Source organism: Manis javanica, chromosome 11, assembly GCF_040802235.1.
Source record: "Manis javanica isolate MJ-LG chromosome 11, MJ_LKY, whole genome shotgun sequence".
Taxonomy (NCBI): Eukaryota; Metazoa; Chordata; class Mammalia; order Pholidota; family Manidae; genus Manis; species Manis javanica.
Window position 1 is genome coordinate 64,363,681 of NC_133166.1, and position 120,102 is coordinate 64,483,782.

General features: G+C 46.8%; 1 protein-coding gene and 2 long non-coding RNA genes across 10 annotated transcripts; 1 reads left to right on the forward strand and 2 right to left on the reverse strand.

The window, feature by feature from the left end:
- Positions 1-14,290: 14,290 nt before the first annotated feature.
- LOC140844428 (uncharacterized) lies at positions 14,291-22,552 on the reverse strand. 2 transcript variants are annotated; one of them, XR_012122690.1, is made up of 2 exons: positions 15,091-22,552; positions 14,291-14,543 (listed from the first exon to the last, which is right to left on the reverse strand). It is a non-coding gene; the product is annotated as an uncharacterized lncRNA (long non-coding RNA). The 2 variants fall into 2 exon arrangements; XR_012122689.1 differs by having other exon boundaries at positions 14,291-14,548.
- Positions 14,537-99,645, forward strand: PRDM11 (PR/SET domain 11). 5 transcript variants are annotated; one of them, XM_036996673.2, is made up of 8 exons: positions 14,537-14,780; positions 56,025-56,149; positions 56,501-56,604; positions 57,172-57,434; positions 76,829-76,896; positions 91,511-91,698; positions 95,611-96,234; positions 97,382-99,645. In XM_036996673.2, exons 2-8 carry the CDS (start codon positions 56,031-56,033, stop codon positions 99,544-99,546), a joined length of 3,531 nt encoding a protein of 1,176 aa, XP_036852568.1. In that variant the 5' UTR covers positions 14,537-14,780; positions 56,025-56,030; the 3' UTR covers positions 99,547-99,645. The 5 variants fall into 5 exon arrangements, with proteins under 5 accessions (XP_036852568.1, XP_036852567.1, XP_036852569.1 ...); XM_036996672.2 differs by lacking the exon at positions 14,537-14,780 and adding an exon at positions 52,369-54,901; XM_017640479.3 differs by lacking the exon at positions 14,537-14,780 and adding an exon at positions 54,908-55,425.
- On the reverse strand, positions 35,175-40,809 carry LOC140844427 (uncharacterized). Of its 3 annotated transcripts, XR_012122688.1 has the most exons (5): positions 39,177-40,807; positions 38,900-39,018; positions 38,629-38,748; positions 38,332-38,422; positions 35,175-37,839 (listed from the first exon to the last, which is right to left on the reverse strand). It is a non-coding gene; the product is annotated as an uncharacterized lncRNA (long non-coding RNA). The 3 variants fall into 3 exon arrangements; XR_012122687.1 differs by having other exon boundaries at positions 38,629-38,753; positions 38,900-40,809; XR_012122686.1 differs by having other exon boundaries at positions 38,900-40,804.
- Positions 99,646-120,102: the final 20,457 nt, after the last annotated feature.

Consider the following 120,102-nt stretch of genomic DNA (forward strand, 5'->3'; position numbering starts at 1 on the left):
TGTATGCTCTTGTGAATATTAAACTACATAATATACATGAAGGCTCCTAGCACAGTTCCTGGCTCTGGACCCAGTGGCACCTTGGCTATCCTGGAGTGGGGGTGCCCGTAAACTCCTCTTGCTTTGCCTAAGATGAAAAGAGCTGAGCTTTATCACTTGCATCAGAAAGAGTCCTAATTAATCAGCCTTCCCCATAGAGACCAATCAGGGGGACTTGCACTTTCTCCTCAGATACTTGGAGGCCCTGATGGGGAGGGAGAAGCATAGGCCAGAACCAAGATTAAGGAGATGGACCAAGGCAGAAGTTCTTTCCAAGTCAGATCCTTCTGACGGCAGTAGAGCCTGCTTCAGTGGATAGTTAGCTTGCTGTCCCTGGGGGCATGCAGACCTGAGCTGCTGACCTCCTGGCAGGGAGAGGGTAGAGGAACTGAGCCACTAGAAGGGGCAGGTGCGCTGCCTCATAAAGCTGCTTCCTTTTCTGAGTGTCTGATTCCATGATACTCTGTAGGCCCTGTCTGAGGGTGTCACCTCCCTACTCCTGTAACCAGACCTGCCCCAAGTCACCACTCCTCTCTCAGCTGGAAGCACTGTGGGGTCGGCAGGTGGGATCCTGGGTCCTGTGAGATGTGATCCAGCCTAGTTGTGGTAATTGTCCACATGTCAGGATTCTAGCGAGTAGGAAAACGGGGCCCCAAAGTGGCCCTTGTTCGGGTCTCTCCATTATTGCTATGGTTTATGCACTTTGCATGCAAACATCCCTGGAGGGGTGGTACATACAATCTTGGCAATGCTGAGTTTCTCATGAAGAATTTCTCATCGCCATTTAAAAGGGCAGCCTCTTCCCCAGGAGAGATGACTCTGGCTGAGGCCAGAGCCAAGAAACGGAGGCCAAGAGTGAGTCAGAGAAGGGCAGGCCCCAAGTAAAACGTACTTATGCAGGTCTGGCTTCCCACATCTCACTTGGAGCTGGATTGAAATTGCCAAGAAAATGTACAGTTGTGTGTGGGAGCAGGAAGTGGGGACTTCAGGAGCATTAGGATAAGGAATAGAGTCAAGTATACACTATGGATTTTGAGGAATTACAAACACATCACAGATGAGGCCAGGCTGGAGAAAGCCCACAAAAGTGACCCACAGCCCGACCCTGAGCAGCTGGCAGGCTGGTCCAACCAAGCGGTTCTTCCTTGGCTTGTGGATGACAGCCCCCAAACAGAGGATAGGCCACGTGCTCTGGGTGCCCTGGCACAGTAACCCCACCAGACCTGGAAGACAAAGATCCTGTTAGAGGGCCCCAGATCGGTGGCTGCCTCATGTCAGGGCCCAGGCTTCATAACCGACTGCCCTGCCTAACCCAGCACAGGCTGGGGCCTGGGGGCACTGGTGGGGGTGTCCTTCACATATGAATTGCTCACATGTTTGGGAATATTACTTCAGTTTTCCAGCAGAGGGCAGTAAAGTGTTCCAAGGAAGATGAGTGTCTTACCAGCACCGAAACCATTAATGCTCCTTGGAAATGACAAATCATCTATGACCTGGTGACCAGTAACAGAGGCTAGGACTGTGGCAACAATGTATATGTTCTTCTTGCGTGTTATGAGTGCATGTATTTTTGTTTTTGTATATATTACTAGTTTCTTTTTCATTATCTTCTCCTCTCCCCTTCTGATTGTATTAAAGGATTATTGATAATGTTAAAATTCAGTCTTTAGGTCATAGAATGGTCAGGTGAGACTGTGATTCAACCTGAGGAGTAATAATATCACTTACAGACAAACACTAGGACTATTACTTCAGAGTTGGAAACAATGACTATCAAGACTTCATGTCTCTCTTTTTGAGACAGTTCCATGCCCACCCACTATGCTCTGCCCTATGCCGCTGGGCCCAATCTGAAAACTTCCTTTCTCACTTGCCAGCTAGCTCTCTGCCACTTCAGGGTGACTAGCAGAAAAGCAGCAGACAAGAGAAGGGGAGGAGGTGTGTGGTCTGTCTTGCTTGTATCCATTCCTGTCAGTATGACCCCAGCAATAGCTCTTAACCTTGGCAGGAGCTTTTGGTTCTAGTGGATGTGGTTCCTTTGTCCAGCTTCCTTTAGTAGTCCCAGTATCAGCCTCACTGCAATCCCTTGGAGGTGCTAGCTCCAGCTGAGCAGTGCCCTTTTCTTAAGAATTAGAGTCCCAGTTATATGAGATTCTCCTCTGAGATCCTGAGGTGCCATTAACAGCTAACCAGCATCCTCTCCTCAGAAGTCTAGGCAACAGCTGTGCAGAGTCCTTCCTTTGAGCTCTGGAGACTCCAGCAACTGGCCAGGCAGCATCCCTTCCAATAGGTCTGAATACTAGCTCTGTGGGATACCTCCTTCAGAAAAATCTCTTTTCCTCCTCCCCTAGACCTGCGGGTAGTAGATGTTTTCCAAAGTGACTGTTTCTGTGTTTCTTCAGAGTCTCTGTTCTACCCTTTCAGTCCTGAAGTGCCTGATTAACCAATCCTCTCTGCATTTCTCTTTTTGCGGTAAACTAGTATGGTTTCTGTTATTGTAATTGCATCCCAACTAATGCAAACATATCAGGTAAATACGGTTAATCCAATTTTTATTACTTGAAAAAAGAAGACAAAGATTGTGCTAAAATTCTTATAAGAACTTTTTTAAATTACTAAATACTTTGTGATAAATTTTACAAGAAACGAATAGGCTCTAGATGAATGAAACTATAAAATGTTAATGAACAACATAAAATAGAACCTGAACCAATGGAGACATATATCATTATAGGAAGAAAATACAAATATAAATATAAGAATCACCTATATAAATTTACAAATGTAATGAAATTCCGTTCAGTATCCCTCAGGGATTTCTACTGAAACACAACCAAATAAGTCTAAAGTTTATCTGGAGGAATGAATAATCAATAGTCAATAAAGTATTGAAAAGAAGAGGAACCTTCCTGGCAGTTATTAAAAGGCACTACAAAAATACAGCTATTAAAATAGTGTGGATTAGTTCTATGTCCAGTAATGGTAAAATGGCTTTCATTGATTTAAATGTGACAATACAACTCTTTTAAAGTACCAGAGAGTGATTGAAAGTGACCGAAAGTCAGAAAGTAGAGAGGTATTGACCATGGAAAGAAGGGAAACATGTTTAAAAATAATGTTTGTTTTTCACCTGAGAGCCCTGTCTTGTCTATGTAACATGGGGTGGCTACAACTGAAGCAGAAAACTGTAGTCTTATTCACTTGAGGAGTCATATGATAGAATTTGGGGCAACAAAAGCAAATAGAGAATTTGGGGCAGCAAGAGCAATAGAACAATGAGGATGAAGCCTAGAAAGGATGGAACTATAAAAAGGAGAGCTCACAAACTTGGTTTTAACTCTATAAAATCTTTGGCCAACATCAGAGACCCCAAGGCTGCTAGTGAAAGTCAAGAGTAGGAAGCCTGAAAAAGTTAATGAAAGATTTCAGCTGCTGTGCATTGGAGAGGAGAGAGTTGTAGTTTGGGTCCAGCCAAGATAACTGATTGCTGGGACACTATCAACACTCTTTCATAGGAAGATAACAGATTCTATGTTCTCTCAACATATCATTCATAGTGTGCAGTACACAATAAGAATATTACTAGAATGAATGAAGAAACAGGAAACTACAGCACAGAGTCCAGGAAAAAATAATTCAATAGAAACCAACATTTATAGAACAAAGATGTTAGAATCAGCATTAGGAATTTGAAGAAGTTAAGCTCAAGGACTTCAAGTAAAATGTTCATAATGAATAAACAGAAGAACACAGCAGAGAAACAGAAACTTAGAAAAATGAAATAAATGTTCTAAAATTGAGAAATACAATATATAAAATGAAAAATTCCCTGAATGCATGTAACTGATTGGAGCTGGCAGAAGGTTCAGCAAAATTGAAGCTTGATAAATTTAAATTATCTGATGTGAAGAGAAAAAGGTATGAAATAAAGTAAACAGCCACAGAAATTTGTAGGATGTTGTCATTTCATCTAACGTGTGTAATTAAGGTCTCAGAAGGAAAGGGAGTTGATACTAGAGAAGAAAAATATTTGGAAAACTACTGGCTGAAAGTCAAATTGAACTCATCAATCTTCCTGAAAGAGAGTTCAAAATAAAAATCATAAACATGCTCATGGAGGTACAGAAAATTATTCAAGAACTCAGGGAGGAATTCAAGAATGAGATACAAACGCTGAAGAATACAGTATCTGAAATGAAACATACAATGGAGGGATTTAAAAGCAGATTAGATGAAGTAGAGGAGTTGGTAAATGAAATATAAATTAGAGAACAGGAATACAAAGAAGCTGAGGCACAGAGAGAAAAAAGGATCTCTAGGAATGAAAGAATATTGAGAGAACTGTGTGACCAATCCAAAAGGAACAATATTCGCATTATAGGGGTACCAGAAGAAGAAGAGAGAGAAAAAGGGATAGAAAGTGTCTTTGAGGAGGTAATTGCTGAGAACTTCCCCAATCTGGGGAAGGAGGTAGTCTCTCAGGCCATGGAGGTGCACAGATCTCCCAACACAAGGGACCCAAGGAAGACAACACCAAGACATATAATAATTAGAATGACAAAGATCAAGGATAATGACAGACTATTAAAAGCAGCCAGAGAGAGAAAAAAGATCACATACAAAGGAAAACCCATCAGGCTATCATCAGACTTCTCAGCAGAAACCTTACAGGCCAGAAGGGAGTGGCATGATATATTTAATGCAATGAAACAGAAGGGCCTCAAACCAAGAATACTCTATCCGGCAAGATTATCATTTAAATTTAAAGGTGGGATTAAACAATTTACAGATAAGCAAAAATTGAGAGAATTTGTCTCCCACAAACCATCTCTATAGTGTATTTGGAGGGACAGCTATAGATGGAAGTGTTCGTAAGGCTCAATAGTTGTCACAAGAGAAAATAAAACCACAGTAAAAATATATTCATATATGATTTATCCGATAAGGGGTTACCATCTAAAATATATAAAGAACTTACATGCTTCAACACCCAAAAAGCAAACAACCCAATTAAAAAATGGGAGAAGGATATGAACAGACAATTCTCCAAAGAAGAAATTTAGATGGCCAACAAGCACATGAAAAGATGCTACACCTTGCTAATTATCAGGGAAATGCAAATAAAAACCACAATGAGAGATCACCTCACATCAGTTGGCATGGCCAACATCCAAAAGACTGGGAACAACAAATGCTGGTAAGGCTGTGGAGAAAGGGGAACTCTCCTACACTGCTGGTGGGAATGTAAATTAGTTCAACCATTGTGGAAAGAAATATGGAGATTCCTCAAAAAACTCAAAATAGAAATACCATTTGACCCAGGAATTCCACTCCTAGGAATTTACCCAAAGAAAACAATATCTCAGATTGAAAAGACATATGCACCCCTATGCTTAATGCAGCATTATTTACAATAGCCAAGATATGGAAGCAACCTAAGTGTCCATCAGTAGATGAATGGATAAAGATGATGTGGTACATATACACAATGGAATACTGTTCAGCCATGAGAAGAAAACAAATACTATCATTTGCAACAACATGGATGGAGCTAGAGGGTATTAGTGAAATAAGCCAGGCAGAGAAAGACAAGTACCAAATGATTTCCCTCATTTTTAGAGTATAACAACAAAACAAAACTGAAGGAACAAAACAGCAGCAGACTCACAGACTCCAAGAAGGGACTACTGGTTACCAAAGGGTGGGGGAGGGTAGGTGGGGAGGCAGGGAGAAGGGGATTGAGGAGTAAATATGATTGGCACACATGGTGTTGAGGGAATCACAGGGAAGACAGTGTAGCACAGAGAAGACAAGTAGTGACTCTGTGGCATCTTACTACACTGATGAACAGTGACTGCAGTAGGGTATGGGGAGGACTTGATAATATGGGTGAATGTAGTAACCATAATGTTTTTCATGTGAAACCTTCATAAGAGTGTATATCAATGACACCTTTAAAAAAAAGTTAAAAATAAGTAAATAAAGATAAAGTAACCCCCCCCAAAAAAGGAAAGAAAACTACTGACTGAAAATGCCCCCAAATTTGGTGAAAAACATAATTTACATATCCAATAAGCTCCCTGAATCCCAAGGAAGATAAATACAAAATTAAGTCATGCCTAAGCACATCATAGTCTAAAAAACAAAGATGAAGAGATTATCTTGAAAGCAGTAAGAAGATAAAAACAAAAACAAAACCAACATATTACATACAGAGGTATATATATGAATGATAGATGATATATCATCAGAGACAGTGGAGGCCAGAACACAATAGCGTGATATCTTTAGTGTGCTGAAAGGGGAAAAAAATGAATCTAGAATTGTATATCCACAAAAAAAATCCTTCAAATATCAGGGAAAAAGACATTTCAAGTAAGTGAAAACAGAGAATTCATTGCCATCAGATCTGCTCTATATGTAATACTAAAACAAGTTTTTCAGGCATAAGGGAAATTAAACCTGAAGAAAACTCAGATTTATAGGAAGGAATGAACCCTAAAAATGGTTTACATGGAAGTAGTTATTGAAGAAAAGCATATTTTATTCTTTTAATTTATTCAAAAGACATACTTAAAGTAAAAATCATAACACCATATTGTGGAGTTTTATAATGTATGTAGTTGTAATATATATAATGGAAATAACAGAAAGAAACAGTACATTGTTACAAAGGTCTTACTGCTGATGTGAAATGATGCAATATCTCTAATACACTAAGGATGCACATTGAAATCTCTAGAGTAGAGCAGATACTAAAAAATAATGCAAAGAGGTTTCATAAAAGGTCAGTAGAAAAATTAAAAGATTACCTTTTTTTAATGTTTCATTAACTCAAAAGAAGAAGGAAAGGAGAAATAGAAGAATAAAATCTGCATGGAACAGGTAGAAAATAAATAGAAAGATAGGCTACATTAAGCTATGTCAATAATTATGTTAAATGCAAAAGGTTTAATTACTCCAGTTAAAAATTAGAGCCTATCCTTGATGAAAGAGCAAGAACAAACTATATAGAAGAGGCACTTTTTCAATATGAAGACAGAACTTCCTTTATTCTAGAGAAATGGGCACAGAGACTCTTCTAACTTGGTTTTATCAGGAATCAAGAAGGATGGAAAAGTGCTGGATTAAAAACAAATGAGTAAGGAGAAGCTTCCTCCCCACTCAGATCCAAATTTAGAGATCCCTCTGGTGTAGCATCATTTTGAAATCAGCCCAGGACTAGACTTATTACCCCCATCTCCCACTGCTGTCCGCTGCACACACACCTGCTGGGAAGAGTGTGGACGATCATTCTTTGTCAATGAAGGAAGATCCATGTCATCACAGGGGAACTGGCCAGCTTCAGCCTCCAGGAAGCCCTTGGCAATCCCACCCACCAGGCACAGAGCCTATTTGTCATCTCACTCTCAAAAATGAAAAAACATCCAAGGATCACTAAACATTTGAAATAAACCCCAACATGAAAGAGAACATACTAAATAAAGGAGAAAGATCTTAGAAGAAGCAGATAAGAATAAACTTTGCATCCATTAAAATAAATGAAGCCATAAGAAAGAGAACAAGAAATCTTCTTTTTAGATGGAAATTTAAAGTATGAGAGCTGAAATTTAAAAAAAACAGTTTAGAATGGTGAAAGATAAGGTCATGGAAATCTCCCAGAAAGCACAATAAAAAGGCAGGATTGTGTATATTAATGGAATGGAATGCTACTCAGCACTAAAAATGGACAAACTGCTGGTTCAAGCAATAGCCTGAATGAATCTCAAACATGAGCAAAGGATTGTAAGAAAAACAGTAATCACTTCCCCCCCAAATCCCACAAACGCACAAAAAAAGAATATGTGACAGATATCATAGGTCGCACAAAGCCTATACTATTCGCTATCTGACTCTTTTCAGAAAGCTTGCTCATCCCTGCTACAGGAAAAAAATAATCTCTAGGAAAAAACAAAAGGTTCTGATTTATAATCTAATAAGTCCGAGGGTGTTGAAAATTATAGTGAAAACAACCTACAGTTTTGGAGGGTTTGTTAAACTGAGCAAATGAAAAAAGATGAATTTACTAGGAACTCTTAAGAAAGAGAAAAAGCTGTAAAATAAAGGAAATTTAATTAGTATGTCTTTGGCTCCACAGTTCACAATATTTGCATGATCATTACAATGGAAACACTGACTAGGGACTCAGCCCAACATTGAAATCTGACCCTACTGAGCCTGTGGTGGTGGTGGGTGTAAATGAATTAAAGACTGATCTGCCACGTCAGAAAATTAACAATGTCTAAAGTAGATTAATCCAAAGCTAGCAATAAAGGCATAAAATTTAGGAATATGGAGGCAAATACCAGCTAAGAGTTGAAACTGTTGCCTCTAGGGAGTAGACCAAGTTAATTAAAATAAAAAAGCAAAGTGGGGGCTAGGTCCTGCCTAATATAAAATGTACTAAGAACCAACAGCAATTTAAACAGTTTGATTCTATCCAGAGAGATAAATGATCAACAGCACATAACAGAGAGACAAAAAATAGGAATATGTAGGACATGGAAATGTAGCACAGGATACAGATGGCACTGCAAAACAATGGGAAATGGATGAATTATACTATAATTGGTGTTGGGACACCCAGCTATCCATTAAGCACCAAAATAAATTTCAAGTGCATCAAATACTTAAATTATTAAACAAAAGTAAATTAGAAGAAAATCTAAGAGAATGGTTTTTATAATTTTCTGATGGAGTAGGTCTTTCTACCTATGCCCACAAAACCAAAAAGGAAGTTTATGCAGAAACAGAAAACACTGAAATTTCCAGATGGCAGAAGATCATAAATAAATTTACAAAAAAAGTCTGAATTGAGAAAATACATTGCATTACATATTTCAATCACACATTCAGTCTCTAGCCCTGGGGCAGGGAGATTTTGGTGTTTTTGTCTTCTCTAGTAGGCATGGAGGAGGGCACACCCTGTTTTTCCCCAAGGCTTGGAAGGTGGGAAGTTCCCCAGGCCCCGGAAGGGATGTCAGATGCTGGACAGTTAGAAAAAAGAGATGTGTCCTCATCAGCATTATATATATATATTTTTTTTTGCTTCAGCTGTCAGTTATCTTTTTATTTATTTATTTTTATTTTGATATCATTAATGTACAATTACATGAGCAACATTGTGGTTACTAGACTCCCCTCATTATCAAGTCCCCACCACATACCCCATTACAGTCACTGTCCATCAGCATAGTAAGATGCTATAGAATCACTACTTGTCTTCTCTGTGTTGCACTGCCTTCCCTGTGCCCCACCTACATTATGTGTGCTAATCATAATGCCCCCTTTTCCCCTTATCCCTGCCTTCCCACCCATCCTCCCTAGTCCCTTTCCTTTGTTAACTGTTAGTCCATTCTTTGGGTCTGTGAGACTGCTGCTGTTTTGTTCCTTCAGTTTCTTCTTTGTTCTTATACTCCACAGATGAGTGAAATCATTTGATATTTGTCTTTCTCTGCCTGGCTTATTTCACTGAACATAATACCCTCTAGCTCCATCCATGTTGTTGCAAATGGTAAGATTTATTTCCGTCTTTGCCTGAATAATATTCCATTGTGTATATGTACATCTTCTTTATCCATTCATCTACTGACGGACACTTAGGTTGCTTCCATATCTTGGCTATTGTAAATAGTGTTGCGATAAACATAGGGGTGCATATATCTTTTTCAAACTGGGATCCTGTATTCTTAGGGTAAATTCCTAGGAGTGGAATTCCTGGATCACATGGTATTTCTATTTTGAGTTTTTGAGGAACCTTCATACTGCTTTCCACAATGGTTGAACTATTTTACATCCCACCAGCAGTGTGGAGGGTTCCCCTTTCTCCACATCCTCACCAACATTTGTTGTTGTTTGTCTTTTGGATGTTGGCCATCCTAACTGGTGTTAGGTGATATCTCATTGTGGTTTTAATTTGCATTTCTCTCATCAGGGTTATATTTAATCTGGGAATAATGAAATAAGACAGTTGGCGAACATATCCAGCGACTTATCTGGCTTTCTATAAGTGTTAGTCGTTATACAGCAGCCAAGGGGATTGTGTGAAAACAGAAATCAATTCCCGCATCTTCCCAGCATTAAAGTTGCCAGTGGTTTCCATTGTACCTCAAATAAATCCTAACTGTGGGAAAACATGGCCCAGATCCACCCACTTTTCTCCTCATTCTCTTCCCTGTCTCCCTTTCCACACTACTCTGGGCATATTGGCCTCTGCCACTTCACTGAACAGGCCCAGCTAGGTCCTGCTTCAGGGCCCGTACATGGGCTGTGTCCCCTGCTTAGGAACTCTTCTACTCAGCTCTTGGTGAGGCTGGCTCCTTCATCTATCATGACTCCCATTGAAATACCAACCCCCCAGAGTGGCCTTCCCTGTCCTCACGACCTCAATCGCTCCTTCTCCACCACCCAACTATCCTCCACCTCCACACCCCAATCACTCATCTTTGCCAGGCACATGGTAAATAGTGAAAAGTGTGCTGAAATTAGCAGTGGCTTCAGTAGCAAAGAGGGTTGCCATGTGCCTGAACAGGAGGGCTTAATGGGGGATATTTTCCTTAGGATAGGTAGGGAAGAGTGGTTTGTGCTTTGGGGGAGCAGCAGGAGAATGACAAGCTGCTTGTCAGTTGAGTAAAGAATAGCAATGATGATCTGACCCAGGGCATTTGATCTTAGCCGTCATCAGCAGCTGCGTAAGAAATCTCTTGGTCTTAAGCCAGTCCCTCCTTCCTTCCAAGAGAGGGATCCCTCAGCTGTTGGGTGAGTGGACAAGAACCGTGCTTGGCTTGGCACAAGGCCCATGGAATCCCTTTAGCAACTCTTCCAAATGTGGACTTATTTTAAATATTTATTTCTTGTAATTAAAAAGTAATATTTTAAATAGAAGAGGAGAAAACAAGGCTGAGCAGTAGGATTAGAAGTGGGAAAGGAGGAATGAGGGGGAGCAACTGCTAAAGTTGTTGGGAATGGGGTGGAATTTGGTACTGAGCTTCCTGGCAGCCTGTGCAAAAAGGGAAACCTGATCAGTTATGGAGCTCTTCTTATTAGCAAGGGAGATATTTGCCAGTTCCTTGAGGAAAATGCAACTGATTTTCAGTTTTAGCTTTTCCAGGCACTAAATCCTGAATGAAGTTTTTCCTTCAAGGGCTTAAGAGGGGTCATTAATTGCTGCAATAAACAACTACAGCAAATGTGGAAGTGTATCTCTAGTGATCCAGGGGGCATTTACCTTGTAGCTCACTGGATGTATGTTTTGCTTGAGTATCATCATTATTAGTAGGTGAGAAAGAACTCAGATTGACTTTTCCTTCCAAAGAACTGAGCTTCATTCACTTAGAGTATTTCAGGGTCCTCACAAGGACCTAGAGGTCACTGAGATTGTTAGTACATTTTTTGCAGGGGGACTTGATGAAGTACTTGACCACATCACAAAGTTCTAGTCAGCATCTTTTGTGTGATATGCCTAAGGGATAGGGAAGTATTTTACCAACCATTAGGTTGAAAGCTGCATTATGCAAAAGGACATGAACAGAAACATACACGAGTAGAAGACATTGAACAATGGAATCAGGCAGACCTGGGTTTGAATCTTTTCCTATCTCTAACTAGCTGTGTGACCTTGGGCAACTTTCTTAGGCTCTCTGAGCAGTCTCCCTGTCTGGAAAAATAATGATATGATATCTGCATCTGCCTTGGATTATTGAATCAAATGGTGATGTCCCTGAAGTGTATACCATGTGTTCTATTCTCTTCAAACCCCTTCTCTTCCCCTCCCATGCTAGGTCTCAGGGAATTTGTGTGGAGTTCCCACTCTATCCCTACTTCTGTGTTTCAGGCTCAACTCAGCCTGCAGAGGGACCCTGAGGTACAGCCTTACATGACCTGCCTTGTCCAGACCACTTGTCTGTGGTGATAACCTTCACGGTTGGGGCCACTTTCTGCCCACATTTGTCCAGAGCATCTGTGGCAACCCTTGGGCTGCCTTCTGAAATCGTTTCAACACCTTTCCCTGCTTTGTTCCAAGTTCCTTCCTGTGCCCTGGTCTTAATTGTGTGGCTACAGGGCAGTTTCTTGAAGACAGAAGCTAGGACCCTGGTCCAAACTCTTCATGTCATGCAGGAAGAAACTGGAGTCCAGGTAGGATGAGTCCTGTGCCCCAGGGCACACAGTGTGGAGCAGCAGGAGGGCATCAGACCTGAGTCTCTGAACTGTGCAGGGTCCCTGTGCTCCCTGAGTGTGATGACTGAAGTACCGACACCCAGCCTACAATGCCCAAGGACCCAGCCCCGCTCCACAGATGCAGGCTGAGCACCAACTATTCCCGGCAAAGGGAAACCAGAAATGGCCAAATGGATAGAGAGATTTAAACAGAAAACCAGCATCACAAGGAAAAATTCTTTCTCCACTTTCCAGCTCATTCTCTTAAAGACTTTATTGCTTTTGGGAGGCTGTGACCACACTGTCTTTACCCTTTCTGACCTCATCTCTTGTTCCTCTGGCCGACCCTCTCTGTCCTCCAGTCACAACTGACCACATGTCACATACCCTGGGCACGTGGACACCTCCAGATGTCTGCTGGTGCTCTTTGCCTTCCTGGAATACCATCCTTCCACTGGGAGAAATTCCAAACCTCATCAAGGTCCACTTCTGACATTGCCTTGAGGAACCCTACTCCTCAAAAGTAGCAAACGGCTCCTTCCTCGATGCCCTTTCCTTCGCCCAAGCTCATGGCCTCCAGTATAATGCTTAGCGCAGCTGGGTGTGCATTAATTACTGGAGTAATTTGAGTTAGTTGTGAGTACCTCCATCTGGCCAGATCAAGAGCTCCCTGAAGGACCATATCTAACTAATCTTGGTACTCCCCAGTACCCAATACTCTGCCTGACATGGAACAGATAGGAAACTTGTAGTTGTGCAGAATGTCATGTGATCATGGCATTACTGCTACTTGAGCATCTACTGTTGCTAGGCCCTTTAAATACACTCTTCTGGCACTTCACACAGAGCCAGTAATGTGGCTTACTAGTATATCCCACTTTGTAGATGAGGAAACTGAAGCTCAGAGAGGGGAATTCACTTACTCAAGATCACACAGTAACAGATGTGGAATTCCAAGAAGCTGTGTTTTGAATGTCAAAGTCAAGGGAAAGACATCATGTGGAATGTATAGTGCTTCCCCGCCTCCCCCCACACCACCTCCCCCAAACATCCAGAGTCCAAAAGTCACCAGCATGTCCTGGGACCTGACCATGGACGCCCATCAGGGTCGGGGGGGTAGGCTCCTAGCCTGCAGCGACCATAACAGGGAACTCCAACCTTTAGGAGGAAGGCCTCCCTGGGGTGGTACCCGCCGGAGGCCACGTGCCAGCTCTTGCGGTGCTTTGCTGGAATTTTCGGGAGGTGCCTTTCCAGGATCTAATCCCTCTGGCAACCTCCAACTAAGGGTCATGGCCCGTTTTTAGAGCCACAGCCGTACAGCCTCCCAGGCAGGAGAGACTTAGCAGAACCGCCACACGCCTTGCAGACACGCCAAGAGAAAGGGGGTTATTTTGGGAATGGTTGTCCTGGTTACGCCATCCCGCGGCGTCCTCTGTCCCCACACAACCCGTCGGTTTTCTGGACGCGCCAAGGGAAACCTTTCAGTCTTCGAATCACTTTGTCTTTACAAAAATACGCCCCTTTTCCTCGCTACCTTGTCTCTGTTTTTGAGTCCCATTCACAGGTGGAGAAACTGAGGAACCGAGCAAGTGACCACGACTTAAACATCTTCTGCGAGCCAGCTAGGGACGAAGCCCGCTGTTCTCAGAATGTCAATCCCTGTGACAGATTTCGATTTGGAGAACGCACGTGTTTACCGACTTTAAAACCTCAGCCCCATGTAAATAGTTAACATTGTAAGCGAACCCCCAAGTCCCTTCCTCTCAGCTTTCAGAGGTACTCTTATGTTTTACAACTTTAGTTTGTATTTCCAATCCGCCGGACAAAGGGTTAAACGGGACCAGGAGGGGGCCTTTTGCGGGCGGCAGGGCCTCGAAAGGGTTAAAAATATAAACACATTTATTCCCCTAACAATATGGTTCAAAAGGGGCAGCGACAGGACCAGGAAAGCCAAGGAGTCCCCCCAACAATAGAATGACTTTAAATTCCAGAACTTTTAATTCCGGACCCCCTCCCCCCCCGCCACCAAAGTGTCCCAGTTCCAAAGTTCTTTCAACCTTCTCTTTTTTCATTTATTTATTTTTCTCCATTTCTCCGCGGGGTGGATTATAAATCTCGTCCTCTCCTTTCTGGTTCCAGGGCTAGGTTCCCCCCTCCGGGAAGCGCGCGGGGCGGGGGCTAAGGGGGGCCCCGGGAGTTTTCTCCGGGGCCGAGTTGGGACGCGGCTGGTGAGTCCCGGCTCCGGCCCCTGAATTGGGGGGTCCGCGTCTGCCCCAAACGCCGCTTTCTTCCGTTTTCCATGTCATTTCCTGTACTAATAAGATGGTGGTCAAAGCAGGGGAGGAGAGCAGCAGCGAGTCGCCGCCGCCGCCGCCGCCGCGCCGAGGCTGGCGCTGAAACTTTGCCCCGCCGGGGACCAGCGCGCCCACAGCGCGGCCGCCCCCGCCGCGGGGGCCGCCAGCCGGGGCCGCGCCGCCTCCGCTGAGCCGTCCGCCGGGCCGCCCGTGCCTCCCGGGCCCCGCGGCTGCCGCAGCATTCCTAGGAAGGTGAGTCAGCCCCGGTAGCCAATGTGGCCATTGAAAATGGCTTCGGAAAGCGCTCGGCAGTTTGCCAGCGAGCGCGGGGACCGCCGGTGCAGAGGCTGCGAGCGGCTGCGGGGGACGCGGGCAGCCGGAGGCCGGCGCCGGCGGAGCTGGGGGCCCGGGCGGCGCAGGCGAGGACCGCGGGGGCGGCTCGTCCCGGCCCCGAGGTGGGTTAACCCTCGGCAGGTAGCTGCTCCCGCCGCCGTCGCCGCCGCCGCCGCTGCGGGAATCAGGGGCCGCCCCTCCGCATCCTCCCTCCCCGTTTCCTTCTCACTCGCTCGCCTTGCTACAATGTAGCCTTTTCTCTGCGCCGATGTTCCGCCCGCTGACTGACGTGGCCTCGGACCAATGGGAACAGCGGCCCGAGCCAAGCGTTCGGAATGAGAACGCGGTGACACGGTCGGGGCGGGGCACCGAATGCTGGAGGGCTTGCTGTGGCCGCTGGCCTAGTTCTTGAGGGCACTTTCCTCTCGGCCCTTGGGGCAAATGTGCGGGCTCAGACCCCTCGGGATGCAATGGGGCTTCTTCCAGCCCTTCCGTGATTTCCCTCTAAACGCTGGAGGCCGTTTCTTTATTGTATTTTAATTTTAGTTGCGGTGTAGACTATTCGGGAAATGTCTCCGGAGTGTAGCCTCCATCCCCAAATCGAAATCCCCAAGGTACTCTCTTACGCAGAAACTGCTGGAACGTAGCGACTAATGACCTTTCTCCGGTCAAGGCCAGCACGCCCTAGGCAAGTCGCTGCAAGGCGAATACAGATGTCTTGGGCAATGGGTGACGCTTGTTGAAAAGTTGCTTGTGTCTTGAACCGGGTTGGGGGATTGGGCTTTTGACCCTCCCCTGGGGTGGGGTGGGATTTAGGAGAGAAAAATGCTAAATCTCTCTTCTTAGATGCTTGCTTCATGTGGAGAAAGGCTGTGGTATATAATTTAGAGTGGCTGCGAGGCAACACCCAGTTCTTTGTGCACGGGGACTGGAGGCAATAATGAGAGATTGCTCTTAATGCCTGGAAACCCTGTAAACTTTGGGGTTTTGTCTCTGCTGGGACAAAAAAATTTTCCATGAAGCATGATGCCTGGACCTACAAAAACTTGCCTTTGCCTACATTTCCCCTTGAGGGGAAGGAAGTTTTTGGGGTGTGGGGTCCATGGGCCAGAAGTAACAGGCTGTTGTCTCCTTCCCTGGGGAGTGGGAAGTGGGCAAGCAGAGTTCTCTGTTGGGCACATGTCTGAAAACCTTTTCTGGGAACAGAGCCTAGGCTGGTTGCTTTAGTTTAATGAAAAGGGGCCTCTCCATTGGAGTCCCTCCTCCCCTTCTTAATTAATAACTGTGAGACTTTGTTTGGATTTGGCCATGTTACCTTTGACCTCTCTGAACCTTGCTTTTCCATCCCTAAAATAGGCCCACCAAAGTCTGTCTGGTAAGGCAATTGTGAGATTAAATGAGATAAGGAGCAAAAAAAAAAAAAAAATGCCTAGCCCATGCCTGAAACATGATTGAAGCAGTGTTATTCTCTCTCTCGCTGGGACTACTGCAGAACATACTACCTTAGGACTGTTAGGCCCCACCCAGGTCTGTCCAGTCACAAACTGACAGGGCTTTCTCAGAGGAGCAGGGCCAGAGTTAATTTCTCTCCCTAGTGACCTTCTCAGAGATGAGGAGCTCACCTCACTTGTCCCAGGAGCTTTGATCTGCCATCACAACTATTACTTGTGTACTATTTTGACATGAGCTTTAATTCTGTCCTCTAAACCCCTTGTACTGATGACTTCGTAGAGCTGTTATCCTTGGTGTCAAGGAGACACCTCTATCATCTGAATCTTTCCTTACTTGTACTTTACATGGATGGGAAGGTGAGGTATCCCTGGTTTTAGGTCATTGGCAAGTATGAAGGAACTAAAGACAACTGGACTAAGTCAGGAGTCATGCCCTCTTGGCTCTCTGAGTCATGACAAACACATAGGGTGTAAGCCTGTCCCATAATCTTCCTCCCAAACCTCCTCCAGGACTGTAATCTTGGCCAAGGCTACCACCATCCTACTAGTCCTCAAGGCAGAAGCCCCAGTACCTCCATTCTCTTACCCCACCACCCTCCATCTCCAGATCTAGAGGACTTCAGCCTATAAATTGAATCCATCCACTTCTCTCCATTGCCTCATCTCCAGCATCTCAATTAAGCCACCACTGTCTCTCCCCAGGACAAGAGCCTCCTAATTGTCCACCTGTGACTCCCCTCTATGCCAGTCTCAGCACTGCAATTGTGTTCTAAAAGTCACATCAGGCCTTCCATTTCCTGCGTTAAAACACAGAAAAGTCCTTCCATTGCTTTTGAGATAAAGGGGGAAATTGTTAAATGTGACCTAAAAGCGTTTGAGTGATCTGGCCCATACCCTTTCCTTGGCCTCCTTTCCCAGTCTCCACTAGATCTCTCTCTCCTTCATGCCCTATTCTTTCCTGCATTTCCTGATCCCTCCTTCTGGAATACTAAAACCATTGTGATCTAATGAATGAGTTAAGGTTGGTAAAGGGCAAGATGGGGTGGGACAGTGTCTGATGGTCCTTAATAGTACCCCCTAAATATTCCCAGTTTATCCAGGCACAGGGTAAGATTGAGTCTAGGTCCCCTGGTGCTTGGGTGGGGACATGTGACTGGCCAGTGAGTTGTGAACTAGAGCAATCTATGCCACTTCTGGACTAAAGCTTTAGTTGCTGGTGTGAGACCCTTCAGAGGGCTCGTTTCTTGGGACATGACAACCAGCAGCAGGGTGGTGGTGGCTGCTTTTGGTAGCCTGGGTCCTTGTTTCACCACATGAATGGAGCTCCTTGAAAGCCCCATGATGGACATGCAGCATGACTGATAACTAAGTCTTTGTTGTTCTAAAACTAAGAGATTTCAGAGTTGTTTGTTACTGCAGCATAGCCTAGCTTGTCCTGACAAATACAGGGACTAGAGGAGTGTTCTAGGCAGAGACAAGTACACACACATACAGACTTGGGAAGGCTCATCCTCAGCAGCCAGGGTGACCTTTTTTGACAGACAAACTTGAGTCTATCAGCTTTTGCCTGAAAAACCTTCAGAAACTCCTGGAACTTTTAGTACAGAAATTCTTAAGCTGCCCTCCAGGTCCTGTGGGGAAACCATCTTGCATGCCTCCATTTGCCATGTTCTGCCTAGTATGGTGCTTTCCTCAGTTTGTTCCCTCTGTTTTAATGGTGCATTCCACTCCCGCTGCTTAGGCCCCCTCACCCTTCACCTTTCAGCTTCAGCATCTCTCCAGGGAAGTCCTCCCTGATTAGGTTGAAGCCTCCATTATAGCCTCTCATGCCCCATGAACCTCTCCTATGTAGCGTCGCCTTAGTAGCAGTTTTGCATTTATTAGTGTGATTATTGGTTGCAGTCTTACTCTCTCATCAGACAATAAGCTGTGCGAGGACAGGGCCCAGCATGGCTTGTGCGGCCCCTATGTTTCCAGCGTCTGCATATGAGACTGCTTGATGAATACCTTCTGGTGAATCCCCGAGCATTGGCTGTGGGCTCCCTGTGTGCTGGGGGCTGAGGACAGGATTAATGACTGCTGCTTCCCTGGGGTATGGGCTGGCCGTACAGCTGGAAGGAGGTGTCAGACATGGCAAGCAAAGTGACTGGCCTGTAGAGTACAGAAACCAATAAACTCCCCAAAGTTACAGAGGACCATGCCCCAGCAGGGCCATGATCCTGGGATGTCTGAGAGGAAATTCCAGGAGAGCAAGAAGGTGAGATTTAATAGACCCTCAAGGTCTCTGCTGATCTAGAAAGTACATGATTAAGTGAAGGGGCCTCAGCCTAGGAGATCCAGGCACGATGAAGATGAAAATAATGATGAAAGCGGCTAATGTTTATGAAGAGCATTTTGTTTCAGGAATGGTTCTAAGCATACCATACATATATCCGATGTCAGTTCTACAAGGTGGTATTATTTATTATTTCTGTTTCACAGATGGGGAAACTGAGTACCCAAGAGGCGAAGTAAGTGGTCTGGCCAGGATCAGAATCCTGACTCTCTGTTGCCCCCTTCCTAGGGGATGCCACCCAGACCCACCAAGGAGAAGCCCTTTTGGATATGTTGTGTGGGGTTATAAAGCCCTTTTTGGAGGACAAGTTTCCAGGAGGTAACACCCATCCAACATTGGCATTTGAGCAAGGGAGGTTCCAGCTCAGAGGTGCCTGGTGGCCTTGGTGCCAGGGCAGGTCTAGAATTGTGCTGTGCATCTCCACCTCTGCCACGGCCTGCGAGTCCTTGGAGGCCCCAGAGCCTCATGTTCTCAGAGTAGGCCTAGGAGGGGCTTCCCTGCAGCTGGCCCAGGGGCAGTACCGGAAAAATAAGCTGTGCAGAAAGAAAAAAAAAACAATAAAGAAAAAAGAAAAATGTGCAGTTATTTTTATAAAGCCTGCTTCCTATTGCAGATTTGGATCTGCTTGGAAAGGCCAGTGTTCACACAGTACAGCCACACATGTGGTGGCATCCCTGGGCTAAAGCTCCATAAGAGGGGAAGGCTGGGATGTCCTTCAGTCCTTCATTCATTCCTCAGGTAGTCAGACTCAGGTGCTATCCCTGTGCCAGGCACTGGGCTGGGCTTGGGGGATACTGTGTGGAACCCAGTCCTTGCCCCTAAAGAACTCAGAGACCAGTGTGAGAGGTGGGCAGTTACAGGTTACAGCAGAAGGGTGCAAGGGAGACAGCCATCGACTCCAAGTAAAGCTTCCCTGAGGAGGAGGCCTTTCAGCTGGACTTGGAAGGAGGTGTGGGATTTGGAGAGCAAAGAGGGAAGAGGCATTCCTGCATGGGGTTTGGCTTGTACAAAGGTACGATGAGCACACTGAAGGGCTTGGAGAGGCTCAAGTAGTTTGTTTGGCAGGAGGGTGTGTGTAAGGGAGGAGAAGGAGGGCAATAAACCTGGAATGAGAAAAATAGTAATAATAATAGGATGACTAACAGTCCTCATGCTGCCTCAGGACCTTTGCATTAGTTGTTCCCACTCCCTTGAATGTTCTTACCCACTGTCTCCATGCCAGGCTTCCTCACTTCCATCAGAATGTGCTTAAATATCACCTTCTTCTGGGCACTTTCCTTTTTAAAATTGTAACCCCTACCTCCTTGACCACCCCATCCCAGTCTCCGCTTTTTTCTCCTCAGTACATAGCACATATAACATGTCCTATGTTACTTGTTTATTTTGTTTTGGCTGCCTCCCTTCATTATACTGCAAGCTCCCAGAGATCTGGACTTCTTAGTTTTGTTCACTACTGTATGATCAGTGTTTAGCACATAGTAGGGCCTCAGGTATTTGTGGAATAAGTAAATGAATTGAGCACTTAGTATGTGCAAAGTGCTTTACATGCATTTTTCATTTAATCTTCCCAGCAGAACCCTGATATTTCCCCATTTTTTAGGGGAAATAGGAGACCAAGGCTCGGCAGTGGGGTAACTTGCCTGAGGTTTCCCATTTGGTAAGCAGCACAACTGGGGTTTGAAGCCCGGCTGCCTGGCTCCTGAGCCCTCCTGCCTAGCCCTTGATGCTCTGCCCCAGCCAGGTTATGAAAGGTCATGGCTGCTGTATACTCTGTCTCTGGGGCCACAGATAGCCATAGAGGCTTCTATGAGGAGGAAGCAGGCATGGTTATCGGCTCCAGCTCCCAGAGATTGGCGGCACCAGCAGCTTGGGCAAGAGTTTGGAGGCAGGGAGGCTGATTAGGAGGCTGTTGCAGCAAGCAAGGTAAGAGAGGATGAGGTGAGGGCCTGTTGGTGTCCATTCCAAGGGGAAAGGTGGGGGGCCAGGGACTGGGCTCTCCATACTAGGGTTCAGAGCAGGTGGGCTGGGGCATAGTTCTCGGGCACAGGGGCACAGGTTTTTTATAGCGTGCCTGGCTTCTGTTTCTGGGTAGCCAGGGCACCCCTAGGTGAGATCCAGCAAAGTGCCTTGGGCTGGCCTCTTGGCAGGGAGGGAGGAAGTGAGAGGGAGCCAGGGGAGCAAGTGGGTAGGGACAGTACTGTGCCATGAAGGGGGTGTGGGCCCCCCTGTTCAGTTAGTGCTCCTGCCATTGGCAGCTGGGAGACTGGGTAAGAGGCTGCCTTCTTGGGGTTGCCTGTTTCCTCATCTGCGAAGTGGGGGTGATGATAATGCCTGCCTCATGGGGGCCCCAGAGGAAGAAGCATGGAGTCCCAGTGTGTGGCTCTGGGCCACAGGGCATGGAAATAATCATGTGCCTCTTACTGGGGACAGCAGTGCCTAGATATGAGAGAGGGCATGCATCCTGGAGGTCTCTCTACTTCATGGCGACCTGACCACACCTTCAGACACTGGCACCTCCTCCATGGGCTTGTGATCAAAGCCAGGTATACCTGGGCCTCAGTTTCCCTTTCTGTAAGTGGAATCAGTAGTAACAGTTCTGTGCTATGTTCTGCTCTGTGGAAGAGAACTTTTTCCTCTGCGTTTTCAAGACCAAATTTAAGAGGAAAACATATTATGTCCTAAGAGGTCACTTTCTCATCCATTTATGGATGAGGAAACTAGGGTTCAGAGAGGTTAAGTGACTAACTCCAGATCACACAGCCATAATCTAATCTTTCCAATCACCCCAAGGAACCCACATTTTTAAAGGAAGTCTAAAGGAAGCCATAACAATTTCTAGCATGTCCCCTGGGTGCTTTAAATACGGAATTTGATTTATAAGCTCTTCGTTTACACAGCAGGTTTCAGGACACTTTCCCCACCCCAGGAACCTCGTGGGTTAGAACTTGCAGGCACAGACAGACCAAGTTGGACAGACCAAGAGCCTACAGTGAAATGACACTGGGTGAGGGGATGAAGGTGGAGAGGGACAGAAAGCTGCTGGCTGCCCTGCTGTCCAGCATTGGCCTCAGATCAGGGATGGGTGCTGAGGGATGGGGACCCTGTTTGCAAAGTGAGGCAGACCTGGGCCTCTAGAGCCTTCCATACCTTCTAAGGCTTTCTTTCTACCCCTTTCTCATCCCCACCCCACCTGATTCATAAGGGCAACCCAGGGCTCTTCCCAGCTTTACTTTCTCCCAAATTCCTTATCATTCGCCCATGAAGCTGGCAGGCCAGCTCTCCATGACTCCATTTCATAATGGAGAAAACAGGCTCAGGGAAGTGAAGTGACTTGCTGGAGGTCAATTTAGGGAATGACCAAGCTGAACTTCTAACCCCAAGTTTAGCACCCCTTCCTCTGCACCCCAGTCTTCCTCTTCCTGCAATCAAAGTGGAATGGGGAGCTCTTGAGAGTTTTAGCCCAGTCTGTGTGCCCTGTCCTCCAAAATGAGGCTATCTGGCCACACTGCTACATATCTGTAGTGGCATGGAGCTTACTTCATCCTGGGGGACAGAGGCATCAAACCCCTGGTCATGTGCATGAAGGGACTTGGGGTGGGGAACGTGTAGTGACTAGTGGGCACCTTCTCTTTGGCTCATAGCAATGTTGGAGGCGAGAGTGGAACCAGCAGGCAGGAAGATCAACTTGACTCAGGCACTGAGCTGGGCTGGTGTGGACGTCAGCGAGCAAGTAAATATGGAACTATCCCCACGATGTCAGCTTTCCCAGAGTGGCTTCTCCCACTATCTCACACTTCCCCCAAGGGAAAGGGGCAAGGGCCAAGAAGGCATCCTGCTGCTCAATGCCCAGGGGATCGCCAGCTTGGGAGGCCCAGGATGGCTGAAAAGCAGGGATAGAGCATCTCGTGGGGGCAGCTGTCCATGACCCAGCCGGGGTGAACTCAGCATTGTCATGGCCCAAGGTGCAGGGAGGGTGGGCTGTGGGTGGGTGAGGGAGCAGGTTGCAGTCTGGGGACCTTTCCTGACCTCAGAGCCCGACAGCTCACTGCCCTGACCCAAACAGGGTGGCATTTCCCAGGGTGGTGCAAGGCCCCTCCTCAGACAGCTGTGCTACAGAGGGAAAGCCGGACCAGCCAGGGGGGGGCCTGGTATTTGGAGAGAAGGGGAAGAGGGTCACAGGCTCAAGATATCCCAGGGAGAGGGGCAGGGTGAGAAGGGAGAAGGCCCTTTGCCTGGGGTAGGGAAGGGCAGGGGCATGAAATCTTCAAAGGATATCTGCCAACTTAGTAGCTAGGGAAGAATTTACCCCAAAGTTGGGTCTTGGGGACATCATGAGCAGAAATGGAGGATCCAGGCCTGAGTTTTGGGCTCAGTGATCCTGAGCCTTCTATAAGCATCAGGAGTAGCCAACCTGAACAAAACTTCAAGGTGTGTATGGGCCTGCCTGAAGCAATGAGCTGCCCCATGATGCTCATGCTATTAGCCTCAGTTTACAAAGGAGAAACAGGCCCAGAGGAGTGACTTAACCCAAGGTCATCCAGCCAAGAAAGGCTGAGCCAGGATTTGAACCCAGGTCTGTCTGATTCTGGAGTCCTAGCTCTTCACCCTGCATGGACTGCCTCACTGTTACTGTAGTGGGAAACCTGTCAGGAGCCTATGCTGGCGGGGAGATTGGGTAGAGGACACCAGGTGTCTGCTCCTGTGATATGCTGGGCGGTACAGAGAAAGTACAACTTGGGCCAGCTGTGTGTTCAGGCTAGACACCCTTTCTGTGCTATGTGCTCATCTGAGAAATGGGGACACCCAGCACAGGTACTGCCCATGTTACAGGGTCGTTGGGGCCTTCCCATCCAATATTTGGGTCAGCAAATGGAGCTGACCTTCATGGAATAACCTCCGGTCTCTGAGAGTCCAAACAAAACAAATGACGATGGGCCCTGTCCCCAGGTTCCTCTGGGAACACCAGGTACAGGATCCTGCCAGTGCCACAGGGAGGTTGTTCTGCAGACCCCTGCCTGTGTGGGAGCTGTGCATTAGTGGTGTGGTGAGATAGGGGCAGATATTGAGAGTAAGTGTGGAGAAGCTCATTTTGCAACTTGACATTGCTGCATCATTTGTTATTGTAATTTACAAAAGTATCAGTTGGTAACATATTGGAAAACTTTTTTAAAAGTCTCTTTATCACAAATAGTTTGAGCAGCTGTGGCCCAGATCCTAACTGTGATTAAAGGTAGGAAGTGCCCTGTGTGCTCAGGGAGGTGGTAGAGAAGGGAGCAAGTCATTCTGCCATGGGTGGGAGAGGGAGAACATGATTAGGCTTCCCAGAAGAAGTGACATTGAGCTGGACCTTGAAGGAGAAATAGAAGTTTGCCAGGTGGAGGGAGAGGGAAGGACATATTGGGCACTGGGAACAGTATGTGCAAAGACAGACAATGTGAGGATCTGGTGGTTCAGCAAATGGCAAGTGGCCTTGGGTGTGTGGAGAAGAGGCAGTGGAGATGGCCCTGGCAGATTAGGCCAGACTGGGAGGGCCTTGAATGCCAGGCTAGGAAGCTGAGATTTAAAGACTGTTTTGGAGGCAGAGGTCCTGAGGTGGGAGATAAGATCACAGCTGAGCAGGTGCTTTAAAGGACTGAAGGGGACATCCACATGGCATTCCTCTTTGGTCTCAGCCTTTAGGGAGGCTGCTGCTTGGTGCCAAGTGGAGTATGTTTCTGGTGAGAAGGCCTCTCTTCATCTCTTCTGGGGCAGGCAACCCTGTAGTTCTGCTAGGGCCTGTCTTCCCAGGCTGTTCTGGCCAGGGGTCAGCATCTAGAGTGGTGGGCTGCCCATAGTGGGACCCTCTTGTCCCCACGGCCTGATGCTGCCAGTGCTGTAAGGGGGTGTGCTGGCTGCAGAGTCCAGAGCTGGGCTCAGAGTGTGGGCTGAGTTTGAGGCTGATGCTGGGGGTAGGCCAGGTGCTGGGAGCCTGGTGTGTGATGGCATGGAGTCTGCTCAGGTGGTGAGCAGTAGACGGCTCCTGATGTCACTTCCTGTACAAGTCCTCTGACTGAGTCGGAGCTGAGGCCTTCCTTTGTGGCCTGAGGAGCATACCTCTGGTTGAGGTGACAAGCAACAGTTCATGTCTCAACCTGGGCAGCTCAGGCAAACAGACAGCACAGTGTCAGGGGGCTGCTGCTATTCCTCAGCTCTGGTGCAGCCACCTGTCCTGAGAGGAGCCAAATGCCTGCCCAGGGGCTGCTGGGGCATGTAGGCCTGGGCCTGCATATGGCCCCAAGTCCGCAGAGAATGCTGGCCAGTCTGGGAGGGATCTTTGGGAAGCAACTATCCTGCCTGGCCCACCTATGCCCTCCTTCTCTGGGGCCCCTGTTGAGGGTGGCCCAGCCTCCTGCTCCCTCCCTGCTGCTTTGTCAGCTGGGCCCCACAGCAGCCTGGCTGTCTGGCTGCCATTCAGTGGTGAGTCCAGCAGCCTGGGATCCTGTGGGGATGGGGTTAGGCAGGCATTTGCAGCCTGTCCAGGTGCCTGCTTCAGGCCCAGGCGTCACTCAAGCACTATGGTTTTGATAGTGGCTTTGGTCGTGCTTGGAAGCTTAAAGCTTAAGTCCTCGGACCTCTAAGGCCCTTCCTCTGCTTGGTCTGGTTCCATGCTGGCCTCAGGACTTGTCATAGCCTGAGGGTGTCCCTGAGGTGGGGGAGGGTGGCCCTGGGGCAGCTGAGCCCACCTCAGGCTTTATCTTGCTGCCACACCTCTCCCAGAGCCTGCACCTTTGAGTACCAGGAGGGACCTCCTTTCTTTGTTTCCAGGGGGCCTCTCCTCACAGGACACGCCAAGCCTGTTCTACGTGACCCATGCCACAGACTGAATGAATTCCCCAAAGCTGTGGTCCATGCTCAAGGTGGCTGCATTGCTGACCACAGCCTCTTTGCTTTTCCTCTCCTTGATTCCCCTCCGCAGTTCTGTTGCCTGCCCTGTCCCAGTTCCCTGGGCTGTGGGTGAGACAAGGACTTGCTGGCCCAGCTCCCACAGATCCCCTCCCCCAGTTTCAGGTGGAAACCAGACTCCTCCTTTTCACCTGCTGGTGTCTCCCTGCCCTCCCCGAGCACCCTGGCCCTTAGCCCAGGACAGTGGCCAAGAAAGGCTCCACTGCGCTTTCAGACACTCCTTTCTCCTTCCACACCCCTCTCTCTACCTGGAGGATCCCTCTACCTGCTGCCTTCTGGTCCCAGCGTTGGGTCAGCAAGGGGCTCCTTTCTGGTGTCCTGGACTCCCAGATGTGCAGCAACTAAGTGATTTTGGGGGCTCAGCTGTAGCCATCTCCTTTTCTCAGTGCCTAGTGTCCATGGCAGGGATGGGACCTCACAGTTTGTGGGAGTCTGTATGACTCACATATAAGCTACTTGGACAATATTCTATTTCGTCTGTGCAGTAGGCTTGGGAGGTAGATACTGTGAGCCCATGTTGCAGATGAGAGAGTTAAGGCTCCACAGGGTTTAGTGACTTTGTCAAGGTCTTATAAGGCAGTCAGTGGCAGAGCTGGGACTCAGACTCATATCTCTTGGCTCTTTTCTTGACCCCAGTGCTGTCTTTAAGTTAAGCGCTTCACTGACCTTTGCTTGTTATATTGTTAGGGGTCAGTGCCTAGGTCTGGCTAGGGCCAGAGCTTAGCCTGCTGGGGCTTAGGGCTCACTGCGTGGCTGGGGCTGTTGCCTGGGCTCAGTGTGACAGTCAGGGGCAGCAAGCCCTGTGAACATTTCATGTTCACTCGCTCCTCTTTCTTCCTAAACTCTTATGCCCAGTGTGAGGTCCTCCTAGAGACACGGCCTCTGGGAGTCTAGGCTGATGCCAGGCATGCTGCCCAGGGGCTGCGATCTGGTGGAACAGAGCGGCTGGGGCTAGGAGTCACTGGGGGACATAGGAGAGGAAGAGGATGGCTTTGCACCTCTGACTGAGACACAGTGAGGGTCTACAATGCCTGGCATCTCTCCTCCAGTGTCTGATGCGCTCTGCTTCCTTAAAGCCACTCTTGATGATGGTAGAGTAAGGGCTTCACTCCTACTCCACTGAGGAGTCTCCGAAGTTCAGAAGGGCCAGCTAACCCAGCTATCCTGTGGTATTCCAGTTCTCTCGATTTTCCCCACCCCAACACAGATACTTCCAGGGGCCAGCAGCTCTCTGGTTCCCAAGGCAGCTCATTGTGTCTTTTTTTATGTTTTACTAAGTTTTAAGTTATGTATGGAATATATAAATCCATTTTTTTGTAAAAAAGTCAAATATTATTTAAAAAGTTCAAATTATCTTCTTTGATAACCACAATATTCCAGTCTCCTCTTCAGGGTTAGTCATCACTGTTATTACATTCCTTCTAGATCTTTTCCTATATAGTGACACACAGAACCTGTAGGAATATATGCCATTATAGTGTGCATGAGGGGTGTGTGTGTGTGTGTGTTTCAACAAATTTAATAGAGATCATTCTGAAAATGGCTTTTCTCATTTACTATTGGATCTAGGAAATCTATTCGTGGTTTTACATAGCAAGCTACCATATCTTTTTTCTTTTCTTGTTTTTTTTTTAACTGATAAACAGTAGTTTTAGAGAAGATCATCATTTATTTAGCCATTTTCCTACTGCTGGACATTGAGGTTACTTCTGATTTTATTCTCATGCCTCCTTGGGCATACCTAGGGTAATAGCTGCTGGTTATAGGAGCCTGTTGTATTTTTTAAATTATTGTGCAATATTTAAAATCTGTCCACTGAGACTTTGCACAGAACTAATGTCTCCCTATGGGTTCCCCACTATTCCTGAGCCCATTCTCTAGAGCCAGAGAGAAAGTCTGCTCGCCTCTCCCCTGCCAGTCTCCAGAGAGCTGGAAATAGTGGCTGTGGCCCCTAGAGCCTTTCCTCCTTCACACTTGGGTTTTTCTACTTTTACTCAAAAGGCACACTTTTGGGTGACTCCTCGTGTGGGCAGCTGGTGTGGTATGTAAACTCCGGAGTCAGAATGCTTTGGTTCAAATCCTCATGTTGCTGGGAAATCTCCTTAATCTCGCTGTGCCTCAATCATCCTCTGTAAAATAGAGATGACAATAGCATCTATGTCATAGCTTCTGTGAAGACAATAAGCCAACACATGTAAAGTGCAAATGCTGTGTCAGGCGCATAATACCATCCCAATAATATTATTACCCTGGGCCCTCTTGTCTGCATTAGCTCCAGACCCCATGTCAGTGAGCACAGGGTCTGCATTCCCAGTGGGCAGCCTGGGATGGCTCCAGCCTTTGCAATGGCTTCATCCCACTGTCCACTCACTGATCTCCCAGAGGAGGCTGCTCCCTGGGAATGCAGCGGGCGACTGTATTTCTCCCTGGCTTGGCCCTGCAAGTTCTGGACCAGGGCCTACGGGGAGGGAAGGAGGTCAGCCTGAACCTTCACTTGGGGGTGGTGGCCAGGAGCCTGGTAACGTAACCCCACACCTCAGGCAGATTTACCAGCTCTCAATGGGACCTGTTGTGGCTGGTGATTTGATCTCCCTTGGCCTGCAGGGTGGACAGGAGAATAAAGCAGCTTGGAGCCAGCCTTTCCCCTGAAAGCCTGGGGTCCCTTTGGGCTTCATTGGCTGTCTAAGCAAGGGTTTGACTTTCAGCCCAGGGGCAAATCTTTGCAGAAGATTCTGTATTTAGTGCTGGAAAGAATGGCCCTTTTGCTCTTTTCCTCACCCCACTCCTTTCAGATTCTAAACCACCTTTAAGCCACCATCTAACCAGCTCCTCATAGCCACCCTGGGAAACAGGCAGCCTGGCCAAGGCCATTTTACAGATGTGGAAACTGAGGCTCAGAGAGGTTAAGTGACTTTCCCAAAGCCACACAGTTAGCTGCTGGCAGATTGGAAACATACCTGGGCTGCCTGGCTCCTTGTTTAGTTCTTTTTCATGAGGCCACCCACTGTAACAGTCTTGGTGGAAGGGGCCCTGCTGGGCAGCCCTGCTTGATCTCTTGCCCTCTGGTCAGTGGCATGTGTGGTCAGTGAGCACAGAGGGTTGAGATTATTTCTTGAGAGGCGAGGCACACTGTGGCTGGCCTGAAGCCCAGCTGTAGCTCATTCCCCAGCACCAGCTACAAACCCTCTTGGTAGCCAGAGGTGGCAGGGGCCAGCATGTGGCTGTTTTAGCTGCGGCCATCTGCCCTAGCAGGGAGAGGGCTTGCTCTCTGAGCCTGTCCTATGGTGTAAGCTGGGGGCTGCAGCAATTCTGGAGACTCTGGTTGCTTCTCCCAGGGAAACGGGAGCAGCCATCACTGGGCCCATTTTAAGACTGGAGAAAAGGAGGCTCACAGAGGTGCAAGGGGCTGCTCTGAGCTGGCGGCTGGCAGAGGAGAAACATGAATCCACTTCTTGATTCTAGATGTAGATTCTCACCAGTCATGTTCTGGGTCACACCAAAGACACTGAGCTGGCCTAGCTTTGAGTTAAACACATGGCCATTGGTATCAGAGGCATGTGGGTCCTGACTCCATAATAACTGTGCACATTTGTGGAACACTTTCTATGTGCCTGCTGCTATTCTACATCCTGACCTATAATATTTTACTTAATCCTTGGAATAACTGTGAAGTGGATGCCATTATCATTCTCCCTTTACAGCTGAGGAAACTGAGGGCCACAGGCCACATGACTCCCTAGGTCACCTGGGAGTGAAGCTGGGATTTGAATCCCGGCAGTATGACTGCAGAGGTTGCCTGCGAACCACACAGGCCTCTTACAGCCAGGAGAGCCATGAGGGCCACAACACGCCTGTCATTCCTGGCATGGTACCTGGCACATGGCAGGTGCTTGGCATGCATTTGTCAAGTGAATAATTGCATGAATGAAGGTGAGGCTTTGGACAAGCATCTCTGCTGCTCTGAATGTCAGTAGCTCTGAATGTCAGTAAAGTGAGTCCTGAGTCACCTCTCCTCTAGCACTGATGAGAAGGCCTAGTGCGGTGATAGTTGAAAGTACTGAGCTCCAGGCTCAGACCATGGCAGCTCTGGTCACTCTGGGGAGAAGGCGCCACTGAGCCGCTCTGAACTGTGCCTTGGGAGTGGCTGCTACTGCTCTGAGCTGTCTCATTGGCACTCAGCTGTCTGCCCTGGGAGACAGAGGCAAGTTCTCTCTGCATAGATAGCTGTTGGGTGTCCTCTGTGGCTGGCCTTGGGCTTCCTTTGGGCAAAGCCAGGGGCCAGGGGGTTGAGAGTGAGCACTGTGACTGCATTCATGCAGGACCCCTGCATTCCTGTTGAGCACTCAGCTTGCTGGGTGGTTCACACACAGTACATTTTCTTGTCAATTTCCCAAGCCCGCCTTTCACCGGCCCAGAGAGGTGAAGTGACTTGCATTTCCATCCTGAGCTCTGCCACACAGATTGCCGTGTGGCCTCGAGTAAGCCCCTTACCCTCTCTGGGCCTTGGTGTACAGCCCTGTAAAGTGAGCACATGACTCACTGCTGTTGTTCTTCCATTAAGGGGTATGATTTATGCCTCAAGGCCTAGACGGGCATTTTCGCAACCCCTTTTTAAGATACTAGGATACTGGGGACCCTCTATGCTGCTAGTTGAGATGACTGGTTGGAGTTGAGGACCAGGTTCTGGCATCAAATGGTCCTGAGGCTGTGAAAAGCATGAGGCAGGGTGTGGTGAGCCGGCTGGGGCACCCTGCTGGGTGCACTCCCCTTGCCTCACCATGAGCTCAGGATCTGGCAGACAACACTCAGGGCTGGGGGAGTGGGGTCAGGGCTGCTTTTGGAGTTCATGAGATCTGGGTTTGAATCCTGAGCTTGCCTCTTCCCTTTGGCTACCCACTTGACCTCTCTGAGCCTTAGTTTCCTCGCCTATAAAATAGGGGAGGTGAAACTGCCTTAAGGTTGAGGCGTGGATGAAATGTGTGTTTCTCCTCAGCAGCTTGCTGACATGTAGCAGATTCCCAGTGGTGTGCATGGTTCTGTTGAGTGTGGCGTGGTGGGGGTCAGAGAAAGCTCCAGAAGCCTTGCCAACAGCCCTGGACGCTGAGTCCAGAAATAGAAGCCCCCAGAAACAGAGGCTCCTGATGGCCAGGCTGGCCTCTGCCAGCCCTGGGAGGCCACCCTGGGCTGCCAGTGAGCGCCTTTCCTTCCTCAAGGGGCTGCTGGCTGCATAAATTACTCGTCAGCCTTTGGGCTAATTTTACCTTCTTGGTTTTCATGAATCATTTCCCATCCGGGGGTGTGTGAGAGAAATGGAAACAGCTCTGCCAGCTGGATGCCCAGCCACCAGCCACAGTGAAAAGCCTATGGTGAGCCTGGCCCGTGCTCTCAGAGGCAAGGCGAGGACACCCAGGGGCCCTGGAAAGAGACCCTGAGGGCTAGCGCCTTTCAGTAGTGTCCCTGTGCCTTTGTTACCATGATTTAGAGTGAATGAGCCACAGCAGGCCTTGGTGCTGGAACTTGGGCTAAATCTAAAGGAATTTGGCATCAACTGGTTTTACTATGACAGTCATTAGGGTCTGTTTTGATCTCAGTGGTGGAGTGGTAGCAGAGAGGCCCTTGTGACCTGGGACGCTTCTTTGTCGCCCAGGTTGGGGAGTTTGCACACATGCCAAATTTTCATAGCCATAGAATGCCTGAGCTGACAGGTGCCTTGGGTAAACTGAGGCTCAGAGAGAGGAAGAAATTGATCTAAGGTCAGTGAATCAGGGAAGAGGTCAGGCTAATAGGTGTATACTGACTATTTCCTTCTTTGCTCACAACCACCCTATCTGACCATCATCCCCATTTTATGGAGGGGTAACTGAAGGCAGAGAAGGTGAAATCACTTCCCCCAGTGACACAGCCACCATCAAGCTTTCTCACTCAGGATGTGTTCCTGACTGCTATGCCAAGCTGACTCTGGGAGGGGGTTTATAGGGTCGCTGTGAGGTAGTTCTGGAAGTACTAGTTACACGCTCGCATTTTCTTCCATTCACCCAGTGTGTATCAAGTCCCTGCTGGGTACCAGGAATCATTCTGGGCACTGGGGACTTGGAAGCACCCGGAGTGCACAGAGGCTGGGAAGCCAGCAAGGTCCTAACCCAGCCCCATCTCAACTGAGGCTGGGTTCTCGGAGGACAGCATCTGCACAGCATTTCGGTCTCTGCCACACAGGCCACAAACTCCGAAGCCCAGACCTGGAAGGGTGTGCACCTGACTAACAGGCCGGCGGGAGGCCAGCAGACCCACGCCTTGCCCTTTGATCAGGGCTGCTACTACCCAGCTCCCGCAAATTGTTGCCACATGGGACCGCTGCTAGGTTTGTTAGTACTTCTGATTTCCCAGAGTAATTGAACATCAACATTTTTGCATGAAATCTTTTGTTTTTTCAAAGTTGGTAACTAAAGCAAAAATAAAAATTGGAAAGAAAAAAAGCAGCCACCAGTTTGTAATCTGTGGATTGTTTCTTCTGCTGCCTTTCTGTCGGCCTTTATCTGACTAGAGCAGGTTCTAAATATCCCTCAGAGGCCACCTACCCAACCCTGATTGCAGTTTGTCACCCCCCCACACTAGACTGCCCCCTTTGGGGTAGTGGAAAGGGCATGAACTGTGAATGGACAGACTCCAGGCAGCTGCTGTAGAGCCTCCTTCAAGCCACTTATCCTTTCTGAGCCTCCATTTCCAGTCTGAAAAACAAGTAAACTAAACTGCTCACTAGGTTGTTAAAAGGACTAAATACAATCAGAAGTTCAAGTCATGCAGGATTAGGCAAAAATGGAATTTATGGGCTCAGCAAAGTGAGAAGTCCAGGAGCGTCTATGGCTTCAAGCACAGTTGGATCCGGGTCTCCCAGAGTGTTACCAGGACTCTGTCCATCTTCCTCAGCTTTCCTCTCCATTCATCAGCAGGCTATTATACATGGTACACAGTGGCTGGCCGCCAGCAGGGTCATCCTTACGTTCTGTCCTTCCAACATTCTCACTTCCCAGCTGATGCCACCAAAGCCTCCAGACTCCAGCTCCCGCTTGGCCGGGCTCTTTACCATTCTCTGCACCATTCACTCTGATGGGCAGATATGAGCACTGATAGATCAATCCTTGGTCACACTCCTTTCCCAGAGTGAAGCATTTGGAAAAGGGGATTTCCCAAGGACACCAGGGCATTTGGTGTGAGGAGGGGGGAATGGATGCCAGCAGGGAAACCTACAGATATTCTACTGCAAGCCTCAGGAGACCAAGGAACTAGTTTACCGGGGGTTCTCTGCACCTAGGATGGTGCTTGGCATTCCATAGCACACAAAAAAGTCAAGAATGACTACATGGATATCCTCCAGTGCATGTAGAACACCTGGCCCAGAGCCTGGCATCAGCCACATCTGTGCCTGTCCTGCCTCCTTCCTGTAGCCCCAGGATGCAAGCCTTCAGTCCTTGATGGTTTCCCTCCCTGGTGGAGTGTCACATTCCCCAGGGGCTCCTCGGTGTTGAGCTTGTTGGCTTAGCCAGAGAAGCCCGAGAACACCTGTTTGTTTGGGCAACCTTGACAAGTGGTAATAACAATAATTAGTGATCACACCACCATGCTCTTACTGGCCTTATTCTCCAAAATCATCTCATCCCTTGTTTACTTCTTTATTGCCTATGTCCAATTTATGTTTGCTACTGTTTTGAAATTAAGCTGCAGGTAGAGCTTCAGTTTAATCAAATGTAAAAAGGGGATATAATCCACCAAGCAGGGTTGTGAGGAGGATTAAATGAAATAATAAAATAGTGGAACACCTGGCTCAAGACCTGACACAAAGTAGGTGCTCAAGAAAGGCCAGGTTCTCTTGGAATCTCTTCATATCAAGGCCTAAGTGTGAGCCTTTATGTAAGTACGTGGGAAGATAATTAACTGTTAATAACTGGGCACTAATCACACACACACAGGCATACAGATACTCCCCCCCCACACATAATCAGGGAAGATCCAATTTCATGGCATGGAGGCTGAATATGGCCAAGAGTCCATGGGTCAGTGAGACAGCTCATCACTCACAGCATGATGAAGAGCAGGATCGTCAGCATGGTAACACCAGGTTCCACACCCCCAGGTCTCATGGGGTGATGTGATGGACCCAGGTGGTGGCTGAAGACAGTGGGTTATACACACTGCAAAAAACTCAGAGCTAAGGGCTCAGCATCTTTGGTAGCAAGCAACAACCAAGCCAGTTTCTCTTCTCTGGGATTGAGCAGTTCGTAGTATTTATCCTGGGGTCACTGTGACTGACTTAATTGCCTATATGACTAGCTACTGAGAAGGCTCAGGGTCAGAGGATGGTGAGGCCTTACAGTTTGCCATACTCATCAGGGACCTCAAGACCCATGCTGGACCACTTCTCCCATCACACCCACAAACACATGCTTATAGGCCTTTCTTGTCCACAGACGGGATGGTGGCCTGACTGCCTGTTGGAGGTATTCATGCATGCTTAGTGATGATGCAGACTGTGGCTTACTTGGCCTGCCCACATTCCCTCCATCAGCATGTGCCTTCTCCCCTTTTGCCCCATTTACTGGCCTGCTGGGAGGGGTAGGCAGTGCAGCATTTTGCAGTTTAGACGAGTGCATCTCAGAATTTAATGTGCATACAGATCTCCTGGGGATCTCCTTTTTCTAGGGAGACTGATTCAGGAAGTTGGGTGGAGCTCGGGACTCAGCATTTTTACCAAGTGCCATGTGATGCCCCTTTGCTAGTCTGTGGACCACACTTCAAGAAGCAGGGATTTAGGTGACTTGAGATTTCCATTAATTCTGAGATTCTGGGCAAGACTGAAAGAATAATCAGCCAGTAAAAATGGCAGGGGTATTCTTACAGCAGGGATGGGGAGGAAGGAGGCTGCGTGAGAAGTAAAGGCTGGCATTGGGGCTGTAGGGCTGGTGCCAGGACCACTGGACCCCTGTTGTCCCCCTGGCTCCTCTGTCCGCAGTCTTCCCCTCTGCTCTCATGGTACAGAACCCCTTTCCTTGTGGCCAAAATACCATGTGTTTCACCAGTGTCCTACCTCCATAAGTGGAGGCTCCAGCTCGGTGAGTGGGGAAGAGTGTAGGTGCACAAACGCACAGAACATCCTGGAGAGGGCTCAGGAGAACAGAGGGCTGGTTGAAGGCCTCTGAGCACAGACTGTATGGTGGTAGGTTCATATCCCCCACCGCCTTCCTCAGGGAGACCTTGAGCAAGTCAGTTCCAATCTGGGCCCCAGTTTCCTCATCTAGAAAGGAGGGGTTTGGGCAAGGAGATCTGGGTGCATCCTTTCAGCTCTAACAGCCTGTAGGAGGCAGGGAGATGTGAGAGCTCACTTCACCCAGCTCTACCCGTGAAAGTCACAGGCTGGGCTTGAGGGCAGATTGCTGGAACTGCACCTTCTTAGCATCATGGGGGCTGGGAGCTGAGGAAGCCTGAGAATGTGTCAGGTGTCCAGGATGGCTCTGACTCTCCTTAAATGAATCTACACAACCAGACCTCTCTCGCTCATGACCTTCCCTCTCTCCCGCTTTGTCATCTGCAGGTGTGACTCCCCCAAGCCCCTGGTAGCCTCCGCACAGACACCTCACACTGCTGCAGCCTGACCCTGGCCGTCCACAGGCACGCCCCCACCTCCCCAAGCCTGATTTGGCTGTACTCCACTTGGTGCTTGGAATCCTGGAGCCAGGTTGGCCTCAGGGAATTTGTTTGGACTTCAGTGTCCCCTTCCTGGGGACAGCAGGTGGTTGGGAGGAGCCCCCTCTGCCCGCCTACCCCTTCTCAGTCATCAGATGCCTTCTTCCCTTTTGCCCCATTTGCTGGCATGCTGGGAGGGGAGGGCAGCCTGGGGCTTATTTCTTAAACTATTAAATCAAATATGTATTTTAAAACTTTATTATGCAAAAGAGATGGAAGAGTATAATAAACTGCCATGTACCTCAACAATTAATAACCCCTAGGCATTACTGATCTAGTTTTTAAATCAGAAATGCATACATCTGATAGAAATTTCCATGAGAAGTAATTCCCTTTCCAACCTTTTCCTCAATCCCAGGAGCAGCAGCTGTCACAGTTTAGAGGTCTGTGTATACATAAGCACATATAAATGTGTATGTCTTTTTTATCAAAATGGGGCATGTTTATTGCACATCTGTATCACTTACTAGCTTTGTGTCAGACATCATTCTGAGTATATTACAAATATTAACTCATTTAATCCTACTAATAGCCTTATACCAGGTAGTTGCTATTAATATCCCCAGGCACAGAGAGCTTAAGGAATTCCCCTGACATCACACAGTGGTAAGGAATGTAGCTGGGAGCTGAACCAAGGTAGCCTGGCACCAGAATCCAGGCCCTTGCCCACTGTTCTCTGCTGCCTCTCTAATTCCATGTACTGTCTTCACTTTGGTTTGGTTTTCACCACCGATTACATAATCTATTCAACAAATGTTTATTGTGTGCTTACTTTGCACCAGGCACTGTTTTAATTGCAGGGGATACAGCAGTAAACAAAACAGATAAACATCTCTGCCTTCTTGGAGTTTACATTCTAGTTGGGGAGACAGACAGCAAATAATATAAATAAGTACTTCATAAATTTGATGGTGAGGAGCATTCTGGAGAAAAATAAAGCAAGAAGGGGTAGGAATTGTCAGGGGGTTGCAATTTTATATAGGTGGCCAGAGAATATGACATTGATTAAAGGCCTGAAGGGAATGAGGAAGTGAGCTATGCAGGTATCTGGAGGAAGAACACTGTAGCGAGAGGGAACAGCCAGTCCAAAGGCTTGAGATGGAGCATCACGATGCAGGTTGAGCAAGGCAGCCCTTGTGGCTGTGGGGGAAGTGAGGGGACTGGTAGAGACGAGGTCTCAGAGGGAATGGGGTCAGACTGTGTTTGCCTGGCACTGCACTGAAGAGCTTTGCCATTTGCTTGGCATGAGACGGGGCTCCCTGGAGAGTTCAGAGCAGAAGCCATGTGATCTGACTTAGGTTGTAACAGGTTCACCCTGACTGTAGGTTGGAGAATGAACAGTAGGGGGAGAGTAGAAGCAGGGAAATAGGCTGCCTCTGCAGCCCTTCAGGCCACAGAGCAGGTGGCTCTGACCAGGGTGATGGCCAAGGAGGAGAAGATGGAGTTTGTTCCATTGCTTCCTCTTTGAAACAGCTGCCTGTCGTGTGGATAGGCTATCATTTATTTAACCAACCTCCATATGGACATGTTGGTTGCTTCCAGTCTTTTGCTACTCTAGACAGTGCTGAAACAAATATGTAGGCCTCAGAGAAATTCCTAGAGGTGAAGTTGCAGGGTCAAAGCTTATGGGCATTTTTTAAAGGTTCCCAGTACCACATGGTCTCCATAGAAGCCCACTAGCAATGCATAAGAGAGAGTGCTCAGGTCATAATTTTGGGTCAGGTCTCAGGCTTAGGGAGAGGGATGGCTGGGGGAGAGATGCTGTGGGCCACCCAATTTGCCCCTTTCTAGACCAAGGCACCATGGTGGTGGCCAGAGAGCTGGATCCAGCCTGGGTGGACCTAGCCAGGGTGGCCCTATGGGTAGACAGGCCTGAACCTTCAGTAGGGCAGGGTACCAGTGAGGATGGCTATGGCTGCATGTAAAAGAAACCTTGTCGTAGAGGGTCTTGAGTAACAAAGAGGTGTAGGAGGAAGTGCAGCAGTAGGGCAGATTTCAGGACCAGCTGGCTGATTCAGCAGCTTAACCATGTCAGTTAAAGTCCCTATCTCTGAGATATTTTCCAATGTCAACCAATTCTCTGATTCTCTGACCCTAACTAGGGACCCAACAATTCAGTTCCATTCCAAAACTTAACTCTCCAGAGTTAGCACAGATTACACAGGTTGAGGGCTCAGTCCTTCATGACTATTCCCACCTCAGATGTCAGTTGCACATCCTAGGGATCCATGCTTCTGACCAGTGTAAATCAGAGGCTTCCATAACCCCCTCCTCAGGTTCTATAGTTGGCTAGAATTATCCACAGAACTCAGGAAAGTGCTTATCTTACTATTACTAGTTTATTATAAAGGATACAACTCAGTAATAGCCATATGGAAGAACTGTATAGGGCAAGATATGGGGAAGGTGTGGAGCTTCCATGCCCTCTGCAGAGGTGCCACTCTTCCAGCATCTTCACAGTTCACCAGCCCAGAACCTCTGAATCTTGTGGCTCAAGAATTTTTGAGGCAATCCACTGAATGGGAGAAAATATTTGCAAATCATATCATATATCTGATAAGAGGTTAATATCCAAAATATATAAAGAACTCATACAATTCAATAGCAAAAAAATGAACAATCAAATTAAAAAATGGGTAAAGGATCTGAACATTTTTCTAAAGTAGACATACAGAAGGCAAAAGACACATGAAAAGATGTTCAATATTGTTATCCATCAGGGAAATGCAAATCAAAACCACAATGAGATATCCCTCTACATCACAGTTAGAATGTTAGAATGGCTAATACCAACAACACAAGAAATAATAAGTATTGGTGAGGAAGTGGAGAAAAGGGAACCCTCATGTGATGTTGGTGGGAATGTAAACTGTTATAGCCACTATGGAGAATTCTCAAAAAATTAAAAATAGATCTATCACATTTTCTAGTAGTTCACTTCTGGGGGTTATCCTGAAGAAAACAAGACTAACTTGAAAAGATGCATGTGTATAGCAGCATTACTTACAATAGCCAAGTTATAGAGGACTAAAGATGGTGGTGTGAGAGGTGAGACAGAGGTTTCCTCCTAAAACCGCATATAATATGAAAATATAATCCTGAAAGAGCAACAGGAAAGAGGACTGAGCCAGACTGCATACACCTGGAGAAAAGAGCAGACTGGGTAATGTACCAAAGCTGTGGCCCAGCGGGACCCAAGCCCTTCCCCCACCCCAGCTCCTGGGCGGGAGGAAGAGAACTGGAGGAGTGGAGGCCTGGGACTGCTGAACACCTAACTCCAGAGATCAGCACTGCGAGCACAAACCTGCATTTCATGGGCTTGCATGGTTCTCTCGTGATTAGGGGGTTAGAAAGCTAAGACAGGTAGAATTCCTGGAGAGACTGAGATTCCAGCCACTTGTGGAAAGCAGGGATCCATATCCGGCTGCTCTGGGACAAAAGAAAAGTGGGCAGTCTGAGAGACTTACTAACAAGGAAGCCCTTAGCAAGAGGGCTGCTAAAGGGGCAAGGACTGCACAGAGCTTACTGCTCAGGAGAAAGGACAGGTAGACAAAATTGTCCAGGTGCACTCTCACCCAGCAGGTTGGGGGCTTTCACGGTCTTCAGGTGCTCCAGCTCCCTGGCTAGCTACACAGCTCCAAAGACCCTGTCAGTCCGGGGAAAGGAAATCCTGGGGCAAAATACTTCTAAAAAACTAAAATCAGTCAAAGGGAGAAATAAAGTTTAAAACCCGTTTATTTCTCACAAACTGCAGTCCCAGTCCGTCTTTCTTCTCTGCTTCCGCAGCAACCACACTGGCCTTCCCCCTCACCTCTCAGGTACAGATAAGACCTCTGTTGCCCAGGTAATTACCCATTGATATGGAGATGAACTTCTCCACCCTGAAGAAAGATGCAAATGCACTAAAGCCACACTTCTTTCCACCTCTTAACCCCGATTGATATGCAGATAAACTAAAGCCAGGCAAGATATTCTGGAAATGCTACAATTTTACCCACAATCCACCCTTCCAGAAATCTCGCCTTAACAATTTACTCGATCCTCCTCTTCTGACCAATCTAGTAATATGCAATAGCAACCGCAATAAAATCTTGATAATCTTCAAGCCAGAGGATTCAGCCTATGCAGATTAAGCAAATGTACTTTACAGCACAATCTCTCACTAAGCACAAAATACATTTCTACACTTGTTTACTTATTCTTAACAATCATGTTAGATTGCTCACAAAACTTTTACCAAACATTAGACAAGGTCAAGCCTCTCTTTAAACATTATTCTCTTGACAACAGCACACAATCATAATTCTCAAGCCAGAGGATTCAGCTAGGTTACTTTACAGCACAATCTCTTACTAAGCACAAAAATACACTTCTACACTTGTTTACTCATTCCTAACAATCATGCTAGATTGCTCACAAAACTTTTACCAAACATTAGACAAAGTCAAGCCTCTCTTTAAACATTATTTTCTTGACAACAGCAACACAATCAAAATTCTCAAGCCAGAGGATTCAGCTAGGTTCAAAGTCCCATGCAGATTAAGTCCAAAGCTCGTCCATTCCAGCCATCACATGGCAGCTGCAGCCAGGGGGTGCATCCAGGACACAAAGACCATAGAAGCAAATAACCGTGATTGTCGGGGGCCAATTTGCTGTTATTACAGGAATACACACAAGGCCAGCTTCCAGGCATTTTCTCCAAGGTGCCAGAAGAGTCAGCCATCGCCGATCCATGTGTTGAAATGTCCAGGGCCACGTCCATTTTACTCCTAATTGCTGCACCCATCCTTGCAACACATGTCCAATAAAGTGGGTACCTCGATCACTCTCAGTAACTGGCGACCGACCATAGGCTGCAGAGAGATGCTCTAGGCCCCTCTTAGTGGTTTGCTGATCTGCACAATGTGCAGGGCACTCCTTCTGAGCTCAGCTGACTTCTTCAAGGGTGAAAGACAAGCCACACTGATGGGCCCACATTGTCTTTTGAGGTGTCTGTACCACAACACTCTGTGGCCTTTGGGTCCAGTCTCACACCCACCTGTGATGGGATAGGAGGTTATTACCTTGGAGCTGTTCCAGCGATGGGTTCTGTAGCCAGCAAGGCATGGTACACAGCAGCCAGTTGCTTTTCTATCAAGGTGACCCAGACCTCTGTTCCTTTCCATGGTTGTGGCCAGGCTCTGGCTGGCAGCAAGAGCAGCAGCAGTGGCAGAAGCAGTAGCCTTAGACTCGGGCCACAGGCCGGGGTCAGCGTGGCCAGCAGTGGTGGTGGCACCTCCACGACGACACAAGTGTAGACACATGTCCCTTGGTGCGAGTGCCACTTCTCCCAAAGGTCACACCCATTATAACAGATTTCGGGTTCAGAGGAATCCTGCCAATACTATGCCAATTGTCAGTCTGGGGAAAGGAAATCCCGGGGTGAAATACTTCTAAAAAACTAAAATCACTCAAAGAGAGAAATAAAGTTTAAAACCCGTTTATTTCTCACAAACTGCAGTCCCAGTCCATCTTCTCTGCTTCCGCAGCAACCACACTGGCCTTCCCCCTCACCTCTCAGGTACAGATAAGCCTTCTGTTGCCCAGATAATTACCCATTGATATGGAGATGAACTTCTCCACCCCTGAGGAAAGATGCAAATGTACTAAAGCCACACTTCTTTCCACTTCTTAATGCCTATTGATATGCAGATATACTAAAGCCAGGCCAGATATTCTGGAAATGCTACAATTTTACCCACAGACCCCCTCTGTGATACACAGCCTACTGCGCCTTTCTCCCAGCCAGCCCCACCTGGCTCACAAACCAGCAAACCCTACTGACTGTGGTGTCAGGCCAGCCAGAGGGAAGATCTCTCTATAGGAACTACAAATGCAAAACATAGAGGCTTATACCTGTGTGCCTGGACCACTGGTTCAGACAGTGGAGACAGGCATAGCAGCCGGGAAGCAGGAAACAGCTGTTTCCTCCCCCCAGGCACCAATACCGCTCCCCTGCGGCCCCTAACTTTGCTTCAGGGGTTGAGCAGCTCCAGAGAGTAGAGCTTCTGGGCACTAGATGGCGCCATATACAAATATGAAATGCCAAAGGAACCTGGTTCAAAGCAAAATTATTAATAAAACTCCTGAGAAATATTTAAATGACATCGACCTCATGAAACTCCTGAAAGGGAGTTCAAAGTAAAATTCATTAACATGCTCATGGAGGAACGGAAAGATATTCAAGAACTCAGGAGTGAATTCTGGTCAGAGATCCAAGTGTTGAAGAGCACAATGGAGCGCATTAAAAGCAGATTAGATACAGTGGAGGAGGTGATAAATCAAATAGAAACTAGAGAAGAGGAATACAAAGAAGCTGAGGCACAGAGAGAAAAAAGGATCTCTAAGAATGAAAGAATATTGAGAGAACTGTGTGACCAATCCAAACGGAACAATATTCACATTATAGGGGTACCAGAAGAAGAAGAGAGAGAAAAATGGACAGAAAGTCTCTTTGAGGAGGTAATTGCTGAGAACTTCCCCAATCTGGGGAAGGAGATAGTCTCTCAAGCCATGGAGGTACACAGATCTCCCAACACAAGGGACCCAAGGAAGACAACACCAAGACATATAGTAATTAAAATGGCAAAGATCAAGGATAATGACAGACTATTAAAAGCAGCCAGAGAGAGAAAAAGATCACATATAAAGGAAAGCCCATCAGGCTCTCATCTGACTTCTCAGCAGAAACCTTACAGGCCAGAAGGGAGTGGCATGATGTATTTAATGCAATGAAGCAGAAGGGCCTGGAACCAAGAATACTTTATCCGGCAAGATTATCATTTAAATTTGAAGGAGGAATTAAACAATTTCCAGATAAGCAAAAGCTGAGGAAATTTACCTCTCACAAACCTCTCTACAGTGTATTTTGGAGGGACTGCTATAGATGGAAGTGTTCCTAAGGTTTAATAGCTGTCACCAGAGGTAATAAAACCAGAGTAAAGAAAGTAGAACAGCTAATTACTAAGCAAATGAAAAATTAAGTTAACTATCCCCAAAGTCAATCAACAGATAGACAAAGAATACAGAATATGATACCTAATATATATGGAATGGAGGAGGAAGCAAAAGGAGGAGAAAAAAAAAAGAACCTTTAGATTGTGTTTGTAATAGCATATTAAGTGAGTTAAGTTAGACTCTTAGATAGTAAGGAAGTTAACCTTGAACCTTTGGTAACCATGAATCTAAAGCCTGCAGTGGCAATAAGTACATACCTATCCATAACCACCCAAAGTGAATATGGTCTGATTGCATCAATCAAAAGATATAGAGTCACTGAATGGATAAAAAAACAAGACTTGTCTATCTGCTGCCTACAAGAGACTCATTTTAAACCCAAAGACATACACAGACTAAAAGTGAAGGGATGGAAAGAGATACTTCATGCAATAGGAAGAAAAAAGAAGGAGTTGCAGTACTTGTATGAGACAAAATAGACTTTAAAACAAAGACAGTCACAAGAGACAAAGAAGGACATTACATAATGATAAAGGGGTCAATCCAACAAGAAGATATAACCATTATTAATATCTATGCACCCAACAGAAGAGCACCTACATATGTGAAACAAATCCTAACAGAATTAAAAGGGGAAATAGAATGCAATGCATTCATTCTAGGAGAGTTCAACACTCCACTCACTCTGAAGGACAGATCAACCAGACAGAAGATAAGTAAGGAGACAGAGGCACTGAAGAACACATTAGAACAGATGGACCTAACAGACATCTACAGAACTCTACACCCAAAAGCAGCAGAATACACATTCTTCTCAAGTACACATAGAACATTTTCAAGAATAGACCATATACTAGGCCACAAAAAGAGCCTCAGTAAATTCAAAAAGATTGAAATTATACCAACCAGTTTCTCAGACCACAAAGCAATGAAACTAGAAATAAATTACACAAAGAAAATGAAAAACCCCACAAACACGTGGAGGCTTCACAACATGATTCTAAATAACCAATGAATCAATGACCAAATAAAAACAGAGATCAGGCAATATATGAAGGCAAACGACAACAATATTTCAGCACTGCAAAACCTGTCAGTTGCAGTGAAGGCTGTGCTAAGCGGAACATATATTGCAACACAGGCCTACCTCAGGAAAGAAGAACAATCCCATATGAGCAGTCTAAACTCCCAATTAATGAAACTAGAAAAAGAAGAGCCAATGAGGCCCAAAATCAGTAGAAGGAGGGACATAAAAACGATTAGAGCAGAAATAAATAAAATCGAGAAGAATAAAACAATAGAATCAATGAAAGCAAGAGCTGGTTCTTCTAGAAAATAAACAAAATAGGTAAACCCCTAGCCAGACTTATCAAGAAAAAAAGAGAGTCTACTCACATAAACAGAATCAGAAATGAGAATGGAAAAATCACTACGAACACCACAGAACTACAAAGAATTATTAGAGAATACTATGAAAAATTATATGCTAACAGATTGGACAACCTAGAAGAAATGGACAACTTTCTAGAAAAATACAGTCTTCCAAGGCAGACCAAGGAAGAAACAGAAAATCTGAACAGATCAATTACCAGCAATGAAATTGAACTGGTAATCAAAAACCTACCTAAGAACAAAATCTCTGGTCAGATGGCTTCACTGTTGAATTTTATCAAACATTTAGTGAAGACCTAATACCCATTCTCCTTAAAGTTTTCCAAAAAATAGAAGGGAGGGAATACTTCCAAACTCATTCTATGAGGCCAGCATCACTCTAATATCAAAACCAGGCAAAGACACCACAAACAAAGAACATTACAGACTAATATCTCTGATGAACATAAATGCAAAAGTACCCAACAAAATATTAGCAAACTGAATTAAAAAATACATCAAAAAGATCATCCATCATGATCAAGTAGGATTTATGCCAGGGATGCAAGGATGGCACAACATTTGAAAATCCATCAACATCATCCACCACATGAACAAAAAAAAGGACAAAAACCACATAATCATCTCCATAGATGCTGAAAAAGCATTTGAGAAAGTTCAACATCCATCCATGATAAAAACTCTCAACAAAATGGGTATAGAGGGCAAATACCTCAACATAATAAAGGCCATATATGACAAGCCCACAGCCAACATTATACTTAACAGCGAGAAGCTGAAAGCTTTTCCTTCAAGATCGGGAACAAGACAAGGATGCCCACTCTCCTCATTTCTATTCAACATAGTACTGGAGGTCCTAGCTACAGCAATCAGACAAAACAAAGAAATACAAGGCATCCAGATTGGTAAAGAAGTCGTCAAACTGTCATTATTTGCAGATGACATGATATTGTATATATAAAACCCTAAAGACTCCACTCCAAAACTACTAGAACTAATATCAGAATTCAGCAAAGTTGCAGGATACAAAATAAATACACAGAAATCTGTTGCTTTCCTATACATGAATGATGAACTAGCAGAAAGAGAAATCAGGGAAACAATTCCATTCACAATTGCATCAAAAAGAATAAAATACCTAGGAATAAAACTAACCAAGGAAGTGAAAGACCTATACTCTGAAAACTACAAGACAGTCATGAGAGAAATTAAAGAAGATACCAATAAATGGAAACACATCCTGTGCTCATGGATGGGAAGAATTAATATTGTCAAAATGGCCATCCTGCGTAAAGCAGTCTGTAGATTCAACGCAATTCCTATCAAAATACCAACAGCATTCTTCAACGAACTAGAGAAAATCGTTCTAAAATTCATATGGAACCACAGAAGACCTCAAATAGCCAAAGCAATCCTGGAAAGGAAGAATAAAGCAGGGGGAATTACACTCCCTAACTTCAAGCTCTACTACAAAGCCACAGTAATCAAGACAATTTGATACTGGCACAAGAACAGATCCATAGACCAATGGAACAGACTAGAGAGCCCTGATATAAACCCAACCATGTATGGTCAATTAATATATGATAAAGGAGCCATGGACATACAATGAGGAAATGACAGCCTCTTCAACAGCTGGTGTTGGCAAAACTGAACAGCTACATGCAAGAGAATGAAACTGGATTATTGTTTAACCCCATACACAAAAGTAAACTCAAAATGGATCAAAGACCTGAATGTCAGTCATGAAACCATAAAACTCTTAGGAGACAACATAGGCAAAAATCTCCTGAATATAAGCATGAGCAACTCCTTCCTGAACACATCTACTCAAGAAAGGGAAACAAAAGCAAAAATGAACTCATGGGACTACATCAAACTAAAAAGTTTCTGTACAACAATGGACACCATCAACAGAACAAAAAGGCATTGTACAGTATGGGAGAATATATTTGTAAATGACATATCCAACAAGGGGTTAGCATCCAAAATATATAAAGAACTTCCATGCCCCAACACCCAAAAAGCAAATAACCCAATTAACAAATGGGCAGAGGATATGAAGAGACAGTTCTCCAAAGAAAAAATTCAGATGGCCAACAGACACATGAAAAGATGCTCCACATCACTAATCATCAGGGAAATGCAAATTAAAACCAGAAGGAGATATCACCTCATACCAGTAAGAATGACCAGCATTGAAAAGACTAAGAACAACATATGCTGGCGAGGATGCGGAGAAAGGGGAACCCTCCTACACTGCTGGTGGGAATGTAAGCTAGTTCAACCATTGTGGAAAGCAATATGGAGGTTCCTCAAAAAACTAAAAGTAGAAATACCATTTGACCCGGTAATCCCACTCTTTGGAATTTACCCAAAGAATACAACTTCTCAGATTCAGAAAGAACATATGCACCCCTACATTTATTGCAGCACGTTTTACAATAGCCAAGATATGGAAGCAACCTAAGTGTCCATCAGTAGATGAATGGATAAAGAAGATGTGGTACATATACACAATGGAATACTATTCAGCCAAAAGAAAGAAACAAATCCTACCATTTGCAACAACATGGATGGAGCTGGAGGGTATATGCTGAGTGAAATAAGCCAGGCAGAGAAAGACATGTGCCAAATGATTTCCCTCATTTGTGGAGTATAACAGTGAAGCCATACTGAAGGAACAAAATAGCAGCAGACTCAGAGACTCCAAGAAGGAACTAGTGGTTACCAAAGGGGAGGGGTGTGGGAGGGCAGGTGGGGAGGGAGGGAGAAGGGGATTGAGGGATATTATGTTTAGTACACATGGTGTGGGGGTTCATGGGGAAAACAGTGTGGCACAGAGAAGGCATATAGGGAATCTGTGGCATCTTACTACACTGATGGACAGTGCCTGCATTGGGGTATGGGTGGGAACTTGAAAATATGGGTAATTATAGTAACCACATTTTTTTTCATGTGAAACCTTCATAAGAGTGTATATCAATAATACTGTAATAAAAAATAAAAAGTAATAGCCAAGTTATAGAAACAACCTAAGTGTCCATTGACAGGTGAGTGGATAAAGACACACACACAGTGTAATATTATTCACCTATAAAAAAAGTATGAAATCTTGCCACTTGCAACAACATGGATGGACCTTGAGAGTATTACGCTAAATGAAATAAGTCAGACAGAGAAAGACGAATACTGTGTTATCTCACTTATATGTGGAATAAAACAAACAAACAAAAACCAACCTCATAGATTGGTGGTTGCCAGAGAGTGTGAGGAGGGTGAAATGAGTGAAGGGAGACAAAAAGTACAGACTTTCAGTTATAAAATAAATCCTGGGGATGTAATGTACAGATGGTGACTATAGTTAATAGTACTGTATTATGTGAAAGTTGCTAAGAGAGTAGATCTTAAAAGTTCTTATCAGAAGAAAAAAGTTCTGTAAGTAGGTATGGAAACAGATGTTGGCTAGACTTACTGTGGTGATCATCTCACAATATATGCAAATATCTAATCATTATGTTGTACACCTAAAACTAAAATAATGTACTCAATTATGTATCAATTTTTTTAAAAAAAGAATTTTTGTGGAGCTAAATCTCCAGGCTCCCTCCCTTTCCTCTCCCCTCCCACTGACCCTCCCAAAGTCAGAGGGTGGAGCTGGAAGTTCTAACTTCTTAATCACTTGGTCTTCCTGGTGACGAGGGCCATCCTGAGGCTATCTAGGGAACCCTTTCTAAGTCACCTCACTGGCATAAACTCAGGTGGGATAGAAAAGGGCTCCTTATAAATAACAAGACATTCCTATCACTTAGGAAATTCTAAGGGTTTTAGAATCTCTCTGCCAGAAACTCGGAACAAAGACCAAATATGTTTCTTACTATAGCACACCTTCCCTCCGCTCTGCTATGCTAGCTTCACCCTAAGGGTGCTGCCTGCCAAGCAGGTCTCTGCAGGACATGACTGCCATTTACAACAATGGCTGCGTGCTTTCCTGTTCAAGTCATGAAATAAAAGTCCTTCCCTTCCCTTTGATGGGTCTAAGTAGGCCAGCTGTCCAACCTTGGAGGGCAATGTCAGATGCTGATTAGTTAAAGGTCCTGCACATGATCTAATAATTGGGTAGGGAGATTGGTATTGCCATAATTGGCTTAAGTTAATCTGAGCCCACCCCTGGAGTTGAGGGTAGGCTCAGCTTCTCTTAAATCTCAGTAGGTCCTGTGAGGGAGGTGTAGCACTTGAACAGTGTCCAGTTCCGTTAGTGGGGATGAAAGGGCAATGAGATTCAGGTAAGCCACCAGCAATGGCCACTGTGAGAAGCAAACACATAAGTAAGGGGCCACCCTTGACCACCTTCTCCACTCAACTCACAAACCTTTACACTGCTTCTCCCAACCATTTCTTTTCAAAGTCTTACCACTGATGGAGTCAATCTAGTACCTTTAAAAGGTTTGGCAAGGAGGGGCCACACTGAGTGTTCTGCTGCCCCCAGCCGGCTGCACCTCTGATGCTCCTTGGAAACTGCTCTGCAGATGAAGGTCTGAAAGCCAGTCTGCTGATCTGTCCTGACCAGGGCAGGAGCAGAACTGGCAGGGACCCCATCCACCCAGCTACAAAAATCAGTCTGAATGGGGTTGGCATTTCCCCCATGGGAGTTCTTTGCCCGTGGGGTCTCTGCAGGTATTTTTCTTTGTTTTTATTCATGTATAAATACATATAGAAAAATGCACATATTATGAAAGCATAGCTCAACATATCAAGAAATAGAGCAGGACCAGCACCCTAGAGACCCCTTTTCTGCTCCTTTCTAGTTAATCCCAAAGATAACCACTAACAGTTCCAACACCATAGCTTTGCCTATTTGTTAAACTTCATGTAATTTGAATTATAAAGTATGTACTCTTTGGGGGTCTCATCTATTTTCTGAGTGTTATGACGCCTCCATAGGATAGCATGTAGTTACAGCTTGTTCATTCCCATTTCTGTGTAGTATTCTATCCACTGTGCTATTTTTTAAACATAAAGAAGCTTGAGTATTGTACAGCTCCGTGTCATCAGCAGGAAAAATGAACAAGAGTACCAAATTGCTTTGCTTTTGCTTAGAATGATAGCAACTAACAAATGTTTTAAACCTGGTTATCACATAACCTGTGTGTAAGGGAAAAACTAGGAAAATGAATGAATTATTACATAACACATGCAGTGTGTTCAGTAGATTAAATTAAATAGAAGTGCTATGTGGTAGAAATATTGGGGCCCTTATTGATCAATTGAGTGTTTGAATCATTCGTTCATCAAATATGTATCAGGTCCCACTCATATACCTGGTACTCAATCTCTAATTTGGATTCCTCACTCCTCTCAACCAGCTGGTTGGGCTTCAGCATCTAATGACAAGTGGATAAAGAGGGAAGAATCTTAGATACTCTCTTCTCTAGCAACTTCTAAACTAAACAAGTACAAAGAATTCCTATAAAGAATGTTTAAGTGACATGTTTTGTCTCATAATCAAAAAGAAGAAAACAAACTCTTTCTTTTTAACACCCACCCCCACACACAACTAATCACAAGTCATAACCCAGAATATATCATCCCAGATCTGTGTGCAAATCCATATAATTATATATTTTTTTCATGGGATTATTTTGTATCTATCATTTCAAAACTTTAATTAAAAAAACAGGTTTTATTTTTTAGAACATATGTAGGTTCATAGCAAAACTGAGCAAAAAGCACAGAGTTCCCATATACCTGTCCCCACGCACACTCAACCTGTGCTGCTATGGACATCTCCCGCTAGAGTGGGACATTTGCCACAGCTGATGGGGCTACATTGACACATCATTACCCCAAAGTCCATAGCTTACATTAAGATTCACAGTGGACTGTTGTACATTGTACAGGTTTGGACAAATATATGATATGTATCTATCATTATAGTGTCATACAGAGTATTCTAACTGCCCTAAAAATCCTCTGTGCTCTGCCTGTTCACCCCTCCCTCTTCCCAGCCCCTGGTAGCCACTGATCTTTTTACCGTCTCCCTAGTTTTGCTTTTTGCAGAATGTCATATAGTTAGAATCATACAGTATGTGTCCTTTCAAGTGGTTTTCTTTCACTTAATAGCTTTCATTTTTCTTTAAAAATATGTTAAGCATGTATTTCCATGTCAGTAAATATTCTTCTAAAACATTGTTAATGGCCATCTAGTATTTCATTGTAAGCTCTATATTAACTTATCTCCCGTTTTTGAGATTTAAGTTGTTTCCTGGTTTTTACTACTAAATATAGTGTTGCAGAGGACAGTTTTGTGGCTAACTCTTTGAGCACAACTTAACTATGCCCTTAGGATAAATTCCTAGATTGGGGATTGCTCCAACAAAGGTTTTGCTTATTTCAAGGCTTTTTGATATGTGTTGCCAAATTGCCCTCTGGAAAGATTATACTAATTTATATTTCAACCAGTAGGTATTTCCCCCACAGTCTTGGCAACTCTGAATATTATCAACACTTTTAATCTTTGCCAATTTAATAAAGGAAAATGATATTATTTATTTAAAATTATATTTATTTGGGTATTAAAGTTTTGTGGTTTCCCATAAAGCATATTGACTTTTTGTCTTTTGCAAATTCCTTTTTTTATGTTATTTTTCCATTTTTTCTATTAGGATGAACATCTTTATAGTGTAGATGAATTAAAAATATTTCCCTAGTAAGGGTACTAACTGCTTGTGAAGGCCCTCTTTTAATGTCAAAAATGTTCACCAATGTGAGGTTTGTTATACTTTTAAAATAATATATAATATGAATCATAACAAGAACTGATACTTATAGTGTCCTTATTATATGCCCAGTATTATACTATGTAAAAGAGGCCTGTGAGATAGGTTCTGATAACAGTCCCATTGGAAGAGACACTGAGATAGGAGTGGTTAATTAATTTTCTCGAGGTTACACAGCTTATGAATGACTGTGCTGGTATCACTTGATTAACAAAATACATGGTGACTTAGGGCTTCTATGAATTCAGTAATAATTTTTAGTAAATGTATCTTATTCATCACAAAAATATCTACATTTGCAAATGTGTCATATATAAATCCAAGGCATATAGTTTATTCTTTCTCTAGACAGGGCTTGCTGGGCATATAAATTCTATGACTCCCTGAAAGAGTTCCATGCTCTCCCTCCATCACTCCCATGGTTCACTGTTAAGAATCATTTTGAACCTCTTATTTTTCAGGAAGGGGAAACTGAAGCATAGAGCAAAGCAGGAACTCACTCAGGGTCACCTTAAAAGCTTACGGCATAGCCAGGACTAAGACCCAGGGCTCTGGATGCCCAGTCCATGTCAGGGTGTGACGTGGGCCAGCCCCCTAATCTCCTGTCCCTTTGTTATCAGTGGAAACGATAGAGGATGCTGTGATAGCACATGAGCAGACCTGTCACATTCTCCTGGTGCCAGCCTCTAGGGTAGCTGAATGGGCACAGGCACCCAGTCCTCTGGCCACACTGGTGCTGGGCATTCCAGGACCCTGGCCCCCTGCCAAAAGTGGTAACAGAGCAGCAGGCTACTGAGCTGCATTCTGCCCCCTCCTCTTGGGTTTGCATCTCATTGCTGGGTTTGCAACATGCCTAATCTCTGCGTGTGCAGACTCAGAGGAGCCAGCTGAGAGGGAGCATTGCCAAAAGCTTGGAGTTCTTCGTGAGGCATGCTGACCACCCCTCCCCCAAGCCCCTCACTGGGCAAGCAGGGCCAGAGCTGTCTGCAGAAATGGTTCCTGGCACTTCACCTGGCTCAGGTCTTACAGCGCCTGCTCAGATGGACCCAATGAAGGACACAGCTCATGTTCTCTCTTTCTTCCCAAATGGAGGCTCTTTTGGTCCTGCCACATCCCATCTTCTCCCTCCCTGCCCTCATGGCCTCCTTTACAGACACAGAAAGGAGTTGTAATGCACATCACTCATGCATGGGAAGCTTGATTCTGGTTCTCCAGGCAAGCTGGATTCCTCCAAAAATGGAGAGAATTTAATAGTGCAGACAGTCAATAAATAGATGTCAAATAATGAACCTGTAACCCATCATGTTTCCCTTTTTTGCTTTAGCTGCCAGGAGGCTTAGAACTGAGTGGAAAGCTAGGACACTGGCCATTTTATAACAGATTCTTGGTATAATTGGTGCCATTCTTTCTCCATGAGTCTTTGGTTGTCAACTGTCCTGAAGAGTATGAGTTTGTGTTATAAATCATAGAAAATATTTTATGTGATAAGGGTGGGATGTAAATGAAAAATATGACATGAAAGGAAGTGGCCCATAGACACTTTACTGAGATACAAATGAGTGCTTTTCTCAAAAGGGGATGGTTTTCCTGTGACCATTTAAGGCTTAGAAAAATGTTTGCATGCCTTTTTTCCTCTATCCGCCTTTTCCTTCCCACCTTTTTTCTCCCCTTTCCTCTCTTCTCTCCTTTTTTCCCTCCATCCTTTATTCTCTTCCTGTATCCTTCTTTCCCCTCCTTCCCTTCTCCTTTTAGTCTCTTCCCTCGACCCCCCTCTCTCCTTTCTCCTCTTCCTGCTCACTCCCTTGCCTCGGGGCAGCCAGTTTAATAAATATCCTTTACAAACCCATAGTACTGGGCATTTTCCGAGGCCTTGCCCAGCCTTTACCTCACTTATTTTCATGGGGATAACCTGGCAGTTAAGACTATTTCCACTTTACTAGGGAAGACACCAGGCCTGGAGAGTTTAAGTGGTGTGCATGTGCTCACAGCCTCTACCCTACAACTTATCAGATTCCAGCCCCAGGCCTCATGAATCTAAGCCCACCTCACCCTCCACCATACCCCACTGCCCCTCAATGCCAGCTTCCCACCTTGCCTGGCAGAGATCACTGAGAGAGCACCCCAAGGAGAAGAGGATTCAAACTTTGGAGTTGAGATTCTCAGTGGGGCCAGCAGGACATATTAGAGGGAGACAGTGAATTATAACATGGGTCTTTTGCTCATGAAGTAATTTGGCAAATACTTATTGAGAATATACTATGTGCTATGCAAGGCTGAGACCAGGGAGGACAAGCAAGTCAGCTAGGGTGCTGCAGTTAAGGAGGTGCTCCCTCTCAGGTATCATTCCTGCAAGCGCATGACTGTGACAGTGGGTGTCTCCGTACTGTTATGTGCTACCACCTTGCTTGTCTTTCACTGGTTCTGCCCTGGTGTCAGTCACTGTTACAAGTACTGGCAATTCAGTGGTGAGCAGAAGGGCCTGCCCTCTGCATAGACAACCTTATAATCTATTATGGGAAACACATATTAGTCATGCTAACAAAAGACTGTAATTGTGGCAAGTGCCATCAGGAAATCAAAATGGGGCAGGAGAGGGTATTATGGGGGTGAGGGATACAGGGAGGGCTTGAAGGATGGGCAGGAGTTTTCCGATGTGCTGTAGATGGAGGACACAGGAAGTTCACAGGCTGGCAGTGTAGGGCATGCATATAGGTGAGCCTAGTGGAAGGCAGAAGGACCAGAGCAGGAGAGTCCAATGCAAAATGGTCCCAAGCAATCTATTTCTAATAATCCAGATTTCCAAATGGTTGATTTTAAAAATCCAATTCAATAGAATTCAAAGCTACCTCTCACTCATACCCACCTTCTTTATCAGCATTCTTCAGTGGGATGTGTAGAGACTGCCTAGACCTCTCCATTTAACAGACATCTCTCTCCATTTAATACAGCAATGTCTATGATAGAATTTAATATTCACCACATTTTCCAGATGCAGAAATGGGAGCTGAGAAGTTAGATAGTTTGCTGTAACAAAATGCCATAGATTGAATGGCCTAACAACAGACATTTATTTCTCACAGTTCTGAAGGCTGCCAAGTCCCAAGATCAAGGTGCAGGGCAGTTTGGTTCCTGGCGAGAGCTGTCTTCGGGTCTGCACTCTGATCCCTTCCCGCTGTCCTCACCTGGTGGAGACAGAGAGCTCTGCCAGCTCTTCTTACAAGGGTACCAGACGTATTGGACCAGGGCTTACCTAACCTTTTCTTTTTAGGGCTTTACCTTATAACCTTACCTAACCTTTTCTTCTCTTCACAGGCCCTGTCTCCAAATACAGTCACATTGGGGGTTAGGCCTAAATATATTAAATATATGAATATGCTTATGAATGCGGGGGCAGGGTGCACCCAAATATTCCATCCTGAGCACCTGTCCAGGGTCACATAGCCCATCAGTGGTACTTGAACACAGGCAGTGCCCTCCACTACCCAGGCTCCCAGCCACTAAATGAACTGCTTCAGGATGCGTTGCGTGTGAATGTTGCCCATCCAAGTGAGAAGTGTTCCTCAGGGCAGGAGGTGTTCAATGATCCTTTACAAATCCATAGGGCCTTGCCTCCCGGGCAGCTGGACTTGTGGGCTGCCTCAACACCCCCCAGGGTGAGCCCAGTGGACCTTCTGCAAGACGACTGGGTTGAGGGTGTTGCTTGGAGGTGAACCAGACGTGAAACTAACAGTTAAATTTGGGGTCTCATTTACTCAGAGGAGGCTGAGGCTCCAGTCTGGACTCCATTAGGAATGGACTGCGTGACTTTGGGCAAGTTACTCGACATCTTCCAGCCATAGTTTTCTACCTTGGTGACCTTCAACCCCTGCCCACATCACGAGTGGCTGGGGTCATCCTGTGGGCCATGAGCGCGGCCCTGCAGGCAGCGCAGGTGGGGTAGGGTGCGTGCACGGTGCGCAGCAGGCCAGCTGGGTGTCGCTGGGAGCTCCCGCGCTGCAGCCGTGCGGTCAGCTGCGCAGGCTGGGAGGACGCGCGGTGGGCCGCTCGCGCATGTTGCAGACCTGCTCCCAACGTTCGCCTGCTCCGATACCCGCCGGGCCGCTGGGCCCGACCTCCTCGGCGCTATCGCCCCACACCAGATGCTCGCCCGGCGCCCCTGGCCCGCGTGGGGGCCGAGCCCCGCGGGAGGGACTGGAATTCTTCCCAGGCGGGGCCCCCTCCCGCCGCCCTTCCCTGGCGCTCGCTTTCTCCGGCTCCCTGCGCGTCCCCCTCCCGGCCGCCAGCCAACTGCGTGCCCCCGGGGCCGGCAAGAAGCCACATGCCCCCGCAAGGAATGCCGGGCCTGGCGGGCGGGGGGCGGGCGCTGGGCAGGGCCGAGCCGGGCAGGGCAGGGAGCTCCCCGCTGGGAAGGTTGGTGAGAGGGAAAGAGCAGCCCGCGCCCTCCCCGGTCCTCCGCGCCGCCCCTGCTCCCGGCCGGTGCGCCGCCTTGGCCTGACCGCGGCACTTCACACTTGCCCCGCCGGACTCGCGGACGGGACGACCCGCGGGCTCCGGGGCTTTGGGGTGCCCCGTTGGCTGGGGCGGGGCGGTTCGGCGCGGCCCGGACAGCTCCCGCCCCCTTCCGTGCGCCCCCCGTCCTTGCTGCCTCGGAGGAGGGGGCAGTCCATCATGTTTCCCCACACCCCTCCCAGCCGCCGCGGGCTTTGGGGCCCCGGTGGGGAGCAGGGGGCTGATTAGCCGAGGAGCAGGGGTGTGGCCAGCGGGGCCCCTGGTAGTGAGTCACACACGCTTCTCGCCCAGTCCCGGGGCCGAGCGTCGTCCCAGCCCGAGCTGTATTCTGCCCTAGCCCGAAGAGGGTCACCGGGCTTGACATGAGGACCCTGGGGTGCCGAGGGAGGGGCTGAAGCCTGGCTCACTGGTGGTGGAGGAGGGCGGTAAGCGGTGGGTTGGGGAGACTCCCCTTGAGAGAGCGGGGTGGGGCTTGGAGTGGGGGCTGGCTGGCTGGCCCACACCAGGATCCCCAGGCCCCGCCTGTACCTGCTCTGAGCTGGCCAAGCGGGCCTGGCTGCGTTCCCTGGCAACCTCTGGGTGAGGGGCTGTGCAGCCAGGCGCCGAGGGTCCATTTCATTTGCCCTCCCCCTTTGGCAACAGCTGGACTTGAGGCGATTTCTTCCCTGCTCCCCATTGCAGAGCTTTGTGCCCAGGCTCCTGTGGGTTCCTCTTACTCTTTGCCCTTTGGTCTTGGGGTCCAGACTGTGTTCTCCAGCTGTGCCTCCTGAGCTGCCCCTGGCCCCTGACCCCATGGGACTGGTGGCTCCAGTCGTCCCCAGGACCAGCCCAGGATAGAAATGGCATTTCCTCTTGGCCGGGCTACAGCTGTTTTTGTTGTCTGTGTTCTCAAGCGCTTCCTCTGGGGATGGCAGGGAGGGTAACCAGACTCCAGGGGACCCCCGCTTGCCCCCTCCGACACTCAGCCTTCTTACCCTGTCTCTTTGATCCTCTTCCTGCGCTGGTCCTGCCTGCGCAAACCCAGGACAGAATGACTGAGAACATGAAGGAGTGCTTGGCGCAGACCAAGGCAGCCATGGGGGATATGGTGACAGTGGTGAAGACAGAGGTCTGCTCACCACTCCGCGACCAGGAGTATGGCCAGCCCTGGTGAGGCCCCTATTTGGTGACAGGAGAGGGAAAAGTGGGGAGTCACTGGGCTGGGTTGGTTGGAGACCCTGGGGAGAGTTTCCACTACCTGCCACCTTCCTTAACCTGCTCTGCTCAGTTCCTGGGAGCAGAGGTGAGCGCAGGCCCTGGAAGTGGCCCAGGAAGGCCTAGCTCCAGGCCTCAGGACTCCTGGCTCTCTACTTGGCCCTGCACTGAATGGGCAGGCCAGCTGGAGCTCCTCTGCCCACCCACATCCCATGGCTTCCTGGCCAGGGCCTCGGTTCTCTGCCTACCAGCCTCTCACTCTCTGATGGCTTCTTTGCTTTCTTTACTGGCCCCTGTGCTGGCCAGCTCTAGGAGAGCAGACCCCTCAGCCATGGAAGTGGAGCCCAAGAAACTGAAGGGGAAGCGTGACCTCGTCATGCCCAAAAGCTTCCAGCAAGTGGACTTCTGGTGTAAGTGGAGCTGGGGGCTGTTCTTGGGCTACACCTCCCTTCACCCCTCACCCCCACCCCATCTCTGCTTAGGGTATTTGCAGCAATAATATTCATGATAGGCAGCCACCTATTATGTCCCAGACACAGGTTTGGGCCTCAGTTAAAGCTTACCAGTAGCCACCGAGGTGGCTGTTATTGGTCCCATTTTCCGATAAGGACACTGAGGATTGGTGGGGGTTAGGTACCCTGCCTAACCCATAGACCCACAGTTGCAGTTCAAACCCAGACTCCAAAGCTGTGTTTTCTTCTACTTTTTCAAACTTGAAACAAAGGGAACTACTGGCTTCCCTAGCCTTGGCAGGTGTGTCCTTTGAGCCCCCAGGGAGGGTAATGGGTTATTACTACTGAAGGTTCAGGTCCCTGTAGCTGGCTGGGGTGGAGCTAGGGCGGGACTCCTGAGGCCCCTGCAGTGTGCTTTCCATTGCCTCTGGCTGTCCTCAGGGTTGGCTTCCCCTCAGTCCCTCAGCCTCCTCTATGGGGGTCCTACAACAACTCAGGCTTTCTTTCCTCTTTCCATCCCTCCAGTCTGTGAGTCCTGCCAGGAGTACTTTGTGGACGAATGCCCGAACCATGGCCCTCCGGTGTTTGTGTCCGACACACCGGTGCCCGTGGGCATCCCAGACCGGGCCGCCCTTACCATCCCACAGGGCATGGAGGTGGTCAAGGAAGCCAGTGGCGAGAATGACGTGCGGTGTATAAATGAGGTCATCCCCAAGGGCCACATCTTTGGCCCCTATGAGGGGCAGATCTCCACCCAAGATAAATCAGCTGGCTTCTTTTCATGGCTGGTGAGTGTCCCCTGAGCCATGGCGTGGGAGAGGGTGCTGACAAATGTGGAAGGAAACCAGCAGGGGGAGCCATACACTGGCCCAGCCTGGCCCCAGAGCTATTCTGCCATTACTTCTGGACACGTGGATGATGCATCTTGCCTTGGCTGTATGGCTGTGACCTTGGTGGCTGAGGGCCATGCTGAGGAGCCCATCTGGCAGTAGTCGGCTGAATCAGTGGCAGAGCCTATAGCCAGCCAGGCAGAATTCGGGGCGATTTTCCGATGAGTCCTCCTGCGTGTGTCTGGTGGACTATTTAGTGGCACTTGTGAAGAGTTTGTGCTAGCCTTTTCTGGAGTGAATGACTTGGAGCTGGGGGCTGTGGGGACACAGAGCATGACAGTCAGCAAAAAAAAACAAAACCAGGTAATACCAGGTGCTGGGCCAGGGGCTGGAGGTAAATTCTTCAAAAAGACAGACATGGTCCCGGCCCTCAGGGAATGGACAGTCCGGTGGAGAGAATATTCAGTGGACAAGTCTGTGCACATGTGAGAACTGCTACTGAAAGGGGAATGTTGGATCTTTTGGGAACAAGGGAAATGGCAGTGTTCAGAGGTTCTCAGGAGTTGGGGTTTGGAATCCAAGTTCATTATGTTAGCCAACTTTGCTATTTACTATCTAATGTGACCTTGTGCAAGTCATTTAACATCTCTGTGCCTCACCAGTTCTGTCACAGGATAATCGTGGCTGACGGTGAAGACTGAATGAGTCAGTACTGTAAAGTTCTTAGGATCATGGTTATCCTTAGTAAGCCTGCAATGAATCCAGCTAGTACTATTGCTCTTGGCCTACTTGAGGGATTTGTGCAAAATTTCCTTTAGCCTGGGACTTAGAAAATGAGTAGCAGTTAGTGGAAGGGAGGTGGAAAAGTGCTTCCTGAAGACAGACTAGTTGAGAGAGAGGAACTCCAAGAAGTCCAGTTTGGTGACAGCAATGAGCCTGAGAGGCAGAATGGCAAGAAATCAGCAGGAGAGGGAGGGAGGGCCCACATCATGCTACAGTTCATGAGCCAGGGTAAGTGCATTCTTCACTCTATAGGCCAGGGGAAGCTATTGATGCCTTCCAAGCAGAACTGTGGCTTGCTTAGTTATAGGGTGGACAATCAGGATTCCAGGTAGGAGGCTTAGGTCAAGAGTTCAGGTGAGAAAATATGGTGCCTTAAACTCAGGTGCTAGAGGTGGGCTTATTTAAGAGAGACTTAGGGGGCAAATCCCAAAGACTTATTGATCTATGGGATATGGACACAAGAGGGGTTTTTAAAGATCTGAAGAGGAAGGTTTATCAAAGAGTACTCATAGGAGTCAAGCTTGAACAGGGTTAGTGGAACCAGGACAATAGAGAAAGGCAGGTGAGGCATAGGAAGATCTTCATTATTCATTAAATAAACACTTCTTGAGGGTCTCCTTTGTGTGAAGCACTACACTGGCCCTGGGGATACAGTGCTGGGCCAGATCAGACCTTGTCCCTGAGAATGCACATGAGGTGAAGATTGGTGAGGGGTATCCAGATGGATGAAACAGCATGTGCAAAGACCCTCTGGCAGGAGAGAGCAGGGCATGTTTGATCAACTGGAAGGTCAGTGTGCCTGGAATGCAGCAAACATAGTGGCCTGGAGGAGAAGGAGGAGATGGAGGCTTAACCATCTAGGGCCCAATGGGCCAAATTGGGTTTTTTGTTCTTTAAGAACAATGAGAAGTTTCATTTATATTTTGAAAGGGTGACTTTGGCTGGAGAACTGATGGGGATGGGGAGGGCATTGATCAAGAATGGATACCCACACCCTGTTAGAGGGCTTTGGTTGTTTTCTAAGTTGGTGATGGTGGAGGCTTGGGCTAGGCTAGGGGCAGAGACATGGAGTCAAGTGAACTGGTTTGTGAACTGCTTCAGAGATGAAGGAGATTTGACTTGGGAACAGACTAATTAGTCCAAGTAAGGGGGAGGGACATGTCAAGAACAGCTCCTGCAGGGTTCCTCTCCCAACAGGTTAGGATTGGTGTCTTCCCCTGAGAAATGGGGAATGCCAGAGGGGACTCGGTTGAGGGAAAGATCCCGATTTTGGTTTGGACTTGCTGAGTTTGGAATGATGTCAGGGCACCCAAGTGGCGATGTCAACTAGGCAGTTGGATATATGAGTTTGGAGCTTGGAAGGGAGGTTTAGAGACGTCACTTTGTGAGTCATCTGCGCACAGTGTGGTTGGTCAGTGGGGCAAGTGTGTGGAGGTGACCCCCCAGGGAGAACATGCTGAGTGAGAGTTGGAGAGGGCCTAGGACTAAGCTTTGAAGAACTTCAACAGTTAGTGGTCCAGAAGTGGGGCTCAATCCTGCAAGGGAGACAAAGAGAGAGCAGCCTGAGAGGTAGGAAAACTAGAATGGCCAACAGTGTCAAATTCTGCTGAGAAGCCAAGCAAGAGAAGGGCTCAAAAGTGTCCACTGGTTTTATGCCAAGGAAATCATTGGCGACTTTAGCGAGAGCTGTTACTGTAAGACAGTGGTTCTCAACCCAGGGCAATGTGCTCCCCCTACCACCCATACCCCTGGGACATTTGGCCAGGTCTGGATACATTTTGGGCTGTCACAACTTGGGATAGAGATAAACTACTGGCTTCTAGAAGGTAGAAGCCAAGGATGCTGCTAAACCTGTTATATATAATGCACAGGACAGCCTCCTACAACAGAGATCTGGCCTCAACTGTCAGTAGTACTGGGGCTGAGAAATGCTGTTGAAGAGTAATGGGCTGGAAACCTTATTGGAATGGAGGTCACCATTCCACCTGAATACCAGTACACTACATAGCAGTGTAGTCACTTCCCAGATGTTTGACTAGAGATAAGACAAAAAGTGGAGAAGATACCATGGTGAGTATTTTGTAATGTATGTAATTATCGAATCACTGTGTTGTATATTTGAAGCCAGTATAATATTGTATATCAACTATATTCCAATAAAAAAAAGGAAACAAAAAAGTGGAGGAGAGAGTGGAGATAGGAAGGGTGATGGTTGGAACATGAGATCAAAGGAGTTTTTAATGAGAGAGACTTTAACATCCTTGAAAAGCCAAGTGGGAGGAGTCCCGCTGAAAAAAAAGGATGTGAGTGTAGAGTAGAGACAAGGTGTGATGGATAAACAATCAGAGTCAGAAAGAAAAGATTGGAGGACACGGTCCTGCTGGCTTTAAAGTCAGAGGAAGGAGCTGGGAGCCAAGGACCACAGGCAGCCTGGAGAAGCTAGAAGAGGCAAGGAAATGTTCTTCCCTCAAGCCTCCAGAACGAACCCAACCCTGCTGACATCTTAATTTTAGGACTTCTGGCCCCCAGCACTGTAAGAGAATAAATCTGTGCTGCTCTAAGCCACTGTGTGTGCAGCAGGTCAGTGTAGCAACAATGGGATCCTAATCCAGAAGAGGCATGTGTTTGTGGGGACGGCTGCTGAAGGGTGTGGAGGGGTGAAGAGAGGTGGCCTGAGGCTGAGGAGAATCGTGATGGCAAGTTCAGGTGGGGGTGGATAAAGCTTGAGGTGCCCATGAGGTGGCCCAGTGGAGCTGTCCAGATGTACACTAGTACACGTGGGTCTGCTGCCAAAGAGAGGGGCTTGGATACAGGGGCCCGCCTCATTCAGGTGAGGGAACCTGGGACTGAAGAGGTTAAGGAAGTGGCCCCAGTTCCCACAGCTGGTACCTGGTAGACCTTGTGTTCCTTTAAAGATAGTGCCTCTGCATGATGTCAGGGGGCTTTGGGGAGTTCCTTCATGGGCAGACATGAATAAGGAAGCGAAGCAGTGAATGTGCTTATATTCCATCCGAATTCAATCTGCCTTCACAGACACAGCAACTCCCAAGCACTGGGGAGCTCCTAGAGTCACAGGTGCATAAGGTCTGCTCTCTGTTCTTAGGGAGCCTGTGGTCCAGCTTCGGGAAGCAGGGCCTAAGGCAGGGGTGCAGACCTCTTACCAACCAAGTAACACCAAGGCAGAGTTGCTGGTGATTGTAGAGCTGCAGGGCTCTAGGGGCAGGAAGAGGGAGCATTGGTTTTGACTGGACAGATTGGGGATGGGTCTTGAAGGATGGGTAGAAGTTCAGTAGAGGAGGCTGATGGCTTCTCAGCCTGTGGGAGAATCTCAGGGAAGCAAACCTAGGGCCACACCCAGAGAAGGGCTAGTAGATCCCCTTTTCCCCCAAGCAGAGCCTACCCCTTGGGAAAGCCCATGAGGACATGCTTGAGGTCTCTAATGCGGGTAGCTCTTCCAGGTTTGCAGGCTGGCATGGGTCTGGGGTCCAGAGAAAAGGTAGAAGAGGAAGGCCTGGGGTTTGCTGTGGGTCAAAGACAAGCCACTCTGGAATGGGTGCAGCTGTGGCTGGAGGCGGGCCCAGTGTGGCAGTGTTGCTTCCTGGGAGTTCCTTCCTAGGGCCTTCCAGCCCTAAGGCCTGTGGATGGGCAGGGGGAGGGTGGGGCTGGAGGTCCCAGGACCTAGTGGAGGCTCTGACTTTTGTGGTGCTGCGAAGGAGGACTGCCCTTCTGAATGGGAGACTTCCTGAGGGTCCTTACAAAGAGGAGACCACATGGTGAGATCACGCACCTGCTGTCAATCAGCTTCTCCGCCTGCCAGGCTCCTACTGTTCTGGGAGGGAAGCAGGAGTGGAATGGTGTTTCAGTGTTTCCACTTCAGCTTCCATCGTAAAATGGAGAATTATTTTAAAACCTGAAATTGGATGTGCAAAAGTTTGTGAAGTGCCCTGCAGAACAGAGTCTGAAAACCCTGGGTAAGTGGGGTAGATGAAAGTGTACACCAATAGTCGCAATGCCATGAGACGTCTGAGGGAGCAGGCAGGCTCTATCAAGTTTGGGAGAGCTCAGAGAAGGGAATAATAATGGGCTTGTCCAAGAAGAGAAAAAGGGATATTTGAGACAGTTTGGGCTTGCATGTGTTTGTGAATATGAGCAAGTACTAGCCATGCTTATTTATTAATTTCTATTAGCTCTTTATCTGAAAATGTCAAACACTGTAGAAAAGTTATAAAATAGTATAATAACACCCCCATAGGCTGTATCTTGATTTACCTGTTGCTATCATTTTATAACTATTGCTTAAATCTCTCTCTGTATACACGTGCACACTCACACACATTCCTTTTTTTTTTCCTGAACTATTTGAGATACAGTTGTAGACATCAGATTTTATGGGCCATACATTCTCTGTCACCGCTACTCAACTCTGCTGTTATAGGGCAAAAACAGCCATTGGAAGTACATGAATGAATGAGCCTGGCTGTGTTCCAATTAAACTTTATTTATAGCACTGAACTGTGAATTCCATATAATTTCAAATGAAATCTAAATTTCACATAAATTTGAAATCATACCAATGGGATTATGTGAAAAAAATTTTTTTTTAAGCATTAAAAAATACAAAAACCATGTTTAGCTTACAGGCTATGTAAAAGCAGGTGGCTGGTAGGGGACTGGATTTGACCTGCAGGATTTTGGTGACCCTGTCCTATATAGCCACAATATAATTATTATACCCAAGAAATTTAACCATGGACACGATACTGTCTCAGATACAATCCATATTCAGATTTTCCCAAATGTCCCATGTGATGGCCTTTATAGTGTTATCCCCATCCAGGGCCCACTCAAGCATCACACACTGTAGTTAGTTGTCATGTCTCATTCATCTCCTTTACTCTAGGATGGTTCCCCTGTGTTGTTTTTTTCTCTGTAATGATATGCACCCTTTGGAAGAATTCAGGACAGTTGTTTGCAGAATGTTCCACTGTTTGGATGTGTCTGATTATTTCCTCATGATGTGTTCATATTATAGACATGAAGCACAGAGGATGGTACTCCTTTCTCACTGTAGGTAGCAGGAAGCACATGATGTCAGTTTGTCTTGTCTTCTATATTGTGGTTTTAGCAACTATTGGTGATTCTTGCCTGCATTATTGTTATTCATGGTTAAAATGATTTTTAATCATTCCATCTGCATTTATTGCTTGACATTCTTCTATTTGAAAAAGGGGTTAACTTTCTCCCCCCACTCCATCCCTCATTTTAAAGTTATTTTTTGTATCAGTACAGACTCATGAATTCTCTTTTTCTTCAATGTATTCTAGTCCATTCCTGTCATTATTCATTTTAATGTTTAAATTGCCCTAGATTTGGCCCCTGGGAGCCCATTTCAACTGGCTCCTCATCCTTATTTTAGGACTTCTTTACTTTCTGGTGCAAAAAAAATGTTCTAGCCATCTCTCCTAGGAGCTGCAATTTGTTTTAGTGGGAAATGGTGTTTAAAAATCAAGATCTCTGGGCACTAGGTGAATGTGTTGCTGCTGGGATATCCTTGCTTCTAGGCCTGAACTAGGTTTTTAGGGCTGAAGTGAAGTAAGGCTACAGAGTCAGGAACTGAGGGAATATGGGGTCACACACAGCAGCACAGCATGTACAAAGGCCCAGGGGCACGTGTGTTATGTTGAGGTGGGGAAAGGGAATGGGGTGCAGCAGAAATAGGGTGTGCTCAGGAGGAAAAGTGGAAGATGATGTAGGAAAAAAAGTTTCTTTTCCGGTGTTCTAAGACGTTATGGATCTTAAAACAGTATTAATTCAGTGGCAGCTTTTCCAGGAATAAAAATATATACCTCAATCCTAAGATTTCTCATAATATCAAAAGCATTATTGATCTTGGCTTTTATAACTTTTATAAATTCTGGTAGTTTGGTTATTGAATCACAAACCAAAGCAAAGATTTTCCCCAAAATTTGTAATATGCTAGTGAATAAGTTTGGCCTGGAACTGAGTCTGTAGTTCTCAAAATCTATTATATTGGAACAAAAGTAGAGCATGAAAAGCTATTCTGAACTGGCCCAATATTTCCAATATAAGCTGGGTCCTAACCTGACCTTCAAGATCCCTTATTTCGTCAGCACTTCTAGCTGCTGTACAAAACAGGTGGTGGACTGGATTTAGCCTGCAGTTCATCATTTGCTGACCCCTGGTGTGGAACAACAATCATTTATTTCACTCATGTACCTGCTGTTTCTCATTAGTGTTAAATTAAGGTGACTTTATATATATATATTTTACCATGCTGTATATTACATATCCAGGACTTTTTTTTTTTAAATCACCCATTTTGCCCATCCCTCACCCCCTGCCTCTGACAACAATGTTCTCTGTATCTGTGAGTTTGTTTTTTGTTTGTTTGTTTTGTTTTTTAGATTCCATATATAAGTGAGATCATATAGTATTTGTCTTTTTCTGACTTACTTGACTTAGCATAATGCTCTTGCAAATGGCAAGATTTTCTTCTTTTTTGCAGCCAAATAATATTCCTTTGTGTATCTTACCACACTTTCTTTATCCATTCATCCACTGATGGACATGTAGGTTGTTTATCTGTCCTGGCTGTTGTAAATAGTGCTGCAATGAACATAGGGGTTAGATACCTTTTCGAGTTTGGTGTTTTTGTTTCCTTCTGATAAATACCCATAAGTGGAACTGCCAAATCATATGGTAGTTCTATTTTTAATTGTTTGAGAAACCTCCATACTATTTTCTGTAGTGGTTGCACCAATTCCATTCCTACTAACAGTGCAGAAGGGTTCCCTTTGCTCCACATCCTCGCCCACACGTATTATCTCTCGTCTTCTTGTTGATAGCCATTCTAACAGGTATGAGGCAATATCTCACTGTGGTTTTGACTTGCATCTCCCCCATGATTGGTGATACTGAGCATCTTTTTATGTACCTATTGGTTCCGGCGACTTTTAATGTTTGTGAGGTCCCGATGTTACATTAATTTGATTATAATATTACTTAAAGAGGTATAAACAGAAAGTTGAATAAACACCACATTTCATACAGCTTTTACACAGCTGTAAAACCAAGACAGACTTACAAATATAAAATGAACAGAATGACACAAACCAACATAATTCAAATTAATGACATCAAGGTAATGTGTTGGATGATATTGTTTTACTGAAACTAAATTGCTGTTTATAAAGTGAATGTGATAGTGATGCCTAAGGCACAGATGCTCCGGAATTGGCATGCCTCTATTTTTGTGTGCCATGTGACACCTTTATTTTTTTACTTGTTTGTCTCTATTAGAAACACTGGGAAATCTTTCATTGGAGCAACTGCCATGGTCTTTCTTAGTCTTTTCTTTGCCAGAACGTACTGTTCACATATTAAGTTTGTGTCTTTTTTTACATATTAAGCCTGCTCCTTTCTCATGAGCTTATGACAAGTAGTAGTAATTGGTGTTGTATAGTCAGCTGTTACTGTATAATAAGCTACCTCCAAATTTGGTGGCATTGAAGGTGGGGGGAGGTCAGCAAATATTTTGTGTAAAAGGCCAGATAGTAAATATTTTAGGCTTTATGGACCATACGGTCTGTCACAACTACTCAATTCTGCTACTGTAGTGTTAGAGCAGCCATAGGTGTGGTGTGTTCTAGTAAAACTTTATTTATGGGTACTGACATTTGAATTCCATGTAATTTTTCACATGATGAAATATCTTTCTTCTGATTTATTTTCAATCACTTAGAAATGTACAAACAATTCTTAGCTAGTGGGCAGTACAAAACAGGTGGTGGGCTGGATTTAGTCTGCAGGCCATCGTTTGCTGACCCCTGGTGTGGAACAACAATCATTTATTTTGCTCATGTATCTGCTGGTTGGCTGCGGCCTAGCTGATTTTAGCTGGCTCAGCATGCTGCTCTGCCTCAGGGCTGCAGAGTGAGCTTGCCTCCTCACTGTGGAGCAAGTCTGGGCCCAAACTGAAGGAGCAGGGGCTCCCTGAGGAAGCTTTTGCCATGGTGAAGGCAGAAGCCCCAGAGGCAAGACTGCCCTCACAAAGCACATTTCAAGCCTTTGCTTGCATCCTGTGTGTTAACATCCCTTTGGCCAAACAAGCCACATGGATGAACCCAAGGTCAAGGGGTGAAGAAGTACAGGTCACCTGTAAGACAGCATCCAGTGCAGAGTCACATGGCACAGGGTGATAGGATGGGGCAAGAACTGGGACAAGAAGTCAGTCTACCATGGGTGCCAACTCAGCCCCTGGAAGTACTGGAAGCCTCATGGTGATTCCCATATATTGATGTTTTTAATGAAAACATTGAATTAAAAACTGTTAGAGAGAACTTGCATTATCTTCAGAACATATCCAAAGACCTGCATTTGAGAAACCCTAATTTCTAATGAACTTCCTTGCTTTAAGAATGGGGCTTTCCTGGTGTTTGAAAATTCCTCCAGGAGAGGTCTTGTTTGATCTACACTTCTAGGCATACATCAGCATCCTGGCACCCTCCCTGGTGGAGACCCTCAGGGGCTAGTGAGGGTGGGTGGGCAATGGGAACAATAACAGTTGCCATTCACTGGGCACTAAAGGATTGTTCTGTCTTAATCCTGTGTATCCTTACAACTATGCAATAGGATAGGTGTTATTATCCCCCTTGTCAGAATGGGAAGCTGGGGCTTCATGCTGCATAGCTGATTGTAGGACCAGGACTTCAAACAGAAGCTCAGGCTCCTAACCTCCATCTGCAGATGTGAATATCTAAATATCACAAAGCATTCTCTTGGTCTTCTCACTTACATGAAAACTCCTGTTTCTTTGGGGAATACTTTTCAAGAATATGGTATAAGGCTGTTTCCTTTTCCTTGTCTGATTGCTGCTGCTGAATATTTGGCAAAAAATTTTTAAACCGCTTTATTGAGATATAGTCACATACCACTCAAGTCATGCATTTGAGTTGTGTAATTCAACAGACTTTAGCACAGTCACACATTTGTGCAGCCATCACCATGGTCAGTTTTAGAACATTTCCATCACCTCAAAAAGGAACTTTGTAACTGTCACCCAACTCTTTCCCTCTCCTTACCCCTTCCAGCCCTAGGCAGCCCTTAATCTACTCTGTCTCTGTTGATTTTCCTGTGCTGGACTTTCATTTGAATGAAATCATATAACATGTGGTCCTGTGTGACTGGCTACTTTTACTTAGCTTCATACTTTCAATGTGTGTCCGTGCTGTGGTAGGTATCAGTTGTAGCCTGTATCATTCCTTTTTATGACCAAATAATATTCCATTGCATGGATATAGCACATTTCATTTGTCCATGTGTCTGTTCATGGACAGTTGGGTTGTTTCCATCTTTTGGCCATTATGAGTAATTCTACTTTAAACATTTGTGTATACAAATTTCTCTGTAGACATATGTTTTTATTTCTCTTGGGTATATACCCAGAAGTGGAATTGCTGGGCTATATGGTAACTCTATGAGTAGTCATTTGAGGAACTACAAGAATGTTTTCCAAAGCAGCTGACCACTTCACATTTGCACCAATAGCATATGAAGACTCTGATTGCTCCACATCCTTGTCAACAGTTGTTATTTGACTTTTTGATTCTAGCCATCCTAGTGGGTATGAAGTAGTAGCTCATTGGGGAGCTTTTTTTCTCTGTCTTTTTCCTGACTATCTCTTGTTCATTTCACTGGTTATAGTGGGAGAGCCCATAATAGATGTGCAGTGGTGTTCTGAATGACTCCATGGGGTGCTTTTCACATCAGCCCTGTCAGCTGCTTCCCTCTGCTACATTAACCTGGAAGACCCTTCAGATCTATAGTCTGATATATAAAATTTGCTTCAACCTAATTTCTCTCCAGCCATAGGCCCATTCTACTTTGCATTTTTGCTGCCTCCTGGATGGGCAGCATCTCCTGGCTCTCTCTCCCACCCACCCTTGCTCCAAGATCCCTTGGGTGAGGTATAAATAAAAAACAAAATTCAGGCCAGTGCCCTGATGGCTGCTACTCCAATCCTTGTCCCAGGGCTCATTCCACAGGTTTCACCAGATGTATTACCAAGAAGAGTGAGGTCGAGTGTGTTCAGGGTAGGGAATGGCTGGTTCTAAGGTTGGTTCCAAGGCCGGGTGACCTTTACAGGTAGAGCAGGAACTTGGGCAGGGAAGTGCTGTCTGCCTAGGTTAGAGGGCTCTAGACTCAGACTTCCTACCACTTGAGGGAAGTGTGACTGTTGGCTAGTCACTTGTTCTCTCTGAGCCCGAGTTTGCTTATCCTTATGATGAGGTTGTACAGTTAATGAAAGGCGAGCATTAATACCTGTTGCATGCCTGGTGTGCAGCAGCTGGTGAACAGACCACAGCCAACTCTCTTATCTCCTGTTAGCTTCACGTGCACATCGGGAGTGGCTGACAAGGGTGAGTGAGATTACAGTATGGACAACCTGGACAGGAAATTTGGGATTGTATTTAACTGTGCCTCATTTGCCAGTTCTTCAGGCTCTTCTGAAATGTGATAGAAGATAGTTTTAGAACAATAAAAGGAAGCACTAATTACATTATCAGTTAAATGGTGGGGAGGGGTAAGTTAGATCATGGTTCTTGAGCATTCTGAGTTACCTACGAAGTTTATACTCATATACCGATATTCACAAAGTGCTGTACACATTTTAAGGGACTTCTCCTTCTCCTTACTGAAGTCCATCCATGGACACCAGGTTAGGAAACCAGGGCTGGAATAAGCTCAGAGGCAGCATTCATCCATTCCTAGGTGTAGCAGAGGCCAGAGTTCAAGTTCAGGATGGCCTCTATGTCTCTGCCATTTCAGTTTGCTAGACTGCGAAGTGGCTGGGGTTCTGGGTGGAGCATTTGAGATGTGTGAAGGCACTTTGTCAACTGTGGATGGCTTCATAAATCATTTTTGTTACCACTTTACTCTAAGAGGAGGTGCAAGGCTGAAAATCAGAATGCTTTATGGATCAGATGGGTTTCTAGCAAGTTGCAAGCGAAACAGATTTTTGAAAACCCAACCTCTTTTGCATCATCCGGTTTTGGCACCACTTAGAGGAGCCCAACAGTGAGCCCTCAATGGATGCAGACATTCTGCCACAATGCAGTGTTCTTCCCTTTGAAGATGCCAGTCTTCCCATAAGGCATTTGCTCAAACCAGCAACAAATCCGGAAGTTCAGAGAGGGTCCAGGACATACCTGGTTGATTCTGACAAGGTCACTGGGGATAGCCTGGGTGCGATGCCCATCAGCAGAATGTTTGAGCGTGGGCTGTGCCAGCAGAGACCAAGTTTGAACTCCAGCTTCCCTACACATTTCTTTGTGGCCTCAGGCAAGTTACCTAGCCTCCCTGAACCTCAGTTTCCTATTCTGCAAAATGGGAATAATAATAGTAGCTACTTTAGAGAGCTGTGAGAATTCATGAGATGGTGTTTCAGAGTACTTGGAACAGTGAAATTGCTCCATGAGTGTCAGCTGTTGATATTTTATTACTGGTGTCTTTGTTAATTACTATTATGAGCAGAAATAGCATTCTGGGCCCTATGGACCATGCTTGACCCAGGAGGCCAAAATTTGTGCTTTTATGTTATTTTCTTATGATATATAGGGTCTGTTCATACAGTATCATGCAATCTTAGTTTTAGACAGAATTTTGGAGGTCATTTAGGACAGATTTCCACTCAGTGGGAAAACCCTTTCTTCATCCTCCCTGAGAGTTGGTCATCCAGCTACTACTTAAATACTCGCAGTAACAGGAAGGTCACCACCTCACAAGGCTGCTTGTTCTATTGCAGGACTGCCCTGCATATGAAAACATGTGTCTCAGAACTTGTCTGCACACATATTCCTTGTGCCAAGTTCAGGCCTGTGTGCCTCCCAGTGGGCCTGATTCTGCCTCCCCCACATGGTAGTCCTTTCCATATTTGATGATGGCTCTGGTTTCTCTGGCCTCTTCTTCTACAGGGTAAGGGAACCCCTAACATGCTGGTCGCCCTTCTCAGGTCAGGTCCAGGTCATCAAAGCCCTCACATCATAGTGTTCAGAGCCCAGGCTGGTCCAAGAGGTGCTAGGTTCAGAGAGGCCAAGGAGTTGACCTTAAGGGAAAGGCAAGGGAGAAGCTGGGAGACCAGGCTTCTGGGGCCTAGGTCCTGAGCATCTGCCCCTGGCCGGCCATTCCTGGGCCATCTCAGTTCCTGGACTTGAGGTCCACAGCCCACTTCCTACTCAGGGTAGCCTGGGCTCCTCAGTGACATGCAACACGATCTGAATCCCCTGTGTGATTCTGCCTGCCCCTGCTCCCTCTGCTTAGACCACCCTCACCCTCCTCTTTTCCAAGACCTCAGCTTAGATTCCTCATCCCTGAAGAAGGTCCTCAACTGACTTCCAGGTGTGAGACTCCACCTCCGAGTTCCCATATCCCACAGTGTTGACCACAGGGTTCCACAGTGGCCTCTCTTCCATATTTCCCTGGACTATGAGTTTTATGAGGACAAAGACATTGTTTACCTGTATCCCCATTTTATCTCCAGAGCCTGTCACTGTAGCCACTCCCTGAGTGATACTAGTTGAGTGAGTGAACGTTTGATTTGAGAAACTCCTGATTGGTAGGAAAGATTAGCCAAGAAACATTGCTCAGCGAACCTCTAGATCTGAACCCAGCAGCAGAAGCCTTGGCAGCTCCCATGCCCCTCACCCTGTCCCACCCAGGCCTCTGCCCAGGGGAAGCTGCACAAAGGCTGACGGCAATAGCTTTGTGCTGACCTGGTCATGCACAGCCCTCCCACTGTGCAGACATAATAGTGGCTAACATTTGGTCTCTTCACTCAGAGACGATGATTTGATCACAATCATGATCAAAAGACTGATAGCAACCACTTACTGAGTGCTTTTCACATCAGTTATTACAGCGGGTTTTACCTCATTTTACAGATGAGGAAACTGAGGCATGGCTGGTGAAGACACCTATGAAACTCACCTTGTAAAGCTGAGTTTCTAGCTGATTCCTCTGGCTCATGGCTCTCATGAGCCACAAGGGGCTCCCGTTACTGGCTATAGGGACTACTGATGCTTTTTTCCCCCCAGAAGATGGGGGGAGCAATCAAAAAATAATAATGTGTGAGGATTGGTACTGTGATAAAGCACAGGGTCCTGCATTCCTGGGGAAGGTCCCTGAAGCCCAGGGCCTCACCTGAGCAGTCTATCTGAGAGTTTTAAACCACAAAGGCAGCCTCATAAATAGACAAATAAAGCAAAAACCTACCCCCTACTGTCTTCCCTTTCCTCTAGAAATGACCTGAATTGAGAGTTTGAAGTGTGTTTCCCAGACTTTCTGTGCACATATGAACATACACTTAGTATGTGCTGATAAATGTTTAACAACTTGCTGGTCGTGGGTGTGGTAGGGGACACATGCAGATTGCCGTGGTGTAAATTGTCCCACCATGGAGGATTTCAAGGTACCAATATGATGTTACTGAGGAAGGAGGTGGGAAGAGATACACAGTAGCAGCTATTATGCAGTATTTCTACTATATAGATGCAGTAGATGCTAATACCCGCAAGAATATAAATAATAGTAAAATATAGTAAAATTATTAGGAAGTGGTAAGCTTTGAGCACTTATTGCCTTTCTAGAAAGTGTTATTTATTGAATTATAAGCTTACATAATTTAATTTTTAATAAAGGCCGTGTTTAACAACCTTTTCATGACATTTCAGAAAAAATAGCAGCTCTCAGTAACCAGTACAACCCTGCTTCCATACACCACTGGTTTCCTTTTTACTAAAATATTAGCACTGTATAAATTTTTTCTTTAACTTGCTTTTTTGCTTAAAAGGCTCTTCATCCAATAGTTCATTCATTCAGCCACTATGCTACCATGGGCTGTGTGTCAGGAACTGGGCCAGGCCACCATCATGACCAGGATAGCTCTGTGCTTTGCCTTCATTAGCTTGTAGTCTAGTGAGGGAGACGGTCAGCTATCAAGTCAACAAAAGATACCATCAATAACAAAAATGTACCCTGTAATTAGGTCTCTGAAAGGAAATAACAGGATGATATCATAGAGAAAATGCTGTGGGAGACAGGCATGTGGGGGGCAGGATTTGGCAGGGGAGAACCTCTTTTAGGTTCAGAGCAGGAAAAGCTTCTTCTGAGGGGGTGACAGAAACTGAGACTCAAAAGACAAGAAGGGATGGACTAGCCATGAAAAACGTAGTGGGAAAAAGGTGCAAGAGGATACGTTCACTTGAGTGCCATTTCTTTAAACTTTACAAATACGCAGAACAGTTCCTACATTGTTTTAAGAAAAAAATCCTTGTATACTAAAAATGGGAAGGCTCCCCACCAACTTCAGGACAGATGGTAGTCACCCTTGGAGGGAGGGAAGGAAGGAGAATGTACTAGAGGCAGAGATGGCCTTCAACTACACCTAGGTAGTTTCTTGAAGCAAGAGGGAAGAGAGGTCGAGGAAAAACACGGCTGGAAGTAATTTTTGTTGTCTCTGGCTGGTGGGTACAGGGTTGTTAGCTGCATTATTCTTTGTAATTTCTGAATGCTTGAAATACTTCATGATTATTATTTTTTTAAGAGTAGGGAGAAGAGCTTGTAGACAGTGGGCCTGACCAGTGTGAAAGCTCACTCTCAGATCATCTTGGCTGCCGAAAAGCAAAGTGGGACAGACAGGCCCGAGAGAAGTCAGGGAGGCAGGCAGAGACCAGGCCATATGGGCCTTGATGGTTGGGCCCGTAAGTACAAATTTTATTGTAAGTGCAGCAGATGCCATCTGGTGAGTGACATGATCTGATTTACAGTGCTAAAAGGTTACTCTGGAGGCTTTAGGGAGAATCATTAAGAATGGCATCAGGGAGGATAGTTAGGATCTCTGCTAGTTGTCTAGAAGAGAGCTAGCTGATGGTGGCTTAGACCAGGGTGGGAGCAGGAAGCAGTGGAGAGAGTAGAAGCAGCTTTGAAATCTGATTGGAGAACTTTCTGAGAGATTAGATGGGAGGGGATTGAGAGAGCGAGGAAAGGAGGATGACTTTCTTTTTTATGTGTGTTTTCTAAATAGCTTTTTTGAGATGTAATTCACACACCGTACAGTCCACCCATTTAAAGTTTACAATTCCATGGTTTTCGGTAGGGATGATTTTATTTTTGAAACCTGAGTGGATGGTGGTTTCAGATACTATGATAGGGAAATGGGAGAGGAACAGGCTTGTGGGTAGGGCATCTGATCCTGGCTGGCCTTCCTGGTAAATTGGAGATGCCCAGGAGGCATCCAAGGGGTATGACAAGTGGGAGGCCTAGTTATTCATACCTGGGGCTTAAGATAAAACTTGTGAGTAATGAACAAATTGAGAATCTGAGAATAGATGTGAATATCCAGAGATAGAAAGAGTATAGATAAAGAAGGTGTGTATGGAGGGGACCAGGGGACTTCCTATCCAGACAGATTGAGAGTTCAAGTTTGAGCCCCAGCTACCAGCCTTTTTTCCCCAAACATATTGCTGTGAAAGGCCAAAAAGAAAGGAAAGAAGGATGGAAGGCAGAGAGGAAGGAAGGGAGAAAGAGGGAAACACAAAGTGGTCTCAGAGCTGAGACCAAAGGCCCACAGGGCTCCAGTCTCAAACAGGCAGAGGTGGCCATCAGCTTCAGCTCCTGCCAGGCCATGTGAAACAGAAGTGCCCTGTGTGAAGTGGGGCAAGCTGACTGATTAAAATGAGAACAAGCAAGAGAGAAAGATGAACATACTGGCAAACAGACTCCTCATTCAAGATGGACCTCTGGACCAAATTTCCAAAACTAATGAAGAAAATTAATGTTAAAAAGACAGCCTTTGAAAATCAGTGCCAAATGAATCCACTCTAAAATAAAGTGGTAGAGTATTCTGAAAATGAATTTAAAATAACTATTTAGGGTCAATATCAAGAGTAGGTTGCCTGTGAGTAGCTGAGATTCGAAATAACAGTGGCTTAAAAAAAATAGGAGTTAAGTTTTCTTTCATGAATACATTGAATACATTCCAGGTCTGTTGAGGTGGCTCTGCTCCACTAAATCCCCAGGGAACCAAGATTGATCCAGCTTATCTTTATCTTAATGCTTGATTATCCTCATAGTCCAAGTTGGTAGCCAGAGCTCCAGTCATTTCATTTGCAATCCAGGCAGCAGGATAGTAGGAGGGCCTTCTTCTGAAGAAGTTTTCAGAAAATACATGACACTTTTACCTACATCCCATTGGCTAGAACTTGGCTAAAGGAGCCAAAGAAATGTATTCTGTTACTATGGTTACTATGCATGAAGGAGATAATAGACAATGTGGGAGTCTATTAGCAGTCTCAGCCTTAGGATCCTCAAAGGAAATAAAGGAAGGATAAAACACTATGAGAAAGAACAAGACAGTGAGGTTTTATTTATTTTTTTGTTTGAGTTTAAAACCTCTGGTCTTGGAAAGATACCATTAAGAGAACGAATAAACAAGCCACAGACCAGAAAAATTTATTTGTAAATCATATGTCTGATAATGGACTTCTATCCAAAATATATTTTTTAAAACTCTCAAAACTCAACAATAAGAAAAAGGAATTGTTTAGATGGGTAAACTATTTGAACAGACCAAAAGAAGATATGTAGCTGATGAATAAGTACATGAAAAGATGCTTAACATCATTAGTCATCAGAGAAATATAAATTAGAACCAAAAAATGAGATAGTACTTCATACCTGTTAGAATAGCTAAAATGAAAAAGATTGACCATACAAGCATTGACAAGGATGTGGATCACCTGGTGGGTCCATACACTGCTGTATGGGAATGTAAAATAGTGCAACTACTTTGGAAAACATTTTAGCAGTTTCTTAGAAGTTAAGCATGTATTTACTGTGTGACCCAGCCATTCCACTACTAGGTATTAGCCCAAGAGAAATTAAAGCATTTATGTCTTTACAAATATTTGTAGGTGAATTCCTTAGAAGCTTTTATTTATAATAGCCAAAAACTAGACACAACCCAATTGTCTATCAATAAGTAGATAGAAAAACAACTGTGGCACATGCAGATAATGGAACAGTACTTATCAGTACAAAGGGATGAACTCATACACACATCAGTATGGATGCATCTCAGAATACTTGTGCTGGGTGAAAGAAGTCAAACAGGCCTTCTATTTTATTCCATTTACATGGAGTGTAAAGTATTTATAGTGACAGAAAGAAGCTCCCTGGTTGTGGGGGGCCTGGGGATGGAAGGTGTAGAGAGGGGCAGGAGGGAGAAATTACAGGGGGCATGAGGAAACTCTTAGGGGTGGTGGATATGGTTGTTATCTCAGTTGTGGCAATGGGTGTATACATTTGTCAGAATTTATCAGATGGTACATTGTATGTCAATTATACTTCAATAAAACTGTTAGAAAAGGAAAAAGGAGCATGACATTATGAAACAGGCATAATAAAAAGAGATGGATATGAAAAAGAAGCACTTGAAAACTTTGGGAATGAATAATATTCATTGCATTCAAAATAGTCATAAAAAAAGAAGGGGAAAAAAAGGAGGAACCTTACTAGACAGATAAACTCTGGACTGCATACTCAGAGAGAGAATTAGTGAATTGGAAGAGAGTTCTGAGAAAGTTTCTCAGTGTTGTCCAGAAAGAGAGAAAAACATGAAAGTGTAGTTAGAAGACATGGAGAAGAGATGGAGCTGCTCCCATAAATAGTTAAGAGAAATTCTGTGAGAAGAGGCTAGAGAAAATGACTGAGAAGTTGTACTCAAAGCATAAAAGCCAGTAAGTTTTCAGAATTGAAAAAAAATGTAAGTCCTCATCAAGTAATGAGGAGAACTTAAGAAAAAAATGAACCTCCACTTCAAAGCCACGTGGTAAAACTGCAGAAAATTACAGTAACAGGAAAGCCTTAAAAATTACCATCGACAGATTATGATTATAGACATATTAAGATTATCCACAAAAGACTCACATTAGACTAACAGTAGGTAAGGGCCTATGGCAGCATTTTTTTGGCAGTCTTCAAAGTGCTGAAAGAAAGTGAAACAATCTGCCTAGCACTCCATACCCAGCTGACCTCTGGTTTAAAAGTGATGATGAAATAAGGATATTGTTATAGGAGAGAAAGGAGCCCAGCCCAAACCCTGAGGCTCTTGAACATTTAGAGACTGGGGAGAGGAGGTACCCTGTCAAATCCTGTAGGCCTAGTCATCCAATGGCAGCCCTCATTTCCCATGGAAACCAGAGAGAGCGAAGGGTTAGATTTAACTTGGCATTGTTGCAACATGAGGCTATTGGAAATGCCACTCATTGGCCATGTGTCTGTGTATTCCATCAAAACAGAGGAGGGAGATGGGGTTCCTGACCCCAGCTCGGGTTTCAGTCCTGCAGCAGCTGGGGCTTTGTGGCAGGAAGGCAAAGGAAGCGAGGTGGCATGGCAGATGGGGCCAGCCCCCAGGGTCTGGTTTGGGGAGGAGCTCAGGGGCACGTGAGGCCCCTGTATGATGGTCCATTCTAGACTCTCCCTCTGTCTTCCAGATTGTGGACAAGAACAACCGATACAAGTCCATAGATGGGTCAGATGAGACTAAAGCCAACTGGATGAGGTGAGTCTGGCTCTCTGCTGACTTCCTGGGCACCTTGCCTGGCCTCTGGAGCATGCTGGGCCTATGAGGTCTCCCGTGGTGGAGGCCCTGAAGGCCCTAGGACTGCCATTTGCAGGATTTGGTATGCGACTGGCTCTGGGAGACCCTCTTGCTTCCCCAGCCTTCCATCAGGGGGCTCTGGCAGCAGCCAGTGGCTTATGGGGTCCCCTAGGGACTGCACATTTGTCAGTGTGTTGGCAATACCCAGACCCTTGGCTCCTGGCGGCGTTCCCAACGAGGGGAGTGTCACTCCCCCCAGGACTGTGATGCTTCTGCTGAAGTAGTGCAGAATTCATCCCAGTGTGGCCGCCAGTGGTTGTTTAAATGGCCCCCATGGAAAGGGAGGCTTCCAGTGCAGTCCCTAGCTCAGTTTTCCATGCTGCTTGCTGCCTAGACATGAATACTTTCAGGGGTGCTTTTACTGTGATCCAGTGTCTGGGACAGAAGGTTGCACCCAAAGGATCCTTCATGGCCAGCCAGGAGAGCAGGAGACTGGCTTAGTGTCATCCAGAGTGCTCTCCTTTGGGTTCTGTGCTGCTGGCCTGCGTGGTGCACTGGGGCCTTGCCTGGAGGGGTCTGAGCGTGGTTGCCTCTGTGGTGGGCACTCTGGGGACCAGGAGCAGTGATGGGGATTTGGATCTGGGTTGGGAGGGAAGGGAGGCCTTGAATGGCTGGACTCAGGGACGCAAACACACTGTGGATGAGGTGGTTTGTCAGACTCTGTGCAGTTCCGTGATCTGTGGGGGCTGAGGAGTGTAAGAGAGATTGTGCTTGGAGGGAGGGCAGTTAGGGACTTCCTGAGGAGAGAGTTAGGGACTTCCTGAGGTGTGGAGTTCATGACAAGGTCTTCTGGCCCTTTTCCCTGTGGCCTCATTGCCCACCTGTGCTCCCACTTGAGCGCTGCTGATTGGCAGGGCTGCAGTTTACACTCTCCAGGTGCTTTGGGATTCATCTTCGTGTTGTCAGAGCAGAAGCAGAGGCACCTAGGGACGGGCAGTCCCCAACCTTGTGGTATGAGGACAAGCACCCACTCCTCCAGCCCCCATTCACAGGAGCTGGTCAGCCATTGCCCTGAAGGTGGCTCTGAGAAGGTGACTGACACTCCCAGCTGCCTTCTTCTCCCTGACCACGGGGTACAGGTCAGCTCAGCACATGCCATTCACCACCCATTTATAGGGCAGTGCTTTTTCTAATACTGTTGTTGAATGAAGGCGCAGACAATGTGCTCCAAGAGCCCAAATGAAAGAGGAAGGGGCCTGTGAGCTGGGCTTTCAAAGGGGCCAGGACTTAATTTAAAGGGCCCTGTGAGCAAAGACACAGAAGTGAGGACCAGGTGTCCACAGGCCATTGGATGGGCTACACGGCCTAGACCCCAGCTCGTGTCCTGTTCTCTGTGCTCCGGTCTGAGCAATGGAGAGTGTGTCTCAGTGCAGTCTGGCGGTAGGCCTTTCTGTAGTGCTGCTCTCAAGGTTCCAGAAACTTTGGCCAATAGAGCTCTTTCTGTTCCACTCTTCCACCCATCTCTGGTCTTTTGGCTTGGGAACAAGGCTTTAACCACAACCTCAAAGAAGGACACTTATCGTCTGAACTAATTGAGTGATCATCTGGTACCCCAGAGATTCTGACTTAAGTGGGGATGAGGGCATTGGTATTTTTTAAAGTTCTCCATAGTGATTCTGATGTGCCGCTGATATTGAGAATCAATGCTCGATACTGATCTTCATACATAGGGGTAAAGCAGAGGCCCAGAGTAGGGCAGGGTCTTCCTCAAGTTAGGTGGCAGAACCAGTTCTTGAATCTGTGTCTGAATGTATGGGTCACTGTTCTTTCTGCTTGTGCACAAGGGATGAGGTACAGGATGGCTTCCTGAGCCCTATGTGGGGTGGGTTCTGCTACCACTGCCTTGATGGCATGACATCTGTCCTGTTATTGCCCCTGTTCCCCTTCTAATCCAAGATGGCACGAGGAGAGTCACACAGCTGGTGACATCTCAGTAAAGACTCAGGAATAGGTTGGAATGGGGTTTGTGGCTTGTTGCCGTGGAGATGCTGCCCTGGTGGCAGCTGGAAGGGAAAGCCAGTTCATCCTGGAAACCCTCTGTCCCCTTTAAAGTACAGTTTCCATTTACATAGCTCATGCTAATTTGCAGGCATTTTCACTTTATTGTTGTGGCCTGGGGTCTCGCAGATGATCGAATCAAATCAAGCTAATTAGTTTCTTCAAAAAATAAGTGGTGGTCAGGGAAAAGAACAGGCACCCACATAATGAGTATTGACTTTACGGCATCTCTGGATTGCGTGCTCTGTGTTCATGAATTTGGTGGTCTGAAACCAGGGGCATCTTTGTGCCATGGGGGCATTTGTCAATGCCTTGAGACACTTCAGGTTGTCACAACTCTGCAGGTGAATGCTACTGGTTTCTATCTGTTACAAGCCAGGGACATAGATAAAACGTCCTGCATTGCCCCTTCCCAATTCACAAAGAATTTTCCAGCCCCAAATGCTAATAGTGGCGAGATTGGTAAACCCCCATGAACTCCTCCTGGCAACCCTGGGTTGTGGCGTTAGAATTGCCACTCTCATCTTACAGAAGGAGAAGTGGAATCTTCACAGGAGACAGCCGTTAGTCCCAAGTCTGCCTGAGTGCAAAGCCTAGGTCCTGGCCATTGTGTTTGGCCAGGTAGTGAAGCCCTGGCCTCCCTCTCTTGTCTCCTGGGCCAAGGTGTTCCTCACTGGTGGGGTGGCAAGGTGAGGGCTGAAGGATCTTTGTGTCCCTGGCCTCTCGCCCAGGTTTTGGCAACAGCCAGGAGAGTGAATCAGGCTCCAGGTTTCCCTCCATATCCTCTTCCTCTCTTGGGTGGATCTTGGGGACCTTTGGACAGTAGTTAAAGGGTAGACAGAGCCACACTGTGGAAAATTAAGTTCCAAGCCAGAGCAGATACCAGGTGAGATGGAGGAAGGGCTGCTCCGTCCCTTGCCCAGGACCCCTGGCCACTCTGCAGCTGGAAACCAAGGTCACTCCTGGTCTCCATCAGGGTGGAACTTGTCTCCCAGTGGCTGCTGGTGGGCTCCTCACATTCTACCCATGAGCTGCAAAAAGGCCACAGCAGCCCACCACCAGACAGAGCTACAGCCAGCCAGTACCCCAGTACAGGAGGGAGCCTACACATGCCCAGAGGTGGGGACTTTGGGGTGGGAAGAGAGCCACAGGCCAGAGTACGCTTTCTGTGAGCACACCCTAATTATGGGTATCACCAGCGAGGCCACACACCGCGGAAACCCACTATAAATAGTCTCTCTGTTTAAATGTTCTTCCTCCAAGCCATTTATAGTCACAGAGACCTAGTCCTAACCCCAGAAAGGTCCTCTGTTCCTGCCTAGGGCTTTAAAGCTCTTCTACATCACTATGCTTTTCCTTTCTTGGTGACAACCTCAGCCTGGTGTGGTTGGGATTCCCTTTGAGATGGGGCAGTGGGGCTGGGAGAGGCCAAGTGAACCACCTGGACTGTCACGTCATGCTAGTATGGGGTGAGGCAGGACCTGAAAATGAAGGCGTTTGTCTCAGACCACCTCTTCCATGCAGTACATGGCGTCTCTTCCTTCCTCCGAGGAGTAGTGGCAGGGACCTCTCAGGAGGAGCAGGGTGTGGTCGTGGTGAGCGGTGAGGGTGCCCAGGTGCCTCCTGGCTCCCCAGCCGAGGGCAGCGATTAGGAAGGAGGAGGACTGCCCGCCCTGACAGTCATTTACCCAATTGTACTTTGTGGGATATTCAACCCAAGGAATGTGGCGCCCCTGGCCGAGCGTAAGAGGAAGCCCAAGTTCTCCAAGGAGGAGCTGGACATTCTGGTCACAGAGGTGACCCACCATGAAGCGGTTCTCTTTGGGAGGGAGACCATGCGGCTGTCCCATGCCGACAGGGACAAGATTTGGGAAGGCATAGCTCGGAAAATCACCTCCGTCAGCCAGGTGCCCCGCTCTGTCAAGGACATTAAGCACAGATGGGATGACATGAAGCGAAGGACCAAGGACAAGCTGACCTTCATGCAGCAGTCTCTGTCGGGCCCTGGAGCCGGGGGCAGGGCCCCCACCATTGTCCTCACTGCCCATGAGAGGGCCATCGAGTCAGCGCTGCTCACAGCCCGTTCCGGGCACGGCTTCCCCAGGGCAGAACTGGACGGCACTGACAGCCCTTCGACCAGCTGTGAGTACCATCTGCCTCCCCTCCCCAGGTTCCTCCTTGGAGGTTTGCCATTCTCTTGCCTTCTCTTCTTCCATCCCTCTCTGTCGAGGTTCAGTCTTTCTATTCTTCCCTCCTTCTCCCACTTCTGTCTTCTCCACACCTTTCTGTGTATTCATTCTAGAGTATTTCCTGAACACTGTGTCAGGAGGTTGCTGGGAGCTGGGAAGACAGAGCTGTGTATAAAAACTATACCAGCCCTGCTCTTGGGGAATTCCTAGACTCAAGGGGTTAAGCACACTTTAATTAAATAATTGCACAAGGGAATTGGTTATGAAGGAATGGAGTCCTGAGAGCAGGGCTGATTCCATGGGTGTGTGAGCTGTGCCGTCACCGGGAGAAGGGCTCGAGGCTGGGTTTCATGCCCTCATGTTGCCCTCAAAAATTCATAGTTTTTGAACAAGGCACCACGTTTTCATTTTGCATTTGGCCCTGTAAATTATGTAGCAGCCCTGTCTGAGAGCAAGAAACAGTGGAACTGGTCTCTCCCCACCCGGGGCTAGGGAAGCTCCCAGGAGGGACAGTTGAACTGAGAAGCAAAGAGTGAGTAAGGGTTAACAAGGCCCGGTGTGGGTGGCGTGGGGCGCAGGGGAGGGGAGGGGAGAGCCTCCAGGCTGGGAACAGCATGTACAAGGCCCCGCATCAGGAAGGCGCCTGGCACGTTCCAGGAGCAGAGAGGAGCCAGGGAAGCTGAGTGTAGTGAAAGGGGGAGGGGGTGTGAGAGGAAGCCAGACAAGTCTGAGGGCCCAGGCCATGGGAAGATCAGTACTTTCTCTTTCTGTCTGTCCCTGATGTCTTAATTTCTGGGTAATTTTCTGCACTCCTGTGCCATGCTGCCTTCTCCCATTTCTCTGCACTGCACCTCTTTCTGCCTCCCTTCAGGATCTCTAAGCTCACTCTCTGTGCTCGCTAGTTCCCCTCCGACCCATCCCTCTTCTCCCACAGCATTTGTCTCCCTCTTTTGAAACCCTCTGCGTCCTGTGCCTTAGGACTGACTTGATGTCAAGGACTAGAGCCATTCTCCTGGCCCAGTGACTGCCATTCTAGTTGGGGGTTACCTGAAGGGGGAGCAATCGAGGCCCTTCTGTGCTGGGGCTGCACCCCCTTCAGTTCTGCTTCTACACACACCTTCCCCCAACTCTCAGCTCACAGTCCTGACTGGAGTCTTGGCCTTTGAGGGATGGAGGGGTGGGAAGGGCTCCAGGAAGCCGGCTGCTGGCCAGCCCTCGAGAAAGTGGTTTACAAAAACCCAGCCTTCCCTTCCCAGGCCCCTTGCCTTTGGGATGGTGCTAATTTCCTGTTTGGCGGGGTCCTGTGACAGGTGGCCACTCAGAGTCAGTTTTTTGGGATAAGGAAGGAACGTGGTGACTGTCTAGTCCAGCTTCCTCATTATCCAGGCAAGGCAGCTAAGCTACAGAAACAGAAGCAGCAACAGAACTAGATTCAGAACCAGGATTCAACCTGGGCCTGCCAGTCAGGATGATTCCATCCAATGATGAGAAATAGAGAGGGCCCCAGCACCCACCGAAGTCCATTCCCTAAATCCTGCCTTGCTTACTCCACCATTTCCCTGAGACTGAAGGTAATGAGGTTACCAAATGTGACCTGGGCTGGGCAGTGAGCCCAGGACCCCTCCACCTCAGGCTCAGCCAGCCTCCCTTTCCTAGCCAGTAGACCAGCTGTCATAGCACTTGGCCAGGGGCTCCATGGAACAAGGCCCTGGAAGGGAGGGGACAGTGCCACCTCAGCGCAGCCTGCCTCCCCAGCCAGGCCATGCCACAGTGGATGTCCTGGGATCCTGGGGGCATGGCTGCTGTACCACCACATGGGGTTATCAGACACTAGGCTGTCTTGGTGTGGTGGCCCAAGTGAGATCCCAGAACCCTCAGGAAGCATGCAACTGGGGACAAGATGAATCTGTCTGTCTGTCACTTCCCCCCATGGGGTAATTCTGAATTCAGCCCCTCAGGTATAGTTAGAAAGGGTGTTTCTGTCAGTGAGGTCAGCCCTGCCATGGGAATCAGCTTATAACCTTGATCATGAGACCACCAAAACTCACATGTGCAAGGGGCTGCCCACCAACCCCCCGTGTGAATAGCTGTGGTCCCTGCCCACTGTTAGGCATTCCTGGGGAAGAGAGCTATGTCTGCCTGGAGAGCCCACCTTGGGGGCTGAGGGGGACATCAAGGCTGGTTACAGAGGTGGGTCTCCTGCTCTGCACCATAGGGTCTTTCATTCCAGCCCCATCCCTTGCCTCTCTTCTCCAGCCTGTGGGGCATCGCCTGCTAACTTAAAAGCTGCAGATTCCAGCAAGGCCACAAGGCGGCCCCAAGCAGCTCAGAGATGGTGCCACAGGGGCTGGACTCAGAGCCGCTGAGAGCTTTCTAGCACCTGTCGGCCTGTAGGCCGGTGTCGCTCTTTCAGCTTTGCGGCGCACTTGTGGTCTCTTCTCTCCTTTAGTCTTCTGAACAGCCCAACTAGGTGGGCGAGTGGTTGGTAGGTAGAGCAATTGTCTTCACTTTGCAGAAACTGAGTCACAGAGAGAGGAAGCCAGTGGCCAGGTTGACATGCCGTCACTGGGACTAGAGTCTTCACCCCTGATCCAGCTCTCTCCTGCTAGAACATCTCTGTTCCTGTGAAAGGAAGGGGGCCTGGGCACTGCTTACGTCCACCTCTCTCCCCAGGGGTGCCTGGCCTGTGCACCACAGGGATTTTGGGGGGCAACTGTTTCTCCATGGGTGGGTGGGAAGTTGGCATGTGCTGAACTTGGAGTGGCAGGGCAGTGGAACGCTAGGATGATTTGAGGGCTGGGTCCAAGCCAGGGCTGTCGCCTTTCTCCCTGTTGTAATCACTTGCCCTTCTTGTTTCTATCCCCCAAGATGATGAAGATGAGGAGGCACCTGGGCCCTCAAGGCAGCCCCTGCGAGGGCCCCTGCAGCGGCCACCAGAGGAAGAGGCCCACCTGGCCAGGCCCATCCTGCTCCGCTCATCCTCCTCTTCAGACCAGTCCGAGACGGTGGGCCCCAAGCCTGAGGCCCTGCCCCAGCCCTTTCCCCAGGCCCAGGCTGCCTGTAGGACCCCTCGGCCGCACCCCAGCCCACCCAGCATGGGCCTTGACTGGCAGCTCCTCCATGCCCACACCCAGCAGACCGAGGCATTCCGGCAGTTCTGCCAGGAGCTGGTGACTGTGCACCGGGACATGGCAGACAGCATGCACGTCATCAGCCAGGCTATGGCCGAGCTGACCAGCCGTGTCGGTCAGATGTGCCAGACACTGACAGAGATCCGGGATGGGGTTCAGGCATCTCAGCAGGGGCCATGTGGGGCAGCCCCCATGGGCTCTACCCCTCAGACCAAGGGACTCCCTGCGGACCCCCCACAGACTCTCCTGGCACCAGCCCCCACACGGACTACCAGGTCAAGGAAGAGAAAGCACAATTTCTAACCCGGCCAGACTGCACTAGGAGGAAGATGGAGGAAGGGTGTCTGGCCTTGAAACAGGAGCCAGTCTCTTATGTCTAAGACCAGTGACTCTTGTAGGATATTGGGGGATTGTCGTATTCTCACCAAGTGCTGGTTGGCTGCCCTGTGCTCTAACAGAGTGTGCATTCAACCCCACTCCCTCATCACTGACAGATGGTCAAGATGTAGGGAAAGCTGCCTGCTTGATGCTTGCTTGGCATGGAGGGTCAGCCTCCTCTTGGTCTGTACCCCATGGCAGCAGGCTTTGTAGGAAATGGGTAGCAGGAGTGGGGAGCATCTGAATGGAATCCTGCTTGCCAACCTCAGGGCCGCCGCATTAGCCTCCCAGGCCCTGATTCTGCTGCTTCCAAAGGGGGTGAGCCTGAGATTGGGGCAGATGGAGCTCAGCCCTTCCAAGACGGGTCTGTCCACCCCTTCCCCAGGGTTCAGAGCCTAGGTGGGTGGGGCCCCTGCCTTGGCCTTCTGCTTGCCCTGGTGTGTGTGCTCCGCTGCTGTGCTTGTCTTTCATGGCGTGGAGAGAAGAATGGGATGATGTCGAAGGAAGAGAAAGACTACCTGGCATTCTTAGAGCACTTTATGCTTTTCCCTGCACTTGCAGATGTGTAGGTCTCGATGGGTTCCTGGACAACTGGAGAGGCAGCCAGGTCGGGAATTATTATCATCATTATTACCGTCATCATCTGCATTTCATAGATGACAAATGACACAGCAGTTAGTTGGGGGGCCAGGATGGAAGCCAGGTCTGTGGATTTTTGCAGCTCCCCTGTTGGAGGCCAGGTCTGAAGTTGGGAGGGGTGCTGCTCCCTGCATGCCCCTGCCTCAGCTCTCCTGGGTGCCAGTGGGAGGCAACAGCAGCATTTAAGAGATGAGCCCACTCACCCGCCCTGACACTGAAGCTGACAGCAATGGCTGGGAAGAGGCAGGGCCCGAGTCTTGGTACCCAAAAGGTGACCCTCCTCTGGCTTTGAAAGGAACTGAGCCCAGCAGGGCTCCTGTCTCATTCCAGGTTCCAGCATGCCTCTCCTCTGCTTGCTTGGGCTGCATACACATCAGCTACACACATCTCTAGCTTCGTGTTTCTCTTTAGAGTATGGGGAGAGAACCGGGTTCTTAAAGTTAGGGAAAGAGGAAGGGGTGGCAGTACAAGCTTAGCTCTGACGGGTGCAGCTCAGCTCTGTGTCCTCTTTGCTCCCTGGCCTAAGGCCGGCCCCAGCAGAGAAACACACACCCCAGCTCTCTACCCTGCCATGCCCTCCCCCGAGAGCCACAGTGGGGCTGAGAGGACTGGCTCCTCCCAGTGCCTGCTGTGGCTCTTGCTGGAGTGCTGCTTGTAAAGCTTTGGCCCAGACCAAGCTTTGTCCTGTGTAGGGATGATGGAAGGCAACTGCCATGTCCCAGTGTCCTTGGTTCCATTTCCCCATCCTGTGGCTCTTTGGGGGTTCCTGTCACCCCAAACTGGGCACTCGTGATGGCTTGATTATTGCCTGGCATTGCCCTGCCCTCCATTGCTGGAATCAAAGACTGCCTTCCCAAGTATCTTTGTTAAGATGGCAATAAAAAGAAGTTGCACTCACACTTGGAACACACCCAGTCTCCAGGATCTTTCTTTGGTGTGTATTCTCTTTTTTCGCTTCCTGTGAAAAGCTCACAGCCCCCAAAGCAGGGGTTAGGTGGCTGAGGGAAAGCCTACTGGCCAGAGGGTCTCAAGAACCCCTAAAGTTTCACAGGTCCAGTAAGCTCTCAGATGCCCTGTATTCAGCACCGTGCTGACCCTCAGAGGAAAGGAAAGGAACTGATGGGATGAGGGACACAAAGAATCCACACACCATTCAGCTAGATTTTAATGCTCTACACATCAAAAGTGAGATGTTGCTAAATGAATCTTACCTTTGATTCCCTAAAAGTCATGAGGGCTCCTGGAAATACAAAAACAAAAACAAAACCATTTCTGGCAGGAGACTCCAGAAGGATTAGGGGCTGTCTGATACCACCCTGAGGCATGAACTTTTTTTGGACACCTCCCCATTGATCCTGTTGTCTGTCACAGGCAAGGCCCCGCCCACCCCTAGATCCAAAGCTTCTCAAGGAACTGATGTGACTTCCTCTGGCTCCCCGGGGCATCTCCTCAGCAGGGAGGGGGCCTCCTAGCCTGTGTGTTGCCCTAGCGTACTGCTGGCCACACAGAGAGGTTCTCCCAAGCAAGAATCCCCAAGTCTTGATCCCACCTTCTCTGGAAGGTTCCAGTCTGCCTTTTACCTCTTGGAAACCAGGTCATCCTCTATCATTCTTGGCCAAAAAGCATGGCCATGGAAATCAAGATGATCCCATTTCTAGGAGATGCATAGAGCTGTGAATTCTGGTCCAGGGTCCTCTCCGAGACTCAGGAACTAAGCAGTAACTAGCTGGCCTCTCCCTCTGATCCTTGGGGTGGGGAGGAGCCAAGTCAGAAGCAAAGGGGACAGAGAGGTGAAAAGACTTGTCAACTTAAGATGGAAAAGATCTCAGCTTTTTTCTTGGCTTCAGTGGGGACTGTGGGGCTAGCACATCAAAACAGGAAGGTGAAACTGGGCCAAAAGATGGCAATGAACCAGCAGCCACTTTGAGCTTAAAATAGGGCTATGCCTCCTAAGGATCCAAGGTCACCGGCCATGCTAAGGCTGGCGTGGTGGTGCTTTGTCAGAGGCTGGGTGACCGCCTGGTGGGTGGATGTGTGTCCCAAAGACCCTCCTAGCCCGGAGACCTAAATGCATGTGAGAGCACAGAGCCCAGCCTCTCCTCAGCCAGTCTTCTCCCATCTCCGCCTCCACGCCTGGTGCAGCTTCCTTCCCATCTGAGACATGCTTGTTGAACAGGAGTGTCTGGGCCTAGTCATTGTTCCCTCCAACAAAATGGATGCCCCACGGGTTATTTTCTCTCTTGATAGAACTGATAGTCATTTCCTGACCCAGCTAGAAAGTATGGTGCATGTGGTAAGACATGGGGTGAGTTAGGCCTGAGAAGTATGGTCTTAGTGCTTATCTATCCAGTACCCAAAGTCAGTGAAGAGTTTGTAATAAAAACAATCCATTATCATGATGAGCGGCTCAGTCCAGAATGCACCACCACTGCTACCACCACCCTCCTCAATCTTAGTTGCTTCAAAGGTTCCCAGTTTGGTGGGCAGAGCAGCCTGTACTAGGCATTTTCCACCCTCCTGACAACTCCATGCCTTCTCTCCAACAAGGTAGTGACCTGGAAACTAACAAATAGGACAGTTTGCACTCCCTGGAAGCCTTCTTTTCCAGGGAGGGCTCTTGCGCACCTGCAGCCATGTAATGGAATGTGCACGGTTCTTCATAAAGCAATTGTCATGTGGGGACTCAAGGATTCTGGGAGTGGATTGAGCCCTTGCGTGTAACTGCAAAAAAAAAAAAGAGGGAGACCTGGCATTGAGACTTAGCTGGCTTCACGTAACTCAAAAATTATATAGTGTAAATATCTTAGGGGAATGAGTTCTTATGATTCACTGAAAATTGCCATATAGATCATATTTCAAATGCCAAGTTTCAAAACAACTACATACAACCAGATGCTGAACAAATTCTGATCTGTCTTTGAAGATACTTGTGACTGATACACACAAAGGTTTGGGGTTCTTTCCCTAATTATTGATTGTGTTTTGATAGGAAAACACCAGAGGTGGAAAGGAAAATTGACTTGAATATTTCTGACATAATTTAGAAGGTGCTCTCATGAAAAAGTTCCTGATAGTTACATGTTCCTCATCTCTTATTCTCTTGAAGCCAGCGAAAATAATTCTAGCCTTTGGAGCTTGACGGCCGTTTAAGAAGAAGACTGTATTCTTTCCTTGTGCACTGTGGTTCAAGTGACTCTTGGAGGAAAAACGATAAATGAATGGTTTGCCTTTTGTATCTAGGAGTAAGAAAGTTTGGATCTACCTCAGTTGTGTTTTGTGCTGACCACAAGTGTGATTGATTTTGTATGTCAAATCCCGGACTGTCACTAAATTGAGGACTGGAAAATACTTTGCATATTCAGAAGAAATCTCAGATATGGAGCAAAGGCAGACTCCTGCAATTAGAGAGTTGAGATGGGGAAGGATTCATTTGGAAAGACCTCTGGGCCAGCAGTCCTCTTTCCCTTTTCCTAGTTCTTTGTTAATAACATCATGGCTGGGTGTCCTGGAGATTCACAGTTCTGGGAGACCAATGCTCATGTCAGATGCTAACGAGCACACAGATGCTTTGAGGCTAAGATCCTGAACAGAAGCATGTTCTGGGAATCTGAGCACCATAAATCTTGCAAGTCCCACACCCTCAGGATGGAGCTCATGACTTGCTTCTTTCAAAGGGGGGAACAGCCGATGCTAGTGTTTGAGTTCCTGTCCTCCTTGTTCTTACTCCGACTCCCGGGGACTGTGCTATCCCCTTGTTGCCACAGGGGATTGCTCTCTGGATTCTAGTGGTCCCCTTGGCACTCACAGCTTCCTCCAGGGCCTAGGACAGAGAGTTCACAAGGGACTGTGCAGATGAGAAGCGGCAGGATGATTGCGAGGGGTGCTGTGCCTGGGAGTCCACGAATGTAGATTTGCGTTTCTATGGCTGCCATGACTGCCACACCACCACCTCATACTGGATTTGGTGTTCATCTATGTCTTCATTTTTCAGGGGCTGAGAGTGGAGGAACTGTAATAATTGTTTATTAGGAAAAACTTGGAAAGTAAAGAAAATTACAAAGTAGATCAACCTGTAATGGGCAATCACTGTTGAAACATTGGTATATTTCCGTCAAGTAGTTTTTCCTTCAAATCTTGATTTTCAAGCATGACTGAAACTGTAGTATAAAAAGCTTTCAGTTCTATTGTTCTCCCTCTGTGTTATATCAGGACCACTCTCCCATGTCACCTAAGATTCTTTGAAAACATTTTTCTATAGATGACTAACATTCCATCATACAATTACTGTGGTTTATGAAATCATTTCTCAGGTAGTAGACATTTATATATTTTTGCTTTGTGCTACTATAAACAATGAAACCCACAAAGTGATGGTATGCAGAATTTGCATACTTAGTTCACATCTTTTTTTCTAATTTTAAAAAGTTGTGGCAAAACACAGATATCATAAAATTTACCATTTTAACCATTCTTAAGTACACAGTTCAGTGGTATTAAGTACATTCACATTGTTGTGCAGCCATCACCAGCATCCATCTCCAGAACTCTTCCTCTTCCCCAACGGAACGTCTTTCACCACCAAACACTGACTTCCCATTCCTCCCTTCTGCCAGTCACCAGCAACCACCAATGTACTTTCTATCTCTTTGAGTCCAGGTACCCATATAAGTGCCTCATGTAAGCAGGATCATACAATATTTGTCATTTGTGACTGGCTTATTTCACTATGTCTTCAAGGTTTATTCATGTTGTAGCATATATCATAATTTCCTTCATTTTTATAGCAGTATAATACTCCATTTTATGTAAAGACCACATTTTTTTCATCCATTTCATCCATCAATGGACATTTGGGTTACTTCCACCTTATAACTATTGTGAATAATGCTGTTATGAACATGGGTGTACAAATACTTAAGTTTGAATCCATACTGCCAATTAGTTTCCCAAAGGGTTGGGCCAGTTTATTCTCCAGCATTAGCATGGAAGACCCTTTGCTCACCATCTTTACCAATACAGATATTGTCACTGGAAAAAAAAAAAAAGAAATCTGTGGCAATGAGACAAGGTGCTACTTTGTGTTTCTTCTCTTATTAGTCATGCTGAATACTTTTCATTTGTTCATTATCTGTTTGGATTTTTTCTGTGAATAATTGTTTCCCCCAGACTGCTCCAAGTACAATTCTTTGAGCTACATTAGTCAGGCAGACACTGATTTCTTCCCTGGCTTTTGAGACAAATCCTGAGAAGGAAACACGTTTATTTTTTACTACAAATTTCCTAGATGCTTGTGTAGCACAGAACCCTAAAACTCCAAAGAATTTCCTTTTGCCCTTTTGATCTGTACACCTCCACTTCTCAGCACATGTTGCATCATTTAGAGGTGAGTGAGGTGGCAGGTTGGATATTGGAAATGTCTTTTCAGGGATAATGGGTGAGGGCCATAGATTCTGAGGGTGATGACAGAACTTTAAAGGTCATTTGGGCATTGCTAAGTTGGTGCTTTACATGTCTACATAGGAGCCATGAGTTCTAGGGAGAAAAGCCTAGAGCTCAAAGCTTCATCTCCCATTTATTAGCTGTGTAACCTTAGACAAGTCACTTAGCCTCTCGAGCTTCAGTTCCTTACCTTAATATGACTTAGATAAACCAGCAGTTGCTAACTTTTCCTTGCCTCTTATTTACCTTCTTCTTCTGTCCCCATTGGACCCCCTATTGTTAAAGATACGAACGTTAGCATTTATTTATTGATCTCATGGGCACCCTTGTCACATGGGTATTTCTGCTAGGCTCTGTGAAATACTGCAAACATTTCAAGGACTCCACTCATACTGTCATCAGAAGCCTGCAGTATCTGGAACCCCTGTGGTTAAAAGTTAGTGAATAGTAAACGAGATGAATCTTCAGTTTTCCAATTGCCACTCCATCTAGCATTGAATTTTTTATTTACCAGAACCTAGAAAGTTGGCAGGGCAGGTGTCATTTCCGTTTTCAGAAAACAGACTTTTAGTGGTTCAAAGACTCGCATGACGTCACACCAAACAATGGTGTTGAGACAAGGGGCTGGCTCTAGCCAGAATTCCTTTCCTTGACAGGGAAATGCACCTGTGCCTGCCTGGCCCCAGCAGGCACTCATCAAGGAATGGCCCATGCGTTCTCACCTGTCCCCCTTGCCCCCAGGTACGTGGTCATCTCCCGGGAGGAGAGGGAGCAGAACCTGCTGGCGTTCCAGCACAGCGAGCGCATCTACTTCCGGGCATGCCGGGACATCCGGCTGGGGGAGCGGCTCCGGGTCTGGTACAGTGAGGACTATATGAAGCGCCTGCACAGCATGTCCCAGGAAACCATCCACCGCAATCTGGCCAGAGGTGAGTCATACTTGAGGTGAGGGCCCTGCCCACTGCGGAGCCCCAGGGAGGCCAGAAACACTTCTCTAGGAGCTTCCTAAGAAAACCAATGGGAAATACAGTATACCAGCTGTGGGGAGACCAAGGGGGCCTTCAGGGAACAGATGGCCTCGGTGTGATCAGCAGCTCTGGGTAGGGCCATGGCAGTCCACTGTGTTCTTCTCCCTCAGGAATGGTCTCAGACATTTTAAAGTGTCAGGGAAATGACAAGTCCCCAAAGCCAAGTACATAACTTTGATCAAAATTGATCCCGTTTCCCCAACTCAAACTGATGGAAAGATGTTATAAACTGCAACTGCCTCAATAATAATGGCAATAATAGGTAACATTTACTAAGAAATTAATATGTGCTAAGCAGGTGTTCCAGTGTCCCATGTAATCATTTCCAACAGTAGCTCCTATCCTTTCAGTGTGCTGTGAAATTAGATGGGCAACATCCATAACCCATTTAAAGCAATGTCTGCCTTGACATTATAAGTCCTCAGTGGTAAACTTTTAATGTTAATGATCCCATGTGGATTCTTATTTCTATTTCACAAATGTAGATACTGAGCATCAGATAATACAGTAACTCACCCAGGGTGACATGGCTAGGACGGGCAGAGTTGGGTTTCTAACCCACATCTGTCTGAGTCCAGGGTCTAAGCTCTAACCTATAATGTTAAATGGTCTCCCAGACAAAACCAGTTCCTTCCCTGTGTCATCCTGGTCTCATTCCCGGTAGTCCTAGTGATGTGTTATAAATGAACAATCTCTATTAGAAAAACCAGGTTGGAGGGAGGAGCGAAGGTGACCATAGGTGTGGGTGGTGGCCTGGTGGGTAAGATGTCTATTCAGGTTCCCTTTAAGTGAGCCATTTGAAAGTGGCTTAAAATACTCCCCAGCCCCTAGCCCTTTGCCTCTTTACTTTATCCTCAGCCTTGCCAAGGAAAAGAGGTGAGTCCAGGTCCTTCTTTCAGTGGGCTTTCCCTTGCACTAAAACTGCACATCAAACTACCCAGAGTCCATCTGGCCCCAGGAATCAAGACTCTACCCAAGCCCCTACCATGTTGCTACCAACCTAGATATCAGAAATAACTCTTCATTTGGAATATGAGTAGAGAAGATGAAAAGAGGGTGGTAGTGACCCATTGAAATTAAGCTGCCTTGGATAATAAAGCAGAGCAAAGCAGATTGTGCACACTGAGTGCATAGCTGCTGCCTGACTTGGTAAAAGGTATCTGGTGATTGGATGGGAAGTGAGAGGAAACCCAGTAGACATACTCATTTCTTGTTTTCTTTGGATCTGGCGGTTGGGTACATGTTGATTTCACTTGGGAAGGCATGTTCCCATGATGAGATTGCCATGGGTACCATTTGACTTCTGGAGATGCCTTGTGTAAAAGTGCCTGATACATAGTAAGTGCTCAATACATCTTTGTTGAATGGATCAAAGAAGAAATGAATGAAGACATGCAAGAAGTCTTCAAAAGAGTCATACCACCAGAAGAAAAGACAACCAAAAGAAGTCATATCTGAGGACACAGGTTCCATCCCTTGGCCATAATCTTCTTGAATTCTTCTGGATTTGTAATGTTGTTTTCCCCCCAGTGTCTTCTCCAAAGTACCTCAAGCTGCATCATCCTCAGAGAGCCCTGAGGCAAGGGGAATGCTCAGAGAAGGGAGTGAGCTTTCAGAAGTGGTTCAAAGGAGACATGGCAGAGAGACTTGGAATGAGATACATGGAGACATGTGAAGATAAAGGAGGAAGGAGTGTCTATTCGTGGCCAGGCTCAGAGTAAGAAACAGGAAGGAAACTGAAAGCCACCATGGGGCAGGGCCACAGCCAGGCATGGTCATGGTCCTAGGCCCCTGGGAGCAGTCCTGAGTTGAATAGCCTTTACACACGTGTCTCTGTAGCCTGTAGCTTTGGCAGGCTCTGGAATACAGTCAGCAGTGTCTTGGATTGGCATGCCAGTCCTGCTGCAGAAGGAGGATCCCCATGCTCAGTCACTCAAGGTCTTACATGGAAGGAGGTTTCTTTGTGATTGGAGGCTGGAGCCCTGATAAAGGCTAGAGCTTGAATGATTAGTCCTTATTAAGTAGAGACATTAGTTAGAGCCCAGAATTGTTTCCTGAAGAGAGTATAAATGACTCCTTTATAGTTGTCTTTTAAGAGCAGGATGTATCTAATGCTTGTATTCAAAAATTTTATATTATTTGATCTACTTTGAGTCATTGATTTAATCTGTGGTATTTTCCCCTATATTTTATGGAGGCTTTGGAATCAATTTCATCATGCTGAAAGGTATTTTTGGTCCATATATTTTTCTGGACACCTTGAGTCCAGAGAAGTTCCTGTTCATCCTAGGAAATTTGAGTGACCTTGTCTTTGAGCAGAGAGGCACAAGAAATCTATGGTGATAAATAGCCTTGACTTCTCAACGCTGTCAGTTGTTTGCTGCCTGATTGGTCTGTGAGAAAGCAACAAGGTAGCCCTTGATGTTTAGAGATTCTAAATGGGGAAATGTCATATCTGGTTGTAATAAAGACATGTGGCAGTTTTAAAAAGTTCTCTTCATCCCTATTGTTTGTGCCCCTCATCTGTTAAAGAAATATATGGTGTGCGGAGCTGCCTGAGTTTCAGGAGCCTTGAAGATGCAGTCATTCCCTGAGCATTCATGGGAGGACAGGAAAGGAGCATCCTGAATAAGGTGCTCCGTTCTGTGCGCTTACCTATAGGAAACCTGGAGTCATACGCAGACCAGGGCACAGCACCCCATGCCAGCTGTGGAAGCCAAGGCTCAGTCACAGTGTGGAACATCTGGATTGCTCATGGCGATCCCTTGGCCTTCACTCAGAGGTTCTTAGCAAACGCAGTTATCAGAAGCTTAATTACATATATTCAGGTCAGGTATTTCTTAGAGTCACATCTCCCAGGACCCCACCCCTGGTCTAGGACATCTGAGATTTCCTAGCTGTACAGGCTGCTCTCAGAACCTTCTGAGTCTCCCTTACCTCCCGTCCCCCCAGGCAGCGTCCGCACTTCTGTAGCATTTTGTTAAACTGTGTCATCCATTTAAAGAATCAGGCTACCATAATTATTTGTGGAGGAGCTCACCACAGTCTTTGACGACATTCATGTAATAGAAAGAAATGGAAAAGGGAGCGTCTTTTGAATTGCCAGGTAAAGCAACACAGCTTTATCTTGAGAATGCTGTGGGTCAGTGTGGTCACGCTGTTTTTTATCTTGTTGGAAGCTGCCACCCTGGAGCTCCTAGCAAGTGTAGGGATTCCCATCTTCCCTTTGCTTCCTGCCTCACTTGCCAGGGAGAGCATGGGTCCTACTGTCTCATGTGTGCCTGGCACACTGGAAGAATGAGCAGAACAGTTGCTGTAGGATGGATTTTGCCCTAAGGAGCTGTCTGCGGAGCAGGGAGAGCACTCGTGTTTCATGTGTACCTTTTACCAAGTCGAAGCAGCCAACTTCGAATTGCTAGGACTGGGCAAGTGGTCTGGAGGACTGGGGCTTCTTGTGCACTGAGCTCTCAGGTTCCAGTCGCCTAGTTTGGTCGGGTGGGGTTTCATCTTCTAGGGCAATAGAACTCTCCCATAGTATTCTCTCAAATGTAAAGGTAGAGCTTCTGTACATAAGCCTACCTTGAAACAGTCTTTTTAAAAGAGAGTTCTTCCCAGTTTTTTGGGTCTGATAATTCTAGACCCCATGACCCACCAAGTGATCTGCCTTTCCCTTTTTGTCATACCTGCTCCACAAGGCTAGACCCAGAGGGATGTGCCAGGCGACTTCCTACCAGGAGGCCTGCTTGGTATTCTGTTGCTTTCTCCACTTCAGGGCTTTTCCCCACTTCCTCACACCCTGGTTTTCCTTCCTAGGAGAGAAGAGGTTGCAGAGGGAGAAGTCTGAGCAGGCTCTGGATAACCCAGAAGACCTGAGGGGTTCCATTCAGCTCCCTGTGTTGAGACAGGGCAAAAGTCCCTACAAGCGTGGCTTTGATGAGGGGGATGTGCACCCCCAGGCCAAGAAGAAGAAAATTGACCTCATTTTCAAGGATGTGTTGGAGGCATCATTGGAATCTGCAAAAGTGGAAGCTCATCAGCTGGCTCTGAGCACCTCACTGGTCATCAGGAAAGTTCCCAAGTACCAGGACAATGCCTATAGTCATTGTGCAATGACTGTGTTGCATGGTGTGCCGAATGTCAGCCGGACCCAGGGGGAAGGGGACTGGAAGATCCCCCAAGGGGCTTCTAAGGAGCCAGGCCCACTAGAAGATGAAGAGGAGCCTTCATCTTTCAAGGCTGACAGTCCTGCTGAGGCCTCCCTTGCATCCAATCCCCATGAGCTTCCCACCACCTCCTTTTGCCCTAACTGTATTCGCCTAAAGAAGAAGGTTCGAGAACTCCAGGCAGAGTTAGACATGCTTAAGTCTGGGAAGCTTCCTGACCCCCCTGTATTGCCAGCACAGGTACTGGAGCTCTCAGAGTTCTCAGACCCTGCAGGTAAGTCGGTGTGGATGAGATTGTTGTCGGAGGGAAGGGCACACAATGGGCAGTGTGGGTAGCATGCTGCTCTGTGTGGGAGCCACCTTCAGGGAAACCTGAAGTGTGCAACTCAGAGGTGGGCTCTGACCACAGCCATGCCCTCAGGTGTCTGCCTCTGACCTGTGCTTTGCAGCTCCGGTGGGATGCTTCATGTCTTGCCCTTGTATTCTCCTTGTCAATAAAGGAAGTTCCACTGCAGGAGGGTGTGTGCTGTGTTTTTGACCCGTTGCCCTTCTCTGGCACTCTTAGCAAAGTCTTACCCCATAGTCTAACTTCTAAATTCAGGTCTTCTAAACTCCCCCATCCCAAGCAGAATGTCCTGTGGGGAGCACTCCCGGCCTTCTTGAACTCAGGCCAGGAGCACAGCCTCAAACTTCTGTTCGTGAATTGCTCTTCTGCCACACGTGGTGCTGTCTCCCCTACCTGGGGTTTCAAAAGGATAGAGATACAGGGCATTTACCTGCATGCTTTGCCTTTTTCTCTTGGCTGCCTGGATCCTTTAGAATTGGTCAACAATGATGAAGGTTTTTCCATATGCATCTGCAGCTGAGTTAGAGTATTTACATAGCACTTCCTATCTAACCACATCCCTTAGCTCAGGATGAGGTGTTTCAGATATTCAAAGCATGCATCTTAACTAAACTGCACTCTGATTCTGAAATAACCTTGGGCTGTCAAAGCTGCCTTCATTTGAGGGCAGCATGCCTCCCTTGACCACATTAGTGGTGGACAACCGACTCCTGTGTCCTCGCCCTATGACTCGGGAATGTTTGATGTGCTTTGTTCCCTCCATCAGATCTGCTCTCCTGGTTGTGCTGTTTGCTTGATGTGGAACATTTAAATTCCTTGAGCACCCACTAGTGGAGGGGGAAGGTAGGCAGCCTGGAGCATATGGCCACCATGCATAATCCACAAAGAGGAAAAGTCACATGTGGATGACAAGAGTGCTTATAAATAAACTCTAGGCTGGGATTCAGTCAGTTGTAGGAATAGGGTGCTGTTTCACATGGTATGGACCTACCTTTAGAGCAGCATTTCCTGTTCATTTTGGAAAAGTCTGTTTTCTCTACCAGGTGTAAATGTTTCTTTCCCACTTGTCTTCTAGCCTCAGAGAGCATGGTCTCCGGCCCCGCCATCATGGAGGATGACGACCAGGAGGTCGATTCGGCAGATGAATCCGTCTCCAACGATGTGATAACCGCAGTGGATGAACCCTCCAAGATGTCGTCAGCCACCGGGCGTCGGATCCGGCGCTTCAAGCAAGAGTGGCTGAAGAAGTTCTGGTTCCTGCGGTACTCCCCGACACTCAATGAGATGTGGTGCCACGTCTGCCGCCAGTACACCGTGCAGTCATCCCGCACCTCAGCCTTCATCATTGGCTCCAAGCAGTTTAAGATCCACACCATCAAACTGCACAGCCAGAGCAACCTGCACAAGAAGTGCCTGCAGCTGTACAAGCTCCGCATGCACCCCGAGAAGACAGAGGAGATGTGTCGCAACATGACCCTGCTCTTCAACACTGCCTACCACCTAGCCCTTGAAGGCAGGCCCTACCTGGACTTCCGGCCCCTGGCTGAGCTACTGAGGAAGTGTGAGCTCAAAGTGGTAGACCAGTACATGAATGAGGGGGACTGCCAAATCCTCATCCATCACATTGCCCGGGCACTGCGGGAAGACCTGGTAGAGCGCATCCGGCAGTCACCTTGCCTCAGCATCATCCTGGATGGGCAGAGCGATGACCTGCTGGCTGACACAGTGGCTGTCTATGTCCAGTACACCAGCAGTGATGGGCCCCCAGCTACGGAGTTCCTGTCCCTGCAGGAACTGGGGTTCTCCAGCACGGAGAGCTATCTCCAGGCACTTGACCGGGCCTTTACTGCCTTGGGCATCCGGTTGCAGGATGAGAAGCCAACCGTTGGCTTGGGTATAGATGGGGCCAATGTCACAGCCAGCCTGCGCGCCAGCATGTTCATGACCATCCGCAAGTCGCTGCCCTGGCTGCTCTGCCTGCCCTTCATGGTGCACCGGCCTCACCTGGAAATCCTGGATGCCATCAGTGGGAAGGAGCTTCCCTGCCTGGAGGAGCTGGAGAACAATCTGAAGCAGCTGCTGAGTTTCTACCGCTATTCACCACGCCTCATGTGTGAGCTGCGGTCCACTGCTTCGACCCTCTGCGAGGAGACAGAGTTCCTAGGGGACATCCGGGCTGTGAGGTGGATCATTGGCGAGCAGAACGTCCTCAACGCCCTCATCAAGGACTACCTGGAGGTGGTGGCCCACCTCAAGGACGTCAGCAGCCAGACGCAGCGGGCGGATGCCTCTGCCATTGCCCTGGCACTGCTGCAGTTCCTCATGGACTACCAGTCCGTCAAGCTCATCTACTTCCTTCTTGACGTGATCGCTGTGCTCTCACGCCTGGCCTACGTCTTCCAGGGTGAGTATCTCCTGGTGTCCCAGGTGGATGACAAGATTGAGGAGGCCATCCAGGAGATCAGCCGGCTGGCTGATTCCCCGGGGGAATACCTGCAAGAGTTTGAGGAGAACTTCCGCGAGAGCTTCAATGGGATTGCGATGAAGAACCTCAGGGTGGCAGAAGCCAAGTTCCAGTCCATCAGGGAGAAGATCTGCCAGAAGACCCAAGTGATCCTGGCTCAGAGGTTTGATTCCCGCAGCCGGATCTTCGTGAAGGCCTGCCAGGTGTTTGACCTGGCTGCCTGGCCCAGGAACAGTGAGGAGCTCGTGAGCTATGGCAAGGAGGATATGGTTCAGATATTTGATCACCTGGAGGCCATCCCGACCTTTTCTCGGGATGTCTGTAGGGAAGGGCTGGACCCTCGCGGGAGTCTGTTGATGGAGTGGCGAGAACTCAAGGCTGATTACTATACCAAAAATGGCTTCAAAGACCTGATCGGCCATATTTGCAAGTACAAACAGAGGTTTCCGCTCTTGAACAAGATCATCCAAGTCCTGAAAGTCCTCCCCACTTCCACTGCTTGCTGCGAGAAAGGCCGAAATGCCCTGCAACGAGTTCGCAAGAACCACCGCTCCCGCCTGACCCTGGAGCAGCTCAGTGACCTGTTGACAATTGCTGTCAACGGCCCGCCGATTGCCAACTTTGATGCCAAGAGAGCCCTGGACAGCTGGTTTGAAGAGAAGTCTGGCAACAGTTATGCACTGTCCACCGAGGTCCTCAGCAGGATGACGGCGCTGGAACAGAAGCCCATGCTGCCAGCCATGGACCACGGGTCTGAGTTTTACCCCGACATTTAGGGGGCTGGCGTCACAGAGTTCACTAAGCTGTTGAATATTTTTTTAATCTATACTCATAAGCTTTGATATATTATATAAATAAATAAATATATATATATATATATATATGTGTGTGTGTGTGTATATATATATATATATATATATATATATAAAACCCACACTGAAAATTTTTAAAAACCAAGGTGACGCATCCATCAGAAGCTACTGGGAGCTTTCAGTAAGGAATAATGTTGGAAACTGACTCTTATCTATAAGATTTGGCAGCTGCAACATATGTGGCAATTCATTTTCACTCACAGAAGCATGTGCTGGGGCCACACATGTTCCTACTTAAGGGCCAACCAGTAGCCTAAGCTAAAATGATGGGTCTCTGTCATCACCTCTAGGTGGTTTGTTTTGTTTATGTTTTCATTTGGGGGTTGAGGGGTATGGGTTGGGGTTTTTGTTCTTGCCTTTTCTTTTCTCATTTGGTTTTATGATGGGGGTTTCTTGACCTCTTGGTTGACATGCTGGTCCAGCTGAATCAGATCTCTGATTTTGGATAGGGTGGGTTGTGTATCTGGATGGGGGTTTTGACTTTCTCCCTCTCCCACCTGACTTCAGCTTGAGAGATTTTTATTCATTTCCTAATGAGCGTTCCTGCACTGTCTTAGAAAAGTGTCTGTCAAACTGTGACACCTACCACTCCTCACCTCTGTCTCCCCTCCCTAGGTTGTTAATTCCCTCCTTCCAGCCCCCTGGATCCTAAAGACCTGTTATACTAAAGGCAAAATTGCCTTACAACTGAGCTTGAAATCTTGGGAAAGGGAGAGGGGGTGAGATTTTTGCATTCCTGTTTTTACATGGTCTGAGATAAAGTAACACAATTCCATTCAGACCCAGGGGGCTGTGGGAGGAATGAAGAGCCAAGAAGTCCAGACCCCAATAGGGCAGCGATTTTTGGCTAAAAACAAGTAAAATGAGAAGTATGTATTCGATTTACATGAATTATTTATACTGTCTTTATAATTGTATAATGTGTTGGGGGTATTTTTTTCCTAAATAATCAAGAAATGCCTGCTATAGTTCAGTGGCAGGAGATGTCAATGCAAGTTGTGACCTGGGTTATGTATAACTCAAATGAGAGTCTCTAGAGAATGAATCCTTCTTTTGCAACAAGGCTGATCACAAGCCCTCAGCCTGGCAGGAAGGCAGTGGGAAAGCAAGTAATGCATCTATGCCTGTGAATGCTTCCTTTTTTGAACAGGGTAGAGATGTCCTAAAGAAAAGGAATAAACAAGAGATAAGACAGGACTCTCAAGGCATCAGCCTACACACACACACACAAACACACACACACCCAAAACCGCAATATAAGCTTTAGAAATAGCCACTTGCCTACTCCCTAAGGCAAGTAGTGGTTTAAGCTAGAGGAGTCTGATCAATGCTCTTTTGTTCATTTAACTACCAGTATACCTCGCAAGGGAGTTTTAAAAAATGTGCGTGAGCTGTTAAAAACTTCTGTTCATGTTTCCACATCTGATTTGTGAGTATTTGCTATGCGGAGATCCTGTACTGTGGATGCAGGTCCTATTTGTGGAAGGGAGGCAGATCTGTGTGGTCTGTGCTCAGTTCTGTTGGGAGCCACCCCTCTCAGTCGGCAGAGGGTGGGCAGAGGATGGTGTGATTAGGCCACAGGCAAGGCCCCCATGTCCCCAGCCTGCTTGGCTCAGACATTATAAAACTGTGGTGGCTTCCTTCCTTCTTGGTTTATCTTGTCTCTGAGGCCTCGTGCCACCATTGAGAACCGTCGTGGAAATGTCATCAACACTGAACAAGTCACTCCCCCTTCTTCGTCCTGCCAGTACCTTCACCCCCCACAAATTCCTTCCCCCGACCCCTATGGTCTTGGTGCTAAGATAACTTTAGAATCATTGCTGCTAGTCAATAGCTTTTCATTATATAAATATATTATATATATTATATATTATTTTTGGAACTTTTTATTTGTTTTCAACAGTGATGTAGCATGTTAAAAAACAGAACACAAAAAAACTGGTTTTCTCTGACTGTCCCACTGCCAGGCCTCATATGCTGCCTTCTTAAACAAATCAATGCACCCCTGCCTGCTGATATTCTGCCCTACCCCCACCCCAGTCTAACGTACTTCCCCACCTGCCTCTGAACAAGGAGAGAGTTAGCAGGAGTTAGCAAGGAAAGACCCAGAGCCCCCTCTGATGCTTTGAAATCCCAGCCTCTTACCACTTCTCCACTTGCAGCTGATTCCACCCCACCACCCTGGTCAGTAACTGTGGACAGGTGGGATGCCATTGCACAGCACAAAGTTCCACCCTCGCTGCACTGACCTCCTCTCCACCCACACAAACTCGTGTCTGTGGGAACTTTCTTTGAACATCATGCAGACTGAGATGGGTTGGGAACAGAGATGACTGGCAAGGCGAATATCAGTGGGGGCCAGAAACAGTAGGTTCGGATCCTTTCTTCTAGCCAACAGTTGCCTTACACCTTCTCCTTTCCCCCTCTGCTCTTCCCCACCCACTGCATTGGGAGTCATCCCCTAGACCACACATTGGAAAACTAGGCAGAGAGTCATTGATAACTGCCTGAGCACCTAGTCAGGGCTGAGACTATTTCCTCTCCCGAGGCCATGGCCAAAATTAGCTTAGATTTTTATGTGGATGTGGGAAAGTCCTTTGAGCCAATGCCAGTGTCTACCCCGTATCTCCTGAGAGAACTGGGAGCCAGTGACATGCCTCTGGGCTGGAAGCATGAGTTGCTGCTAGCAGCCTGTGGCTGCAGGGGGTCACCTGCCAATCCAGGCTCCATTCCTCAGAGTATGAGCTCTCTGGAGGGTCTTGACGTTTGGCCAGGTGCCTCTGAAACTGGGTGCTCATGACTTCGGCTCAATTCAGCCAGGCCTGGGCCATGTCAGACACTCTGAAGTCTACTTTGCCTTGGGACAGGGAGTTACCAGAGAACAGTTTGGGAGACACACCACTGCAATGTACATGAGGTCTTTTCTGCATCTGGATGCTCCCAGGAGGCTCTGTGCTTCTATCCTGTGAATGCTGCATGTGATTACCTGTGATTTTTATCACAGGCATTTCTACTCTTTTGCCCCCTTGAGGAACACTTGGGTTGATGACACCCTCCCTCAGTGTTTAGTCCAGGGAGCCACATGCTTGGCTAGCCTAATCTCCCTTTGAGGGGTATGAAAAAGTGTGGCCAGGTGGTGCTCACATCCCGAATATGGTCACTTCAGACAAGGCAGCACCCCTTAACAAAGCCACTGGCTTAAGAGTGACAACCACTGGCTTAGAATGAAATGTTTGTGTCTCTGAGGTTGAGACTTGTCCTCATTGGGCTGGCTGATTAGTGACTTTCTTCGGCTCGTGAAGGGGGTGGGAAGTGAGATAAGGTTTGTGACCAAGTATGCCAAGCAGGTATGCCACAGAGCCTGGGAGCCAGAAGTCCTTGTGATTAAAATGGTCTCCTCAAGTGTGGAAAAACAGATCCATTGCCATCTAGTATCTGTGAAATGTGAGGACAACCTTGGCCTGTCTGCAACTCTTGCCATGTCAGAATCCCTAAGTTTTGCCTGCTTGGTTGCATATGAGAGTTCAGGCATCCAAAATACCACTTTTATTCTTGTTTCTTTTCTTTTTAATGATGGCCTATAACATCCTGTAGTGCTGGACAGATTATCCCTTCCTTATCGCCACTTGAGAATGAAAGCAGGCTCCGACTCCAGGATCTCTGGAAGGCCAGCTTCAGTGCTGGGCCCTGAACCGAGGGCTGCAAGGAGTATGGCCCCATCCCATGCTACATGTTTCTGTGTTTGTCTCGCTGAGCCCCCTGCTTGGCTTGCTTATGTTGACCTTTTAATTTGGAGGAAGGACCTTGTAATTATGTAAGGTAATGTTGAAATATTTTCTGTTTGTTTGGAAGTGATACCAAGAAGGAGAAAATAGGGAAAAGCAAGTAGAATACTGAGAATGATTGTGTAGAGACTGAAATGGGGGCAGCCTGGGCCCTGTCTGGGCAGGTGGTCAGGCATCACTCCACCCATTCACCTGGAGCCTCATGGGGTCCAGAGGGTGGCCTGGGGCGAGAAGTAGACCTTCTCTTCTCCTTTCATTTTTCCTCCTATCCCATCTAGGAACAGGAATTTCATATCTAGATCTGGTTTTAGCTTATGGTCTAGGGTGATATCCAAGTAGAACTTGTGCTTTTTCTAGGTCCCTACACCCAGGTTGGGCAGAAGGCTCCAGTCACGTGGATCTCATGCCACAGCCCCTTCAGGCAGCAGGCCTAGCTAGGCCAGCCTGGGACAGTCAGAGCCGGGAGGCCAGGCCTCCCGAGGCAAGAAAGGTGTGTTTGTAGGGCAGGTGAGCTTGGGACAGCCCTATTCGGCCACAGGTCTCCTGGAAGGGGTGGCGCTGGGTCACGGGCTCTGGTCTGCTTTCCTCCTCACATACTGAGGAGTGAAGATTAGGTCAAGAGACACACGGAGCCCTTCTCCTGCTTGGAGGGACACCCCTCTCTTGCTCTCTGTTGACAAAGCCCTTTCTCTAGCTGAGTGGATGGAGCTGTGATATTTTAAGGAGCCTTTAAGGTGATCTTTGTGTGTTAGCCAGAGGGAGAAAAAGTGCCCCTTTGGGAGGAAAATGGTACGGCCCTCCTCTTCCAACTGGCTCACCCTCTTCTCACTCCGCCCTTCAGGTGGTACCCCTTCAAGCCCTGGAAATACCTATGCAATCCAGTCTCCCTAGGAGAGTGCATGGAAGCAGAGGTGTGTGCAGTGTATAATACAAATGCTACAGCATATATATTGTATATATGGACATTTACAGTACGTATACACACAGAGTAAGAGATTAAATCACATCTATATATCTATAAATAATATCCTATATATTTATACATTTCTATGTTTTAAATAGATATAAAAATAGAGTCTATAGAGAGCTGGGAGAGCAATGGGAAAGTCTCTGTGTTGTGCAAAGAGGGAGGAGGCAGAGCCTTTGCAGAGGGCAATGTGGGAGCTAAGCAGGCCGGGTTTGCTGGGAATGGGGCCTCCTGCCGCAGTAATCTCTCCATGCACTTTCTCTCCTTTACTGCAGGCTTGGTCTGAGGTTGGAAGGAGATACTCACTCCCTGACCTCCAGCTGAAGTGCCCCAACAACCCCCCACAAGCCTATGTGTAGGTGGCCCCAGCTGCTTGGCAGTAGGACGTGGTCTCTGACCCCTGGTGGAGGGACCACTGCACAATTGGTCCCCAGTTACCCTCCCTGCAGCACTGGTGGCCGTAGGAGAGGTGCAAAGTGGACCAAGAGGGGGAACATGCCAGCCCTGCCCCTTAGGTGTTTCTGTGGTCCCCCAGAGGCCAAGCCTCTGCAGTACAGCTGTCCTGGCCTCCCTCCCCCCTCCATCTCTGTCTGTCAGGGTACTGGAGAAGTGAAGTAGGCAGCATTGCTGGCTGGCACTGCCTGCCAACCAGAGGCTTTCTAGCCAGAGCAGGGGGCACCGGCCGACAGGGAAGGGTGGGAGAGACATATCCACACTCAAACTCAGTGGCAACTCAAGTTCAGAAGCAGGGCTTTGGCCCGGCCCACTTTGCACAGCCGCTGGCTGTACTCAGGACAATGCTCTTCCCTCCTCCATGGAGGCCCAGTGACCCCTCAGCCCACCACCACCATAACAGGCAAGTTTAGTTCATGTACACTGTTCTTATTCTGTGACTCAAGGCAGAGGTTGACCCAGATGCCCCAAGCTCACCCACTTTCAGTGGGGAGGACGCCTTCCTTGACTTGTCTTTCCTCCTACCCTGAGCCGGGGAGGGATATCTGGAGGCCTGAGGGGCCACTGGTGCAGCTGGCAGCATGACGGAGGGCTTGCTCAGCCCTGACAGAATCAGAAGCCAGTTATGCTTCCAGGTTTCTCTCTGTCATTTCTTTCCCATGGAGGTAGGAGAGGAGGAGCTGACGGGCCTGCAGATGATGGGAGACATAAGGCCGCTGCATCCTCAGCTCTCCAGACCAGCCTCTGCCTTCCAGCTCTACAGAGGCACCATGTTCCATCCCTGAGCCTCCTCTGACCCCCTGTCCTCTCCTCATCATCCTACCAACGTACCTCAGTCTCCAGCAGAGCCACTCCTATACCTACATTCTGGGGCAGGTCTGTTCTGCCGATGCCCACATCCCCGCCAAGCCTGGGTCACTTTGAGCCACAACTAGATACACCCTTGGGACACCCTCCAGTGCCTGGCTCAAGAGAGACCAGGCCCGGCCCGAGCCCTCCTCCCACTGCAGTGGACCAGACCCATGGCCAGGGGATGGGTATCCCCTGGGTAGCAATCCCACAATGCACTGTACCTCAGAGAGAGCACATACCATGGGGCATCAAGGGTACCGGACCTCCGCCCAGAGGAGGACAGCCGGTTGCAGTACTGCTCACAAAAAGACGAGGGCCAGGCTGCCCTCAGGCACCACTCAGTCTTCACTTCTGTCTCTCTGGAAGAGCCAGCAGTCTCCGTCTTTTTCAGCCCATCTCTCTCCTCTCCACCCCCACGCTGCTGAACTGTTTCATTTCAATCACAAAGGAAAAATACAGTGGGGGTGGGGTAAAATACCTAGGAGTCTATTATCACATACATATTAATATGTTAATACTTTCTTTCTTAAAACAAAAACTCGATGTTATTATTTTGCAGACAACGCTTTATAGTACCTGTGTGACGGGATCTAGAACACTGGATACAAATAGAGCTATGTTGGTTTATCATAACATGTATGCAGAAACCTTCCTTTTGTCATATTACCCTTGTAATGTAAGAAGATTGTTAATAAAAGCATTTAAATTTGCTCACCACGATCGAATCTCTGCCTCCTTGCCTCTATCCCACATATGTGCTCAGGGCGATTGTGTGTGGGTGCCAGAGCAAGGGTTCCAGTGTCAGGTTAGGAGCCTGCCTGCAGCCAGGTTGGAAGGAAACTTTTAAGTCTCTGCCTGCTGTTCTCACTGTAACAGAATTCAAGTCCACTTCTAGCAGGTAACCTACCCCACCAAAGGAAGGTTTAATGGAAACCATTTAAAATGAGCCGATTTGTCCCCCATACACTTACCCCACAGAATCTTTGAGGAAACACAGAGCAATTGCAGATAAGCTGTTACTTAAATTCTCCCTCCAACGAACTGTTTTTAGTTTCTCCTCCCAAGCTATTAAGCCCTCCTTCCAGCTGCTGTCCCCTGAAGTCTAGCTTCCTTTCAGAGGGGCCCTCTTCCCTTTTCTAAAGCTCTGACTTCTTGGTGCCTGCCATCTTCTCCCAGTCTGTGTCCCTCTCAGTCCCTGGAGACCGACCCTCAGCTGGTCACTCAGCTTCCTGTTGTGAAAAACACCCACAGTTCCCATGGAATGTTCTGGTTCTCTTCTTTCTCAGGAGAGGAGATAAGCGGAGGAAGGAGCAAAGGAGCCTAGCTGTCCATGTCTAACCAGCCCAGGTGAACCAGGGTCAGCCCTCACTCAACTGTGGGCTGTACAGATTTGACCCATATTTGCATCAGTGTCTGGGACATGCTAATGGAAAACACAAATCCAGTCATGAAATCCTTTCTGCTTAAAACCCTCTGGGGGTTTCCCATTACCCTTCGAGCTCCATCCAAAGTTCTGGTCATGAACATCAATCAGCCCTGCACAATTCTGCCACTGCCTACCTCCCTGACCAACCCCTCTAAATAGCCACCCTCAAGGCACTGTGCATTAGTCCTCCTGATATTTTCCTTCATAACACTTATCTCAATTTGCAGCTGTTTAATTAGCATGTGTGTTTATGTGTGTGATTGTTCTATGTCTGGACTTCCTCCTCTAGGTTTTAACATCCACAGGGAAAAGTAGAGCGTTTTTAATATCACTGTGTGCAGTTCCTATCACATAATAGGCACTTGATCAATGTTTAATGAATAGGTGAATAAATGGATGACTTTAAGCAGCATCTGATGAGACAGGGAGGTGGCAGGGCATAACTCCTGCCCAGTTAGAATAGGTGTGGGCCCTGCAAAAAGGACAATTCGGGCTGAATCTATAGAAAACTCCCACTGCAGCAAGCATAAAACCCTAGACACTGAGACCCCAAGCAGCAACCTTGCCTCTCTCTGCACCTGCAGGGAGTTCCATACTTTCTCTTATCCTGAATAAAGCTCTCTCTCTGTATCTGAATAAAAACTCTCTGTAAATCTCCTGCCTTGTCTGTGCATGAAGTTCATTTCTTAGACTCTGTGAACAAGAACCCTGACATCACTGATAAAATTCAATCCCAGCAATGCTATATTGGTCACAGCAGAATCCTAGATTCTTCCACTTCACCTGTCTCTGTCTTGGTTTCTTCATTTGATCAGGATGACCCCGCACCTGACCACTGGCTACATCTGGCCTTGATCCAGCACCTTCTCTCTACAAAGCTGGCTGTTGCCCTGGAGGGGCTTACTTGAGTTCTCCTCCATTCCAACTGCTCTTGTCCTCTGTATAACATTCCTCCCAAGCCAGTCAGGTGTCCCCTAATGCCCCCAGGAAAGAGAACTTTTCCAGCTCCTTCCCGCTTGGTGAGTCTGAGTCTGTGGTTCCAGGTAGCATTTTGAAGCTACTGCCTATACTTGTAAGTTAACTTCCCAATAAAGACCACTGGCTGTATGTCAGAGCCTGGACTTTAGGGTTAGAGAATACCAGATTTGAATCCCTCCTCTGCCTCTTACAAGCTGAGATCTTGGACAAGTCACTTATCTGAGTCTGTGTTAACACAGAGTGCTCAACACAGAGCAATGGTTTACTACATGCTATTTATCATCATTGTTACTGTTATCTCTTAGATCAGGGTGAAGTAGGTCCTAGGAAGGGTAGCCTGCTGCCATCCTTTTTCACCCAGAATCCCTGGAGCTGCTCTGGGTGAGGGGTTGCCTGTGACTTATGCTGCAGAGCACCTATACATATGCTGACAGCTGACAGGGTGCCTCTGCCTGAAAAGGGATCTCACTTTTTCCTTCTCAGCCTAGAGAAAGCTCCTCAGGGCACATTCTTCTGTGACAATAGCTCATCTTGCTTGGCTCTCTAGGGAAAACAGACTGCATAGGGGGTTTGTTTGTTTTTGGCTAGAAAAAACGTGTTTCTTCTTGCTTGTCCCTGGTTTGAATCCCTGGGTTTCTGAAGCAGGGTTTCTGCCATCGCACCTCTGCTAAGTGGGCTGCCTGAACACCAAGAGTAAGTGCTGGGAAATCAGGGTGGGAAACCATGCTCCAGCCTGGGCTGCGTTGAGAGGAGACCATGATGGGCTGAGGACCAGCCACCATAAGGCCCTGATCTCACACAGGTGGCCACCATGAGCCCGGTTTCCATGGCAACATCTGGCCTCCAGCCCCAAGACTGGCCCCATTAGCAATTAAACATATGAGAAGAGGCCTCAGGTCATATTGCATATTGTCTAGAGGAATGGGTGACTGTCAGGAGGGATTGTCAGAAGATGCCAGAAGAATCAGGGAAGGCATGTCCACATATATGGGGGTTTAGTTTGTTTCATGCACAAGATAGGAAGCCAAAGACATGTGAAAAATACATTGTTGCCAGGCTGTATGTCAGAACCTAGACATTAGAGTTTAGAGTCTAAATTACAGAATCACAAAATGTTAAAGCTAGAAGAAACTTTAGTGATCATTTGGCCCAAATTCATTTTACTCATGTGGAAACTGAGGCCCCCCTGACTTGCCCAGGGCCTTGAAGGTGACCGGTGACAAAGCCAACCTGGGTAGCAGGTTCTTATGTCCTAAATGCAGAACTCTAGACTTGAGTCTGTTACATGCAGGAAAAAGTTTGTTATTTAAATCAGTTCAGTAGAAAGCCCTGTATAAACTGATTAGGGAACTGTTCTTCCTTCTTCCATTTCTCTTTTATATAAATACAGTCTCTCAAATATTAGTGTTGGGCTCTGGTGGGCTATATTCATAGCTACCTGTGAAACACACAGTGTACATAGTATTTGACTACGTGGGATAGGATACACTTCTATTTTATTATGAAAATAAAAATCTTGTCACTAAAATAAAATATATGTAGTATAAAATAAGGAATTATAGGCACAGACTTGGAAATCAAAGACATCTCATGGCTTTCTTTATTGATCATTTATCCTTTTTAAGAAACTTTGGTTTTAATTCCATGTGATCTGGCTGATTCCTACTTACTTTAGAATTCAGGCCCTGCCCCTTGCTTAATGCCAGAGCCTCTTTCTCCAGAGACCAGTGCTGTGGCAGCCACCAGAGGGCCTAAGGTGTCAGCACTTCAGGAGTCCCTTTGTCCCTGCCCACCATCTGGAGTGCAGAACCATCAGCTGGTGCAACGATGGGAGTATTTCTTTCGGGATGTTAGAGAAAGGGGAGTCTCTAGTTTCCACTTAATTTTCCATCTCAAGAATAAATTCAAAGCCCCGAGAGGCCATGCCTCTTATATCCGTACTTATATATAGCCCCTTTGATTCAGTGCTCAAACAAGGTCATCAGGGTACATGCACACGCACACGCACGCGCACACACACACACACACACACACAGAGCACTCTATGTTCCAGTGATTCTACTCACTTCTAGGTAGGTATCTTAAGAGAAACTTGCCCATGTTTACAAGGAGACAAGCTAAGAATGTTCATAGCAGCCCTGTGACAGCAAAAGAAAAAAAGGGAACATCTAAATGCACAACAAGAAAATGGAATTTGGAATATCCATATGATGGAATATTATATAGCAAAAAAATGAGCTAAAGCTACATATGTTGCATGGATAAAGCTTCAAGTTTTAATGTTGCACAAAAACAGTGTGATACAATTTACATAAAGTTTAAAACATACATAAATACACCAAATTGCTCAGGGTTTACATGTGCATACAATAGAGATAAAGAAATGCTTGGGGTGAAGAAACCCCAAATTCAGTATGGTGGTTCCTGAACGGACTCAACTGTATTTGTCAAGTTTTATAAACTTGTCAGTGGTTCATGAGTGTTTATCAAAGTAGTTTTTTCTTCATTTTATATATCTAAAATATTAAGGGAAAAGAAAAGAAAACACCAGGAAGCTGACCCAGCTGGAAATCATTTATTTACCACTAAAAGGTTTTTGCTGTAAAGTGTGACACCAGACAAAGGACTACAATGTTTCATGCGTCTCTTTGTGCTTCGGTTCATGATTGCAAAACAAACACACACTTAGCATTAACAGGAAACACAGGTAGCAGAAACAAATCACAAGGACTAGTTCTCTCCTTTGATGATACTCATAACGATTTGGCTTAGGCCTGCCACCCAGGATGCTTTTACATCCCAAGGGAATTGTCCCTGAAGGACTACTCTCTCATTTTGCTCTCTCTACATAGTATCGTTTGGGGTGATCTGTCACTCAACTCACACCAAGAGTCATATCTCAAAATGAAATGGATAGACACATGCAAGGTCTTGATCAGTAATCACTCAACAAATACATATTGATTTGGCGCACAAAGTGGAGCCACAGATTGAGGGTAGAATCCCAATTCTCTATCCCCATCGCCATATGGAGGAAAGAACCAGATCACCTTATGGGCAACAGCCTATTCTGAGATGGCTTCTCACTTTGTTTCTACTTCTTCTCCACGCCCTTAGAAAATGCTTCCTGACAAAACACAGGTGTTCCTTTCAGAAACAATCATCTGCATTCATACAGGCTCACTTACTCTAATTCAGTAGGTAGTAAGTTGCAAATATGTCTGGTAAATACACCAGTGAATATAACAAAGACCCCTGCAAAACCTGTCTCATTTCTGTGCATGCGTGCTGAGTGAGGTGATGGCTGACATCTAAGACGTTCTGTGGTGGCACTTGACTCCTGTCAGGGGCAGCCTTTAATTTGTATTCTGGAAAACCAAATCTTTGAGATTTGCCCCACCAAAAAAATGAATGCCATGATGGTCATGATGGAATGGCCATGGGTTGATATTTCTAGGATCGGAGGTCTTACCCAGCTCACCCAAACATCCTTTGGTGTGACTGTAAGGCAGGTATGTAAATTTAGAAGGACAGAGGACCCATACTTCCTGATTTCGAGTCTAGCATCCAGACTTTTCTAGCTTAGAGTAGCAGATGTTACCAAGAAGAGAGTACTGGTCGGCTTACACAGGGAATGTTTTGTTCTCATTTAGCCAAACCAACCAAAAGAGGGAGAGCAGAGTGGTAAGGGGAGTCTTAAAAGCATGTTACAGGAAATCACTAACAGATACTTTGTCTAGAAAACTTTGGCAGGACACGGTCAGCCTTAATGAGCAAGATTTCCAATTATCTGAAAGGCTTTCCTATTAAAGAGAGATTAGATATTGTTTCTGTTTCTTCAGAGGATGGGTAGAATTTGTTTCTAACACTTTTCTACTTCTGTACATAAAAGGGAAAGTAATGACAAAAGGTGATAAGGTCCCATGCAGATTTTTGGAAAGAAGGCAAGCGTGACCTGACTTGTTGAAGGAGTGAAGTACAGCCCTTATCTCTCTTGTCTAGGAACTCTTATGTAGATCAGACGACCAGGGTGACATCTAAAGGCCCAGAGTTTGGATGTCAGTATTGAGGAGTTCAAATGCAGAATCCATGGTTCTGGAGGTGCCTGTAATGATTCTGGCACTTTCCAGGCATTGTCAGCTACCAACTTGAAGCTTAAAAATGATCTGCTGGTGGCCTCAGAATTTTTAGCCAGAGGGTGCCTACAGCTTTCAAGTGCTATTTCATCTATCACATCATTCACGGAGACAGAACTGCCATGTCATTGGTCCTATTTTATAGATAGCCAACAGCAGAATCCAGGAATCCTGGTTTATGAGAAAAAGTTATGAACAGTCATCAAGGCTCATAACTTAATTAAGAATGTGGACAGTTATTCAGAGTAATAAGGTAGGAATTTGAAACCTAGATGCTGGTTATTGACTGATTAAAGAAATAGGCCCTGAAAGTGGAGGAAGGGAGGCACATTTGCAAAAGGACTTTCCTGTTTAAAGGTATTTTCCTTCTCCATGTCCACATAGCCAGATGTCATAGACTAAATTAACATGTGCCTCAAACTGAATTCCTCCTGAAAAGGCTGGAATGCCAAGGAGAGGGTCTGTCTCAGAGGGTCACTTGGGGGATGCTGGTGGACATGACAACTAGGTCTCAGAATCCAGCCCAGTGACTAATGGGGGTCCCCCTGACTCCTTGTCAGGGAAGATCTCCCCAAGTACAACAGAAATTGATTTTGAGGTAAAGCAATAAAGTTATTCAATAAAAGCACAAAATTCAGCCCAAGAACAAGATCTGAAAAGTAGAAATGAAAACAGTAAGAATTAAAATAAATAAAAAGAGGTTCCCAAATTTCACACTGACAGTTGTGATGTCGTTGTAGAAGGGCTTTTGCCAAATGCAGTGTTCCAATCTCTGCATCAAAATCACTTCATGTGTTAAAAACGCAGGTGTCTGGGCTTGGGCCAGGAATACTGATTCGGAATATCTACAGGTAGGCCTGGGAATCTGCTGGTGATTCTTTACACACTAAGGTCGGGAGCATGATTTAATGCTGGCTAAGATTTCATCCCACCCTGACAATCTCTAATTCTATGAGTTGATCCAGGATATTTTATTTCCTTCACTACATTTTGAAATGCTTAGTTTTAAAAAGCTACATTCTTTGCACCCATTATTCCCCAAATTAAGCTTTCTCTACATTTGGCCTGACCCAACCTGCAAAATATGCACATGGGCATGTTTGCTAAGTGTCTCTTCAGATGAACAAAATATATCTATAGAGGAGGAGCCAAGATGGCGGCGTGAGTAGAGCAGTGGAAATCTCCTCCCAAAAACACATAGAGCTATGAAAATATAACAAAGAAAAATCTTCCTAAAATAGAGACCACAGGACACAGGACAACATCCAGACCACATCCACACCTGCAAGAACCCAGCGCCTTGTGAAGGGGGTAAGATACAAGCCCCAGCCCGGCGGGACCCGAGCGCCCCTCCCCCCGGCTCCCGGCGGGTGGAGAGAAACCGGAGCAGTTTTTTTTTTGGCGAGCGCTTTTTGGAAGCCTTAGAGGGACGGGCCCCCGTTGCTGGGGAGGCAGGGTGGCGGGACCGGTGAGGAGGTGCCTGGGAACGGCGCCGGAGGACAAAGAATATCCCGCGTTTCTCCCTGCGAGACCTGGGGGCGGGTGCCTGAGACCGGTGCCTGAGGACGGAGGAGGTCGCGCGTTTTTCCCCTTTTTTTTTTTCTCTTTTTGGCAAGCGCTTTTTGGAAGCCTTGAAGGGACGGGGACCCCAGTGCTAGGGAGGCACGGTGGCGGGACTGGTGAGCGGGTGGCTGGGACCGGCGCCTGAGGACAAAGAATATCCCCCGTTTTTCCCTGCGGGACCGGTGGGCGGGTGCCTGAGACCGGCACTTGAGGACAGAGGAAATCGCGCGTTTTTCCCCTTTTTTTTTTCTCTTTTCTGCGAGTGCTTTTTGGAAGCCTAAAAGGGACAGGGACCCCGGTGCTAGGGAGGCAGGGCGGCGGGACTGGTGAGCGGGTGCCTGGGACCGGCACCTGAGGACAAAGAATATCCCGCATTTTTCCCTGTGGGACCGGTGGGTGGGTGCCTGAGACCAGCACCTGAGGACGGAAGAAATCGCGCGTTTTTCCCCTTTTTTTTTTCTCTCTTTTTGCCAAGTGCTTTTTGGAAGCCTTGAAGGGACAGGGACCCCGGTGCTAGGGAGGCAGGGCGGCGGGACTGGTGAGCGGGTGCGTGGGACCAGTGCCTGAGGACCAAGAATATTGAGCGTTCCTTCCCTGCGGGACCGGTGGGTGGGTGCTTTTTGGAAGCCTTGAAAGGACAGGGACCCTGGTGCTAGGGAGACAGGGCAGCAGGACCAGTGCGCGGGTGCCTGGGACCGGCACCTGAGGAAAAAAAAAAAAAAATCGCGTGTTTTTTCTTTTTTTTTTCCTTTCTGTTCCCTCTCTCATTGTTGCTGTTGTTGTTTTGGTTTGGAGAGTGCTTTTTGGAAATCTTAAAGGGGCAGGACAGGTCACTTAGACCAGAAGCAGGGAATCTGGGGATCTCTGGGCACTCTAACCCCCTGGGCAGCAGGGAGCACAGAGGCCCCTTACGGAGATAAATAGTCTCCTGGCTGCTCCCCCTCTAACGGGGCTCCACCATTTTGGAGGAACAGCCCCAGCCAGGCCAAGCCCACAGCAACAGTGGAGATAAACCCCAAAGCAACTGGGCAGGAAGCAGAAGCCCTGTCTGCGCACAGCTGCCCAGCACAAGCCACTAGAGGTCGCTATTCTCCCAGGAAAAGGCTACAAACCAACAAGAAGGGAAGCTCTTCCAGCGGTCACTTGTACCAGCTCTGCAGACTATCTCTATCACCATGAAAAGGCAAAACTACAGGCAGACAAAGATCACAGAGACAACACCTGAGAAGGAGACAGACCTAACTAGTCCTCCTGAAAAAGAATTCAAAATAAAAATCATGAACATGCTGACAGAGATGCAGAAAAAAATGCAAGAGCAATGGGATGAGATGCAGAGAAAAATGCAAGAGCAGTGGGATGAGATGCAGAGAAAAATGCAAGAGCAGTGGGATGAAGTCCGGAAGGAGATCACAGATGTCAGGAAAGAGATCACAGAAGTGAAACAATCCCTGGAAGGATTTATAAGCAGAATGGATAAGATGCAAGAGGCCATTGAAGGAATAGAAGCCAGAGAACAGGAACGTATAGAAGCTGACATAGAGAGAGATAAAAGGATCTCCAGGAATGAAACAACACTAAGAGAAATATGTGACCAATACAAAAGGAAAAACATTCGTATTATAGGGATACCAGAAGAGGAAGAAAGAGGAAAAGGGATAGAAAGTGTCTTTGAAGAAATAATTGCTGAAAACTTCCCCAAACTGGGGGAGGAAATAATCGAACAGACCATGGAATTATACAGAACCCCCAACAGAAAGGATCCAAGGAGGACAACACCAAGACACATAATAATTAAAATGGCAAGGATCAAGGACAAGGAAAGAGTTTTAAAGGCAGCTAGAGAGAAAAAGGTCACCTATAAAGGAAAACCAATCAGGCTAACATCAGACTTCTCAACAGAAACCCTACAGGCCAGAAGAGAATGGCATGATATACTTAATGCAATGAAACAGAAGGGCCTTGAACCAAGGATACTGTATCCAGCACGACTATCATTTAAATATGATGGTGGGATCAAACAATTCCCAGACAAGCAAAAGCTGAGGGAATTTGCTTCCCACAAACCACCTCTACAGGGCATCCTACAGGGACTGCTCTAGATGGGAGCACCCCTAAAAAGAGCACAGAACAAAACACACAACATATGAAGAAGGGAGGAGGAGGAATAAGAAGGGAGAGAAGAAAAGAATCTCCAGACAGTGTATATAACAGCTCAATAAGCGAGCTAAGTTAGGCAGTAAGATACTAAAGAAGCTAACCTTGAACCTTTGGTAACCACGAATCTAAAGCCTGCAATGGCAATAAGTAAATATCTTTCAATAGTCACCCTAAATGTAAATGGACTTAATGCACCAATCAAAAGACATAGAGTAATAGAATGGATAAAAAAGCAAGACCCATCTATATGCTGCTTACAAGAAACTCACCTTAAACCCAAAGATAAGCATAGACTAAAAGTCAAGGGATGGAAAAACATATTTCAGGCAAACAACAGTGAGAAGAAAGCAGGGGTTGCAGTACTAATATCAGTCAAAATAGACTTCAAAACAAAGAAAGTAACAAGAGATAAAGAAGGCCACTACATAATGATAAAGGGCTTAGTCCAACAAGAGGATATAACCATTCTAAATATATATGCACCCAATACAGGAGCACCAGCATATGTGAAGCAAATACTAACAGAACTAAAGAGGGAAATAGACTGCAATGCATTCATTGTAGGAGACTTCAACACACCACTCACCCCAAAGGATAGATCCACCGGGCAGAAAATAAGTAAAGACACACAGGCACTGAACAACACACTAGACCAGATGGACCTAATAGACATCTATAGAACTTTACATCCAAAAGCAACAGGATATACATTCTTCTCAAGTGCACATGGAACATTCTCCAGAATAGACCACATACTAGCTCACAAAAAGAGCCTCAGTAAATTCCACAATATTGAAATTCTACCAACCAATTTTTCAGACCACAAAGGTATGAAAGTAGAAATAAATTCTACAAAGAAAACAAAAAGGCTCACAAACACATGGAGGCTTAACAACATGCTACTAAATAATCAATGGATCAATGAACAAATCAAAATAGAGATCAAGGAATATATAGAAACAAATGACAACAACAACACTAAGCCCCAACTTCTGTGGGATGCAGCGAAAGCAGTCTTAAGAGGAAAGTATATAGCAATCCAGGCACACTTGAAGAAGGAAGAACAATCCCAAATGAATAGTCTAACATCACAATTATTAAAACTGTAAAAAGAAGAACAAATGAGGCCTAAAGTCAGCAGAAGGAGGGACATAATAAAGATCAGAGAAGAAATAAACAAAATTGAGAAGAATAAAACAATAGCAAAAATCAACGAAACCAAGAGCTGGTTCTTTGAGAAAATAAACAAAATAGATAAGCCTCTAGCCCAACTTATTAAGAGAAAAAGAGAGTCAACACAAATCAACATAATCAGAAATGAGAATGGAAAAATCACGACAGACTCCACAGAAATACAAAGAATTATTAAAGACTACTATGAAAACCTATATGCCAACAAGCTGGAAAACCTAGAAGAAATGGACAACTTCCTAGAAAAATACAACCTCCCAAGACTGACCAAGGAAGAAACACAAAAGTTAAACAAACCAATTACAAGCAAAGAAATTGAAACAGTAATCAAAAAACTACCCAAGAACAAAACCCCGGGGCCGGACGGATTTACCTCGGAATTTTATCAGACACACAGAGAAGACATAATACCCATTCTCCTTAAAGTGTTCCACAAAATAGAAGAAGAGGGAATACTCCCAAACTCATTCTATGAAGCCAACATCACCCTAATACCAAAACCAGGCAAAGACCCCACCAAAAAAGAAAATTACAGACCAATATCCCTGATGAACGTAGATGCAAAAATACTCAATAAAATATTAGCAAACAGAATTCAACAGTATATCAAAAGGATCATACACCATGACCAAGTGGGGTTCATCCCAGGGATGCAAGGATGGTACAACATTCGAAAATCCATCAACATCATCCACCACATCAACAAAAAGAAAGACAAAAACCACATGATCATCTCCATAGATGCTGAAAAAGCATTTGACAAAATTCAACATCCATTCATGATAAAAACTCTCAGCAAAATGGGAATAGAGGGCAAGTACCTCAACATAATAAAGGCCATATATGATAAACCCACAGCCAGCATTATACTGAACAGCGAGAAGCTGAAAGTATTTCCACTGAGATCGGGAACCAGACAGGGATGCCCACTCTCCCCACTGTTATTTAACATAGTACTGGAGGTCCTAGCCACGGCAATCAGACAAAACAAAGAAATACAAGGAATCCAGATTGGTAAAGAAGAAGTTAAACTGTCACTATTTGCAGATGATATGATACTGTACATAAAAAACCCTAAAGACTCCACTCCAAAACTACTAGAACTGATATCGGAATACAGCAAAGTTGCAGGATACAAAATCAACACACAGAAATCTGTAGCTTTCCTATACACTAACAACGAATCAATAGAAAGAGAAATCAGGAAAACAATTCCATTCACCATTGCATCAAAAAGAATAAAATACCTAGGAATAAACCTAACCAAGGAAGTGAAAGACTTATACTCTGAAAACTACAAGTCACTCTTAAGAGAAATTAAAGGGGACACTAATAAATGGAAACTCATCCCATGCTCATGGCTAGGAAGAATTAATATCGTCAAAATGGCCATCCTGCCGAAAGCAATATACAAATTTGATGCAATCCCTCTCAAATTACCAGCAACATTCTTCAATGAATTGGAACAAATAATTCAAAAATTCATATGGAAACACCAAAGACCCCGAATAGCCAAAGCAATCCTGAAAAAGAAGAATAAAGTAGGGGGGATCTCACTCCCCAACTTCAAGCTCTACTACAAAGCCATAGTAATCAAGACAATTTGGTACTGGCACAAGAACAGAGCCACAGACCAGTGGAACAGATTAGAGACCCCAGAAATTAACCCAAACATATATGGTCAATTAATATTTGATAAAGGAGCCATGGACATACAATGGCAAAATGACAGTCTCTTCAACAGATGGTGCTGGCAAAACTGGACAGCTACATGTAGGAGAATGAAACTGGACCATTGTCTAACCCCATATACAAAGGTAAACTCAAAATGGATCAAAGACCTGAATGTAAGTCACGAAACCATTAAACTCTTGGAAAAAAACATAGGCAAAAACCTCTTAGACATAAACATGAGTGATCTCTTCTTGAACATATCTCCCCGGGCAAGGAAAACAACAGCAAAAATGAGCAAGTGGGACTACATTAAGCTGAAAAGCTTCTGTACAGCGAAAGACACCATCAATAGAACAAAAAGGAACCCTACAGTATGGGAGAATATATTTGAAAATGACAGATCTGATAAAGGCTTGACGTCCAGAATATATAAAGAGCTCACACGCCTCAACAAACAAAAAACAAATAACCCAATTAAAAAATGGGCAGAGGAACTGAACAGACAGTTCTCCAAAAAAGAAATACAGATGGCCAAGAGACACATGAAAAGATGCTCCACATCGCTAATTATCAGAGAAATGCAAATTAAAACTACAATGAGGTATCACCTCACACCAGTAAGGATCGCTGCCATCCAAAAGACAAACAACAACAAATGTTGGCGAGGCTGTGGAGAAAGGGGAACCCTCCTACACTGCTGGTGGGAATGTAAATTAGTTCAACCATTGTGGAAAGCAGTATGGAGGTGCATCAAAATGCTCAAAACAGACCTACCATTTGACCCAGGAATTCCACTCCTAGGAATTTACCCTAAGAACGCAGCAATCAAGTTTGAGAAAGACAGATGCACTCCTATGTTTATCGCAGCACTATTTACAATAGCCAAGAATTGGAAGCAACCTAAATGTCCATCTGTAGATGAATGGATAAAGAAGATGTGGTACATATACACAATGGAATACTACTCAGCCATAAGAAGTGGAAAGATCCAACCATTTGCAGCAACATGGATGGAGCTGGAGAGTATTATGCTCAGTGAAATAAGCCAAGCGGAGAAAGAGAAATACCAAATGATTTCACTCATCTGAGGAGTATAGGAACAAAGGAAAAACTGAAGGAACAAAACAGCAGCAGAATTACAGAACCCAAAAATGGACTAACAGGTACCAAAGGGAAAGGAACTGGGGAGGAAGGGTGGGCAGGGAGGGATAAGGGGGGGGAAGAAGAAGGCGGGTATTAAGATTAGCATGCATGGGGGGGAGGGAGAAAGGGGAGGGT

Excerpts from the sequence above, each read along its gene's own strand:
- PRDM11 (XM_036996672.2), top strand. The coding sequence starts at position 54,542 with ATGTTGCAGACCTGCTCCCAACGTTCGCCTGCTCCGATACCCGCCGGG. Across the intron at positions 56,150-56,500 it reads CAGGAGTATGGCCAGCCCTG|CTCTAGGAGAGCAGACCCCT; the intron begins GTGAGGCCCCTA and ends TGTGCTGGCCAG. Across the intron at positions 76,897-91,510 it reads ACTAAAGCCAACTGGATGAG|GTACGTGGTCATCTCCCGGG; the intron begins GTGAGTCTGGCT and ends CCTTGCCCCCAG.